This window comes from Callospermophilus lateralis, chromosome X (genome assembly GCF_048772815.1).
Source record: "Callospermophilus lateralis isolate mCalLat2 chromosome X, mCalLat2.hap1, whole genome shotgun sequence".
NCBI lineage: Eukaryota > Metazoa > Chordata > Mammalia > Rodentia > Sciuridae > Callospermophilus > Callospermophilus lateralis.
In genome coordinates this window covers 4,993,277-5,124,843 of record NC_135325.1, presented here as the reverse complement: position 1 = coordinate 5,124,843, position 131,567 = coordinate 4,993,277, and the positions used below count along the sequence as shown (strand labels likewise).

Here is a 131,567-nt window from a genome sequence, read left to right as displayed (position 1 = left end):
TACTGAAATCATAGGTGGCAACTACTCAAAATATTTTTCTGACAATACAGTGTGTAGGTGTAGTCATTTGGTATTGTAGTTATTGATTTAAGCATTTCTAGAAGTAAAGTCAGAAATACATATATGTATGTGTGTATATATATATATTTCACACTTCAAAGACCTGAGGAAAATTAATTTTACAGTGGATAATACCTGTAACATGGTATATCAATCACTGAAAATGGATCCTTTTTTAATATTGTTTATATCACTCTGTATATGACTAAGCAAAAGTAAAAAGCAATTATTATAAACAGAATGGATAAAAATGGGAATATTGATTCACAGGATGGAAATTTTCCTGTTATACCAACAGGATATATTGCTTATCTAGTTTCTGAATATCAGTCTCTAATAGAAGAGTTTTATTTGTTGACTATTTCTACAATATGTAAAAATTCAGTCTATGCTAATTTAATAAAGCACTAATCACCTCTTTATGATTGTGTGACTGATTGTGGTCTGTGATTTATTTTCACACTGTGGATCACAGTCTTGATTTTTATTAGTTCTGTTTAATGTGATCTTCAACCTTAGAAATGATTTATTTTTGTTCTCTGTGTCCTTGTTTGAGGATACCTTTAGCTTTAAAACTTTATTTTGATTTAAATTTACCTTTTAATTGATACATAAAGACATAAAATTGTACATATTTATGTGGTACCATGTAATGTTTCAATATATGTATATATTGCATAATGTTTAAATCAGGCCAAAATAGCTATCTTCTCAAACACTTATCATTCTTTATGGTGAAAACATTGAAAGTCTTTTCTCTTAGCTTTTTGAAAAATACATTATAATTATCTGTAGTCACTTTAATGTGCAATAACAGCACACCAGAACTTCTTACTCCTATCCAACTATAACTCAGTGTACCCCTTGACCAACCTCTCCTCATCCTTCCTTTCCCATACTCAGCCTCTGGTAATCATCATTCTATGCTCAGCTTCCTGGAGATTGACTTTTTTAAAAAAAAAATTTAGATGTTGATGGGCCTTTATTTTTTTTAATATTTATTTTTCAGTTTTCGGTGGACACACAACATCTTTATTTTATTTTTTATATGTGGTGCTGAGGATCGAACCCAGTGCCCTGCGCATGCCAGACGAGCATGTTACCGCTTGAGCCACATCCCCAGCCCGATGGGCCTTTATTTTATTCATTTATTTTTATGTGGTGCTGAGAATCAAACCCACTGCCTCACACATGCTAAGCAAGCGCTCTACCACTGAGCCACAGCCCCAGCCCTGGAAATTAGCTTTTTAGATTCTACATATGAGTGAGATCATGTGGAACTTATCTTTCTGTGTCTGGCTTATTTCACTTCATAGATGATCTCCAGTTTCATTCATGATGTCACAAATGACAGGAATCCATTCTTTTTATGGCTGAGTAGTATTCTATTGTATACATATATATTGATTTCTTTCTGTTCGTCAGTTGATGGACACTTAGGTTGTTTCCATTTCTTGGCTATTGTGAATAGTGCTGCAATGAACATGGGAGTGCAAATGTGTCTTCAAAATACTGATTTCATTTCTTTGGAATATAGACTTGATTCTGCTTCTGGATAGGCCCCCAAATCATTCTAAATTCTAATAATGATTATGGAAATAAAATTTGCTATGTATTCTGCCTCTGTCACCCATAGTCAAGGCTATAGCAAGTCCCTCTATCTCACCTCTCTGCCTACATCTTCAAGTCCAGTAGATATGGATTTGAAGATGAGTAGGTTTATTTAGGTTTATTGGGGAGTTCTCTCAGGAGATACATCTGTAGGAAGTGAGGAAGACATCTCTGGTGTTCACACCTTCATGTAAGCCCCTCCCCTGAGTGCATATCAGACCTATGACTTGCTTCTAATGAATGGAATATAGCAAAAGTGATGAGGTGTTACACTTGTATTTGTTGCCCTCTGAAAGATCACAGTAAATAAACAGAAAAACAATATATCTAAGGTATTAAAATTTCATAGGAGAGTTATTAGGAAAAAGATCTAAATATGTCTCAATTATGAAAAGGCTTGAGAAAAACTGATTCCAGGTATGTTTCTTGTTTTGAAGGCATGGGATGAATCCATTTTAATCACTAGATCATTTATTCACTGTTTATTCTGGTGGGGAGGGGAATTTTTTTTCTACTGGGAAATGTCTGCTTTACTAAACATCCTTGTTGGGGAGGATTTTTATGCTAGTAGAGATGTGCTATAACCTCTATAATCAATAAACAGCAAAGTAGAGCTTATGTCTCCTGCCTACTGACTTTAACAAACACTCTGAGTAATTAGAGAGTAGTCAATCATCAACCATGCTTCTCATTTTTAATTTAATGATCATGTAATGGGCCGTGATGGAACACATTATGAGGTGATATGTACTGTTGTAAAGCAAGTGGAAATACAGCTGTCATTTCACTCTCCAAATCCATAGCAAGATCTGTTTGATGAAAGTAGAAAGACAGAACATCTGAAAACCAAGTCAGTATAGAATGAGTTAGCTGGGATTGTGATACCTGGACTTGTTTCATAGAAGAAATGTAAATGGCAATAACTTGTTTTTCTTCCTATATAGTTTCATCATCCATGTTTTCCACAAGAACTAACCAATACAAGACACCATAACATTAAAGAAAGTAGTGGGCTTGTGAAGTATCTCAGTGGTAGAGTGCTTGCCTAGCATGTGTGAGGCCCTAGATTCCATTTCCAACAATACAAAACTGATCAGATTTCAGATGTGAATATCATCATGTGAAATGTGCACATTTAACATCATTCCTGGATAAGGAACAAGAAATAGGAGAAAATACAGGCTTAGAATAAAAAAGAAACTCAAAGTTTCAAAAATTCCCAGATTTTGTTTCAAATTTATGAGGCCCCTTAAACAAAATATTTTCTCATTTTACATTTCATAAATTCACATATATCATTACTCCATTCACACAAGCAAACACATAATAGTCCTTTTTCCTTCTTTCTTTGTTTCCTTCCCTTTTCTCTTCCTTTTTCCCTTCCTTAAGAATTTATTGAATTCCCAACACTCTATTCAAGATATCATACTAAATTCAGGAAATATAAGCAGGTAAAGGTCTGAAAACTGTTAAAGGATATTGACTCTGGTTAATTAAAAATAAGTCTAAAGCAATACACCTATAGTCCCAGCTACTTGGGAGGTTGAGGCAGGAGGATCACTTGAGCCCATGGATTTGAGACCAACCTGGACAACATAGTGAGACCCTATTTCCAAAAAAAAAAAAAAAAAGAAACAAACAAACAAAGAAAAAGGTCTGTATTTGATTTCACTACCATCAACTTGCTGCTCAACTCTTTACACTCTGACTTCCATTCCACACTATGAGGAAATTTCTCCCTCAAAGGTCATTGTGAATTGTGATTATCAAGGTCACAGCTTTTTGGTCCTCATCCTCCTAAATGTCTTTGAAGCATTTTACAGTGTAGGGAACTTGTCATCCTCTTGACACATTCTCCTTTCTTGGATTCTTTAATATGGCATTATCCTTTTCCTCCTTCACCTTTTTATGACCATTCTGAAAGAAGTCAGAGAACAAGTTGAAAGAAAGAAACAGGTGAAAATTATTTGAGTGACATTGTGTAAAGTGTAGTTGAGTTCTTAGTAGTGAAAGAAAAAAGAAAATTGCATCTTGTGCACAATGAAAGCAATAGAAAGAATACTTAAGGTTAATGTTCTCTCTGTTAGCCACAAATAGCTTGTTTGCTATCCAGAGAAGCTTTGCAGTAAGAGAGAAAAAGTGTGCAAGTAATCACTGCATATTAAAGGATGGTTGCTTCACATAGTGGTGGATAGTACCAGTGCCAGAGGAATACATAATCACAGTCCTTAAAACTATTTGACTGCAACACCTGACCTGAAGAGATATAATGCTATGGTTTTCATTGATTACACTTTATGATCTTTATTTGTTGTACTTAATGAAACCATCACATTAATGAACACAGAAATATTCAAATATTTAGTGATAGGATGCCTCCCTAGATCCCACTGGAAGCAAATCAATCTATGCACAGCATTACCTGCATTGCCTAAATTCTGTCACCACTTTTGACTAATTGGGTGGCTCTAGGAAAGCAGAGTTTCATGAAAATGGAGAAGAAGCAATCAGTGAAAACACTTGTCCCAAATTTGATATGAATAGACTATCTTTACAAAGGACCTAATACTTGCTATATATGCCCAATGGGTTATTGCTAGAATGAAATAATAAAAAAGAGAAAAATTAGTAAACAAAATGTGTGCTGTGAAATTTTATTTATTTATTTATTTATAATTTTTTTTTAGTTGTTGATGGACCTTTATTTTATTCGTTTATTTATTTGTGGTGCTGAGAATTGAACCCAGTGCCTCACACATGTGAGGCAAACGCTCTACCACTGAGCCACAACCCCAGCCCCAAATTTTATTTATTAAAATAGATACTGAAAAGAGTTCATTTAAATGAAATATTTTACTAGATGAATACATATTCATATGTATGATGGCTGAATCTCAGAAGTAAGGTAAACCATCATCTAGAAAGACCCAACCATATAAATCTGGTAGGAAAATAATGTGAGGGAACGTGGATAAAGTATCTATTTGAATTTTCAATACAAAGAAATGAAACCCAAACACTACAAAACTCTGCTGGTATAGTTGCAAAGAAAAAAACTGGAGGGGGTGAGTGACAGAGAGAAGGTAATTATTCCAGAATTAACTTTTATCTAATCAGGTAATGATGATCATGTTTTTAAATGGTTACTATTTTGATTTTACTCTGACAGTTGTTGAACAACTTGGCATTTATTGAAAAATTGGCTTCCCAACCAATTCATATCATTGATAATATTATCTGAGGGATGTACAAAGTGTTTCATTAAATTAACTAGTCAATATGGTAGAATGTTGCATTTGGTCAAACTCTAATGACAATGACAATGACACTTAGTGTCTCTTATATTGGGTATTGATGTCTCTGACTTGTCTGCCAGCTATGTGGAGTTCAGTCACTTGTTCTATTTCTTTATTACTTTCAGTTCTCACAAGCAAGGACTCAAAGGTCCCTAGAAAAGAAAGAGCTATAAACTAGCAGTGGAACAGTTCATTCATATGATAAACATTTTGGCTTTCATTTGGGATAATTCTAGATGATCTAGCTTGCTCTTAAGAACTAAAGAAAACTTCAATGAATATATGTAAGACTAAAATCTGCTGACTCAAAAGTGGCAGAAGTTTGTTAATGTTAATATCTTTGCTAACATTCCAAGAGTGATTGAGACTTGTTTTAAATTCTCATCACTTTATGTTTGCTTGCTAGATTATCATCTATACAGCTATAATGGAGGAATACCAAAGTTTACATCAGTAGTATAATGACTTCAGAAAGTAGTGCTTTGACAAGCACATTCCAAAGGATCAGCAAATAAAATGCCACTTATGAAACTTCCTTGAGAATTACATCAGAGTTTTTTGGGGGGCTGAGGAATTGAAGGTGTTATGAAGGGCTTGAAATCTGTATCCTTGGCAGTTTTCTCAGTTTCAAAATTCTTTTTTTTTCTGTGTTGAGAATCCAAATAGGTACTCATCTATGTATTCCCTTCTACCACCTCTCTGACTGATCTCTCTATCTTTCCAGATGGCAAGGTTATCTTCTAAGATTAGTCATTGGGTATAAGAATATTTATCCATATATTGATATTATCCCTTAATAAATTCTTTTTCATTATTTTATGGATTCAAGTTGACCAGTTTCACTATCATTTTTTATTTTATAAAAACTTGATCCATCATTCTTAATCATTTTTGCTGCTTTTTGTTATTTATTTCATTCAATTCACACAATGGCCTTTGTATAGATAAGTTGAGTATTACTAATTCTACCTAATAAAAGAAGAATGGAAGTTAAGTTGTTGATTGCAATATCAGTTTGTGTGTGTGTGTGTGTGTGTGTGTGTGTGGTGCTGGGGATCAAACCCAGGGCTTTGTGCATGTGAGGCAAGCACTCTACCAAGTGAGCTACATCCCCAGCCCAATTGCAATATCTTGGCCGGAATCATATACATTTGAAAGTATTCGTAGCTTGTATGGAGACTTCATAGTAATTGCTTTATTTTTGTTTCAGTTTTAATTATTATTCAACCTTTAGCTTATTCCCATTTAAAGAATACTTTATCCTAAATTCCTCTTTCCAGAGTAACTTTAACATATTATCTTTGCTATGCCAGGTGTATACTCCATGGAGGACAAGAACCGATTGGGATGTCTGAAATGCATGACTGAATATTTTGCAGGTGATTGCCAGGATGATTCTTGGTGCAAACCAAACACAGAATGCATGGGCAATGGCATAGAGAGAAACTGGATTTTTTTAGGTAATTTGAGTGTATTTCACAACTGAAACATTTAAAAATAAGGATTGTATGTTTTTGCTTTAGAATTTATATTAGCACTGTGAATAAGCATTTGTTGGTAGTTCCTGTTCAATTATCTCACTGAAGTAATTTGCTCTTTATATTTTTCTTGTGAGTAATGTAGGGTACATTCAGAGGCTCCTGGTAAAACTACATCCAGAACAGTCTCCTCATCCTTCTAGTACTGAGACAAATCAAGGGGAAGAAACCCCTGATATATCCTGTTAAAACAAAAAATCAAACTACATTATTCCTTTATTCAAACCTCTTCATGCTTAACTATTTCTCCCAGAGTAGAAGTGAATGTCTACATGGTGACAAGGCTCCACACAATCTACTTGCAGTCCCTATAAAATGCCCTCCACACTATATTTATTATAAAAATGGTCATTCAGGAAGAAAAATTGGACCAATAGTATAATGGACACCCATTATATTGCCTACCTTGATCTAACCATTCATAACTGACCTGATAAAAGGCTGAGAGAGATGGAGTCCTGGGAAGGATGGGAGTGAAAGGAGAGAGGACCCCTTCCCCATGGGTCCATTAGAGATATAATGGAAATGGTCTTGGCTGTACTCCTCAAAGAACTGGAGGTTCTTACAGAGGGAGTGGGAGTGGTGTAGGGAAGAGGGGAGAGGCCACAGCTGGTCTGCAGTCAGGGATCATTCCTGGAGTAACATTTGAGTGTGGTCCTGGCCATACATGTCCTCCCCCCTGGTCAGGGCCATATCAAACCCTCCTTGCCAAGGAAAAGTCCTATGGAATCCCTCAGACATGCAGATTATACAGCCCCCTTCATTAGTTTAATTCAGTGTTTAGAACTGTTAAGCAATTCTCCCTTAGCACTAAACATGTGCTTGTATTGTCTGCTCCATCCATTTTCTCTTGCTCCTTTCTGGCAATAGATAGAGTGGTCCAGGTAATATCTTCTATGCATTGACTTCAGCTAAATTTAAGGAAAAGGTACTCTGTCACATTCATCTGTCATTAAAAATTATAATTATTTTCTTCCTCAACCATTATACTAGTTTTTCTGAACATTTACCACATTCCATGGAAAGAGCTCAGGGATTGCACTAGAAAACACACTGATGGGTTAAACCCCAGTTCTCTTACTGGGTGACACAAACTAATTACCAATCTTGCTGAGTATTTGACAAATAACAAATTCCAAATCATAAATATGGTTGTGAGCACTCGGGGAGTTAACATATGTTGGTACCTAGCACATAGTAAATACTTTTAAGTGGTAGTTCTCCTTCCTGTGTTGTTCTGATCTGGGCCAATTATCTGTTTTATTTATTTTTTCCTGCTTCTACTTGTTATTGATACCACTGCACATATACACACATATACATCTAAATGTGATTAGGTACTTTGTGCTTGAATCCTTTGGTAGGTTTGCTTCTGAGGGTAGGTGATTTACTATTATTCTTGACCTTGACTGAGATAAAGGGAAGTAGGGCTGGGGATGTACCTCAGTTGGTAGAGTGTTTGCCTTGCATGCACAAGGCTCTGTGTTCAATTGCCAACACCACACACACACACACACACACACACACACACACACACACACAGATATGGGGAAGTGGCATTATTCACACGTTAGTTCTTAGAGCAACGCAGTCATAGCACTAGGTAGATCAGAGTTCCTCAACATTGGGATTTGACATTTGAGGCCAAATAATTTTGGGGGGGTAGGGTACCAGGGATTGAACTCAGGGGCACTCAAACACTGAGCCACATCCCTAATCCTATTTTGTGTTTTTATTTACAGACAGAGTCTCACTGAGTTGCGTAGCACCTCACTTTTTGCTGAGGCTAGCTTTTGTTTTTGTTTTGTTTACTTTTTTTTTTCATTAGTAGTTGTGTATGGACAGCATGCCTTTATTTTATTTGTTTATTTTTATGCGGTGCTAAGAATTAAACCCAGTGCCTCACACATGCTAGACAAGCACTCTGTCACTGAGCTACAGCCCCAGTCCCTGAGACTGGTTTCAAACTTGCAATCCTCCTGTCTCAGCCTCCTGAGCTGCTGAGATTACAAGCATGCACCACAGCGCCCAGCAAGGCCAAATAATTCTTGGCTGTAGGGAGTGTCATGTGCCTTGTATAATGTTTAGCAGCATCCCTGGGCTCTACCAACTAGATGTGGTAGCATGCTCCTCCAGTTGTTGACAGACACATAGGATGATGCCATAACTTGGCTAGGGATATTCATGGGAAGGGATAGTTCCTTTTTTCTATGTTGTTATTTCTGGATGTGATGGCTGAAACTGATGCATCCACCTTGTGACAATGTAAGGAACTTCCATCAGAGCAGAAATCAACAAGATGAGGATGGCACAGTAGAAAGATGTAAGGAAACAGGATATTTAATATCACAAAGCCACTATATGAACTCTTGATTTAAAATACCATGATCTTTTATTTATGTGAATTAATAGGTTTTCCTTGTTGTTTAAGCCAATTGAGTGTTTTCTTACTTGCAACTCTAAAGCATTCTAACCAAATCAATAATTTGGAAAGAACTTGGTGAGGTTACTTAGATATTATCAGTTATCAATAGTCATTTTGTAAGTTCATGATTCTATGGGTTGACAATTTTGTCTGGGATCACCTGAAAAGTTCTATAGGTCTTATAATTTTACTCATGTATCTAGTCAGTGTCCAGAGAGGCTGGGGGCTAGATGGCCTAGGATGGCCTCACTTTGGTTGTTTCATCTCTGTTCCAGTGGCCTGGTGTGTCACACTCAAGGAGTTTAGCTCAGGCTTGTTCACTTGGTAGCTATGCTGGGTAGGGGGCAGAGAGAAAGGGAGAATTAATATGAATGGACACTTTTTGAGGCCTAGATTTACAACTGACACACCATCACTTTTGCTGCATTCTTTTGGCTAAAGCAGATTTGAGAGAGGGAAAACAGACTACACCTCTTTTTTGATGGGTGGGGTCAGGGGGTACCGGGGATTGAACTCAGGGGCACTCAACCACTGAGCCACATCCCCAGTCCTATTTTGTACTTTATTTAGAGACAGGGTCTCACTGAGTTGCTTAGCACCTTGCCTTTGCTGAGGCTGGCTTTGAACTCTTGATCCTCCTGCCTCAGCCTCCCAAACCACTGGGGTTACAGGCATGTGCTACTACACCAGGAAGACTACACCTCTTGATGGGAAAGACTGCAAAGTCATGGCATAAAAGGTGTGGGTGGAGGGAGGAGTGAAGAAATAGTTTTGCAATCTAATACATATACTTTATAATAAATACTTATAAAGCCCTCTCTCTAATTAGTTGAGCATAGGTCTTATAATTTTACTCATGTATCTAGTCAGTGTCTAATCAACTCTAATTAGTTGAGCATCATGAAAATACATAGGGTAAAATATGGGTACCTCCACTTGTTAACTGGGCTTGAGCTCTTTAGTTAACCTCTTTAATTCTTCATTTATACTCCTATTAAATGGAAAATTATAATAGTTCCTTATTCATAGGGTGACTGTAAGAATTCAAGAAGATAAATAATGCTTGTAAAGTGCTTCACAGAATACCTGACATTTAAATGTTAACCATCATTTGTAACTTACAAAGAAAAGCCTGTACTCTCTAGTTAATGCCCTAGAATTCTCACTCTCCTTTGCTCTCTCCTCCCTTATTTGTTTAAAAAAAAAAAAAAAAAAAAAAAAAAGCTAAGTAGTTTCTTATCCATTCTGTGACTGGCTCCACCCATAACTCATTACTATACTAGTAGGGAGCTGGTTCACAGATTCTCCATATACGTCCCAGGTTTTGTGACCCCAGTGGAGCTCTCCAGGGTGCTGGATTGTGGATGCCTAATGCTCTCTGATGAGAAAAATTGGGGCCTCACCTAATACATTGCCTAGTCCTGGGCCTTGTTACCTCTGGATTTTGATTACCAGCAGCTTTTGCCTTAGAAGAATGCCAGAATGAGATCCAAAATGAGTAATAGCTGCAGAGTTTTGCCCTGTCTCACTGTTTCCCATTTTTCCAAGAAGAATATTATTTTTAGGCATAAATTCAGATTAACAAAAGTGTCTCCAGAATGCCCCCTGCTCCCAAACATCATGAATCATTCAGAAACATCTTAGGGATATAATCCCTGAAATTTTTAAATTCATATTGAATTTGTGTAGAACTGGATTTATGGATTTATTGAACAAATAATCCAGATCCCAAAGATGATCAGAGTCAGTTCCCAAAGATGATCAGAGCTGCTCAGTGACCTGTAATTTATTCCTACTTATCAGCTAATTTTAGGGAGATTTCAGTGTTAATAAATGAGAAGGAAAAATGCTTTGGAGAATACTGACTTCTAAACCAGTGAAAAGCCTAGCAGAAGAAGAAATTCACTCTGAGGGTTCCGTCATATTTTCAAATTTCAAGTTACTTAATTAATTCATCTTTGTAGATGTTTGGAGGCTGTGTTTGCTTTTCAACATTTGTTGAAACATTGAGAATCATTAAGATATAAAAATGACATTTTGTACCTTGATGGCATTACTCAAATTCCAAGGCAATAAGGCCTTGGAATGGAATGGAATCCAAGTTAATATTATTAGGACATTACCATATTCTGACTGTCCCCAGAAAAAACAGAATGCTGCCCTAGAACTTATTTTGTATTATTTCTGGGCAATGAACATATTTCTTATCCAAAGAAGATTCCTGATGAGATTTGAAGATAAACTGCCATTCTAGTTAATGCTCTAGAATTCTCACTCTCCTTTGCTCTTTGATGATAATGAATAGGAAGGAGGGTCTTTGATGATAATGAATATTAAGGCTCTTGCCCAACTTCTAGATTTTTTTGTATTCATGGTGACATTATACTTCCTGTATTATTTTTTTAATTTTTTTTTGTACTTGTAGATGGACAGAATGCTTTTATTTTATTTGTTTATCTTTATGTGGTACCAAGGATGGAACCGAGTGCCTTATGTGTGCTAGGCAAGCACTCTGCCACCGAGCTCCAGCCCCAGCCCCACTTCCTGTATTATTAAAAGTCAAAAAACTTTTATTTCAAATATGGTAAACTGAGGCCCCAGATAAGTTTTTATAATTCCAACTGCACAGTATTAATGTGGGCATGAGATTGAGGCCCTTATCCACTAATTTTTTATTATCAGACTGGTCTTCCCCTCCTTGAAGTTCAGATATTAGGCACCTGAAAATTTACAAAGTGATTTATCTGGTACCTGTCTTTATGATTTGAGATAGGAGGCAATTCTATAATCTATACTTTCCCTCACATTTCTCCAATTTGCTTTGGTTCTGAAGAAAGAGAACAAAGGGTTCTGTAATCAAATAAACATTAGCATTCTTGGTCATGGTACCAGTCTTACAGGATAATCTAGAAGAAAACTTCAGAGCCTCAATTACACTCCCCTTCTCTGGTACTACAGACCAGACCAACAGGTTTCATTCTGAGCCTTACCCTGGTTCTTCTAGTTTTCCAGAGGTCTGATGTCTTCAAGGAAAATGACATCCACAGTCTTGAAGCTTATTATCCTTCCATCACTACTGATGTTAATATATTCTTATCTGGGATATTGTGTGTCAGAGACGGGCATGAATGGAAAAGAGAATTCTATACATTGTAGAGTCATTATCATATCCTCTAGCCATGCCATTCTGTCTTTATAATACCATTTCTCCTCCGCCCCCTTTCTCTCAATTTTAAGAATATTATTTTTGTGATATACTAAACTATGACATGAAAGTATCTTGACTATATTTTTGGGTTCTCACCATATTAATCAAATCTTCTATTTGGAATTGCTCACTCAATCATCAGTTATGGATCAAATATGTTACATATAAAGCTGGAGTGACATAATTATCCCTTGGAACACAGAAATAGAGCCTTAAAGGATCAGAATTCTGGGTCATACCTGCTAGAGAATCCCAAAGGTCTTGTGATTCATAAGGTTACATTATGTTTCTATAATTGATATTAGCTAATTTATTCTGAAATAAGCACACCCATTTCAGTACCAGATATACTGTTGACAGGTGTGCCACTTCTGAGACGTGCAGGTCATAATGATCTCATCTTAGTTCTCCTGATACATTGTCACTGAAGAGATGAGTACATCCAACATGGTTGCTAGTGCTGCTTTCCAGCTTAGCCAGATTCTGACCTTTTCATATTCTATGGTTACTTGCCTATATCATCTTTGCTTAAGTTAGTGATTGGCTGTGAAAACCACATTTAAGGAATACCAGCTCCTCAAGCCATAGTATGAACTCTTTATCATTTTTTTATTGAGACATAATATTTGTACATCTTTATGGGGTACATTATAGATAATACTAAATACATATATGTAGTATAATAATCAAATCAGGGTAATAAGCATTTCCATCTCTTCAAAAATTAACGTCTTTGTATTGGGAATTTCATATTCTTCTTTTCTAGTCAATTTGAAATATATATTGTTCTAGCCAATAATTACCCTTCTGTGCTTAAGAAGAAACAGAAGTAATTTCTTCGCTCAGTTTTGGTACCCCTTATTGAACTTCTTTTGGTCCTCCCCATCCCATTCATCACAGTCTATAATGACTATTATTCTATTCTGTTCTTCTATAGGATTGACCTACTAGTTCCCATAAATGTATGAGAACATGTGATCTTTGTTCTTCTGTATCTGGCTTATTTCACTTAACATAGTGACCTCCAAAGTATGGACTCTTGGTGGCATTCTGATCTCTTTAATTCAGAGCACCACCAGCTTATAGAATAAATTAACAATGTTATGATTACCAGCTCCATGTTTTGCTAGCTGAGTTTAAAGAGTAGTATATCTCCCAAATCTTAATATAGAATACTTATTTTATAATTATATAAAATATATTTTATGTTCATATTACAATGAAAATATATATTTATATTAATATTCTAGAATACTATTCTTTTATGTAGCATTTCATTTTGATATTTCTATTAAAAGAATATCCTCCATATCATCATCTAAGGATTCTGATAACCACAGATGAGAGAAAAGGGATGCTACTTTATGGCCACAGATGGGACAGCACTGGGAAAGAGTGATGAATCAATGTAGTATTAAAGTTAAAAAGTAGGTGAATCAATTTAATAATGCATTTAAAATATATTATTAATGAAATCAATTAGAAGAAATTCCATTGCTATTGCTTCATTGCTTGACACCCCAGTTTCACAGTCTTCAGTGAGCTTTGGCATCATGGCAGTTGTGACATAAAGATGGTTCATCTCATACAATGCCAGAGAATTCTCATTTCTCTTGCTGCCTAAAACACTGATGTAGAATATCTGGGTCAGGTAAAGACTGTTCAGGGTTCAACATTACCTTTGCTACTTAGTAGTTAATGGCATGACCTTGCAAGAAGTAGCTTTATGGAAGTGAACTTCATTTTCCTTATTCATAAAAAGGTGGTAATGATATTTTTCTTTTTCTTTTTCTTTTCTTTTTTTTTTTTTTGGTACCAAGAATTGGACCCAGGGGTGCTTAACTACTGAACCACATCTCCAGCCCTTTTAAAATATTTTATTTAGAGACAAGATCTAGCTGAGTTGCTTAGTACCTTGCTAAGTTGCTGAGGCTGCTTTTGAACTTGTGATCCTCCTGCCTCAGCCTCCGAGCCACTGGGATTACAGACGTGCACCCCATGCCCCAGCAATAACATCTTTCTTGACAGGATCATTTGATGGGTTGAGAGACTTAACACATTTAAAGCATCTAGCCCAATGTCTGGTTTATAGTAATCATGCTATTTTTCTCCCACATCTTTTACCATATTAACTTGAATCATAGCTTCCAAATCTCACCTTGTATAGAAAAATTCTTAACCTTCTTTTTTCAGTTGATACTAATCTCTATTCATTGATTCTGTGCATGGACCTACAAGAATAAAATATGCTGCATTAAAAATGAATTATGTGGGTACTGGGGCTGTAGCTCAGTGGTAGAGTGCCTGACTCACATGTGTGAAGCACTGTGTTTGATCCCCAGCACCACATAAAAATAAATAAATAAAGATATTGTGTCCATCTACAACTAAAAAAATTTTTTTTAATGAATTATGGCCGGGCGTGGTGGTGCATGCCTATAATCCCAGAAGTTTATGAGGCTGAGACAGGAGGATCACAAGTTCAAAGCCAGCCTCAGCAAGAATGAGGCACTAAGCAACTCAGTGAAACCCTGTCACTAAATAAAATACAAAATAGGGCTGGGGATGTTGTTTAGTGGTTGAGTACCCCTGAGTTCAATCCCTGGTACCAACCAACAAACAAACAAACAAAAAACTTTAAAAAAAATGAATTATGGGGCCTGGGGTTGTGACTCAGTAGTAGAGTCTAGCATGCGCAAGGCCCTGGGTTCGTTCCTCAGCACCACATAAAAATAAATAAATAAAATAAAGGTATTGTGTCCAACTACAACTAAAACAATATTTTTTAAAAATGAATAATGCGGGCTGGGGATATAGCTCAGTTGGTAGAATGCCTGCCTAGCATTCAAAAGGCCCTGGGTTCAATCACCAGCACCACCAAAAAAAAAAAAAAAAAAAGAATAATGCATGCTGGGGCTAGGGCTCAGCATTTGCCTAGCATGTGTGAGGCATTAGGTTTGATCCTCAGTACCACATAAAAATAAATAAATAAAATAAAGGTATTGTGTTCATCTACAACAATAACATATTTTAAAAATACAATCCAGGGCTGGGGTGGTGGCTCAGTGGCAGAATGCTTGCCTAGCATGTGTGAGGCACTGGGTTCCATCCTCAGCACCACATAAAAATAAACAAATAAAATAAAGATATTGTGTCCAACTACAACTAAAACTATTTTTTTTAAAAAAAATGAACTCTGCTACATACACAGTAAACAAAATCTTCTTTTTCCCCCTTAGTACTGAGTTCATATACAATGTCTTCATTCAATTAATATTTATCAGGTGCCAGCCACTCTTCTAAGCAGCCAGGGATATGGCAATGAGCAAAAGAGAGGAAAAAAAAAATCTTTGAACTTTTGGAGTTGATATTCTAGTGAGGAAAGCAGAGAAATAAAAATAAATTAGTACAATGTAATTACGTGCGTAGGGTAGCAGATGATATTAAGTACCATGATGGACAATAAAGGATGGAGGTTGTCTAAACAGTGCCAATATATGTGTATGTGGGGATGGGGAGGGATCAATAATAATAAGGTGATTAGATACCTTGAGCGCTTTACCTTGACCCATTAAAAAAAGAGAATCATAATACGGAAGAAATTCTTAGTTGACAGATTGGCAAAAAGCAAACAGAGTTTAATAAAATTAGGAAATTATAATATTTATCAATATTACTAGGATCGTCCTTGGAAATTAGTACAACTGTTTCCATCTGTGTATTGTTCCATTAACTCTCTGTGAGATCTCCTCTTTCAGGTTGATAGACTCTAAATGAATACAGAGGTTGGGGATTATGCTTGGCCAAGACCTACTTATGACCCGACTAGACAGATCCCTTAGAAGATGAGCAGGGAGGGATAAAATGAGGTTTCCAATGATATAAGTCTGCTACACCTCAAGATGACAACAACTGTTGAACATTTTCTGTTGGATCAGAAAGCATGACTCTTATACTTAGTTCATAAACTGAGGTAGAAGCCAAAAAGAACAAGGGCTTATTCTAAGATATATAGAACCAATTAGGAAGCATTGCAAAATGTAAAATTCTTCAGTCACCTTCAAATTCTAGGTGAGAGATAGGATCTTCAATAGAAAACTTTAAAATGAGTCTTCCAATGCTTTGAATTCCCACTAATATTGCAGCCTTAACCCAAATTGGGTCTAAGTCCCTTGACATTGACTACTTTTCATGCTTGCTGCCTTTCCTGAACCTACAACTTCCATCACCTCAATCACTCTGTGCTTCTGAGACACTTCTACTTTGCTATAAATTAGGAAAAATATGTGATAATCTGGCCAACCTTTTTTTTTTTTTTTTTTTTTTTTTTTTGATATGAGGGGCTTGAACCCAGGGACACTGACTTAACCACTGAGCTACATCCTCAGGCCTTTTTATTTATTTATTTACATTTTGAGACAATGTCCCTCTAAGTTGCTTAGGGCCTCACTAACTTGCTGAGGCTGGCTTTGAACTTGCAATCTTCCTCCCTCAGCCTCCTGAGCTTCTGGGAATATAGGCATGCACCACCACACCCATCTCTGGCCAACTTCTTAAAACTCAGTATGACTTCTATAGGATAGTTTGTTTCAATAACTTTTTTTCTTATTTGTATATCTCATTTCTCTCTTCAGATCTGAACTAAGTAATAATTTTCAGCACACCATGAATCCTGAAGAAGTAAGATCTTTTCTTCTTGGTCTTAGCTGAAAAGATATATTGGACTAACCATCTTCAGCTAACAATTTTCAAATGTATACCTCCATCCCTTACCTCTCTGCCAAACTCCAGATATCCAGTTGCCTTCCCAACATCTTCACTTGACTTTCTAACGAATATCACATACTCTAATGAACTCCTAGTCTTCTTTCCACAGCTATTTTACCATGTAAATTGATGTCAACTTCATTCCTTCTAGTTGTTCAATCCACAGGAGGATTCAAGTTGGAAAATCAAAAATACTGGAGTGATCCTTCATTCTCACTTTCTTTCATAGCCTGCTTCCAACTCACCAGCAACTCCGGTTAGCTTTACTTACAAAATGCATTCAAAATCCAACCACAGGGGGAGATTCAAGATGGCGGCCTAGAGGAAGGCTGGATTCCTACTTGCTCGGTGGCTTGGGATTCAAACAGCGGGAATACTGCTTCTCAACGAGGTGGGTGAAAGAGGGATTTCACTAAAAATCCAATATTAGCCAGAGTGTCTTAGAGACTCTGAAATGGGGGTACTTTAAACAAAGAAGAAAGAGGACATTGGAGTCTAGCCGGCTGTGGCAGCAACAGCAGTAGCAGCGCTGGTTGGCCACAGGGGAAGGGAGAACACACAGAGCACAATGGACAGATTTGGTACAGAAAAACTTGAGATCAGAAAAGCAGCCTGAACTTAGCTGATCCAGAGGCTGCACTGTGCACTGGTGTTTGAAAAGCGCCCTGTGTTTCCCAACTGGTGCGGAGAGCTGAGGCGGAGCCATCTCCAGGTGGCCACGCTGCTGCAGCTGCGGCAGGAGTCCGGGGATCTCAGCAAACACTGCCACCCTGTCCCGGTGAGCGCCGGCTGTGGGACTTAGGGTGGACCTAATAGAACGGTAGCAAAACGGGCACAGAGAAGATTTTACACAGGAGGATTCAAGTTGGAAAAGCAAAAGGGAGCCAACTCGCTGCTCCTTTGAGACTGGCGGCTGAGGAGCAGCTGAAGCAGGTGGGGAATCTGGGCAGGCGAGTGTCCATACTCTGAGGGACTAAGCCCAGGAAGGCTGTGTTCGTGGGCTGCAGAGTGTATGGAGGATTGGCTCTCCTACCCCCATGAATAGAATTTTGGGGAGGCTTCTGAGATCCAGGTTCCCCACCGAGAGCCCGGGCCCTAGGGGTATGTTGATTTAATCTCTCTAGATCAGACACCACACACCCAAACCGCTGAGGCCTGATTAGACCTAAGCACCAGCTGCCAGAATTCCCCTTTATAGAACTCTGCAACACCAATCTGGTCTCTGCAAAGACTCCAACTGTCAGTACTTCCCATTCCATCCTGTCTCATACTGGTGAGAGGGGATTCTGGGACTTACTTCAACCATCTTCAGTCTTAGGCCCCTCTAACTGGCAGCTGGAAGAGCAACACCAAATGAGGAAGGAGTTAACAACCCCAGCTTCTGCTCTGGTTCTCAGTACCTAGCTCAGTAAGAAATGGAAAGCTGGGTGTGATAGCTCACACCTGTAATCCCAGTGACTTGGGGAGCTGAGGCTGGAGGATTACAACTTCAAGGGCAGCCTAAGAGACTTAGAGAGACCCTGTCTTAAAATAAATAAAGAAATAAAAAGTACTGGGCTATGGCTCAGTGGTTAAGCACCCCTGGATTCAATCCCCAGTACAGGGTGGGGGGAAAAAAGAAGAAATGAAAAGAAGGGACAGCTGGGCATAGACAGTGACTGTTCATTCTCATTGACTATTTTGACCATTTAATTAAGAATCTTTTTCCTGTGTGTATGTACGTGCGCTTGCTATGCTGATTGGTTCATGGACATATATACATATGCATATTTGGGGATTTTTTCCTCTCATTTTTAGCCTTTTGAAAATATAGACTTTTAAAGGTTAGGATTTTTGGTTTGTGTGTTTTGGTTTTGTTTTGTATTGTTTTCATTTATTTCTCTCATTTCTCTTTTTCTTTTATTCTCCTGCTAGCAGCCAAATTCCATTATTCTCTGTTTTTCTCTCCCTTTGTTTCTTCTCCTTCCTTATAACCATCATCTGCTATATCTCTTCTGCATTTTCTCTGTTTGCTTTTTGAAATTGTAAAATCTTTTCTACCTTCCTATCACATCTTTTCTCTTAACTGTATTTTTACTATCTTTTAGAATTTATTGGTTTTTATAATTCCTGCTCCCACCGTTAATAATGTTGCAATTATTCCTGCTGTGGATAACATAGTTGACACCTATTGTTTGCTTCAATGCCAGACCTACTTTATGTTATTGTTTTTGCTGTTGGTAATTGCTGACCCCACCATTTCTTTTCTTTTCTTTTCTTTTTTTTGTGATAATTAACATTGTAGATATCATAGTAGGGACTAGGTATTTATTTTAATACTGTTTATTGTTGAGTTGGTTGATGCTATGATTTGTTTGCCCCTGTTTTGTGAGGTGCTGGGACATATAGGGACACTACAAGTTCACAGGACAGAGACTTTGTTGCACACCTTGCTCCACCTGCAAATTAATGACACTCAATCTTCAGCTATACTTCAGTACAAAGAATAGAAGATCAATAGAGAACTAGAGATCAGTAGAGAAAAGGGATCAAGGTAAAGAGGGAGAGGGAGTGGTGAAGAGTGACACTAACCAAATTATATTGTTATACTGTGTGCATATATAAATATATAACAACATATCCCATCATTATGTACAACTTTAATGCACCAATAAACAGGGGAAAAACAAACTAATGACTAGACCCCAAGTAGAAACAGCTAGGGATGGGCTACCAGGTCCCACCTATGGACATCCATTGCTACTGCAAAAACAGAATTAACACAAAAGCAGTGGATACCAAAACCTACAAGGGGCTCTCAGTTAAGATCACTCTCGGACACTTTGGCAAGTGAAGACTGCCCTACAAAGGGCCACAAATAAAAGTGGAAGAGAAGTCCCTCTCAACAGAGAAATACAGGAAATATGAAAAAACAAGCCAACGTGCCACTACCTAAAGTTCATAATTCACCAGCAACTGACCTCAAAGATATTGAAATGAGTGATATATCAGATAAAGAATTCAAAAGAGTCATTATAAAAATGACCAATGATTTCTAAGAAAACACTAAAAAACAACTGAATGAATTAAGGAAGTCAGTACAGGATATGAATGAGAAATTCAATAAGGAGATAAAATGTTGAAAAAGAACCAAACAGAAATCTTAGAAATGAAGGACACAATAAATCAAATAATGTTAAGTTGATAGTCTCTCTAACAGAGCCGATCATGCTGAAGATAGAATCACAGAGCTAGAAGACAAAGTAGCCAACCTTGAACATTCAGACAGCATTAAAGAAAAGAAAATAAGTAACCGTGATCAGAATATACAAGAACTCTGGGATAATAATAGACTAAGTTTAAGAATTATTGGAATTGAGGATGGTTGTGAGATGCAGGCTAATGGAATAGATAACCTCTTCACATAAATAAAAATAGAAAATTTTCCAAACCTTCAGAGTGAGATGGACATCCAGATAAAGTAGAGATTCAGAACTTCAAATAGACAAGATCAAAAAAGAACATCTCATAGGGCACGGTGGTGCACGTCTGTAATAACAGCAGCTTGAGAGGCTGACGCAGGAGGATTGCAAGTCTAAAGCCAGCATCAGCAACTTAGCAAGGCACTAAGCAACTCAGTGAGCTCTTGTCTCTAAACAAAATACAAAAAAGGGCTAGGAATGTAGCTCAATGGTTAGGTGCCCCTGGGTTCAATTCCCAGTAGACCCCCCCAAAAAAATAAAACCTCTCCATGACACATTATAATTAAAATGCCCAATATACAAAACAAGGACAGAATTTTTAAAGCCTAAAAAGAAAAATGTAAGGTTATATTTAGAGGAAAGCCAATCAGAATCACTTCTGCTTTTCTTAGCCCAAACTCTAAAAATCAGGAGGGCTTGGAATGATGTATTCCAAGTTCTGAAGAAAAAAAAAAAACTATCAACCAAGACCACTATATCCAGCAAAGCTATTTTTCAAAATCAAAAAGATTCATGCCTACTAAACTAACACTACAGAACTTACTTAAAGAAATACTTCACAAAGAAGAAATAAAAAAGAAACCCCAGAGCTCATGAATGAACAAATCTCATTTGAAGAATAGCTAAGTAAATGAAAAACAGAACCAAATTAAACATTATAAATAAATCAAAATGTCAGAAATTAATAAACATCTCCATATAATAATGTGAGTATAAGTGGTCTCAATTAATCAATTAAAAGACATAGGCTGGCAGAATGGTTTAAAAAACAAGACCAAACTTTATGCTGTTTGCAAGAGACACACCTTATGTGCAAAGACAGAGACTGAAAGTGAAAGGATGGAAATTATGCAAATGGAGAAAAAAAAGCAAGAGTAGCTACTCTGATATCTGTCAAAGCAGACTGTAAAACAAAATTAATCAGAAGAGACAAAGACGGCCAAAAACTATGCAACTCCTAGAAGAAAACATAGGGTCAATACTCCAGCATATAGGCACGGGCAACAACTTTCTCAATAGGACCCCTAAAGCTCAGGAAATAATGCCAAAATTAATAAATGCAATGGCATCAAATTGAAAAGCTTCTTCATGGCAAAGGAAACAATTAGGAATGTTAAGAGAACCTACAGAGTGGGAGGAAAATCTTTGCTAGCTATTCTTCTGACAGAGGATTAATATCTAGAATATTATGTAAAGAACTCAAAAACTTTATACTAAAAAATCAAATTACCCAATTAATAAATACGCAAATGAGACTTCCCAAAAGAGGAAATACAAATGGCCAACAAATATATAATAAAATATTCAACATCATTAGAGGTTAGGAAAGTGCAAATCCAACTACACTGAGATTTCATCCCACACCATTCAGAATGGCAGTCATCAAGAATACAGATAATAATAAATGTTGGAGGGGGGCACGGTGGTGCATGCTATAATTCCAGCATCTTGGGAGGCTAAGGAAGGAGGATTGTGAGTTCAAAGTCAGCCTTAGCAACTTAGTGAGGCCCTAAGCAACTCATTGAGACCCTGTCTCTAAATAAAATACAAAAAAGGATTGGGGATGTGGCTCAGTGGTTGAGTGTCCCTGAGTTCAATCCCTGGTACCAAAATAAATAAATAGAGAGATAGATAAATGTTGGAGAGGATGTGAAGAAAAAGGAACACTTTTACACTGTTGGTGGGATTGTAAATTAGTACAACCACTATGGAAATCAGTAGTGATTTCCTGAAAAGACTAGGCATGGAACCACCATATGACCCAGCTGTACCATTCTTCAGCATTATCCTAAAGAATTAAAGTCATCATCCAGGCATGGTGGCATATGCCTGTAATCCCAGCAGCTCAAGAGGCTAAGCAAGAGGATCAAGAGTTCAAAACCAGCCTCAACAACTTAGCAAGGCCCTTTCAACTTGGTGAGAACTTGTCTCAAAGTTAAAAAATAAAATAAAGCTGGAGCTGTGGCTCAGTGGTTAAGCACTATTGGTACAAAAAAAAATGGAATTAAAGGCATCATGCTACAGTGGTACATGCATACCCATGTTTATAACAGCACAATTCACAATAGTCAAACTATGGAACCAGCCTATGTGTCTATTGATGGATGGATGACTAGATAAAGAAAATGTGGTATGTACACACAATGGAGTTATATTCAGCCATAAAGAAAAAATAAATTATGTCATTTGCAGGGAAATGAATGGATTTAGAGATCATTATATTTAAGTGAAATAAGTAAAACCCAGAAAGTCAAGGGTTGTGTATTCTATCTCATATGCAGAAGCTAGAGAGGTAAAAAGAAAAGAGAGGTGGGGGAGGATCTCAAGAAAACCAAAGTGAGATCAGCAGAAGAAAGGGACCAGGAGATGGGATGTGGGAAGGAGGGGGAAAGTGCTAGAGAGAGATACTGGCCAAATTGTATTACTATATCTTGTGCATGTACATATATGTAATGATAAGTCCCATGATTATGTACAAATATATAATACACGAATTTAAAAGTTTAGGAGACAAAATGAAACAAAGCAAAACCTCAAAAAACATAGCTTAACCACATTGTATCAACTCCACTGCTGCTACAAATCCACTATCAGATGCCCCATGGGTTATTGCAGCAGTAGTTCCTCACTGGTCTCTCTACCCAGAGAAATCACTCTGGCTGCTGTATGGAGAACACGCTACATTTGGGCCAAATTGATTCCTCTTAAATATAAATAAGACCATGTCACTCCTTTGTTTGAACTCTGCTATGGATCCCATTTCATTTAGAATGAAGTCTCAGGTTTTTGAAGCTTAGGGCTTCTAAGGCCTGAGATGTAAATTTATATTAGTGGCTCCCTTGTTCTAATGCTAGCTAACAGTTTGTAGTGTCTAGGTGTGAAAATAAATTAGGAGTACTGAGGCAAGCAGTGTACTGTCATAAAATTAAGCCAGTCATAATCAGTACAACCTCCCTGGAATGCAGTTTATCCTTACAAATTTGAACTCTGTTGAAAATATTTGTCAAGTTGGTTAATGAAGATTATCTTTGCTCTATCTGTAGGGAAAACAGACTGCTACGAGACTAAAATGTAAACAGGAAAGAGCTTTTAGCTTTTCCTTTAGGCAGAAAAGCCAACTGGTTATTTATGTTTTGTAAAGCACTTATAAATTCACTTTATGTGATAAACATGTGGTCAAAATCAATTGTACTAAATGGAAACAGTTCTTGGCCATGTAAACTTTTAAATTTCTCTGTGCTTTGTATTCCTGACAGCCTTTCTTCTTCCTGTCAAAAGCATTACTTAATGTTAAGATAAGGGCTGGGGTTGTGGCTCAGTGGTAAAGTGCTTGCCTGGCTTGTGTGAGGCGCTGGGTTCAATGCTTAGCACCACATAAAAATGAACAAATAGAATAAAGGTATTGTGCCCATCTACAACTTTAAAGAGAATATTTTAAAAAATGTTGAATTATACAAAACATTCTTTCTTCTTTGATGTCTACTAAAGTTATCCTCTCAAGTTGGGGAACTAGAAGAGGTTTTCCTATAACTATTAGGCAACCTCACCATTTGTGACTCAGTTGGAAATCTGTAAAAAGTTGAGCAGCAAGAGAAACATGATCTCAAAGTCTATGCACTTTGCTCTTGCAGAGTAAAGACCTATCCTGTGGTTTGAGCCTATGAAGAGGGAAATTCCTGATGGACCTTCATGGTTATCTAGTTTCCATTTAAATCTTAGCGACAGCAGATCAAAAACAGGGAGGAGATTTGTGGTGGGTAGGGCTACCAGAAGTCAATATTCCAGGAAGCGAATGTGCAGAGACAGTAGAATTAATAGCAATAAAGTATTTGCAATCATTTAATGTAAAGCCCTGAAGACATTGTCGCATTATTGCCTAGTCAGTAAACAATGTTCCAGATGATTACACTGAGTCATCTGAACATGCACACACACACACTCTCTCTCTTTCCCCTCTCCTCTCCTCTCCTCTCCTCTCTTCTCTTCCCTTCTCTCTCTCTCTCTCTCTCTCTCTCTCTCTCTCTCTCTCACACACACACACACACACACACACACACGCATATCCAAGCAACAATCCTATTAGGATAAAATATAGTTTGGAAAAATTTCTATCTGAAATAGTTTCAAAATATGAAACTGGTATAATCATAGCAGTAAATTTTACTTTTACTTAATGTGGGTTTTCTTGCTCTCAGAATATGAAAGATTGACAAGGGATTTACTATTCCTACATAAGGTTAGCAGATAACTGAATCTATGGCTCCATGGAGAAAAGAAAGAAACCTCGTAAACAGCCTGGGATCAAAAACAGCTCCACTGCCTATGGGTTGTAGGAATTTGGGCATCATGGGAACACTAAGAAGCTCAGTTTCCTTAATTATAAGATGGATCTCACAATTCCTATCTACAAACATTGCTATGAAAAGTTTGTGTATGAAGTATATGCATCATAAAGACAAAAATACGTGAACTTCGGGAGGAATCATTTACATTCACAACATTTTTTTGTCCCTCAAGTTAGCAGTGATTGACTCAAGTTTTCTCCTATCTTTATATATGATGTTTTGTACCAGGACCAAATTTGATGATCAGAGCACTTGACAGTTTTTCCGTGGCTGAATTCATGCAGACTCCCTGGCTGACTCCCTTTTCCTTTCACATATGACCCTGCTCATTCTATCGGTGAGCTCCTCAAGCCTGCTATTTCAGCACAGGTTAGCAAACTTCAACAATGCAGAATCCTATAGGCCAAATAAACCTTTGAGTCAAACTCAGCTAAGCTCTACTGCAGTGTCCTTGTAAGATGAACCTGCAAATGGTTTGCTTCAACATTTTAGTGTGGAAGTTTATTATTTATTACACTGCTTCTTTCATTTTAAGCGTCTTTTATTATTAGGGTTCTGGTATTGTTATATAAACTCTTATGTTATTCATATAATATAACATTCCTTTAAGGTGGATATAATATTATCATCAGCTTTTCAGTAAAGAAATTAGGTTCAGGGAGGATATTAAGTGCCTTAAGTCATATAGCTAATAAGTGGAAGAGTAAATTCACTATCTTATCTAAGTCTTTGTCTCAATGACAGTTCCAGGATTGAGGAGAGTTGTCCATCCCAAGTCTTCCCAAATCTGAACTGTTCTTTATATTATATTATATTATTTTAGATCCATCTACTATCTTATTTATTCTCCTCTGGATAGTCTCTTGTATCTCTCTAAACTTGAACATAGATTATTTATTTATTTATTTATTATCTAGGTTATTTTGTATCTCATACTTCTATTAGCACAGTCCACTATAGTCTAAGATGGATTTACTTTTTGTCTGGGCATCCAAGTTGGATTTATAGTTGATATGAAGCTTTTATTCAATCATCTTGGCTGGGCTGCTGCAGGAATTCATTAACTGTTCTCTAAGCAGCAGGTGGACTGATCCTATTAAAACTTTTGCCAGGGCTGGGGATGTGGCTCAAGCGGTAGCGTGCTCGCCTGGCATGCGTGAAGCCCGGGTTCGATCCTCAGCACCACATACAAACAAAGATGTTGTGTCTGAAAAAAAATAAATATTAAAAAAAAAAAAAACTTTTGCCAGATAATCGCTCTGCTTGAAGCCTTCCATTGTCTTCCCATATTGCTTACAGTAAAAGCCCAAATGCTCTAAGGCCCTCCTAGTATGGCCCCTAGCTTCCTCCATACCCTTTGTACTTTCTGGTTCCCCTGTCTGGAAAAGTCTTCCCCTCATTATCCACATAGCTCTCTGCTCAAATGTCACCTCTTTGAGAGGCTGTCCTTGCAGAAAAATCTCTGCACTTCTTATTGTCTTTCCCTTATTTCCTGCTTATCATAGTCATAGCATTTATCATCAACTCTTTGTTTCTTTCCCTCACCTCACATAATATGATAGTAACAGCCTTATTTATTGGTGTATAACTAACATATAAAATAGTACCTGGCGCGGTAGGTAGTCAGCAAGTAATGGTTGAACCAGGATTATTGTTGTTTTGGACGTGAACTCTTTTTGATCAGACTGCCTAATCTTCTACTGTGTAGTTGTTTCAGGGGACATTTGGACCTAGTCATAGTGCTTTGTTTTATTAAATCCCTTGTTAAAATGGAAGATAAACTATGGCTTTTAAAAAAAAAAAAAAAAAAAAAACAACAACCTATTGTGTTCTTTTATCAGAGGCAACATCTGGCTTATTCCCAGTGAAGTAGATATACATTTTTCCAAGTGCAAATCACATTCTAAAAATTATGTTTTTGTCAAGTGTCTATGTCAAACTCATTCCTCTATCCTTTTGAAATGAACCCTCACCTCCAGCACTTTTGAAAGTTAGAATAGCTTTCTTGTATGTTCAGTCTTCTAATTTTTTTCTGCTTCTCCATGATTTCTTAAAGACAATACATTCCTTTGGGCCAGTTGTTTTACTGGATCCCATCCCCTTGGTCTTTTCATGGATTCTTTTCATTCTATCAGAACATCATATCTTCTTGATGGAGCAAGAACACAAATTCCAAAACTCTAGTCAGTGCTTGCAGTTGTGCATCATGAGCTCATTTTCCTACAGAATCACAGTAAACAATTCCTCCGTTTCCCTTGCTTGTCAAAGTTTATTGGCTTCCAGCATTTTCCTGTCTCACTCTTATCTCAGGCTTCTTGTCCACCTATTTTTAGCTTGAATTTTGGTTCTTGCTTTCTCCATTTCAATTTGATTATGTTAATCTTATTTTCTGCCTGAGAGAATTGATTTTGGACTACTGTATTTTCACCCCCAAACCTAAATATTTCATATGGGAAATTACCTGAATAGAGAATTGTTTCAACTTTTATTCAAGTAACAGCTCAACTCTTTGTTCAAAGATTTATGTGCTATTTCCGTTTTTGTAGCCTGTTTTTCTCCTAATGTGTGAGAGAAGCGAGTGGATTTCAGCTTCCTTGAATGTGAGAGGAGCCTTACTGAAACTTCTACACTGATCACCCCCCAATCTCACTTTCTTTAAACATTCTTTCTTGTTATTTAAATTTGTCAACCACTTTGTTTTGTCAAATGATAGTATATTTTAGATTCATATTTGATGTAGTAGTACCAAATCCATCATCTTCACTAAAGGCACAAGTCTCTCTGCTGTTCTTTAACTATAGCTCCATGACCACTCTTAGACTGTAGACTATATTTAGTTAAGGGTCTATATTGTAGAATCAGACTGTGGATCTATGCCTCAGCTCCACCACTGATTATTGAAGTTTAGTAATTTTATGAGCAATTTTATAAGCAATAAAATGGCAATAAAAATATTTGCCTTTAGGTTTGTTATGATACTTAAATAAAATATGTGCATATATGAATATGGCATAATGAATTCCATTATTATGTATAATTATAGTATACCAATAAAAAATTTAAAATATTACAACACAAAGCACTTTGAACAGTTATTGTTTCTTTCTTATTTATAATAATATGCATAATTTGGAATAAAGTTAAGTAGTGGGAATCTTTTTTAAGGCTTGGTTATTGCCATTTCATCTGAACCTGGAAGACTTGTTTTTCTGGGTGAAGAAATGTTTTCTCTGCATGAAGGTTTCATAATCACAATCAAGCAGGTCCATGAGCCCTGCCATTTAAAGTCGCTGCTCTCTTTTATCTGTGACATGCTTACACCCTGGTACTGAGAACACTATGCCAGCTCCTGAGATTCAACAGGATAACCACTAAAATCTCTCTGTTCTCTTGCCATGATCCTATGGCTATGGATGACCAGAACTTGACATGGGCACTCTTTGGATTTCATACATGCGGCAGCATTTCTTACTTCTCTTTAGCTTCAACTGAGTTTTGAACAGGTAAGTGAAAGGGAAGGACATCAAGTCAGCCTTAGAACTGGTGTTTAACATGGTCATCTAGTAAGATGAAAATGAGCCGTTTGAAGTTTTCCACAGCTAGATCAGAACCTTAGCCCATGCAGTGGAGAGTAGTCTCATAATTTAAAAAAAAAATGGCCATGGAAATTAAAATTAATCCAAAAAATGGATTTTATAAAGACAGAGTCTTTAAAAGGGAAAATATTACCCAAGTACTGAGTTTCTGTGAGCTGGAAATAAAAATAAAAGAGGAATAACTGAATATTAATGGAATTATCACAAAAACATAAATGCCAACATTACCCCATGATCTCTAATTCTAACCCTCTTCATTACTGAAAAATTATAATACCCTCAGTGTATATTTAACAGTTTGGGGGGAATATATTAACCAAATGTACAAGTTTTGATTTAGCCATAAAGTGCTAGGAGAGCTAAGGTTTGCTAGGATTAATGAATAACATGTCTTTATTTGTTTTACTTTAAAGAATATCATTCTAAAATCTGTTTACATATCTGTCCTCTCCAGGATTAGGTTTATATTGGTTCAGCAGATTGTTTACTGTTTTCTTCTTCTTCGTTTTCTCCTCCTCCTCCTCCTCCTCCTCCTTTTTTTCTTTTTTTGGTGTGTGTGTGTGTGTGTGTGTGTGTGTGTGTTTGTGTGTTTGTTCCCTCCTCAATGCCCAACCCAAGTTCAAAGGCTGAAGAGAGAAAAACTCATGAGGAAATTTTACTCTAGGGAAAGTTGTTCAGTGGATGGGATCCTGTCCTGGCGCACGGGGAAAGATGTTAGGCTCTTCCTGGCTCCTTCTCAGCTTTGTTGCTGTGACTGCTGCTCAGTCCACCATCGAGGAACTGGCCAAGACATTTTTGGACAAGTTTAACCAGGAAGCTGAAGACCTGGATTATCAACGTTCACTTGCTTCTTGGAATTATAACACAAATATCACAGAGGAGAATACCCAAAAGATGGTGAGTTCTCATGTTTACACAGCGGGTATTTGTTGCTTCTTACAGATTAGAACTACTGCCCATAAAACTAAAAAGGGAAATGAAAGAAATCTCTTGAGCTCTAAGCCTGGAAGTTTGCCTTTATATCCCTGATTCTGTAGTCCCAGATGACTAAACTTAATTGACCTTGGAGTTCATTTGAAAAAATGGCTGCAAAATCATTCACTGGTCTCAGTCCAGATTCTAGAAACAAGTGAATATGCTTTACAACGTGATCATAATAATTGTCATTATAGTCCGAGTTATAAAGCATTTCATGGAAATGCTACTGTAATTGAGTTAATAATTTTCTCTAGTCTATAATGTCAACAGGGATATCTAAAGACTAAAATGACATATTGACTAAAAAATGCAACTGGAGGGTTACTGAATGAACCAACTAGTAATTAAGCTAACCAGGGGTTGGGTGAGACTGGACTTGGGAATTCCTTCTTTCGTTGTCACGGAGTTCTGAGGGACTTCCAAGAGTGACAGAAGAGCCCTCCAAGAAAAACTATGATTAAACCAGTTCTGAAAAAAAAAAAATCTCAGAATGTTCTAGGAAAGCAAAATGCTTTATTTGACAAGTACAAGGATTTAAGAAATTTTTCACAGATTCCCTAAGCAGTATCCTTACACAGTTAAGTGCTGGAAAAATCACACAATTAATTTGAGGGAAAAAAAATCATGTTATTTGTGCAGCAAGTTCCTTCTTTCAAAAGTATTATAGTTTGGAAGCTTGTTTTTTTTTTCCAAATGCTTAGTGTGTTGCATGTTTAATTTAAATAATTACTATTCACTGAACAGATTCAATCTGAGAATTGCTGCCTCATTTGAAATCCCCCAAGCTATTTTTTTTTCTATTTTCTAAAGTTAAGAGGAAAGCCAGAAGATTTTGACAGCCCAGTGCTATCATAGAAGATGTTTTGTCCTATCTTACATTTTGGTATTACCTCTCTTCATCTCATCATTGAGCCCCCTCCATTTTTATTTGATTTCTGTTAGAGGTGATTGCAGTGTTTTGTGGGTTTCTTTTCATTCTCGGCTCAATAGTTCATGGGTGATGATGAGGTATATTAGAATAATACCCAAAAGCTAGAGCTGGACTACCTACATCCAAATTCTGATTCTACCACTTTTTAGGTGGGCGAAGTTGAGCTACTTAATTAGCTTTTGTCAGCCTTATTTTCTTTATCTGTGAAAAAAGTAACTAATACTCATATGTGCCTCATAGCATTGCTATGAAGACTAATTTAGTCTTAAAACCACCAGAACAGTACTTGATGCTTGTGGGCATGGGAGAACAGTAAGACATCATTGTTATTAGTATGAGAAGGAGTTGGGTTTTTTGTTTTCAGAGACAGATTTATTTAGGAAAGCAGATACACATTCAAGGGAGATTGTGGGTCATCTCAAAAGAGGCACCTTTGGGGATAGATCAAGAAATACACATTCAGGAGAGAATGTGAGCCATCTCTGGAGGGAGAGACAGCAGGGAGTTAGATTTTTTTTTTTTTCTCCCAGGGCCAAGGACCAAACTCAGGACCCTGTACAAGCTAGGCAAGTGCTCTGACACTAGCTAAATTCCCAACCCCAGAGTTAGGATTTTTTAAAATACTTTTTAGCTGTAGTTGGACACAATACCTTTATTTTTATTTGTTTTTATTTTTATGTGGTGCTGAGGATCAAACCCAGCACCTCGCACGTGCTAGGTGAGTGCTCTACCGCTGAGCCACAACCTCAGTCCCAAAGTTAGGATTTTTAAAGAAGCATGTAACAGTTCTGTTGAGAGCCCAGATGTGGAGAAGGCATGTTATGGAATGAGAGGTAGTGATATTCATTGAAACCATCTCTGAATCATTAAAGTGTTATCACTTTTGAATTGTACAAAATGAAATGAAAGACAATAAATTACTAAATGTGGCTAAACTGGAAGAAAGGTATAAGTACTTTAAAGGAACATTGAGAATATTTAAATGCAAGAAGCAAATGAGAGGTCCTGTATCTCCTTCAACAGTGAAGAAGGGGCACGAATGCACTCAGGGGCACCTACGTGTATTTACTTTGGAAGGTGGGGAGGGAAGTGGCTCCTTCTATTCTCTGATCACATCTTGAGATTCCTAATGCACTGGGTACTGTGGCAGATGTAATAGAGAACTGGGCTGGGGATATAGCTTAGTTGGTAGAGTGCTTGCCTTACATGCACAAGGCCCTGGGTTCAAATCCCAGCAGCGCGTGCGCACAAACACACACACACACACACCAAAAAAAAAAGACGAGGAATTGCTGAGATTTATTATGCTATAAGGATATGCACACTATGGTCATGTATAAGTGTCTGCTATAGTAAGAGTGGACTCTGGGGTCTGACCTATTCTGGGTAGGTTCAAATACTACCTCTGAATCTCATAAATTGAGGGTCTTGGGTAAGTTTCTTTCTTTCTTTTGCATACTGGAGATTGAACTCAGGGGCACTTGACCACTGAGCCACATCCCCAGCCCTATTTTGTATTTTATTTAGAGACAGGGTCTTACTGCGTTGCTTAGTGCCTTGCCATTGCTGAGGTTGGCTTTGAACTCGTGATCCTCCCGAGCCACTGGGATTACAGGCATTTGCTACTGCACCCAGCTTGAGCAAGTTTCTTAACTTCCTTCAGCCCCAATTATCTCATCTATAAACTGAAGATTATTATCATAATACTAGTGATATAGTCTATGCTGTACCAGATTACTGAGTTTGGTGAATTTATGTGTTTGAATGCATGTGACTTTAATCTTAGCACCATGTCTGGCAGTTCTCTACATCAACGTTGATGACAATAATATTATTCAGGGACTTTATATTCTGAAAGTCCCACAGTCTTACTGCTATCTCAAGTAGGTAGGTTTTTTTTTTTTCCTTTTTAAATTATAAATACTAAGCTGGGCGTGGTGGTGCACACTTATAATTCCAGTGGCTGGGGAGGCTGAGACACCAGGATCGCAAGTTCAAAGCCAGCCTCAGCCAAAGCAAGGTGCTAAGCAAGTCAGTGAGACCCTGTCTCTAAATAAAATACAAAATAGGACTTGAGATGTGGCTCAGTGGTTGAGTGCCCCTGAGTTCAATCCCTGGTACCCACACAAAAAAATTATAAATACTAACTGATATTAACTGTACAAATTAATGGATTTCCCTATGACATTTCCACACGTGCATATATTATGTTTTAATCATATCACCCCTCCTTACGATCCTCCCTTGCCCTCAGTGGGTGGTTTTTAAAGAAATATTTACCAGAAAAAGTCAGAGCTAGGGAAAGTGAGAGTCTCCCACCTCTGAGACTCTTCTGATATTCACAGTGCAGTTACTGAAATGATATGAACTTGGGGGCAATGCAGTTCCCAGAAACAGCCATAATGTTCCTTCCTTTGCCTGCTTCTTGGCCTGTAAGCAGCAAACTCAGGGTCAGGAATTAACAAATATCAACCTTTGACTGTGTATCTTGACAACAAACCTTTCCTGCACAAAGGGGAGAATGCATCCCCATAAATTTATATACTACTGACTTCATGTTTTATTACAGACCAACATCTGTTCTTATAAGATGTACTAACTTGCTAAATAAAAAACAGTGTGGATTTATTTTAATGAGACTATCTGATGATCTGGTTTATTTTCTTTGGAATTAAACTATAAATGAACTTCTTGGACAGAGAAAATAACTGTCCCTGTAATCACCAGTGTTTTAACATTTGCTCAGCAAAAATCCACTCAAGTGAAAGCAAGTAAAATATTTGAAATTACCATTAATATTTTTAAGGCCACTTGGTGTTTCAATTCTTGATATCGTTATACCTTAAGAAGATATATTTATTTATTTCCTCAAAGAGGTTTTATAAATTCTGAAAAATGTTCTCCAATGACATGAATATAAGGTGCCATAAAGCAGATTTTGGGCAAATTATTAATGCATAGGCAAATGTTTGAAAAAATCAAATTATATTAAATAATCTTGCCACCAAAAGTTGTAATACATAGTAAAAATGACATAAATTAGAAGTAATCTAGAAAATCCAGGTTGGATATATGTGGGCTTTCTCCTGGGAACTAATGAGTTGTTAGAAATCATTTTTAACTCAGGAAAAAACCTAGAAGTCATTCAAGATTGTTCCCTGAAGACTGAATAAGTTTCCATGACCACAATAGTCTAGACAGTTGTGGATATAAGAGAAAACATTTTCCCATGTCTTTAGAAACATAATGCTAATGGCCATGTTTAAAGGAAGAATTTTATAAAAGGACACTGTTACACCAAAAAGAGCAATCAGAGTGATTTAAGGGGATCAGAGGCAGTTGGGTGCTACAGAAAACCTGACTCAAAATGAAAAAGAAATCTGAATAGTTTGAGATGGAACAAGAAAGGATGGATGGAGTATTCACAACTATATTGGCTAAACCTCTTAATACTAGAAAGGTAGTACAGTTGAAAGCTCAATAGAGATAAATTTAGAGTAAATAGAAGGAAGTGCCATTTACACTAAGGTGGCAACACTGATAAGACTTGTAAAACTGAGCTATTCTTTAATCTAAAAAACGTGAGACATTTAAAACTGTAAATGGTTTTTTGACGTATTTAAGCAAATGTGTGAATTGTAGATCCACTGTGGCTTAAGGAAGTATGGTCAACTGCATTGATGGACTTAGTTCTTCATCCTTTCCTATAATAGTGTCTAAGGTCACGTCAGTCTGTTTGCAGTGCTGTCCCACAGCAGGTTATGTGACTGTGTCCTTCATCATGCGTCTTGGTTTGTGTTAGCAGAAATGATGAAAGCAGAGGCTTGGAATGCACTTGAATAATTGGGCTTGTTCTTTGCATCTTTTGCCTTTGCCAAGAAAACCTGCCTGGGCTAGCCAACTGAAGACCAGAGACACGTGGAACAGTTGCCCAAGCAGAAGCCAACTCCCAGAGTTGTAAGGAAATCTAGCCAAGATCGGCAGAGCTATCTGCCAAGCCCCAGTGATTCTAGACACATAAACAATAAATACTTAGGGCATTATGGTTTTTGATTGTTTCTTATATAGTATCATTGTAGTAACAGACAACTTATACAGGAAGGGAAATTTGGGAATCAGCGTGACATTTGTATGTTTATATCCCATCAGTTTAACATTATTAAAGATAATCTGCTATTTCCATATTACTCCTTGGTGTAACTTTGACCTATCAGGATAATGGACTTGTCAGCCTATGGATATGACTTAGTATGGCAATCCTTAGATCAAGTTGTAAGAATATAACTTAAAATAATAGAGGGCATCAAACTTAATCAGTATAGAGTCCTAAAAGCTACCTACCTTGGGAACATCAGATAGGGATAAGAAAAAATCTTGGTTCAAAACAGATTTGCAAAGCTCTCTGCTTTCCTCTGTCATTGTGGTATTTATGTGGTTGACTCCACTCATTATGTATTATTACAAGACATTATTGTTGTTGTTATTATTATTATTATTTTATATTGGGGATTGAACCACTGAGCCACATCCCTAGCCCTTTTTATATTTTATTTTGAGACAAGATCTCGCTAGAGTTGCTTAGTGCCTTGCTAAATTGCTAAGGCTAAATGGCTTTGAACTTGTAATCCTCCTGCCTCAGCCTCCCGAGCTGCTAGGATTGGAGGTCTGCACCACCATGCCTTACAAAACTTTTAATATTAAGTAATTCTCAGCCAAGAAACAAAACAAAATCATATACTTCCCCAATGGATTCAGATGGAAACTGGTAATGAAACCAGATGCAACTCCAAGAAGAGACACTGGAGAAGAACTAAGCTGGGTCTATAAATAATTGCACATGAGACAACACACATTCATGCTATATCAAGGTAACTATCACTTTAACGAGCTGAAAACATCACCACTATCTGGACAGTTGGACATGTTTTAGTTGAAAGATAATTTTCTGTTGGAAAGATAATTTTTCTATTTGTATCTGGGCTTTTGCACTAGTAGGTCTGTTCAGCAATTAATATGTGGAAACATCTGTTTTGAACAAAGCAGGTTTCCAGATAGTTCAGAAATTCAGTGAAAATTAGAAATCAAACTCTTGTCACATGCTATGCTATACAATAAATTTCCCCCCTTGCCTTACAGCAAATATAGATTGAATATTCACCAGTTAAAGTACAATTAACCTCTCAGTAAAATGATATTTTTATGCACTGCCCCTTCTTTGTAACTTTATTGTTTTTTTTTTAATAGAATTCTTTGTAAATCTTCTCTAAGGCTTACAAATATGGGAAATTAGCAAGTTCATTAATCATAACATTAGTAAACAGCAGGAAAGCTAAATCATAAACCTAGTTATGAAGATGAAATGGAGTAAATAATAAGAGTTTAAGCAAATAGAAAGATAATCAAAATCTTTTCTTAGTGCACCTCAATTCTTTTTTTTTAAATTTTTTTTATTAAACTTTTTTTTTTAAAGAGAGAGTGAGAGAGGAGAGAGAGAGAGAGAGAGAGAATTTTTTTAATATTTATTTTTTAGTTCTTGGCGGACACAACATCTTTGTTTGTATGTGGTGCTGAGGATCGAACCCGGGCCACACGCAAGCCAGGCGAACGCGCTAACACTTGAGCCACATCCCCAGCCCCAGTGCACCTCAATTCTGATCTAAAGTTGCACAAAGGTAAACCTAGTGCTATAGAGGAAAAATAGGGACCTCCTTAAAAGCAACTTTAGAAAGAACACACTTGATTTTTAATAGTGAAGCCAAAAACTCTCCAGCAACATAGGTGGTCCTGGACCATTGTTATCCTTGGAGAGAGCAAGATTCCATTGCTAGTAGAGGCAGCCTGGTTCATTGTTTTAGTATTTGGTAGTACCAACTACAGCTGCTCCAAACTCTTGTCAATGAAACTGGAGTGCACGTTTAAGACTGCCCCGCTGGAGTCTGCAAGGTCTCTAAGAACACTTCATAAGTACTTCTTAATTGTCAGAAGTTAGAGACCCACACTTTTTTTTTGTACTGGAGATCTAACCCAGGGACACTCTACCACTGAGCCACATTCCTAGCTCTGTTTATTTTTTATTTTTAGATAGGGTCTTGCTAAGTTGCTCAGACTGTCTTTGAACTTGCCATCCTCCTGTCTCAGCTTCGGGAGTTGCTGGGATTACAAACATGTACCACCGTGCCTGGCCGAGTAGGGTATTTCAAAACCACTATTCTATACTCAAGGAAAAAAATGTTGACTTAATCCTTATCTCTAACGAGTCTGTCCCATGCTTCAATGTACCCATAATACCCACACACAAGCATAGGAGTAAGGAAAGACACTGTAATGCAGTAAAATGGAATTTAGAGCTGAGCACTTTCCCCTCAGAAGATAAAATTCAGAAAAACAAAAAAGTTTATAAATGTTTAAAAATTAAAGTTTTCAACTATTAAAACTCTCATGTAAAATACCAAAAAAAAACCCCAATATTTTGAATCCTAAGGTGGAGTGGTGGAATTCATATTAATATAAGTTATATTACTGTTAAATAAGTGTTTTTAAAAATATGCCAGTTTGGAGCCAGGCCCTGTGGCGCACACCTGTAATCCAGCAGTTCAGGAGGCCGAGGCAGGAGGATTGCGAGTTCAAAGCCAGCCTCAGCAACTTAGCAAGGCACTAAGCAACTCAGTGAGACCCTGTCTCTAAATAAAGTACAAAATAAGGCTGGGGATGGGGCTCAGTGGTTAAGTATCCCTGAGTTCAATTCCCAGTACACAAAAAAAGCCAGTTGTAGCTCAGTGGTAGAGCACTTGTGAGATACTGGGTTCCATCCTTGGCAGCACATAAAAATAAATAAATAAAATAAGGTATTGTGTTCATCTACAACTAAAAATATTTTTTAAAAAAGAAGGGTTATTTTTTAATGCCAGTTTGGGGGAAGGGTATACTTAAAATGTAACCTGGGCAGCTTCATCTTTGAACCTGATGTGGCTTTGAGAGCCATATCTAGAAACTGGGCCAGAATATGGAACTCAAGGTTTTCTTCCAAGCTTGTTATGCTCCAAGGTACTAGATGAACAATGTGTGTCTTGTTCCCAAATGCTCATGCATGGCTATGGAAAATTTTCCTCTTTTAGTTGCTTCTCTCCTGCCTTCCACAGAGATAGTGTGGAATGTCACCTATTTTATCTGTACTAGTTTCTCTCAAGTGTGGAATGTCACATATGTTATCTGTACTAGTTTCTCTCAAGCCCTGGATTTAAGTAAACTAGTGTACTATGTTTCATTTTACCCATTACTCAGGTCCAAAAACTACATGTAGCTGTTGACCATTATCTACACAATCTGAATAGTATGTATGAACTGACTTTCATTCTCTGTATTCCAGCCAATCTGTTTTATTTAGGCTCAAGAGCCTTAACGTGAGGATATGGAATAAGTTGTAAATAATATTAAAAAGAATAGCTTGGGAAGGAACAGTATATCCTCAGAGACCAAAATGCAAGGCAATGTGAAGTAACTGTTTGGTGATATAAAGTATAATGCTTATAAAATAGTAGTGACAAATAAAATCAAATCAGATAGCCTAGAAGTTCCCACATGCAATAAAATAAAAAATGCTGTAAGACTGAAGCATTTGGGGTAGTTGTTAGTCGTTTTCAAAAATGATCAGCAATAACATTATAATTTTCCATCAAAGTTTTACCAGAAATTTTACATAAGAAAAAATTATCCTGGACTGGATGAAGAAAGGTAGGGATTGATAAGCCAGTTATCTGTAGACCAAATTCCTCTTTCCACAGTTCACTCCCTCCCACTCCTGCATGTTAGAGAGAAAACTGGAATGTGTCAAATACAATCCCTAAGACACTGGTTCAGAGCATTAGCTTTGGAAGTAAATACACCTGGGTTGGTGCCCCAGTTCTTTCAATTACTAGCTGTGTGACCTAAGAAAGTTTGCTTACCTGCTCTGTCTCATTTCCCTCATTTTAAAAATGGGGATGATGACAGCTTCTTGAAAAAGTTGTCACATGTGATGATTAACTGAAAAGCAGTTCCTGAGGGGTTGTGGGTATTCAATAAAGACAAAAAATATTTTATATTTTCACTGCCACTATTTTTCTTCATCTCTTGTTTGGTCCATTATTGTGACTGTTGTGTACAATTCTCATCATGTCACATGCCTGTTTAAAGCTTCTCAGTGACTGCTTGATACTCACAGGATAAAAGTAAAATTCCTTGCCTGGAAAGTGCAATCATGCCTGTAGTTCCACCTGTGGGATCTGTACTAGTTACCTATTATATTAAAAGTTACCACAAGGTTAGTGGCTTAAAATAACCCACATGTATTCTCCCACAGTTTCTGTGGGTGAGGAGTCCAGGCACAGTTTAGCTGGATCTTCTATTTCTAATTCTCATAAGTCACATTCAAGGTGGCAGCTAGAGTTGGGGTCTCATCTGAGGCTTGAGGTGAGAGATATCTACTTCCAAGTCAGTGTGGTTGATGTTAACATTCAGATCTTTGTATGCTGCTGAACTAAGGTTCTTGGTTTACTGCAGGATGTTAGTCAGAGGCCATCTTGGATTCCTTCCAATGTGGCCCTTTCCATAAGATAGCTTGTATTATGGCTTCTTGCTGCATCAAAGTCAACAAAGGAGACTTCTAGCAAGATAAAATTTATAATCTTTTGTGATACAGATATGTATATCCTGTCACCTTCCTGTACACGGATGGCTAGAAGAAAGTCACAGGTCTGTTCGTAAGAAAAGGATGTGCCCACCAGAGGGAGGGATCATGGGAGTCATCTGTCTGCCACTTGCAGGATTGAATGCTGGTAATTGATTGCCAGTTCCACTATTTCTCTAAGCCTAATGGAGACACAGTGGTTTTCTATCTCACAGTTGTTAAAATCTTAAATGAAGCCAGGCACAGTGGTGCATGCCTGTAATCCCAGTGACTCGGGAGGTTGTGGCAGGAGGATGGCAAATTCAAAGCCAGCCTCAGCAACTTAACGTGGCCCTATGTAACTTAGAGAGACCCTGTCTCAGAATAAAAGGGCTGGGGATGTGGCTCAGTGGTTAAGTGCCTCCTGGGTTCAGTTCCTGGTACCAAAAAATTAAATAAAAGCTCAAATGAGGTAAATGATTTGCAGAGGATTCTACACTCATCCAACTCATACATACTTTAAGGTTTGTCTTACATTCTACCTCCTCTATGAGGGCTTGGCCAAGTCTGATCACCCACATGAATTTTTTGTTTCTTATAACACAAATTGGGCCACTCATAGTTTATTCAGTATTATATACTCATGTTTCATAAATGAAACATTCATGATGTTTATCCATCTGATAAAATTAAAGCAACTTAAGAGCAAGGATTTTTTTTCTCTGTAATAAAATAACATTTATTAAATATTTAGGATGTGTCAGGCATTCTGGTAATCATTTTATTAATTATTAATTCTTCTAATCCTTCCATCAACCCTTTGATAGAAGTTCTATTATTACTCTTATTTTGCAGATAAGGCAACTGGCTTGGAGATGCTAAGTACTTTGTCCAAGGTCATATAGCTAGTCAGAGGTGTCTGACTCCAGGGATGAAGTTCTTACCTACTTCATATGCTACTCTTTTGTATGGTCTAGGGCAGTATGATATACAAAGTAGTTGTTCATTTTAATCTTTGATACATGGAAATGAATTTATTTTGGAGGGAGAAGACTGCTAGAGAAGTCCACTTTCCTACTGATATTCAAGATGGATTGGGGGTGGGGGGCAAGTGTGTCCTAGCATCCTGCTTATTGATTTCTTTTGCTGGTAGAAAGTTTCCATGGCTACCAAGTAGCCACATCCTATGAAGCCTTCTTTTGGGATCACAACTTAAGTTAAGAATCTCTGTGCTGTGTCATAACACCTAGGAGCTTACTGTGATCTGGTTCTCATTCATTCCTCTTGGTTTCCATGGTCATGAGGGACTATATTCCCACTATGTCCACTCTGCGTTCTACTCAATTCTCCTTTAAGAGCATTCATCCTTGAATCCTTAGCCAACTCACCCAGTCACTGAACTAAGGCCATAAATTCCAGGGCCTCACAGTGTGAATTATCTGTGAGAATTTACTTCCAGTTCTGGGGACAGGACCCTTGGGAAAACTAGGCACTGGGCCAGAAAGAGAGAGTGACCAAGAGTGGCCTGGTCACCCTTAACCTGACCTTGACCTTCAGCAAAGTAGAGGACTGAGCCACTCAGGAAATAGTATATGTTTCACCAGATGTTCTCTGGACTGTATCTTCTGCTTTATCTATTTAATCTGTGCTCTTCCAACTTCAATTTTATTTTATTTTTTATTTTTTGCCATTTCAGAATGAGACTGAGACCAAATGGTCTGCCTTTTATGAAGAGCAGTCAAAGCTTGCTAAAGCTTATCCACTACAAGAAATTCAAAATTTCACACTCAAGCGTCAATTGCAGGCCCTTCAGCAGAGTGGGTCTTCAGCGCTCTCCGCCAATAAGAGGGAACAGGTATGTTTCGGAACATTTCAGTACTGCCCCCAAGAGTTGAAATGTTTGGGAAATATTAACATTAATGTCACCCATGGATGCTTCCTTCATCTGCAAAGATAGTAATGCTGACATTAGAAAGAGATTTGTACCTCGGTCAAGTGACTGTAATTTATTATACAAACTGGCATCTCTTGGAGGGTGAAAGAAGACACTGGGTTCGGATATGGAAAGAAGTGAGTAGGAATGTGTCACTCTGCACCCCGTGATCTACACCAACTAAGACAGTCAAGGACTATATTAGATTGTTTTGTTTTTTGATAGCCAAATGCCATGTTTGGCTCATGTCAACCTCACTGTCAATGGAGTCTCCAAATCTCTTCCACCAATGTTGCTTTCAAATGGCACTCTTAAAATTTTGTTTTCTTAGATAGTTTGTCCAAATTCGAGAAAGCCTATATTCACCCCTGTTAAAATAACATCCCTCATTCCATTCCTCTAGCCCAGGAATTGGCAAAGTTTTTTCTGTAAAGGAACAAATAGTAACTATTTTAGGTTTTGCAGGCCATATTGTTGGTGTCACAACTAGTCAGCTCTGCCATTGTAGCAGGAAGTCAGCCATAGCTAATACATAAATGAATGGATGTGGCTGTATTCCAACAAAACCTAACAAAAACAAGCAACAGACAGGACTTGGTCTGCAGACCATAGTTTGCAGACCCCTGTTATAACCTACTGAAATATTTTTATCTAAAATATTTAGTTATTTAACATCAAAGTCGTCTTTCTCAGTTACTTGTCCTTTGGAACGAGGACATTTTTATAAAAATAAAAATGCATGATAAGGACAAAGATAAAGCCATATGGTATTTATTTCTACAAGTTGATATTTATTATTCTGCATTCTTTGGATCCAATTATCCCACGAGTTATCAATCCTCTTTATCTTATCCATTCCATGTTTCTCCATTGTTTTCACAAGGACACCATGAGAAATCTTAGCCTTTTAATTTAGGCAGCATACTCTAGCCTGGATGGGACCTGGACATTCTATTTTTAAAAGATCCCCAAATAATTTTAATAGGTAGCCAGAATTGAAAACTGCTTAAATGTAAGTAAGAGCTTGAAGTGTCTGGGAAGGAGGGAGACTCCAGGATGCATGTGTTCAGTGAAGAGAAGGAAGGGAGATTAAGGAAGCAGATAGAGAAAGAGACTCTGAGGAGTTTGGTGCCAAGGGAAAGATTCTAGGTTTATTGTCTTGGACTATGGGATTTGTGGAAGTTTCAAGCATGGTATCTAGTTAATGTTTTAGGATAATGACTCTGTAGCAGAGTAGAAAAAATAATGGAAGAGGGAACTAGACAAAGGGGAAACAGGATCTTTAATACAGTGCTTCTTAAATCATATCTTCCCTTCCTCCCTCCTTCCCCAGTCCCACCCATCACTTCCCTTTCTTCCTTTATTTCCAGTCCACAGCAAATCAATATTTGATTAAGTTCATTAATTACATACTTAGATACCATGGAAATTTCAGATCATTTAAAACTTATAAACATGTACTCTCACAATTCCCGTGCCTACCACAGCATGGAAAAGATCTTTTGCTGCCTTGCACTGACCCAGAGGCATGCTTTGCATAGCATGCCTTTCTTCACGTAGTTATCATCACTTTCCTTGACCTACAGAACAAAGTTTGAATTTTTCACTATGGCATACATGGTCCCTCATGATCTGGCCCCTGCTTACCTCTGCCTTTCTCATCTCCTCCATTTTCCCCAGTGAACATTGGTGCTCCACTGTTATTCAACATGTTGCCACTCCTTGAAAATGCATTATCATTTCCAACCTCCTCCCATTTTTAGGCTCTTCTCTCTACTTCCCTTCTGTACCAGACTAACTCCTACTTCTGTGTGACACAGCTCTAATGTCTTATCCTCTTTGAAGTCATTTGTGAGTCTCCAGGCTATACATCCCTATTCTACCCTCTCGTCAATACTGCCACGTCACTTTTTGGTGACAGTTATTATAACACTTGTCATTCTGTTATGTAGTTATTGATTTCATGGCTGCCTCACTGTCTCATGACTCTGGGGTCTTTGAGGGCCTGTGACTTGTTTATTTCAGAATTGTCAAAGTGTAGGACATAGTAGAGACTCAATAAATGCTGAATAAAAGAAAAAATGCACGTATTTTCCTATAAGTAATTGAGAAACATTGTTGGAGTTCTGGTAGATCTGTTCATTTCAATTACTCCACATACATTTATTATGTGTTTATAAGGCTATGTGCTAGTTGACAGTGAGGAAAATTAAATGTATTCCTCCCTTACATACAGGAAGAAATATAGAAAAGAAGTGAATCGCTGCATTCTGAGGGATCAAAAAGCCACATTAGGGGGCTGGGGTTGTGACTCAGTGGTAGAGCACTCACCTAGCATGTGTGAGACCCTGGGTTCAATCCTCAGCACCGCATAAAAATAAGTAGATAAAATAAAGGTATTGTGTCCATCTATAACCAAAAAGTAAATATTAAAAAAAGCCACATGACCAAAAGGATATCTTTAAGTTAGCATTCTCTTTAGCACATTTTCCTTTTCCAACATTATTTGTTATCTTTAATTTGCAGTTGAACACAATTCTAAATACGATGAGCACCATCTACAGTACTGGAAAAGTGTGTAACCCAAAAAAACCTCAAGAGTGCCTACTACTTGAGCCAGGTAGGCTATTTTAAGTACTGATTGTGAAATTTACTTTTTTTTAATTCCAAATTTTAAAAATGAGATTGACTTTAGATTATGACATTTCACTTTTCAGATGGGCAACTGAAAGATGATAAGATTACAAATTTGTGTTTCAGCATAGATGCTCTTTTAACTTCAAAAAAATCTCATTATAAATTCTATCACATTCAAGTAATTTGTCAAGTAAATTATTGCACTGGTTTATTTTTCTCTGTAAACACAATTTGGATCTATAGTAAGGGCAAGGAAGTGAATTAATCACAAGATTTCATTTAATAACTTTATGACCTTGATGTCTGCCAACTTTACTTTTAATTCTTTAAAATTCATATAATTGTTTACAAAAAAATTTTTTACAAATGCATGTTTATTTTCCTTTGGGGCTTTGGGATAACAGGTTTGGATGGAATAATGGCAAACAGCACCGACTACAGTGAGAGGCTCTGGGTTTGGGAAGGCTGGAGGTCTGAGATTGGCAAGCAGCTGAGGCCATTATATGAAGAATACGTGGTCCTAAAAAATGAGATGGCAAGAGCAAACAGTAAGTTTATTGGACTTAGAGTTCCTGGAGATCTCTGGGACCATGGGACTATTTCTCATTCATTATGAAGCCTGACCTTGGATATTAAGATGTCTCTAAATTAATAATCATTTGCTAAACAATTCATGTTACCTGTTTCAACAGGAAACTACTGGGGCATATAAAAAGGTGCATTGAAACTCTAAGGTTTAAACAGCTCAGGAATGAGATTCAACTACAAGATCTCAAAGGAATTAATTGTCCAGAAATTATTAATTATAAGTTATTCAAGGAAGTCTCAGTCCCCCAAGGGGACTGAAGGAGGGAATCAGGGGATTGAGTTAGTATCCTATTTCTTAGACAGAATTAGAGACAGTGACATTATCCCTTATATAAACCCTCATCTGGCCATAGTTCATTTTCAAAACTCATTTACAGGGGCTGGGGTTGTTGCTCAGTGGTAGAGCGCTTTCCGAACACATGTGAGGCACTAGGTTCGATTCTCAGCACCTCATAAAAGTAAATAAAATAAAATAAATGCATTGTGTCCATCTACAACTAAAAAAAAAAATTTAGAAACTCATTTACATATCTACCTCTGGGTGATGGCTCAGAAAGAAACAAAAAATCAGGTTAAGCTGGAAACCCTTTATTTTTTTCCATTGTAATTATAACTTGAATCAAGTAGTCATAAAAATATTAACTTGGGAAAGAAGTTCCATATCTCATAACTTATTCTTCTACCTTTATAATGAGCTGAAGTCATGGTGTTATGAATAACTTTATGCTTTCATAATTCACTGCCCTCTGGGGTTGAGTAAGAATTTTTTTCATTTATTGTTATTAGTTTCTTCCACAGCCTTAGGCAAACTGAAGACAGTAGCTTATCATCAATTTTATTATAATATCATGCATATCCTTCTATCCAGATTATTTCTTTCCTCATCTTCCTGATCATCCATTGCCAATGTGTGTGTAAAAATAAAAATGATTAAAATACATTTGCAAACTTTATTAGCTAATACCCTAATACCAGCTTGTTTTTCCTGATGGTTAGATACTAAATGAAGCACAGAAAGACGTGCTATGTATACATATAATTTGCAAAGAAACACAGGCCCACTGTTACGGTGTCTAAGATGGGTTATATCATATCTGAAAATCTAAGGTCCTGAACAAAATGAAAATAAAAAGATTTAGAGATTCAATCATATGTTTTAAAGCTAATAATATAAACTGACATATGCAGTAAAGACCCAGGGCTGGGAAAGTAGAAGTGTGTTTCTGTCCCTTACCAGCTATATGACCTTGGCCTAGTGGTTTAATTGCTCTAAGCATGGGCTGATGGTGACAATGTAGATTGGTGTAGCCATTATAGAAAACAGTGTGAACGTTCCTAAAGAAAATTTAAAAAGAACTACTGTATGTGACCTAGCAATCTCTCTTCTTCGTATATATTTAGAGGAAATGAAATCACCACCTCAAACAGATATCTGCACTCCCATGTTCATGTACATTATTTATAATAGTCAAGAAATGGGAACAACAGAGGTACCAGTTAACAGACAAATGGATAAGAAACTGGAACAAATGTATAATAGAATGTTATTCAGCTTTAAAAAAGGGGAAACTCTACCATTTGCTACAACATGGATGGACCTGGAGGATGTTATGCTAAATAAAATAAACTTGACAGAAGAAGAAAAATACTGCATGGTTTCACTTATGTGTGGAACCAAAAAAACTTTTTTTAAAAAGGTCAAATATACAGAGAAAGACAATAAAATCATGGCTACTAGGGATGGGATAGGAGGAAATGGGGATATGTAGGTCAAAAGATACAAAGTAGCAGGATATAATGAGTCTAGAGATCTAATGTACATGAGGACTGCAGTTAATGTAGTTTCCTATATTCAGAATTTTTGCTAAATGAGTATTTTTATAGCTGCTCTTGCTATGGGAGAAAAGATACAACATGATGGATATATTAATTTGTTTCACTATCATAAACATTTTAATATGTGTCTGTGTCTCATAACATCATGTGTATACCTTAAATATACACAATACAATTTATTTCAGAAGTAAGCACAGGCTGTTCATCTGTGTAGTGAGGGCTCTAATAATGACAATCTCCTATAGTTTTGTGTTTATTAATAAGATAATACATTTAAACTCCTGACACAGAACAAGTGCTTAACAGAATTAGCTAATGGTGTTATTCATTTATATTCCTTTGAGTTGATGTTGGGAAGGACAATAAAAATGTGATAAACCTTTAAATTTCTTTTAACTTCCTCTCAAGCTAATCTTTGCAAACTCCATTTTCTCTCTTTTCTTTCACTTATGTTCTCTTGTTTTGCTTTTGAAAACCAGATTATGAAGACTATGGGGATTATTGGAGAGGAGATTATGAAGCAGAGGGAGAAGATGGTTATGGCTATAACCACAACCAGTTGATTGAAGATGTGGAACGTACATTTGCAGAGGTAACTGAGGAACCGGAGCACACTGGAAGCGGGAAAATCTCCAAAGGCATTCTGGGTTGTTTTTAGCATACTGGGCAGCCATTCCCAGGCCGACTAGAATTATGGAATATTAGAGCTTGAAAAGATTTTTTAATAATAGGGCAGCCCCTACACATGATCAGAGTTGCTCTGCTTAACTCCTCCTTTCACTCACTGATTAGTAGTTGCCAATAGACAGATTCTAAGAAGGAATAATCTTTTAGATTATAAAGAATGGCTTTTGTGAGCTATTTGTGGCTGACAATGCCTTACTTTATTAGTAGAACCATAAGGTTTTCTCCTTCCTGAGGAACAATTGATACTATTATTTCATTAGCCTTTGACTAAGGTAGTTTTTCCCATATTTTATTAGTATATTATAACTGTATATAATGGTGGGACTTGTTGTTACATATTTGTATATGCACACAATATAACAATATAATTTGACCATATCATTCCCTAGTATTTCTCCTTTCCCTCCCCTTGACTAAAGAAGTTTTTATAGGGAAGAGAGTACTATAAGTAGAAGTGTCCTATGAACACTTCTCACTATGCCCCTCTTTCATTTTGACCTCCCATGCCTCCCCTTTATCTCTACACCTCCAAACTTCTGATGTGAATCTATTGTCACAACCATAGTTGGGCAGAACTGTCAAAAATGGAAGTAAGCCAGACATGGTGGTGCACACTCCGTAGGCTGAGGCAGGAGGTTCATAAGTTCAAGCCAGCCTCAGCAAAAGAGGGTCTCAGTGAGATCTGTCTCTAAATAAAATACAAAATAGGGCTGGAGTCGTGGCTCAGTGGTCGAGTGCCCCTGAGTTCAATCCCTGGTACCAAAAATAAAATAAATAATCCCCCCAAAAAAAATTGCACAAGTGAGTAAGAAGTTATTGGGTAAATGCAAACTAGAATCATGATGAAAATCTACTGTACATTCACCAGAATGGCTATGGCAATAAAAGATTGACAATACCAATGGAGACTACTAGCAGAAATGTAAAATGGTCACTTTGGAAAACAGTTTGACAATTTCTTAAAAAGTTATATGTACACTTACCATAATACTTAGATATTCCAATCTTAGCTGTCTATATGAGATAAATGAAATACACATATCCAAGAAAGACATACACAAATGTTCATGGCAGCATTAGTCATAATAGCACCAAACCAGAAATAAGCAAGTCATGTTTTAACTGATGAATGGATAGACTGACTCTAATATTTTCACACTGTGCAATACTACTCAGTAATAAAATGGAAAGAACTATTGATACACGCAATGATATGGATGAACCTAAACATTGTTCTCTGCAGAGGGATCCAGACACAAAAGATCACGTATGATTTTGTCTATATAAAATTTCCAAAATAGGCAGAAGTATAGAAACTGAAATAATTTCCATAATTACTGGGATCTGGAGATGAGAGTGAGATTGGCTGCTAATAGGCATAAGGAAATTTGGGGGGAATGGAAGTATTACATAACTGGATGGTGGTAATGGTTTCTCAGCAGTTTTAATTTATTAAAACTTATGAAACTATAGACTTAAAGTGGGTGAATTTTATGATATGTAAATTATACCTCAATTTAAAAATGAAAAGTAGATAACATCTTTAAAAAATATTTTTTGGGGTATCTGCTATCTTTCTGAGATCTGCCTTCTTCCAGGTGTTTTTATTGATTTATGTGATAAGGCTAGTCATCATCAATACCTATAAAGAGGGAATGCTTTGAAACTCTCCAGAATATTGGAGAGGAAAAGAAATCATTTAGGAAATTCTACTTATATAAAGAAGCTCTTGTTTCTAGTGTTGGGTATTGGAAATTTGATTTGGCTACTCTGGGTCTTAAACTTTCTTCCTGGGCTTTTCAGATTAAACCATTATATGAACATCTTCATGCTTATGTGAGAGCAAAGTTGATGAATACCTATCCTTCCTATATCAGTCCAACTGGATGCCTTCCTGCTCATTTGCTTGGTAAGAAACCTCAGGAGTCTTTTGTGTTCTTTGTCAGTTATTTATTTCTACAAACAAATTGTCTTTTGGAGTGAGATCCAACATAAAAGTTTTGAAAAATTCTGTACTTGTAAGAACATTATAGAGATCAAATTTTAAAGGCACTTTCTTTAACAGAAGGTTCAGTTTAAATCATTCTTTCTTACATTACTATTTTTATACATAATAATTATGTTGGCTATAATCCAAAGGATAAAGGAGTTACTTAAGATAAGTAGAAAAGAATTCCAGGTTAAAATGAGAGTGGAAGGGCTGGGATTGTGGCTCAGTGGGAGAGTGCTCGCCTAGCACACGTGGGGCCCTGGGTTCGGTCCTGAACACCACATAAAAATAAATAAATAAAACAAAGGTATTGTGTCCAACTACAATTTAAAAAATAATTTTTTAAAAAAAATTTAAAAATAAAATGAGAGTAGAAATGAGGAAAATAATTTTCAGTATTCAATTTGGTTGAATTAGCTTTTAGGTGAACTTTGGGATTTTTGTATTATATTGTCAGAGAAAGAAAATCTTGTTAGGCTAGAAATGGGAGGGGTGAGAGAAAGGCTTTCTACAATTAAGGTATGTCTTGGAAAGCTTCATGAGTTCATTCCAGATAACACCATTTAGTCTTGATGCAAAGTACTGGGTTTGGACTCATATGAGTAATGAATGAAGAAGAGTGACCATCCTCTTCTCCACCCCAAGGAGCCAAGGCCAAATAAGATAGAAATATTTGAAAATTTCATGCCAGGCCTACATAACATCCCTTCTATAGTCAAGTCAAGTTTCTAGAAGTTAATTTTCCTCCACAGTGAAATCTCATAGCAGGAGAGAATATGGACAAAGGACCCATGGAGATTTTAACCCTAAAGTAATACAGAAATCTTTTCTACAATGTTCTTGACAATCATTATTCAGTAATTTAATATTTGATTAAATTCATCTGGTGTGATGGGGTTCTTTCTGCCTTCCAAAGTAGAATAACTTATTGCTACATGGCACCAGTTATAAGAAAGTTCTAACTTATATAGAATTGTATCAACAGTTCTCTAATGCCTTCCGTTAATCATTACTATTTCCATGCTATGAGTTTACCCAGAATATGTCAATTCTTATTTTACAAGATGACCTTCCAGATAGATGTAAACAACCACCATATAAGACACAGCATAGTACCTAGCACAAGAGTATGTATTCAATACATTTTAATGGCTCTCATGTTATCGTCAATTATATACTGTTTTCTTTTTTTCAAGTTAAATATCCTACACAAATTTTCAACCATTCCTTAAAATTCCACTTCTATATTCATCCTCCTTTGGATGAGCTATACTTTGTACATCCCCCTCTTCAATTGGCATGCTCAAAATCAAACAGTTACTTCAGATCAGGTCTTATTGATGTAGAAAAAAATTAGTATGAGGACTATCTTTATTCTCGATACTCTAACTCTATCAGTTTAACTGACAGTCTTATTTGTGTTTTAGAAGCCATCCCATAGTGCTTATTGGGTCTTTTACTGTGAAATGTGATTTATCATGATATCACATGTATATTTCTATGGTGAATAAGTTTTCCTTTAAAACTTTTATCTCTACTAATTTCTTTTCAAAAATAAAGATGAATCCACTGGAGTACTCTTTATGTAGTTGTGTTGCCCCATATCTTTGGTGGCAGGATTCTGCTTGCTGTTAGATTGATGACATTTTTCTGGATCCATTTCCCCTTTTAGTGTCTCTGACCTTGGAATCCAGCCTCACATTGTTGGGGAAGCTTGAAAAGTCACCCACTTTAGTAATAAAATTATTATATAGAAATTTGGTTACTGCTGAAGAAGTTTTTGAATAGTGATCTTATATGATCTTATTTTAATCCAATACCAGGCATTATTGATAGTTTAATTTGTAGTATTTTGTCCCATGAATGATAGATTATAAAAATCTATTTCTAATCTATAGTAACTATAATGTTCCATATATTTAATAAATTATGCATTTGAGTAATAGTTTCAGATAGGGGAAACTGGGATGATTCCCTAACAAGTTTTGCCTGACCACATAGTCTCCTGCCATTTTAGTCTTTTAGAGGAGGTAGAAGAAGGAAATGTTGCAAGTCTAAAACAGAGAAAGAAAAAAGTGAAAAACTGGTAGTGAAAGGGAAGCACAGAAACTATATTGTTTAGAACTAATATAATATATGGCTTACTTACAAATCTAACCTCATGCACTATGTAAAATCAGGTCTATATTTCTGCTGTCATTGTCATATATTAATGTATTCTTTTTTAACAACAGGTGATATGTGGGGTAGATTTTGGACAAATCTATACTCTTTGACAGTTCCCTTTCCAGAGAAACCAAATATAGATGTTACTGATGCAATGATAAAACAGGTAAGAAGAAGAGGCTTTAACTTCATTTCCTTTGATCTAAATTCTCTACTTCATTTCTTTTTATGCCATCCTTTCTGTTCTTATCTTTTGTATGTGAAATTTTATAACTCAAAAATTGAAACTAGTTTAAACTTATTTTATTATGTATCTATATTTTCATGGAAAAGTTGTTCATAATGTCAGTGACCTCAAGTAGCTTAAATTACAGATATGGTATTGACCTTGTTGAGAGGTATGCAAAATGAAAATGACTTGAATTTTCCTCTAAGCAGTAAGATGTACAAATTACCAACTGCCTGACATCACTCATTCCAAAGTTAGTCATTGCTAAGTAATCAATCATCTCTATGAATAATAAAAAAGCCCAAGAATATAATTAGAAGATTTTTGCATATTTAAAAATCATCATTAAAAATATTACAACAATCCTTTAACTCATCCTTTTTGTTATTAGCATACATTAATTTTACAAATTAATGTGTTTCTCTGTGACATTTCCATATATTCATATACTATGCCTTGATTATGTCTACCCTCCCTGTGACTTCTCTTGCTTTCCCCCCTCCCTTCTGTCCCTGGTCATCTACCTATTCCCCAATAGTCGCTCTTCTACTTTCAGGTCATCTTTTTTCCTTAGTTTGCATATATGAGAGAAAATATGGGATATGAGAGAAAACAAGTGGTACTTGTCTTCCTAAGTCTGGCTTTTTTTCTTTTTTTTTTATTGTAGGTTGTTCAAAACATTACATAGTTCTTGATATATCATATTTCACACTTTGATTCAAGTGGGTTATGAACTCCCATTTTTACCCCGTATCCAGATTGCAGAATCACATCAGTTACACTTCCATTGATTTATACATTGTCATACTAGTGTCTGTTGTATTCTGCTGCCTTTCCTATCCTTTACTATCCCCCCTCCCCTCCCCTCCCCTCTTCTCTCTCTACCCCCGCTACTACAGTTCATATCTCCCCCTTGTATTATTTTTCCCTTTCCCCTCGCTTCCTCTTGTATGTAATTTTGTATAACCCTGAGGGTCTCCTTCCATTTCCTACCCATTTTCCTGGAAATGACATGATTTCATTCTTCTTTATGGCTGAATCATAAGCCATTGTGTTACATGCCATGTTTTCTTTATCCATTCACCTGTTGGTGTGCACCTAGGCTGGTTCCATAAGTTGGCTGTTGTAAATAGTGCCCCAATAACTATGGGCATTCAGGTATCTCTTCTATAAGCTAACTTCATTTCCTTCAGATATATATCTAGGAGTGGTATAGCTGGATCATATGATAGTTATACTTTTATTTTTTTGAAGGAGCTTCCATATGGAAGGGAGTGAGTGTACTAATTTACATTTCTATCCATGGTGAATAGGGTTCCTTTTTTTCATATTATCTCTAACACTTGTTATTTATTTATGTATTTTGTTAATGGCCATTCTGACTAGAATGAAACGGAATATCAATGTAGTTTTGATTTTCATTTCCCTGATGGCTAAAGATACTGAGCATATATAACATGATCCAATTGTGGGGTTTCTAAAAATTTATTTATTCTAATTTGTTACACATGATCACAGAATGCAATTCATTTCATATTGCACATATAAAGCTCAGTTTTTCAAGTCACTGATTGTACACAAAGTAGAGTCACACCATTTGTGTCTTCATACATGTACTTAGGGTAATGATGTCTAATTCATTCCACTGTCTTTCCTACCCTCATTCCTCTTCCTTTCCCCTTCCTCCCCTTTGCCCTATCTAAAGTTCCTCCATTCCACCTATGTTTCCTACCATCACCATTATGAGTCAGCATCCTCTTATCAAAGAGAACATTCACCCTTTGTTATTTGGGTATTGGCTTGCTTCACTCAGCATTATATTCTCCAACTCCATCCATTTACCTGCAAATGCCATGATTTTATTCTCTTTTAATGCTGAGTAATGTTCCATTGTGTGTATTTATATCACTTTTTCTTTATCCATTCATCTACTGAAGGGCATCTGGTTTGGTTCCACAGTTCAGCTATTGTAAATTGTGCTGCTATAAACATTGATGTGGCTGTGTCCCTATAGTATGCTGTTTTTAAGTCCTTTGAGTATAGACCAAGGAGTGGGATAGCTGGGTCAAAATGGTGGTTCCATTCCAAGTTTTCCAAGGAATCTCCATACTGCTTTTCAGAGTGGTTACACCAATTTGCAGTCCCACCAGAGTGTGCCTTTTTCCCCACATCCTCGTCAACACTTATTGTTGTTTGTATTCTTGATAGCTGCCATTCTGACTCCAGTTGTGTTTTAATGTGTATGTATCTATACCACAACAAACCCCATCAATTTATATAATTGATATACACAAAAGAAGAATAAAAAATAAGACATTTAAATGGTCAACAGTATTTGAAAAAAATGCTCAATATCAGTAATTATCAGGAAAAAATGCAAATCAAAACCACATTGAGGGGCTGGGGTTGTGGCTCAGTGGGTAGAGTACTTGCCTAGCATGTGTGAGGCACTGAGTTTGATTCTCAGCACCACATATAAATAAATAAATATTAAAGGTCTATTAACAACTAAAAAACTTTTTTAAAAAACACGATGAGATGGGCTGGGGATGTGGCTCAAGCGGTAGCGCGCTTGCCTGGCATGTTTGCGGCCCGGGTTCGATCCTCAGCACCACATACAAACAAAGATGTTGTGCCCGCCAAAAACTAAAAAATAAATATTAAAAAATTCTCTCTCTCACTCTCTCTTAAAAAAAAAAAAAACCACAATGAGATATTGCCTTTCTGTAACAAAATGGTTAAGATCGAAAAAACTAACAAGTGCTAGAAAAGATGTGAAGCAAAGGGAACCCTTGTACACTATTATTGGGAATGCAAATTAGTAGAGTCGTTATGGAAAATAATACATTTCCTCAAAAAATTAAATATGATCCAGCAATCCCACCACTGGGGGTATGTTAAAAAGAAATGAAGTCAGAGACATCTTCATTCCCTGAGTTACTGAAGCACTATTCTCATGAACTCAGAAATGGAAGCAACTTAAATATCTATGAAGTGATGGATGGATAAAGAAAATGTGGTATATATACACAGTGGAGTACTTACATAGCCATAAAAAATGAATTCCTGTCACTTGCAACAAGATGGATGGAATTGAAGATCATTATGTTAAATGAAATAAGCCAGGCACAGAAAGACAGGTACGAGAGTAGAATGGTAGTTTGCAGAGGCCAGAGAGAGTATTGGGAACTAAGTTAGAGTTAGGTAGGAGTAAGAAGTTCTGGCGTGCAATAGCACAGTAGAGTGAGTATAAATAAGATAATGTACTGTATATTTTTAAAAGCTAGAGGAAAAGACTTCCAATATTTTCACTATAAATAAATGATGTTCAAGGAGACATACATTTAACTTTATTTGAACATTATACAATGTATACTTGTGTTGAAACATCATAAAACCCCAGAAATATGTAGTTTTTATGTATCAGTTAGAATTAATTCAAATTTTAAAAGAATGACATGCTCATCAATACCAATTTCCTGATACTAAGCCTTTAAATGTGAATTTAAAAAAAAACACCCAGAGTTTTATATTCTGTTTCTTATTCCCAGGTTTGACATAGGAGAAAAACTAAACTTGACCGCGTGTTTAAGATTGGAGGAAGTTATCTGTGTTATTAAAATGATTTATGAGCTGGTTGTCAGTTACCCACTTAGCCTGCCTGATGTGGGCCTTATCTCCTAAGCTAAGACTTGGTCATCTCCTGGGACATTAATCTCAAGAAGAGTTTGCTTTGTGGCAGATGTCTATGGCTCTCTCTCTGCAGTTCCAAAACATTTTGATGGTTGTTTCCACTTTTTTCCCTATTAAAAATACACTCAGCTGAGCGTGATGGCACATGCCTGTAATCCCAGCAGCTGGGGAGGCTGAGGCAGGAGGATCGTGAGTTCAAAGCCAGCCTCAGCAAAAGCTAGGCACTAAGCAAGTCAGTGAGACCCTGTCTTCAAAATAGGGGTTAGGTATGTGGCTCAGTAGTCCAATGCCCCTGAGATCAACCCCTAGTACCCACCCCCGCAAAAATAAGTGCAATGTAAATTCTTTGATCAATTTCCAAAGTTAGTTCTCGAGAGACGTAATTACTGAAACAGGGTATAGCCATTTTGGAAACTGTTCATACATGTTGCCAAACTTCCTTTTAGAAAGATTATTGTCAATGTACATATCTAACAGAAAGGATGCTGTTCTTTTAATGCTGAAATTAAATACTGTTCTTTTTTTCCCCCTAGAACTGGAATGCGGTGAGGATCTTCAAAGAGGCTGAGAAGTTCTTTGTATCTGTTGGCCTTCCTAATATGACTCAAGGATTCTGGGAAAACTCCATGTTAACTGAGCCAACAGATGGCCGGAAAGTGGTCTGCCACCCTACAGCTTGGGATCTACAGAAAGGTGACTTCAGGTAGTTGGATTAATACTTATAGCCCAGATACTAAATGGAAAATGATGAAGGCAGAGATTCCTTCTTTGCTTTTCTCAGCACAGAAAATACTTTTAAATAACTCTTTGAACTAAGATCAGGAGTCCATGAGAGCACATCTGGGTTTTGAAGATTACCAGCAGGTGCTAACTTGAACTTTAGATGATCTGCCTCATTTGAAATATTATACCCCTATTAGAGTTGCATGGTCATGAGGATGGTGGTGCCCCCATTAGAGAAGTTTTGTGCTGAGATTTATGGAGAGGAGATGTCAATCAGATATTGATCTTTCCCTCTGTGTTTTGCTTTTGAAATAGGATGAGTGAATAACAAGCTAGGATAAAAAGGAGAAAGTGCTACGTGTCCTTAGAGGGACAGAGGGAATGCTTTATGGGGAACTGGGAGAGAACTTGCCACACCTGGAATAGGACAGAAGATCAAAGAGGGCTTTGTGGGCAGCATTGGAATTGGGTCTGGAAAGCAAGAAGGCTTTGGACAATTGGGAGGAGATCAGCAGGATTAGATGCAGAGAGGCAGGACCCGGAGTGTATACCAGGGTCAACAAGTTAGGCAAGAATAACAAATATGTGAAGGGGAGTCTCTGTGATGTGACAGGATGAGCACAGGCTTTGGAATCCTAGGTGTGTCACTTAATGACTAGGTAACCTTGGACAAGGAATTTAACCTTCTTAGGTTTCAATATCTTTATCTATGAAGCAGAATAGTAATCCAAGTTTGCTGGTTGTGAGTGTCTTAGGCTGGGTTTACCAGCTTGCAATGAAGATTCTTATACAAGTGCACCCAGGCAAAGGGGAGCAAGGGAAATAGGCTGGAACAGGGGAAGGAAGGAAGAAAGAATAAGATCTGTGGTGGAGACTTGGCCTCAGCCTGATCCTATGAACCTCTTCAGAGCCTAATTTGAACTAACATTGGTCATGCCTGAAGACAAGGAAGCTGGCCACTTGTACCTTCTATTAGTCAGTCTTTGGCTGTAGTCTGCCCCAAGTGTGGAAAGACATAACCTCCTGGTTGAGGCACCTCTCATTTAGCCAAACCAGTGAAGAAGAAAGCCATTTTGGGCCCTTATTAACACTGACTCAGACAGCTGGGGGAAGGTAATCTATCTAGTAGAGCAGACCTGGGAAGGGCCCAGGCCTACCAGTGCTCACTGGAGTAGGAACTGGCAGTCCTTTCCTGAAGAGGGCCAGATAGTAAAGAGTGTGGGCTTCGAAAGTCTCTATTGTAACTACTCAACTCTGCCTTTGTGGCATGAAAGCAGCCACAGGCTATCCATAAACAAATGGTCATGACTGAGTTCCAGTTAAATTTGATTTATAAAAACAGGCAGCAGGCTATGGAATACCAACCCCAATACTAGAGGGAGGCTTAAAAGTGAGAAAATACATGTAAGTTTCCTAGCACAGAATCTTACCTACAATAGACAATAAATATATAAGAGCTATTATAATTGTTAAAACAAGTCAAAACAGCAGATTGGAAAAATATCGGGTGTATAAAGGAGGCCGAGTTAATTCTTGAGTATTGAAGAGTCCTTAAAGGGTATTTATGGGGGTAGTGTGACATGATCAGAGTAGTTGGAAAATTAATTTAGAAATCTACTGAAATATGACCCCTACACCCACCTGAATGAAAATGCTTTTGTCAAGTTGAAAAGAACCACAACCTAATTGCCAAATGCAGTCCTTATTTCATGGGGTCACAGCACCATTATAGTACTTACCAGTTGTCTTTTATTTTTTATTGTTTTAGTTTTGTTTGTTCCTGTTACCATAGAATAACCTAGCCTGATGGTTCTCAAAGTATGTTCCCTGGACTAGCAGTATCTGCTTCACTTGGGAATGTGCTAGAAATGCAAATTCTCAGATTGTATCCTGGGATTACTGAAGAAACTCCAGGGTGGGGCTTAGTACTTTGAGTTTAAACAAATCTTCAAGGGATTCTCAAACATACTCAAGTTGAGAACCCGTGCCTTGCAGGTACGGACTGATACAGTCATCTCAAGAGTAGGAGGAATGAGAAGTCATGGAGAAAATCATTATAGTAAACTTTAAAATCTGAGTAAGACATTAATTAGTGAGTTCGATGTCATTTTGAAGGGAGGGCACCTGGGATTGAACTCAGGGGCTCTTAACCACAGAAGCACATCCTCAGCCCTTTTAAAATATTTTATTTGGAGACAGGGTTTGCTAAGTTGCTTAATTCCTCACTAAGTTGCTGACGCTGGCTTTTGAACTATGATCCTCCTGCCTCAGCTTCCAGAACCCCTGGGATTACAGGCATGCAACACCACACCCAGCCAATGGCATTGTTTTAATTGACCTCTGCACTGTCATCCTATTCCAGACTCCTTTGGCCTCTCTAATTACACTTTCTCCATCTTCCCTGAGGCTTCTCCCAAGGCTTTGGCTCTTCTTTCCATTCTATTCTTGCTGTATGAGCCATCAATCATATCCTCTCCATGAGTTACATATTAATGATCCTCAAGTCTCAATTTCCAACCCTTTCTACTGCTTCTCTATCTATACTGGCTATAGTGAAAGGCTTGTAGTATCCTGAATATCATATTTTTTTTCTCAAGCCCTTATCACTGAACACATCCAGGAATATCAGTCTCCCTGCCATCTACTTGGCAAGCTCCTGCACATTGATTGAGGTAAAAATTGCTCATCATATTCTTAGTTATGCCCTCCTTGGTGCTTCTAGTAGACTGTACTATATTCATTCACTGTTATGCCCAAGGTCATGTCTATTGATAACTTATAGAGTATTTTCCTCAGAGTTTTGACAGTGAAGGGCTCTGGATATCTCTGTTCCTATCAGTATGTGAGTGGGAGAACAGGAGTTAGCCCCACCCATCACTTTATATTGAGCAACTAGTATATAAGGACATAAGAGATAGATACACAAAATTCAATGGTGAATAAATCTTGTACAGAATTCATGCTACCAAAACTTCATACAACTCTACTATAATGATTAAATGAAATTCAGTGACATTCATTTTACTCGTGCCTATTTTTATACAGAATCAAGATGTGCACAAAAGTGACAATGGACAACTTCCTGACAGCTCATCATGAGATGGGACACATCCAGTATTACATGGCATATGCCATGCAACCTTACCTGCTAAGAAATGGAGCTAATGAAGGGTTCCATGAAGCTGTTGGGGAAATCATGTCACTGTCTGCATCTACACCTAAGCATCTGAAATCCATTGGTCTTTTGCCATCTGATTTTCGTGAAGACAATGGTATGGTTTTTTTTTTTTTCATTGTTTGTTTTGGGGGCTCATTAGTGTGATATGTACAAAAGTATTAACATGTCTAGGAAATATTTGCTTTTGCCACATAGAGTGTATTTGTGGGTAACTGGGAATCGCTACTGGTAAAAAAAAAAAAATTTTTTTTGAAGTATATATCAGAACATGCCAATATGTGGTTTTGTATTTTTGGACAAGGAATAAGAGAGGTAACTGATTGAATGATCTTATAACCCTAAAAATATCTACTAGAAACTCAGTGAGTTTTTAAAAATTTTTTTTAGTTGTTGATTGACCTTTATTATTTGTTTATATGTGGTGCTGAGAATCAAACCCAGTTCCTCACACATGCTAGGCAAACACTCTACCAACTGAGCCACAACCCCAGTCCCTCAGTGAGTTTTTTAAAAGATGCTGAAAGAGTCTCACAGAATTAAGAAATGGCTTGTCCCAGGCCATCCAGCTAATTAGATCAGGCTTCTGAATATATGCTGTGATTCTAGGTAGAAACTTCTCACAATGTTAGCACTGAAATAGATTCTAAAAACTATTTTACAGAGGAGGAAACTGAAGAAATGAAAGGGAAAATACCTCAAGGTCAAAAAGCAATGCAGTGGACTGGGATTGTGGCTCAGTGGTAGAGTGCTTGCCTCGCATGTGTGAGGCACTGGGTTCAACTCTCAGCACCACATACAAATAAATAACTAAAATAAATAAATGGATAAAGGTATTGTGTCCATCTATAACTAAAAAACTATTTTTTTAAAAAGCAATGTAGTGGCAGATCCAGAACTAGACCCCTAATATGAAGCCTTTCCCATAATAGTATGCAAAGTATAGCTTGAAATTTGGGAGTTCTTAAAGGATAGGGGATGGAATCAAAATTTGAAGGGCCTGAAACATTTTGTTCATCCAGTGGAAGCATACTTTTTCCTGCAACATCTGATGCTTAAAGAGTCAGACCCAGGTTATCTGTCAACATGTTTGCCTCAGGCAGCCCACTTGACCTGAGGCTGCCAGTTTCTCTTTGAATGTCTTGGACATGACTGAACACAACACATACTCAGGAGATCCAGATTCTTTAGAGACGACACCATGGCTTTTGATTCTTCCTTGTAAAAGAAAGACAATAAGAGCCTATTACCTACTCCTCTTCCGTGTGTGTATTTTCCTCCATGAATTTTAACAGTTTATGACACAACAATTAGCTCTGCTGGCTAGAATATTTGGTCAATGAGGTCAAGGTCATGAGGTCCATCCTTGTGTGGGCAATTCACTTTGCCTTGATCTCTGCCTCCAGGTCTTTGGTGATCTCATGAGGACCTGGGAGTAGCCAGTATAAAGTTGTCATCATGAAAAACCCAGTGGAGTATTATGTAGAACAGTTGTGTCAGCATCCAATAAAGAAAGCAACAAAGGAAAGAAAGTTCATGGCAACTACGCCTGATTCCCAATTTTAAAATATCATTCGCTTAAGTCAATGAATACACAAATATGTGTTTTATCATTTAATATTCCTTGAAAGTAGGCAAAAATGATGGTATCACTATGTTTCTTAAGATACTATCAGACATGGTTAAATTACTGGTTTAAAAAACTCTTGCTCCTTTTCTTAGCTCTGACCTTGATTTATGAATGATACTAAATAAATTCATTCATCCCTTCTCTCCTTGTAAAAGCATTTTAAATTCTTGGTAAGGAAGAATCAGAATATTTAGATTACATTGCATTTTTTGTATATCCAGTGGATGGTGCCCTCTAGGAGGGCTCTATTTATTTATTTATGTATATTTTTATTACATTTATTTTAATATAAAAATTATACATATTAATGGGGTAACCTATGATGTTCCAATACACATAGGCATCATTTGATGTTTAAATTAGAGTAAACATATCTATGTTCTCAAACAGTTTTCATTTCTTTATAATGGAAACTTTCAAAAATCCTTTCTTCTAGTCTTTTTTTGTTTTTTTTTTTTCAGTGCTGGGGCCTCATGCATGTCAGGCAAGTGCTCTACCACAGAGCTAACCCCAGCCCTCTTCTAGCTTTTGAATTGTACAGTACATTGTTATCTATAGTCAATCTATTGTGCAACATCATGCTATTCCCCCCATTCCTGATTTACTAGCTTTTCACCACATGTTTAGTGTTTGCTTATTTACCAAGGACTCAAAGAGGGCATTATGTAGCAGACACTGGACAAGGAATACAGTATAGAATGAGACATTAATAGTCACTGTCTTCATGGAGCTTTCAAGAACAAATAGTATGCCTGAGAAGGTAGATGAAATAGCCCTAATTATCTATGATAAGGAGTATTTAAGGAAGGTGACTGAAACTAATAAAAAAAATAAGGATTAGGATTAACATGTGGATTTTTTTGGGTGGAAGGGGACTGGGGATTGAACTGAGGGGCACTCGACCACTAAGCCACATCCCCAGCCCTATTTTGTATTTTATTTAGAGACAGGATCTCACTGAGTTGCTTAGCGCCTCACTGTTGCTAAGACTGGCTTTGAACTTGCAATCCTCCTGCCTTAGCCTTCCAAGCTGCTGGGATTACAGGCATGCGCCACTGCACCCAGCTAACATATGGATTTTTATGTACCTGTTCTGTTCCAGGGCTTCACCCTGCTACAAATCCCTTAGCTGAGAAAATGAATATATACATATATTATTATGTCCACCATTAATATTCTTCATGTAATCATCCTTCTAGTAAATCTATTTTGAAGCCTAGTATCTTGAGATTAGGAGAGTTTGTTGTTTTATTTTTTAACACAAAACAGCCACTGTCATCCTCATCTCACTATTTGCCCTTTTCCATTTACTTTCAGAAACAGAAATAAACTTCCTGCTCAAACAAGCACTAACGATTGTTGGAGCTCTACCTTTTACTTACATGTTGGAGAAGTGGAGGTGGATGGTCTTTAAGGGTGAAATTCCCAAAGATCAGTGGATGAAAAAGTGGTGGGAGATGAAGTAAGTTAATGAGTACACCGTCAGTAAAATGTTATGAGTTTGTTGTTTATTTTAAAGCGTTTGACTGGTTTGTACATACACACACACACACACACACACACACACAACTGGTTCTGTATTTCATTGTCTTTGGAGCTTCCTTAAGCCATCAGAACCCACAAAGGGCAAGAGGGGCTAAGGAACTAATGCCATCCCCAACAGCCCTCAACCAATACCTTATGGGAGTTGATGGATAAATACCCCAACTGCCCTGCCCTCAGGTGGGACTAGCCTTTGTGCTGAGTACTCTATAATGAATCCTAGGATTCTTCAGAGGGAATAAGTTAGAATTACTTACAGTCATAACTTACTCAGTAACATCTTTTTTGGGTTGCTTTCATTTCCCTGTCTCACTTCCTCCCTCCTTTGCTGATGTTTCCAGGGATCACCTCCCAGAACCTTATCTAAAGAGTCTGTTTCTGAGAGAATCCAATCTAAAAGAACTAGGATCAGGGTTCTCAGACAATGTTTCATAGTCAAACCCACTAGAATTTGAAAAGGTGAATCTTGAAAGCTGGTGATTGGAGTTAAATATGTGAAAAAGAGAAAACTGTATTCAGGTTAGAGGAATGCCATCATACTACGCATGTGTGTATATATTCTCTCTCTCTCTCTCTCTCTCTCTCTCTCTCTCTCTCTCGCACACACACACACACACACACACACACACACACACACACGTTAACTGCCTCCTTTTAAGATTTTTCAGTCTCCATTTGGGTGCCATCTCCTCAGATAAAATCTCCTTGGCTCTGCCCCATATCTTGGGTCAGGTGACACTACTTCATGGTGTATATTCTTAAATATACAAAAATTTGGATCACATTTTAAATTGTGATACCATTTAGGAAATGATCAATCTATTCACTTTTATGTATTCTGTGTCCATTCTTTTATTTTTATTTTATTTATTTATTTTTGGTATCGGAGATTGAACCTAGGGGTGCTCAACCACTAAGCCACACCCCCAGCCCATTTTTATATTTTTATTTAGAGACAGGGTCTTGCTGAGTTGCTTAGTGCCTCACTAAGTTACTAAGGCTGACCCTGAACTCACAATCCTCCTGCCTCAGCCTTCCAAGCTGATGGGATTTCAGGCATGGGCCACCCATCTCATTCTTTTAAATAAAAATGGTGACTTCACATTTTGAGCAAAGCACTGGATGGAGATCTACTGCTAATCATTTCAAATGTGGTCCTTGATCCCCTGCTCCAAACTTTTGGTCTAAGGTACAAACGTGCAAGATAAAACCACTGTGTGATTGTGTGAAGGAAAGGTACAGGGATCCATGAGTATTTAAGAGGAGATCTAAAGCCCTTGGGGGGGCCAGATGAAGAGAGACATCCATGTTGAGTCATGAGAAAGGTGTGGGAGTTAGCCGGGTGTGTGTGGAGAGAATTTCAAGCTTGAGAAAACCTGGTACTGTATCCCAGATACCCTGCACTGTGTCAGGCACATGCAGCTATGAAACAATCATGAGAGAAACAGAGAGAGAAATCTTTTTACCGTTGCATAGTAGTCAGAGCCCTGTCAATTACTTCTTGTTTTTCCTTTTTGAAGTGAAGATCTTATATGTGACATTCAGTCCCCCATGCACAAGTTTAAATTAGTACCATTCTTCCTTTAAGCTTTTCTATGTTAACATAAATCTTCCTTGGGAAGAAGGAGGCTGTACCTATATAACTGTGTTTCTAGTGTTTGAATATGACTGAAGCTGGCCATAAGGACCCCACAGTCATAAAGGACAAATGTATCCCTTTTGAAACAATGCCAAATATATAGTTTATCTATCTTTTTTTTTTTTCTAATTGGACTGATTTTTTGATCCCTTAGTTATTTGTTATTTTTTTAGTACTGAGGATTTAATCCACGGGTGCTTTACCACTGAGCTACATCCCCAGTCTTTTTTATTCTTATTTTGAGACAGGGTTTTTCTAGTTGCTTAGAGCCTCACTAAATTGCTGAGGCTGGCCTCGAACTTGTGATTCTCCCGCCTCAGCCTCCTGAGCTGCTGGGTTTACAGGCATCCACCACTGTGCCTGGCAATGCCTCAGTTTATTTTAAAGGTACATGGAATCCGACCTTTAAAGTAATTTGGTGATTCCTTTAGTCATTCAACAAATAGGAATGAAGTTTTCCCTTAGTTTTAGGCACCATGTTTGGCACTAGAACTGTGAAGATGACCAAGGCACAGCCCCCATCCTCAAGGTGTCCAACTCTCCAGGACAAGGAGTTGTATGTTAATAACTATGACAGAGAGAGAGAGAAATGGCAAGGAGACACAGCTAGAGAAGACTAAGGGAGATTGAAGGATCAATTGTGCTAGAAGGTGGGTGATATCAGGGCTGCTTACAGAAGAAGGTCCAGTAGAATTACACTTAAGGAAAAAAACCTAAGATTTCATTTTTATAAAATGAAGATCTGCCAAAGGCACATAAACTATGGTGCCTAAGAGGAACTTCTAGGGCTTTCACTATATGTTTTTGGACATGCAAAGCACTTTATGAATTTTCTTAAATTAGTGTTTTGAAGATACAGCTATTTTCCAATGGTATATTTTGGTTATATTAAAGCAATGAGAGATAACAACTCAAGGAACTTTACTTTTTCTGATATATTATTCTGTTTTCATCTCACCTGACAACCAATTTCAATGATCAATGCTATTGTCTACTGAAACTGCCGAAGTTGTGCCCAACTCTACCTTCTCACGTTGGTTGAGCTACAACTAATGTATCTTTTCCTTTTCTTCCCAAAGGCGAGAGATAGTTGGGGTGATGGAGCCTGTGCCTCATGACGAAACATACTGTGACCCCGCAGCTCTATACCATGTTTCTAATGATTTCTCATTCATCCGGTAAATGACAATTTTCTTCTGTCTAACTTCAAGAATTTGTGGACAGCCATGCTATGACAGATACATAGGGCTCAATGAAGTGATAATTATGATTTTTCCTTCTCCACCTCCCACCCTTAAACTCAATATACATGATCAATTTTAATGCAGTTGAATCCAACATGATTTGTTGGCTTAAATAAAACTTGTGGGAGATAATTTTCCCGTCATCAAGGAATCAACAATACTATTGGGAAAAACGAAAAGTATTTTTGTTTGTCTTCTTTTTACTGGCAGAGTTCACCATGTATTGAAAGAGCATTTTAAACTTGAAGTCTAAATCATATGTTCTTCACCTATTATCCCTAGATCTTAGATAGGCTGGGCCTCAGTTTCTGTATTTGTAGATTGGCATCATTTATATGAAAGGACTACAAATTTGTAAAACAGTACCAATGTGAGCAAACAATTAACAGAATAATGATATCACCTTGTTTTTGTGAATATTTTTATTAGTGCATTATAGTTAAACCTAATAGTGGGGCTTGTTTTGATATAAAATCATTACTGTCTTATTTATCAACTAATACATAAAATGCAGATAGATTATGATGAATCTATAGAATTCATGTTTAGGCTTCCTAGAGAAAGAGGTTTGACTACTATCTCTTTAGTTATTGGGCCCCAGAATTTACATATATGCCCCAATCTATAACTCTACCATAGTAACAAAACATGGGATGGACTTTTCTGTTTGTTTTTTTATCTCTTGCACAGATATTACACAAGGACCATTTATCAATTCCAGTTTCAAGAAGCCCTTTGTCAAGCAGCTAAACATGAAGGCCCCCTCCACAAATGTGACATCTCAAATTCCACCGAAGCTGGGCAGAAGCTGCTGTAAGAAATGTCTCAAAATTTTGAACCTCTCTGGGCTGGGGTGGTGGCTCAGTGGTAGAGCGCTTGCCTAGCATGTGTGAGGCACTAGGTTCGATCCTCAGCACCACATATAAATAAATAAATAGATAGATAGATAGATAGATAGATAGATAAATAAATAAATGTCTATCAACAACTAAAAAAATTTCCAAAAAAAGCCAGCTTTTAGAAAAAATTGCTGACCCTCTACTAGTGTCCAATGTTGCTCATTTCTGTGCCTGTTTTGAATTTGATTTCTTTGTTCTAAAAAAGAAATTTGGAACCTCAAAATTTCCACATTCACAAAGTAAATGTTTAATTTGTGGTCAGACACAGGAACCTAGCCCATGAAATGGCTGGATGGGTCACCTCCTCTCTCCATGTCAGAACTATAGAGCTCTATTTGTAGTAATTGGAAGGAAAGAGAGATTGAAGGATGAATCCATCCATTAATATGCATCATTTTCTTATCTGCTGGGAGAAAATTTAGCTAAGTCAAAGAAAAGAAATCGTAGATCATAGATGTACATATGTGTACATATGGAATCCCTCAAGAGGTCCTGAACCCCCTCTTTTTTCATGTAGCAATATGCTGCGTCTTGGAAAGTCAAAACCCTGGACCTTAGCACTGGAAAATGTGGTAGGAGCAAGGAACATGGATGTAAGACCACTGCTCAACTACTTTGAACCATTGTTTGGCTGGCTGAAAGACCAGAACAGGAATTCTTTTGTTGGGTGGAACACTGACTGGAGCCCTTGTGAGTACACCAAGTTGACATGTTTGGCATTGCTCCCTGTCTGCCACCCTAGTCTCCTTTGGCCCCAGCCTTATGAGGGTGGTGACACAGCTGAATGCATGTTCCCTCTGTGTAGAACCTGCTTCTAACTGTGCTTCAAACTCTTTCAAGTGTTTTATTAGTCTCATGTTTAAAACAAGAGTGTAACAATCTCCAAACCACTGCACTTGAATCTTCTCTTCAAAGACAAAAACTTTTAACACTGTCACCTCCTCTTTTTGGCAGTTACTTTCATATATCTAAACTATATTATTTTCTTTTTTATTAATTAATTTATTCTAATTAGGTATATATTGTTATTTTCTAATCAGTTTTAGACTTCCACTTCTGCCTCCTTTTCCATTCTCATTTTCCCAGTGAAGCTTTATCATGATTTTTAGTAAAGCAGTTATCAGTGCTTTCATAATTTTGCCTACAGAGCCAAGTCATATATCATTTGGTATCCTTTCTCATGTGACTTGCTTGTTCTGGAATTTGTACTTGTCTCGATTTTTTTTCAGTATATCTAATTTACCACCTGCATCGTGTGTGTTTTCTCCGAGTTATTCCAACATATATATTCTTTTCAGCCTCAGTTTCTCCCCCTGGACACTTTCCTCCTGGAGTCTTGAATCCTCCTATCTCACTCAGACCCCAGTTTTCCGCATGAGTCATCTTTTTGTTGTTCTCCTGGGGAGAACCCTCTGTTTCCTGAATCCCATGCCTTCTTTCTTGGATTATCTCTTGTTTTGTTGGTGCACAGGCTCCAGGTGACTGTCTGAGCAAAGGCTCATAGGGGTAAGAGGATCAACTGTTCCCCCAGTAGCTTAACCACACCCTGAGTCCATCGTCCTTGTTTTTAGCCCAGTATCCCCTTCCCACCCTCTGCTGTACCTGAACCAAAGCTTCCCTGGGATTCTCTGACTCTTTTGGGTCTGGACTTCCTCTGTGTACCCCTCAGGCCATGGCTTCCTGTCCTCTGAGAAAACAGTTACCCGTCTCCCATCGTTTCTCATTTTCCAAAAGTGTGTTTATACCTTGTAAAAAATTCCTTTGTGGGACCTTGGGAGGGAAAGGAAGTAAACACATGTGGTCAATCTGTAACCAGGAGTCTGCAATTTCTTTTTAATCAGATACTGACCAAAGCATCAAAGTGAGGATAAGCCTAAAATCAGCTCTTGGAGAAGAAGCAGTGAGTATTCCAGACAGTGCATCCATTATTTTCCAGCACACTCTTTTTCCCTTAAATAGTACATAATCAGCCCAATCCAGTATGGTCTAAACAAAGAAATGCTGGCCAAGCCCAGTGGCACATGCCTGTAATCCCAGCGGCTCTGGAGACTGAGACAGGAGGATTGCGAGTTAAAGCCAGCCTCAGCAATGGCGAGGTGTTTAGCAACTCAGTAGACCCCGTCTCTAATAAAATACAAAATAGGGCTGGGGATGGGGCTCAATGGTCAAGTGCCCCTGGGTTCAATTCACAATACCCAAAAAGAAAAAAAAAATGCTGTAAGCTCCAGCTTCTGGCCTCCAGCTTTTTTACTTTCCCTACAACCAATTGGTCGTGCTTACTTATTACCTATTATCTTGAGGTTGTTCTGAAGCTCAACGTGAAAATATCTGTACCAATCCTTAAACATCAATACCCATTCTTCCCATTAACTTCTCACCATTACTTGTATTTGAGGATGAGGACATGGTTATATTTCAAGAGGATGTCTCCTTTTAGAAGCAGTATCTTTATGGGGTTTTGTTTGTTTTGGATCAATCAGTCCATCTACAGCCTCTCTTTTTATTCAGAGTAATCTATGGACCAACAGCATTCAAATCTGAAAGCTTGTTAAAAATGCAGACTCTCAGGCCCCAGCCCCAGACCTGCTTAACCAGAATTTACATTTTAACAAGCCCTCAAGATGATTTGTATGCACAATAAAGTCTGGGGAGCTCTGATTTCGAACACTGCTTCTCAAGCTCGGCCACACATTGGAGCCACATGGGAAGTTTTCAAAATGATATATGGGCTCCATCCCCAGAAATTCTGCTTCAATTGCCCCAGGTGTGGTATCAAGAATTGGGCATTAAGGAATCCCACTATTATGTATAATTGTAATGCACCAATTAAAAAAAAAAAAAAAAAGAAACCTGCCAAGCCATGTGAAAAAACAAAACAACTCATACCAAACCAAAAGAGAGTTGGGCATTAAGAATTTTAAAAACTCTCAGTGGGATTCTAAGTTCAGCAAAGCTCACTCTTATCACGTGCATTAGTTGAGTCAGCTGTTGCCTTCTGAACACCTGTCTTAAGTGAGCCAGCCTAAGGAAGTACAGCAGCAGCTTTGATTGGGAAAGAGAGGACAGGAAATCTCAGACAGATGGGGATCAAAGGCCTGGGTGGCAACCTGAAGGCTTTGCAGGTTTAGAAACCAACCTGGGGTTAGTAGATAAAAAGTCCAAGGTACTACAGAAAATTGTCATCTCATCGTATAGATCCAAAGATGAAAAGTTAAATATTTTCCAAGACTCAAAAATGCTTTTTGTATAATTTTCATAGATAAGTTAGACATCAAAATATAAGTAACAGGAGTGAAAAATGAATATTAAGAAAGTAATAACAAAAATAGAAGTTTTCTTCCCAAACTCCGAGTTCATGTTCCTATTTCTTAATAATCATTGAGTGTTATTTTTTTTTCATCTTTGCCATACTTTATTAGCTTTCCCTTGGCCAAATAAGTTTTAATTACTCATGACAGATCAGAACTCTTTCCAATTGCCAGGCATGGTGGCGCACATCTCTAATCCCAGCAGTTTGGGAGGCTGAGGCAGGAGGATCACAAGTTCAAAGCCAGCCTCAGTAATTTAGTGAGGCCCTAAGCAACTTAGCAAAACCCTGCTTCTAAACGAAATATTAAAAAAGGTTGGGGATCTGGCTCAATGATTAAGCACCCCTGGGTTCAATCCCTAGTACCAAAATAAAATAAATAAATTTTCTAAAAAAGATTTTTTTTCTTGATATTTGTGCTCATATTTTCTATGCAGTGAGGGATTGGCTAATAGTCTTCAGAAGTTTTGATGGTATAATGTTCTGAGACCAATTCACTAAGCAACAGTTGGCTTTGATGAGGTCAGAACTATAATCTTAATGCGTGTACACATCAGGGCCAAAATATTTGCCCTGTTCAAGTAATTTTCTGGTGATTATCAACCAGATCTATGGCCTTATTTTTGAGAACTCAGACTTTTTTAAAAAAAATTTAAATATGGAAATAGTAACCAGAATATTATTTGTAACAATGTTAATACTATCATTTTTACTATTAAAGAGACTCCCTTTTACTCAAAGATGGATGAAAGACAAATTGAGGTGAATGTGATAATTTTTTTTTTTTTTTTTTTTTTAATTTTTTGTGAAATCATGTTTTGTCTGAAAGGGAAAGGAGAAACAAGTCTTGTGCTAGTCACTGATCTCTACTGCCATCTACTGGAGGAAAGAGTACATTTTTTTCCTCTTTTAGCAGGTCTTCAAAGACTATGCATTTGCCATCCATTTGTTCAGAATCAGAAAAAAAGAACAGATTACCTTGCTGTTTACAACACTTTATTTTTTTCCTTGAGCACCCAGTTTCTTTCTTTTTATTTTCTCTTTATACATATCGAGAACTTACTATAAAAATAGTGAGAACTGCTGGGCGCTGTGGCGCACGCCTGTAATCCCAGCAGCTCAAAAGGCTGAGGCAGGAGGATCCCGAATTCAAAGCCAGCCTCAACAAATCAGCGAGGCCCTAAGCAACTTAGTGAAACCTTGCCTCAAATAAAATATAAAAAAGGGCTGGGGATGTTGCTCAGTGGTTAAGTGACCCTGGGCTCAATCCCCAGTACCCACCCCCCCCCAAAAAAAAATATATATATATATATAATCAGTTTATCTCCAAAATACAGACATTTTAAGTAAAACCCACAAATTTTGTTTGATCCCATTTAAAACTTATCCTCAGGATGCTCATTTCAGTTTAGATCAAACTAAATGAAAGGATCATGAGCCCAATTGTTCCTAAAGCATGGTTGCCTGGCCAGCAGCATTATCACCACCTGGAAGCTAATTAGAGATGTAAATTTGTGATCTCATTCCAGATTTCTGTATCAGAAACTTTAAAGTTGCTTTAACCATCCAGCTGCTGCTGCTGTGTACTCACATTGGAGGTCACTGGCTTAATGAACAGCAAGAGTCCTTGGAATATTAAAAATAATGCCTGAGGAATATTGAGCTTTAAATATGTCTTAGGATCCCTAATGAGCAGTGCCTGTCTTCTCATTTTGCAGTACCAATGGAATGACAATGAGATGTACTTGTTCCGGGCATCTGTGGCTTACGCCATGAGAATGTATTTTTCAGAAATCAAAAACCAGACCATTCCTTTTGGGTGAGTTGATTTGCGGAGTTCTTAGGTTCTCCAACCAGCAATTCTCTTACTCTTGAGTCTTCAAGTGAAATTGAGAAAAACCTCCTGCTAACTTTTAAACTTCTTGGACATCCTGAAGTTTGGGTGACTCTATTTAGGGATAATTGTGGTTTATTTAACATGTAGATAGCAAGAACATTGTTCTTATTAAGCTCTCTTGTCCAAATGCTCTTACCTACCCTTAGCACTGAAAGGAAAAAAAAGAAATTTTCACTTTCATGGAGCTTATATTCTGGTTTGGGGTGTGGGGGTGGGGAGAGAAAGAGAGAAGGTAAGTGAAATATGATAGTTTTGTGAGAGACTTACATTCCCTGCTTAGCCGATTTCCTTCCTTGGACAATAAAGGAAGGGAATTCTAAATGAGTAGGATTTATTTAAGTGAGAAGAGATAGAACTCTTGAGATGCCAGAGGGGGCCAGATAGCAATAAAACCCATGTTGGAGTGCTAGCTTAAGGGCGCATATGGTTTGAGCATGGATCAAAATCTATGTTAAATGGGCGCTGAAAACTTTACCAAGGCTATTGGCTGTGTCCTTGAGCCTGAGTTTTAATCCTTCCCTTAACTCCTATTTGGGTTCACTCCCACCATTGATGTTTATCCCCCTCTCAGGAAGAAATGTTCCTGCTGGAAAGCCTCAAGGTCTTTTACTTTTGAAATAGGCCTTGATGGTGGCAGTAAATATTTCTGAGGATTAGCCTGGGGTGTGGTCTCTGCCTTGGAATAAGACCTTAATTGGGGCCCATTGCCTGACCATTATCTATTCACAATAAGTGCTGGGGAGAAAGACACAATTGGAAAAAGATTAGGGAGTGCTGGGGAGTGGAGGAGCAGTTCAATTTTAACCCAAATAGTCAGAAAAAAAAAAAAAAAGAAAAAAAAAAAACTTCACTAACATTTGAGCAAATCTGTGAAGCGGCAGAGAGAGCACCATGGGAGAAAATGTATCCACTGAGGGCGACAGCAGGCACAGACTCTGAGGAAGGACTGTCCTTCACTTGTTGAAGGACCAGCAAGAAGGCCAGTATAGATGGAATGGTGTTTACTAGTAGGAAATTTGGGCATGGAGGGCCGGAATGGGTAAAGAAAGTTCTTGTGGGCCTTGAAGGCCATTCTACAGACTTTGGCTCTTATTCTGAGAGAGATAGGTATTGATTCAAGGACTAGAGCCACATGATCCATTTTAGTTTTTACTAGTATCACTCCGGCAGCTATGACAGCACAATCTTGTCACATTATATGCTAAACCTTACTTTTTCCCTTCACCCATGAGTGTAACACCATGTTTTTTGCTGGGTGTGATTGGGTGAGGGAATATTAACACACCATTTTTTTCCCTGATATACTGAGCCATCTTTGCCTCCCCAATTTTTTATCACAGTCCCAAGCTATCAATGATTTCTTGCTGATTCTCTTCAGTCTTTCAGTTGGAAATCTTTCTATCATTGAAAAAAATATGGATTTTTTATGATAGAGGAAAGAATGCCAAAATGTGACATATTTATTATTATTATTTCCAAATTTGTTCACTTTGCCTTTACAACACTTATATAGTTGATTTCATGTGTTTGGAGCATTGGTAAAGTTTTTTGGATCTTATCTCCTGTCATTGTTCCCTCTGCTCTGTGTCTGGCTAACTTAGTTTTACCAGGGGGGTGGGATGTCATTCTTTTTATTGTGTCCTCTGAGCCCAAAGGGAAGATGTTGCTTTTGTTTCTCCACAGAGAGGAGGATGTACGGGTGAGTGATTTGAAACCAAGAATCTCCTTCAACTTCTTTGTCACTGCACCTCAAAATGTGTCTGACATTATCCCTAGAACTGATGTTGAAAAGGCTATCAGGTAACATTTTACTTTCAAATAATCCATATAAAGGGTGAAGGAGTTAACAAATGCAACAATAGCTAATATTTAGGGCCAGGCATTGTTGTGAATCATTCACATGTTTTGCTTCATCCCATGAATTTGGGTTTTAATTCTAGAAGAATCCAATAGCAGAGAAGGTAATAGGGAGGGTAAACATGATCAAAGTATATTATATGCATGTATGAAATGTCACAAAGAAACTTATATTTTGTACAATTAACATGCACTAAAATTTATAATGAAATGGTGTGAAGATGAAAAATGATCTAATGGCAAGAGAATTATCTTGATTTAGAATCCCCCAGCGGCAGGCCCTTAGGCAAGGTTTTAACTATGAGTAGTTTATTTGGGAGGCCATTTCAAGAAGCACTGATAAGAAAATGTGGACAGGCGACAGAGAAGGGAGGGAAGACAATAGATTACACTTTATCACCACCATTGTCACATAGAGCTTAATACTTCCTTGTGGGCAACTCTGGGAGAATGTGGGGAATGTGCACCTGACTTGTCCCATCAGAGAGTTGAGGGAGCTCGGTCATCATCCATTCACCACCACTCACCAGTCATGGGCTGGGAACTGCATCAAGGTGACATTAATTCCCCAGCAGTGCTCACAGGCAAAGGGAAGTAGGTGTTGACTGAAGGAAGTCTAACCAGCATGCATGGAAAATACAGAAGGGACATGGACAGGTATTACCATCAGTTGCTAGAGGGACACTGACAGAGGATTCATTTGGCTGCCCAAAGCCTGCAACAAGTTGACAAACATAGGATTCCTTGGACATTGGTTGTCCTCCATAATGGGAGAGGGACTTAGTATGGGCAGTGAATGCTTAGAAGAAATGGTTTGCTCTATTTGCCTCAGTTCTTTCCCTCAAGACAGCAGAAATCATGGATGGATCGACCTCATATATGGTTCTCCTTTTCACAAAAAAAAAAAAAAAAAAAAAGGCTTAATATAGCCACTGCTACTAGGGAGCTCAGTAGGTGGCCCTCTTGAGCTGCATCAGTGATGTTAATTGTCTGAAAGCAGATCTAAAACCAGCTGGGCAGAATGTGCCTAGAAAATCTGGCTTGGTTGGGGTGTATGACTCAACCACACCCAAAGATTCAGTCACTGCTTCAGAAGTCTTGTCTCCAAAAACCAGTAGAAGTATTGGCTGAGATCTTTGTAAAAGAGATTAGCCTTCTTGGAGTCCCAGTCACCTACAGGACACCTTAAACTTTCTGTTTCCAGAATGGCTTGAGATATGAACCTCCAAAGTTGCCAGGGGTTACATGGCTAAAAAAAATCTGCTTTGGCCTCTTTTTTCTCTCAGGTGAGCTCAGACCTCCTAACCTGGGATATACCCAAGGATAGGAGGATGTGATACTAGACACTTTAGTCTTTGATCCAGAATGTTCTCCATTTCAACTGTTTTTGTTTTAAAAGATCTTCATCCTTTTTCCTCCATAAAATTTAGCCATATCCCATCCCAGTGTTAGAGAAATTGGCCAAGGTCTCTTTCCTGTGTTACTCTTCAGTGCTGGAAATTCTACTGTAGAAACTTGGGTATAGGATGTGATTTATTTATAGAAGACAGATATCAAATTATCCTTTTCCATTATTTGATATCAAGTCACAGCAGATATACTCTGGTAGACAGGAAATTATTACCAAATTTGCTCACTTTGCCTTTAAAGCACAGCAGTCACAAATGTACAAATACCAACCATTTGCACATTTCCATATTTGCAATTCAGTTTCTCAGTGAAGCTGTTGGCAAATCTAATTTAGTTTCCAGATATCAAAGATACATAACTGTCAAAAAATTCATGTCTTTCATTAGACCTGTTCGCCTAATTTCATTACTTTAGATGTATATTCTTATGATATACAAATTAAATTCTTTTGGGAACAATGATATAAAGAGTAAATAACTAAACACAATTTTATTTTGCCTAATTGTTCCCTTTACTGTTTCACTTTGGGGAAATAGAATGTCCCGGGGCCGCATCAATGGAGTGTTCCGCCTGGATGATAACAGCCTGGAATTCCTGGGGATTCAGCCGACACTTGGACCTCCTTACCAGCCACCTGTCACCATATGGCTGATTGTTTTTGGAGTTGTGATGGGATTGATAGTGGTTGGCATTGTCGTCCTCATCTTCACTGGGATCAGAGATCGAAGAAGGTAAGTGTGCTTTCCTAGACCTATCTTCCAACAGGAAGATTTAGGGAATACTAATTGGAAAACTTCCAGTAAGTGGCAGGTTATATAGTTCAGGTACTTAATTGGACAATTTTGCCTCCAAACATTCTGAGGCATTCTCTAGAAATTTACTAGCACTCACCTTCCTAGCAAGCCACATCTCCATATCATCTTAATTCATGGTCGGGTACTCTCAAATTTGTTCTTGAGTTGAAGATCAAAATTCACCGAGGATTTAAATCACTAAAGATCTGATTTATTTATTTATTTACTTATTTATTTTTTTCTTTTGATACCAGGGATTGAACCTAGGGACACTTAACCATTGAGACACATCCCCAGCCTTTTTCATTTTTTATATTGAGACAGGGTTTTGCTCAGTTGCTGAGGTTGGCTTTGAACTTGTGATCCTCCTGCCTCAGCCTCCCAAGCCGCTGAGATTACAGGCATGTGCCACCATGCCCGGCTAGAGATTGGATTTCTAGTCTTACTTGACACTAGATTTTTTTCTGCTAACTTTAAGAAATAAGTTTCACTGGGCTTATGAAATAGGTTAATAATATTTTATAACATCTCTACAAAACTATGCACACTTCAAATAGAACATGTTTTTGATTGAACCTCTGCATATATTAATTTATTTCACTTAATATTCTTCACTATAATTTTTAGTTCTCCAAAGTAGCTTCATTTTAAAAATCAGACATTGACTAGGTAGTACATTTCATATTTAGTTAAAATTGTTAAAAATGCAAAAGAATACAGAATCTTTGTCGTCCTTTGCCTTTAAGTTTCCCCTCTTAAAGTTAACCAAAATGATCAGCTTCTTGGTGATATATAGCTATATACACTTTTTTTAGTGTATGCAAATTATGTATAATATTCTGCATTTTTAATTTCCCACTCAATAGGTTTTAGTGATCTTTCCATATCACTTGTACAAAGAGATTTCCATCTTTTTTTAGGGCAATGTGGTTTCCCATTTTATGGATAGATCATAATTTTGTTACCAAGTCCTCTACTGGTAGACTTTTAATAAAAAGGTGCAATGGCTTAATGTAGGCAGGTTCTTGTGTGTGCCAATATAGGTGCAAGGTAAGTCCTAGAAGTGGGAGAGCTGGGTCAAAGTCAGTGTGCACTTCTAATTTTGATAAATATCACCAAATTGCTCTCCATAGTGGCTGAATCAGTGTATATTTGTATCATCAATTTATGAAATTTCTTTTTTCCCCCAGCTCACGTCCTTAGACATGATACCATCAAGCCATTTGATCTTCATCAGTCTGATCAATGAAAAGTTTCCTTCTAACATCCATTTTATTTAACAGGAAAAATCAAACAAAACGAGAAGAAAATCCTTACGCCGAATCCTCCATGGAAATGGGTAAAGGAGAAAATAATCCAGGATATCAAAACAATGATGATGTTCAGACTTCATTTTAGAAAAATATTTTTCCTCTTAAGGTGATTTTATTGTATGTGCATGTTAATTTCATGGTACCAAAAGTATGAGATTATAAAAATATTATTAAATATCAAAACTATGACTCTGTTCAGGAAGAAGTGCCCAAAGACATCGTGATTGAGCAGTGGGCATCTTCCTTGACCTTGCTTTCAGTATTTATATTTGTCTCTAAACTTGACTTCTCTTTTGATTTCCGATAGGAAGGCTGATGTTAGAGTAAAATAGGGAGAGTATGCCTTTGGCCTCACAGGCTAGCTAGAGACAATGGAAATGGAAATATCTGTTGAGTAATCAGAGTTGGGTAAAAGAAGACTATCATGATAGATAGAGAGTGTTGGACCTTGTATGGAATCTGTGCTGTGAGCTGCTGGGGCTGCCAGATTGAGAATGCTACACACTGTTCACTTTAATCCAAGTGCCAAAGATAAAGAATGGCACGTTTTCTTTACATTAACTTAATCCAAATACTGCAGTAATTTTCTCAGAGTGATGTTTAGAATGGACCATGCCTTCTTCAGGGTGGCATGTCTAACAACGAAAGGAGAAGTCAGAGAACAGTAGAGAATATTATTTTTTCATTTTCAAGCTACTTGATCAACATCTCCCTGACAACACAAAACTAGCACAAGGGCCTCCATGAACCTCCAGAGAATGTCTGATAGAAACTTGCTTCCTTTGTTCTTTAACTGTAGAGTGAGTGGAAACTCCAACTGAGTGTTCATCTTCTGAAGTGGATTCCCAGTCTCTTAAATCTTTTGTATACCCACTGTATCTGAGAAGTGCTGAGCACAAAGCAGACACGCAATAAATACTTATTAGATGTATACACTCCTGTAGTCTTATGTGTTCTTATATACTGGGATTTCTGTCCGTTCTATCTGCTTTTCATTTCCGTGGACAAAATTGTCATCTTACTGTCCAGGACCTTTGACCTCCCAAATGTGTTGGGAGATATCCTAATTCTCAAATTGCTTTATTGGACAAAGAAATTGTAAAATCAGGTCAAAAAGAGTTGTATTTATATTGTATTATACTGTCAGGTTAGGAAGCAAACCTAGTGCTACTTTTATATTTCTTAGAGTACCCAGCCCAGTTCTGAGCACAGCATCTACTACCTACTTGAAGATTGATTAAAACTAGATTAAATAGATTAACATATAAAAAGTTTACCCATTGAGCACATATATATGATAACCAGCATAATGTTAGAGTAACTCATGCTTAATAAATTTGATGTGATAATGGTAATGGTGGATCAATTCCCCAAGTCAGGAGAGAATGACTTTCAAAATCCTCTATAAAATTGCTTCAAAATAGCTAAATCAGGCCGAGTCATTTGAGGCTCTTCAGTATCTTTTTAATTATACTCAGGTAGCAAACTGGAACTCTTTATTTTCGCATGAAACCCATGTCCATCCTTATCACCCTCGACCTCACTTTCACGTCATTCCTTGGGCCCACAGCTTGGGATAACTTACAACAACATCTCCTTATTTACATACCCATTTCATTGGCATCCTTCTATCTTGAGTATGTCCTATCTTCTCCAACACATCATGACAATCTTCTGCCAAGCTCCTTGTTATCTAAACATTCTCTTTATGAAGTTCTCAGTCCTTGTTTTGGTTCAACTCAGTGCAAAAATAACCTCTACAGGAACCAACTTCATCACCTAACACCTTCAAAAGAGCCTCCCCAGCCAATAGAAAGGATCCATGGGTACATGACATAATGTTCAGCTGTAACTCAGAATTTAGAAAACCCTGCTCATTTCCCTACTTGATTTTGGGGTTTTCACCAGTGCCGTTCTCACTTTGCCCCTCAGGTGAAGCTTTGTGGTCCTTTGCCTGTGCATCCTCTAAGAGGATGGAGACTCTACAAAGAGGGTCTTACACTGAGCCTAGGATGTGAATTGGTGAACTGTGACCTGTCGGCCAAATCCCACCCGTCATCTGCCTTCCTATGGCCAGAGTTAGGAATGACTTTTGTATTTTTGAATGGCTGCAGGAAGAGTAGAATGATATTTCATGACACATAAAAATGACAGGCAATTCATATTTCATTGTCCATAAATGAGGTTTTATTGGAATCCAATTACATCCATTCATTTTCATATTGTCTAGGGTTACTTTCATGCTACAAAGCAGAGTTGGGTAGTTGACTCAGAGATGGTACAGTTCACAAAGCCTTGTTTATTTTTGGGGGGGAGGGGTACTGAGATTGGACCTAGGGCTGTTTTACCACTGAGCCATATTCTCAGCCCTTAAAAAATAATTTTTTTTTTTTTTGAGACAGGATCTCTCTAAATTGCTAAGCCCTCACCAAACTACTGAGGCTGGTCTGAAACTTGTGATCCTCCTGCCTCAGCCTCCTGAGTTGCTGGGATTACAGGAATGCACCACCATGCCCATCTCACAGGGCCTTTTCCAGGCAAACTTTGCTGACTAAGGAAGCAAGGGTTAAATGAAATTATGAATGTGAACAAGCCATCATGGAGTTCAGAGACAGAAGGAACATCTGTTTATAGAATCAGAAGACATTCACTAAGTGTTTACTTTCTAGGAATTTAATTATTTTTTATGGGATGGGGTTGGTAGAAAAGTAGTCAAGGCAAAAAGGGCAGATGCTACCTTCCTCTCCCCTGATGTCTGTCAATGAATTATTCTCCCTCATTTGAAAGCCATGTTTTCCCCATTAAGTAAAGATGGGGCCTTAGGTCCAATCTCCTCATTCACTTAAGAGTCAGAGTCAGAATCAAAATTGAGAAACTCAAATTTATAAGTCTACTATGTTAGAATCTTTCTCTTAATTAATTCAAGCAGATATGATATGGATTTTGCTAGACTCTCTTGACTTTGCATTTCACTTTTAGCAGATCAGAAAAAGCTCAGCAGGACTTTTAGACTTCATCTAGAAAATGCTCTTCTCTGAAGTTGCTCTTTGGCTTGCCCTTTGGGAAAGTTTCTTAACAAAGAAGTCTGTGCCTTTTTCTTTACTCCCCTGAGAATGTGGGCAGACTTCTGTTTAAAATTATAACCATTAATGCTGCATATCACCACAAAACACAATTAAACCACATTTTAAAAGTCATTATGCAATTTTAAAATATATGAAGTTTTTTTTTGTTTTTGTTGTTTTTTTGGGTTTTGGGTTTTTTGTTTGTTTGTTTGTTTGTTTTGCTCCTCTTGGACTTATTTTCTGGTAAGCCTCTAGTGGTACCTTAAATTCTTGCTTGACTTGGTTTCAGGAGTCAGGCTTCTAAGCAAAGCTTTATACTCTTTTCATAGTAAACAATTCTGTATTGTTTGAATTTTGCAACAAGCATGTACTACTTTTGTTATAAAGCAGATTATTTTTTAAAAGATCAAATACACAAAAATAAGGACAATAAAGGAAAACAATCAAGAGGGAGACCAAAAACAAAGATTAACGGTCTGTGATGCAGGTTCCCACTGGTCTGCAGGCTCATGGAGAAGGAAGGATTGTGTCACTTGTTCCTTCTCTTCCTGTGGGTAGGAAAGAATGGGGCACACAGCAATTACAAAATAAAAGAGTAAATGAATGAATGTATAAATGACATGGTGATTATTTTTAAAGTACATTTCATTATATATTGAGATTTGTGTACCTCTATTCAAAATAGATGATGATCAAATGTTAATTTTCATTTTGGGGGGGATTGAACTCAGGGGCACTCAACCACTGAGCCACATCCCCAGCCCTATTTTGTATTTTATTAGAGACAGGGTCTCACTGAGTTACTAAGCACCTCGCTAAATTGCTGAGGCTGAACTCGTGATCCTCCTGCCTCCACCTCCTGAGCCACTGGGATTACAGGCATGCACCTGGCCTTCATTTTCTTTAAAAAAATTTTTTTTTTATTCACTGATAGACAGCATGCCTTTATTTTATTTGTTTATTTTTATGTGGTGCTGAGGATTGAACACAGTGCCTCACACATGCTAGGCAAGTGCTCTACCACTGAGCCCCAGCCCCAGCCTCAAATGTAAATTTTCTGTTGAAATAAAGGAATCATTAATTAAATGTCAATAAATGAATAAGTAAGAGAGAACATTTGAGCTATCTGGTGGGTAAGGGAGTAAACAGGATGTCTCTTAAGGGAGAGTATTAATTTTTGTCTGAAAAATAACAGTAGGGTTTAATTGGAGTTTTTTGCTTTTTTAAATAGTGCCCCATATAGCATTTCTTTCTCCCTTCTTGATAATACAGAAAAGACAATGAAATATTCCAAAAGATACTAAAAAAAAAAAAAGAAACCTAGAGCTGGGGTTGTGACTCAGTGGTGGAGAACTTACCTGATATGTGTGAGGCACTGGGTTTGATTCTCAGCACTGCATATAAATAAATGAATAAAATAAAGGTCCATAAATAAGTAAAAAAAAAAATAACAACAAAAACAACCCTAATGGAGTCAGCAGCAGATTGCAAAGTAGGATACTCCCATAAACATTCTAAAATTAAGAAATACCCTTTAAAATAGCCACAAGAAGCTAAAATAGTACTTCTGCATCTTTGTGTTAAGATCCAAGACTGAAATTGAAACTTCAGCTGTCAAACAAGCCAAAAGCCCCAGAGCTCCAAATTCAAGAATGTAAAATGATTCAAAAGCATCAATTTTAGAAAAAGACCCTGGTTTCACTGAATTGTGATTGATCATAGTCAAGGTTATGGCTAAGCTTAAGGAAAAAGATATCAAATTGTACCTTAGTATCTTTTAAAATTTTCTCTATGTGAAACATGTTTAATATATTGTTGAATAATATTATTTAACTTTAGTTTTATATGTGTATACATGAGGTAAACAATCAGTATTCTAATCTGGATATCAGATGACAGTTGTGCCATTTGGATTGAATCATGGACCACAAAACAATGCCCCACCACAAAATGAGGTGCACTCGGGTAATTCAAATGACAGCATTAGCAATGTCTGGGAGCTTGTGAAAAAAATACAGATTTATAGGCTGCACTCGGGCATGCTCTATCAGAATCTCTGGGGCTGTTCCTAGAAATCTGTGTTTAAAAACTCTCCATTTAATTCTCATGCATGCTAAAGTTTGAGACCACTGACTTACAAAGGCAAATGTCCACATTTCTGCACCTGATAGTATATTTAATTATCATAATGACAACAGAAGGAAAAGAACAAGTATCTAACAAATAATTTTTCAATTCTACCCAATCTTGACACATGCTACACACTCTCTCCATATTGCAATATGAAAATGTACTTCTGCTACAGACTGGGAAGTGTTACAATAAAAGAGGCATAAAGGAAATTACTAATTTGACCTACATTTCAAGGAAATTTTTTATTATCTTACTCATTTCTAGATAATATGAACAGACAAACAGCATGCAGAATGCTATTAAAAACTAGCTAGATTACATTGGGACTTGCTACTTTTCTTCTGTTCAATATTTTTCAGTTGTAGATGGACACAATATCTTTGTTTTATTTATTCATTTTATGTGGTGCTGAGGATCTAACCCTGTGCCTCACACATGCTAGGCAAGCGCTCTACCACTGAGCCCCAGTCCCAGCCCTGCTAATTTCCTTTTAAAGAATGAAAATGTTGGCCAATATTTACATTCATTCTCATCAGCACTTCTAATTTCTTCTTCAAGGCTTGTCTTTTTCCCGAAGTGGTTCGATGGAAGATAGGAGTTGCTGAAATGTGGGGCGCTTTTCTGGAAGCTAAATAAAAGAAATATCCAATGTTTTAGATAGTGAAAGTTATAATTAAAAATTTTAAAAAATCAAATACTTATACTTAAGTCCTAAAGCTAATAACTTTTGAAATGTGAAAGCCATAGATATCTCTGGTAAGGAACAAGGCAAGGGGCCTGCTATATCCATCACTCTGAACATCATGTTGAAGATATTAGAATGTGAAAACACTTAAAGTCCTATAATCCCAGTGGCTCAGGAGGCTGAGGCAGGAGAATTGCAAGTTCAAAGCCAGCCTCAGCAACTTAGTAAGGCCCTATGCAATTCAGGGACACCCTGTCTCTAAATAAAATGTAAAAAAGAGCAGGGGATATAGGTTTGTGGTTGAACACCCCTGGTTCAATCCCTAGTTTAAAAAAAAACAAAACTAAAAATTATAGCCTCAAAAGGAAAATCATTATTTTTTCGCATAGACATAATTGTGTGCCTGAAAAACCCAAGAGGATCAATGATAGAACCAACTCAAATGATAAAGAAATGTACCAAGAGAGCAGGATATAAAATTAAGATACAAAATCAATAACCTTCACATATACCTACAATGACCAGTTAAAAGATATCACAGAAAACTCTATTTCTTTTTTTTTAAATATTTTGTTTTAGTTGTAGTTAGACACAATACCTTTATTTTTTATTTACTTATTTTTATGTGGTGCTGAGGATCAAACCCAGCACTTCACACATGCTAGGTGAGCACTCTACTGCTGAGCCCCAACCCCAGCCCCTGAGAAAACTCCATTTCTAATAGCAACATCATCAAAATGAAATACTTAAAAATGTACTTCCCCTCCCCAATGAGGAAAGCTTTAAAACACTGCTGAAAAATATATATGTTCTAGAATGAGTCATGTCAGTATTATAAAGATGTCAAGTTTCTCAAATGAAATGCAGTCTCCTAACAAATATGAAAGAGTTTGTTTCAAGCTAAACAAATTGATTCTTTGGTTTATAAATTGTTAAAATATGCAAAATGGCTAGGGAACTATAGAAAAAGGTGATTAATGTGGGGAGGGGTGGTGTGTTAGCCTACTCAGTATTAAAACATTGTCCAGTCTCTAGATACTTAAAACAATGTGGTGCTACCACATGAATGGAGAGAACAAAGAACAGAAGAGGAAGTCCTGAAATAAATCCAAATATATATATGTAAATTTAGAGTAACATTAGGGTGACATTTCACTACAATTAATGTGGTATCTCATCTCTGGGGATAAGATGGTCTTTTGATAAATAGTGCTTCCAATAACTGAATAAACATTTAAAACAATACACTTGGAGCCATACTTCATACTGTATAGCATAACAAACACAAACTAGATCAGAGACTTAAAAAATAATGAAAAGTATTAGAGGAAAATCTGAGTGAATTCCATTATAATTTGGGTGTGGGAAAGCCTATATGACTATGACTTAATTTTCAGAAGCAATAAAAGCAAATATTGATATATCCAGCTATATTTAAAAAGATGTTTGCATGGCCAAAACAAACAAACAAACAGAAACACTTAAATCAAAATATAGCTGAAAAACTGAGAGGAAATATTTGAAAATATAGCTTATATCTCAGACAAAAATTAATATGCCTGATATATAAAGAAATCATTAACATCTGATAGAAAAAAAGGGAATTATAGGTCTCAGAAAGATATATAAATGAGGGTCTGGGGATAAGGCTCAAGTAGTAGCGCGCTCGCCTGGCATGCGTGAGGCACTGGGTTCGATCCTCAGCACCACATAAAAATAAAATAAAGATATTGTGTCCACCTAAAGCTAAAAAATAAATTTAAAAAAGAAAGATATAAAAATGACCCTTAAATATATGAAAAGAGGCTCAACCTCATTCATAATTAAAGATGTACATATTAAAGCTATACTAAAATGCCATTTTTCATCATCAGATTAACAAAAATTTGAAAGTTGATAATGATCTCCATTGGTGACAGAAACAGATATTCACCTCCATTGCTAGCAGGGCAACCCCTGTGAAGAATAACGCATATGCTACTTCTTTGTAAGAAAAAAAGGGAAACACACAGCCATTTTTTGCACAAGGAATTCCCAGAAGGATAAATCAGAATCTAATGAAATATTTGAATGTTCTTTAATCTTTTTATGATTTGAAAAGTTGCAAAGTAAAATATTTAAAAAGAGGGGGAACCCAAATCTCTAAACTCTACTCACCATGTGCAGAATCTTTAACTGGGTATTGTCTCTGTGCAATCCCCTTCATAGATTCTGTCATAACTCATAGTTTCATGGACCAACCATGAGAAGCAGGCAGTTCCTCCCTATTTAGGGCCCCTGTCTATCTGATGGGCCAGTCATATTCCCAGGAGCTAGAGTTGGGAGGCCCAGGAGGTGCCCAGCTTCATCTGAAAAACCCTTTTCAGCTCTTCTTCTTCAGACAGGTGACAGCAGTAAGTCAGCCTGGTTGTGAGTGGTCTGACCCTTTAGTGCAGCCTGAGACTCTTGGACTATAATTTTGGGGTAGGAAAGGGTAGGGGAAACTTACGTATTAGTCCAAGTGGCGTAGGGTGGGGAACTACAAAGTGCCCACGTTCTAGGAAAGCATTTAAGGCTATGTGATAAAATATTGTTATAGGATATAATCACTCAGTAGTTGCAAGCCTCCTAACATCTCTGTGCTCCACTGTAAAATAGTACTTTCCTCAAAGGATTATTGTATGGATTGGGTAAATTACTATCAAGTCCTTAGAACAGTACCTGGTATATAATCAGCACTTTCTGTTTGTTATTATTATTGCACATATAATTGCAAAGCAGCCATGCACCAAGCACTATGTTTGGAGCAGTGGTGACGCACTGAGCAACTCAGTGAGACCCTGTCTCTAAATAAAATACAAAATAGGGCTGGGGATGTGGCTCAGTATCGAATGCCCCTGTGTTCAATCCCCAGTAGCACCCCAAAAAAAAAATTTTTTTTTTAAATTTACAAAGTTCTTAGTATAGTGCTGGACACAAGTCTTTCAGTAAATTGTCAGCACCTGAACTGCTTGGTTTAGATCTCAACCATTTGAAGACAGAAGCCAGGGGCAATTTCCACCTCTTCTCTATGTAGCAAGTGCTTTCCCTGAAAAAATTTTGTCCCAGTGGTGATACAGCAACCACCCTGGATGCACTCGGGACCCTTCCAGCTTACTCATGGGTGTACTTGCCTCATGCCAGCAGCTGTACATGATCTGGTAGATGGTGTCCGACGCCAGTTGTGGCTGGTAGAGCCTATGGCCCTGGGAGACCTTCACGACCACCTGGGAGTTGTCATACAAGTCATAGGGCTGCTTCCCCAGGCTGAACACCTCCCACATCAGGATCCCTGCACCACACCCAAGGGGTGGTCAAAAGACAAAAACAAAACAAGACCAAAAAAATAAAGAGAGTCAATGTGAGAAGGCACAGAGTATGAATTAGCTTCACATCTAGGTCCAGAAGGCCATGATTAGAGCCAGGGATCCCTGGGAGTAAGTCCTAGGGAAAAGGGCAGGCATGGAGGGTGGGACTGTGCCTTCATTTCTGGAGCCCAAGGTCTCTTCCCCCATCCCATGAGATCAGTCTAACTGTGCTTGTTGGAAAAAGATTGAATGGCAAGGGCAGTGTGGAGGAGGCCACTTGGGGCCAAGGTTCTTGGGCCTTTCCAGGCAAGCAGCAGGGGCCTCATTCTGCTCACAGTGACAACAACCTGCTAGGGAGTCCCGGCCCCAACCTTTATGAGTAATCCATTGAAGTCCTCACCCTCTCTTTTTCTGCTTTGATGGTTATGTGCAACAACTTCATTGCACGAATTACCTTTCAGAGGAATTAAAGATAAAATCAGCCAAGCACAGTGGCACACACCTGTAATCCCAGCGGCTCAGGAGGCTGAGGCAGGAGAATCATGAGTTCAAAGCCAGCCTCAGCAACTAAGCAAGGTGCTAAGCAACTCAGTGAGACCCTGTCTCTAAATAAAATACAAAATAGGGCTGGGGATGTAGCTCAGTGGTTGAGTGCCCCCTAGTTCAATCCCTGATACCAAAACAATTAAAAAAGATAAAATCATTGATGATGTTTCCCTTCTCTTGCCACTGCCTTTCCCTTCAGCATTTTTGTGTTCAATTTCAGGGTGTTCACAATCCTTCAGAGCATGTGGACTCCACATTAAGAAACCGAGTTCTGGTCATGATGGCCAAGAGGGTGGCATTTGAAATCAGTCAGAACTTTTTTTTTTTTTTGATACCAGGGATTAAACCCAGGGGTCCTTAACCACTGAGCCACATCCCCAAACCTTTTTATTTTTTAATTTGAGACAGGGTCTTATTAAGTAACTTAGGGCCTTGCTAATTGCTGAGGCTAGTCTTGAACTTGCCATCCTACTGCCTCAGCCTCCAGAGCCACTGGGATTAAAGGAGTGTGCCACCATCATCCGGCTCTGTCAGAATTTTTAAGCCAAGTTCTGCCACTTATATAGGCTGGGTAGATTCCTTAGTCGCTCCCAGCCTCAGTTTCCCTGCGTATAAAAGAGTATTTATACCACATGAACTTGCCATGAAGATTCAGTAGAATATGGCATGCAGTATACTTGAAAGTCTTCCAGGACATTTTAAGTGCTGTCTGAATAGTGCTGTTCTGTCTAAGGACAGAGAATTTCAACATTCTGCCAAATTCAAAACCTTGGAAAACCAGAAGGAAGAAAATTGTTCTAAAGCTATAACTGAGATACTAACTCTTTTTTTTATTTTAAGGTTACAGGTTTTTTTTTTTTTTTTTGGTAAGATATGTATAAATAAAGCAATCTTTTAAGTTGTTGTGACTCTTTTTTTGGTGCCAGGAATTGAACCCAGGGGCGCTTAACCACTGAGCCACATGCCCACTGTGACTCCTCTTTAAAAAAAAAAAAAAGAAAGAAAAAAAACACATTCTAAAACAACTATCCAGGAGAGTGCTGATCCCTCACAACCTTCTCTTTGGAAGTCTAAATATTTATTTCAAGGTTAACATCACTGCTAAAAAAAAATCAGTGGGGCTACTCTTTGGGAACTGCTTTCAGAGGCCCTGATTCATTTTGTATATCCACCCTGGGAAAAACAAAGAATGGATTATTGTTTGTAAGCAGCCAGGAAATATCTAGAGCCAAGTTTTGTTGCAAAAAGTGAATACTCAGGCTGGATAGGCTGAGTTTTGGCCAAAACCAAGTTAAAACTATTAAATGATAGTGCTGATTTTTAAGATATCATTCATTAGACATATCAACTGATGTGTGGACATTGAAACTAATTTTGACAACAAGGTACAAAATTTAATCAATACAGAAATGACATTAACTATTCAGCAAAATGCTAGCTTCATGATTTTTCTTTTCTGAGTATATTGGATTTTTTTTTCCAATGAACAATGCCAAATATCCAAAGGGAAGAGTTATTTTTAAAAATGTTGTCACATACCCAACAACTTAGGAGGCTAAGGCAGGAGGATTGTGAATTCAAGAACGGCCTCAGCAACTTTAGCAAGGCCCTAGGCAACTTAGCAAGACCTTGTCTCAAAATAAAAATAAAAATTGGGCTGGAGACGTGGCTCAGTGCTTGAGCACCCTGGGTTCAATTCCCAGTACCCCCCCCAAAAAAAAAAACACCCCAAAACCTGTGTCTCATAAAAAAATAAATGACTAATGAAATGTTTCTTTTGGGGGACCATCTTTCAAGTGTTAAGCAGTAAGTCAAATTGAACTTATGAACTAAGACAGGCATGAAATAGGTCTGTCATATTTAATATGTTTTATAATTTTATGATAATTTAGATTACTTATCCTGGACCCCATCTGACAGTGATTGAAAATAGTGCTGACATTCTCATCACATTGAAAAAAAAAACTCAAAATTTATAGAGTCACAAGAATTGATTCCCTTTCCTAATTACCTTTACCAATTTTTTTTTTTTTTTTTTTTTTTTTAGTGCTAGGGATTGAAGCCAGGTCCTTGAACATGCCAGGCAAGCACTCTACCACTAAATTATAATATAGATATTTTAATAAAATAGGAGTTAACAAACTTCTTATGTAAAGGGCTGCCTAATAAACATTTTAAGCTTTGTGGGTCATGTGGCCTCTGTGGCAACTACTCTCCTCTGCTGTTGTAGCATAAAATCAGTTACAGACAATGTGGAATTAAATGGCCATGGCTGTGTACCAATAAAACTTTATTTACAGGTGGGCATAGTGGTACACACCTGAAATCCCAGTGGCTTAGGAAGCTGAGGCAAGAGGATTGTGAGTTCAAGGTCAGCCTCAACAATTTAGCAAGGCCCTAAGCAACTTAGTGACACCCTGTCTGTAAATAAAAATATTTTTAAAAAAGGTCTGGGGATGTGGCTCAGTGGTTAAGTGCCCCTAGGTTCAATCTCTGGTTCAACAATAACAACAATAACAACAACCAAAAAACTCTTTATTTACAGAAATAGGCCACCTGTTTTTTTTCCTGCGCCCAATCTAAACTATGAATTTTAACAAGGAGAGGAGACTACTTGAAATGAGGACTGAACTTGCTCTTGTTTGGGTCTTGAATGTCCTCCAAAGACCATATATCAAAGGCTTGGTTCTCAGGTTGATGCTATTGGGAGGTGTGGACACTTTAAAAGGTGGGGCTTAGTGGAAGGTCTTTAGGTTCTTGGGAGTGTGCCCTTAAAGGGGCTAGTGGGTTCCCCTGCCCCTCCTCTTCTTCTCTTTTTTTTTCCCTTAAATTTTTTTATTAGTCATTGATGGATATTTATTTATTTATTTATATGTGGTGCTGAGAACCCAACCCAGTGCCTCTCACATGACAGGCAAGCGGTCTACCACTGAGCCATAACTCTAGCCCCTTTTCTCTTTTTTGCTTCCTGGCTATGAGGTGAGCAGCTTTGCTCCACCATGTGCTGCCTCACCACAGGCCCAAAAGCAATGAAGCCAATTGATCATGGACAAGAACCTCCAAGACTGTGAGCCAAAACAAACCTTTCCTATTTATAAGTTGATTATCTGAGATATATGTTATAGTGATGAAAAGCTAATACCAAGCTGAAGAAAGTGCTGAGTCATGTCTGATGCTTCCATTAGGGATGCCCAAAGAATTGGGTCTATTCAGAAGGGAATAGTTATCAGTTACTTTCATACAGAAAATGACTCCATCTTAAGTCTTTCAACTTTCTGGATTTTAAGCAAACTCAGATTTAGTTTTTAATGACTCCTTTAAAAAATGATTGAAATCTTCATTGGGAGAGTTTTTATCTCCTTTGACTTTATGAAAAAATGTAAGGAGGATGTAAATTATGCGATGTGCACAGGACATCCTAACACCCGACCTAAGAAGGAAAGTCATCTTCTTCAATTTCTTGCTTGTCTCAAGCCATATGTATAATTTTGTAAAATGGCCTCTTTAAAATGGATGTTGTTGCTCTTGTGGTTTCCTGTTGTGGAAGCCAGCTTATGAAACAGGGCCAGGTCCTGTGTGGCCACTTCCTTACCAAATGCCCATACGTCTGACTTGCTGCTGTATTTGAAGTAGTGAAACACCTCTGGGGCTGACCACTTGACTGGAAACTTTGTTCCTACTGAGCTCACATACTGGTCATCAAGAACATACCTAGGGGGAAACATCAACACAGACATTAAGTACATGGTGATGCAAAATGGGAAGACCTCTGTTATGGTATAGATGTGGTATCCCCCAAGAGCTCACATGTGAGACAATGTAAGAAGGTTCAGAGGAGAAATGATCAGATTGTGAGAGCCTTAACCCAATCCGTGAATTGATGCCTGATGGGATTAACTGAGTGGTGAGTGGAGGCAGGTGGGGTGTGGCTGGAGGAAGTGGGGCATTGGGGGCATGGCTTTGGGATATATATTTTGTATCTGGAGAGTGGAGTCTTGCTCTCTGCTTCCTGATCATCACGTGAGCTGCTTCCCTCTGCCACACTCTTCCGCCATGATGTTCTCCCCCAAGGAATGGAGCCTGCTGTCTATGCATTGAGACCTCTGAAACTGTGAGTCCATAAACAAACTTTCTCCTTTATAATTGTTCTGGTTGGGTCTTTTAGTCACAGCTGCAAAAAAGCTTGCTAAAACAACCTCTGCTGGCCACTATTGCCTGTGTGGTGGAATAGGCTGGTGAAGGACATCCAGAATCTTAGCTGAATGTCCTAGTTTTCTGGATCTTTTGCTTTCCTTTCCATGTGTCAGTTTAATTAAAGGCTTCTCATGATTTGCAAGTATTTAGAAAATGTAACTTTGAAAACAGCAAAACATGAATGAAAAGTGAAAATAGGGGAAAACACAAAAATAGACAAATGAAAAAAATCACTCAGAATCCTACCCTGAAGATGACTGTAATTCTATCTCTCAAGGTATATTTTTGCTTGTATTTTCTGATCTTTTTTCTGGTATTACGTATTGAACTCAGGAGAGCTTAACCACTGAGCCACATCCCCAGCCCTTTTTATTTTTTATTTTGAAACAGGGTCTCACTGAGTTGTTTAGGGCCTTGCTAAATTGCTGAAATGGTTGGGAGGACTTGGGGTAGACTCTACTTTTTACTTTAAATACTAATGCTGTATTTCTTATAATATATACATATTATTTATATAATTAGCAGAAGGAATACCATGTATTTGCTCTCTCACACACACACACACACACACACAAACTCTAGTACAGTGCCTGAGGCTGTGGTTTAGTGGCAGAGCACTTGGCTAGCATGTGTGAGGTGCTGGGTTCGATTCTCAGCATCACATATAAATAAATGAATAAAATAAAGGTCCATACATCTAAAAAAATTTAAAAAATAAAAAGAAACCCTAGTACACAAACAAAATGACTCAACTAGAGAAAATAAGAGAATGAAAATTTCAGAAGTCAAAAAATTGAATATAATTGATAAGAATGCTACACAGCAAAATATGTTAGAAATCTCTACTGTAATATCAAACATCAGGAAAAAAAAAAAAAAGCTGATTATTGGCTTACCTTGTCATTCCAAAATCAGAGACTTTCACAGACAGGTCACTGTCCACCAGGCAGTTCCGAGCAGCCTTTGGAGGAAAAACAAATCTCTGAGTGATAAAAGTGCCCAAGAATTTCCTGATATCAGAATCACTTTTTTTTCTGCTGCAGCAGAATTCTAGGCAAAATCTAATATTGCCTATAATAACCCCAAATGCTTTTTTGTGGGGGTACCAGGGGTTGAACTCAGGGGCACTCGATCACTGAGCCACATTGCCAGCCCTTTTTTGTATTTTATTTAGAGATAGGGTCTCACTGAGTTGCTTCATGTTTTGCTGTTCCTGAGGCTGGCTTTGAACTTGCAATCCTCCTGCCTCAGCCTCCTGAGCCACTGGGATTACAGGCGTAATCATGGAGATCACGATATCAGGCTCCAAATGCTTTGAAGTTGTCTTTTTTCCCCATGCAATTTCAATTTTTTCAGAATACAAATGTGTTTCCCATAATAATTTTCACCCAGCACCCATTCTTGTCAAACAATATGAAAGTATATATTTAACACACAACATTAGCTTACAAAGAAGAAAGGAAAAATTTCTAGGTGCTCTTTCTACCACTGGATACTGAACTTTAACAAATATTTTGAAGTCATATAAACACTGCATCAGCGACTTATACAATGAATACACTGGCCTGATGGGCAAGGCATGTTTGTATGCACCACAAGAACATCTCTAAAGATAGACCTCAGGTAATGCCACCCACAATGCTCTCCATTCCATTCCCATCCCAACCCAAGAATCCACAAATTTCATTTCCCTTTTTTTTTTTTTTTTTTGTATCCGGGATTGAACCCAGGGGTGCTTAACCACTGAGCTACATTCCCAGCCCTTTTCATTTTTTATTTTGAGACAGGGTCTCACTAAGTTCTAAGTTGCCTTGGGCCTTAGTAACTTGCTGAGGTTGGCCTCCAACTTGCAATCCTACTGCCTCAGCCTCCCAAGTTGCCTGGATTATAGGCATGCACCAACACGCTCAGCTCTAAAGTCATGATTTTTATTACAAAAGTATTATGTGCTTATACAAGTTACAAGTAAGCAAAGTAAAAGTGAGGATGCCCTCCTTGCTATCCTTCTGAGTGGCCCATCCCTGAAGGTGGACACTTCCTTTCCATTCTTCGAGCTTCCAGTGGCTTAGCTTACCAAGTCCCGGTGTATGAATTGGTGACTCTCCAAGAAAGCCATGCCTTCACAGACATCATAGCACATTTCTAAGAGCTGAGAGGGTTCTAGTCCTTTTCCATGACTCTTCAGATAATTGAGCAAGCAGCCGTTAGTTATATATTCAGTCACTATGTATATGGGATATTTCTTTGAACACACTCCATAGAATTTAACCAGCTTGGGATGGTTGAGTTTCCTGGAAAGAACAGATTTTCAAAGTTCAGTGCTCTACTCCATTTTCCAGATGCCCTGAAAAAGAAGGATTGTCAGTACAAAGTTTAAACATGCTTTTAATCTGAAATAGGCTAGGATTTGCAATTTCAATTATCTTTGACAAAACCCCTACTATAATATTGTTTTCATACCCTGATAATTGGTTCCTCCAAAGTAGAGGGATCAGTTGCACTGGTGAGCCTGGGACTGAGAGGTTTCTGAGATACAGAACTTTCAGTGGTATGTCCAGGAAAGTTCCAGGTAAACCTGGAGGATTGGTTACCTTACAAAGTCTGATTCACCATGTTGACAAGAAGAGGGTGAATTATGTACATCACACACATACACACACACACATACACACACACACACGAGTGATGAGATGTGTTGCTAAGAACTGAGGATTATGCTTGGAATCTAGATTCATTAGGAAAGAAATCTTCATTTATCAGGAAAGAAAAAAAGTAGGGTGAGAAGGGATTTTTACCAAACTGTATTGAAGGTATCAAGAAGGAAAAGGATATTGATGGTAGCGCATTACTTTACAGTGTCATCTTAGTCCTGGGCAGTAGCACCATTCTGTCCCTCATCCCACCATGCACCTCCTCAAGGGTCAGAAAGGCCACAGTGTGAAGGAGTCCTTCCTGCACAGCCTGTATATCCCTTTCTTAGCCACTCTTGGGGTGCCAGGACTCTGGAACCCCCTGTCCATATAGTCCTGAGGCTTCTTCCAGAACACTCCTTGGGTCTATCCCTTCAAGGGCGAACCTTGCTACCACTAGTTAAGATCACGAGCTAATAGATGGTTGTTTCTGGAGATAGGAGGGAGCCTGGGCTGAATGCTGTCTGCTTGAATTACCTGTGGATGGGAGGAGAAAGGGGAAGGGTGGAGTTTGGAGGACCAAAGGCTGGTCACACTGTAGAGTCAGAATTCTGAATTCAAATCAGGTTGTTCAAACTCTTATGATGTGTCAAAGTAATAGTAACAGCACAAACTGTTATTTAAGTTTGTTAGCTCAACTTGTAACTTCTAAATATTTCTATGACATGAGGACACTTGCTCAGGCCTTGTATATATTAGGGACAGGCTCATGAGTACTAATGCCCTCCTGTGATGAAAGCCAAAATGTCATTCCTTAGGAGAAACTTACATCATGGTCTGGGCCTCCTGAAAGAATTCATCTTCTGACATGGAGCCCTCCTTGATCATCTTAACGGCAACGTCATACTGTCCCTTCCACTTGCCCAGCTGGACCACACCAAACTGGCCACTTCCCAGCTCCTTCAACAGGGTGATCTCTTCTCTTTTCAGTTCCCAGATTCCTAAGAAGGCAAGACAGACACTCTTGAGGATGAGTACAGAAGGCTTTGGGTACAAAGCCTAAGTACAGCTTCCTAAGTGATTTCCTCCTTAGTGAGATTTTTATATTGACATATGAAGAACAACAAAACTTGCCCTTTTTGTACTTCGAGACAGAGTCTTATTAAGTTGCTTAAGGCCTCACTAAATTGCTGAGGCTGGCTTTGAACTCTTCATTCTCCTGCTTCAGCATCCTGAGCTGCTGGGATTAAAGGTGTACACCACCACATCTGGCCAAAACTTTTAAATTTAAGTCAGTAACTAAAAAAAAAAAAAATCTTTAATGATGTGGTCTTATGACACACATAACACAGCTCAGGAAAACACTGTTCTTAAAGCAGCTGCAATTACCAATAAGAAAGTTTAATCTTAGTAGCTCAGGAGGCTAAGGCAGGAGGATCAAAAGTTCAAGGTCAGCCTCTGCAATTTAGTCAGACCCTGTCTCAAAATAAAAAGGGCTGGGGATGTGCCTCAGCAGCTAAGCACCCCTGGGTTCAATCCCCAGTATCAAAAAAAAAAAAAAAAAAAAAAAAAAAAAAAAAAGACCTAGAGTAAAATGCTACCAACCAGAAGCATCTTGGAGAAATCAGTGTCAAAATGTGTTTGATGCCCTTAGGTTGGTAAAATATTGTTAAATTTTGTTAATAAAACTGTAGTCTAGGTGGATGTTATTATCCAAAACACTAAGGTGAGGGCTAGCTCCATGGAATGGGCCCAGAAGCTAGGTAAAAGGACAGGCAATGGGGTGCTAGAGAAAAATGGTAGGATCAAATAAGAGGAAAAATTTGATAATCTTTTGGGTATTGCTGGGGAGAGTACAGATTTCAGTTGGGTGGATAGAATGTTTTAAGAAATGACTCAAGGGGCTGAAGCTGTGGCTCAGCAATAGCACACTCACCTGGCATGTGTGAGGCACTGGGTTCAAGTCTCAGAATCGCATATAAATAAATAAATAAATAAATAAATAATGGTCTATCAACAACTAAAAAAAAGAAGAAGAAGAAGAAGAAATCTCAATCTCCAGAGCTGAAGCCCTCCCTGGAACAATCTGAACAGGACCTTCCTTCCTGTCTTCCGTCATTTTTCCAGCTAGTTAACTATATATGCTTCAACCAAAAATGGTGGGAAATGAAGTTTAAGAGCCAAAAGGTGTATCCATACCACTTCCCAGGGACACAGAGACTGGGACCTTGTTGGCCTTGGTTGACACAGGGTGGCGGAGCCTTGTGATCATGCCTGCAATGAAATAGCATCATATCATTGCACATATCATATCACTTCACATAGCATTAGTTTACAATTATTCTCTCTCCAGAATAGTTGAGATGCAGAAAGAGAATCTGTTCTGACTATGTTCATCTTGTAATTGTATTAATTTGCTTGACCTGACTAGGTTAAATCCAAAACAAAAGTTAAGAGTAAATCGCTTAATGTGATTTTTTAAAAATCTGTCGAAAAATAATAAAATACTTCTAAGTTCTGGAATCTTTCACTTTAAAATTTTTTCTATTTTTATTTTGCTGTCTCCTTATAGTCCTACACTCAAATATGTGTACAAACAGCACATTCATTTGGCAAACATTTCAATGATATGGAAGGGTATACATTAAAAAAATAAACCACCTGTCTTTTTTTAAAAAAAATTAAACCTATTACCAAATTAAGCCTGTTACTAAATTTACATAGCATTATGGTAAAGCTTGGTTAAAATCATTATAATTTTTACAGTGCTTTGAAAGAAACGATTCAAAAATGTAAACAATTCTTCTTTCAAATTTGGGGTGTTTTCCAAGTTCATTTTTCTTCCTTTTTCTGGGCATTTGTTGTTGTTGTTGTTGTTTATTTATTGGGTTTTTTTTTTTTTTTTTTTTTGGTACTGGGGATTGAACTCAGGGGCACTCAACCATTGAGCCACATCCTCAGCCCTATTTTGTATTTTCTTTAGAGACAGGGTCTCACTGAGTTGCTTAGGGCCTCGTTTTTGCAGAGGCTGGCTTTGAACTCGCAATTCTCCTGCCTTAGCCTCCCAAGTCACTGGGATTACAGGCATGTACCACCACACCCAGCTTATCTACCACATTTTATTTATCCACTCATCTGTGAATCATACAATACATTAATAGAAAACTTAAGAAAGTGAGACTTAAAAAAAACTCTAAATAAACATTTTAATCTCTTCTTCCTATCCCCTATAAAGTTTCTTGTATATCCTATAGGTAGAATCATTCATTTAAAGACGTCTGTTTACATAATACCTTTCTCAAAAGTATCTTTTGAGGTACTACAAGTTGAAATAAGAAATTTGGATAAAAGAAAATTGCAAATAATAACCAAAATTAAGGCTAGAAGTTTATTTCTAGCTTTAATTTTGGTTATTAATCATGTAACCAAGTCAGATGCAGCAACACAAATCCAATGCTGAGCCCATGGTTTATTTTTATGCACTTATAGTTGGAAATTTCCTAGTCACTATCCTTAAGTGGTACTATTCTAGAAAACAGAGGGGATACACACACACACACACACACACACACATACACATTCCATCTTATTTATATTTAATCTCCAGTCCATTAGGCAAAATTATAAATGAATAATAGTACCCAATGTTGGGGAAGATGAGAGAGAAATTGTTAGTGGGATTTTACATTCCTGAAAAGCATTCAACAATTTCCAAGCTTTAAATATTCTTAGCCTTTGTCTTGTAAATTCCACTTCTAGGAATTGGCTATAGAAGTAGTCAACTAAGAGTATGAGACCTCCTTGCAATGAAATATCCATTGGAATGTGCAAATATAGGACATGATCCAACTGGTAATCAATAGAGGACTATGTGAATAAAGTATAGGGTAACTCTACAATAGAATTCTATGAAGCTGTTAAATAGAACAAAATAAGCTACATGTGTTTACAAAGAAAGACACAGTGAAGAGTGAATACAAGCTTAATACATGGAAAATGATCTTATATCTGTAAAAATGCAATGTTTATACATATAATTTATATTTATGATCAATAAAAGTGTTTGTAAGCATATAAAAACATCTGCCATAATTGAAACTAACTTGTTCATGGGGATTATCTATGATGCGTATTTCCTTAATATTTGAATTTTACAATCAACTTACTACCATAGGAAGGAACAAAAACCAACGAATATTTTTATAAACAAAATTTATCCTTCTAAGTCACTCAAATCACTCAACGTTATTCTTTTTTTGGGGGGAGGGGGAGTACCAGAGATTGAACTCAGGGGCACTCAACCACTGAGCCACATACCCAGACCAATTTTGTATTTTATTAGAGACAGAGTCTCACTGAGTTGTTTAATGCCTCGCCAAGTTGCTGAGGCTGGCTTTGAACTCACAATCCTCCTGCCTCAGCCTCCTGAGCTGCTGGGATTACAGGCATGCACCACTACACACGACCCTCAACTTTATTCTTGCCGGCATAATGCCATGTATCCTGTTATACTTCAAGAAGTGTAAGTGAAAGATAGTAGGCAAAGGGTTGCATTTTCCCCTACATTCTTGGTTCCTTATATAATTAAGAGTATTAGGAGGATCAGTAGTATCCAAGAAAATTGATATTTATCCACAAGGACCCATACAAGATAATTACCTGCTGAATTGTGTTGATGATAATGAATAAGCTTTGGTATGGAATCAAAACAGTAGTTTTCTGCCAGGTATAATTTATTTTCAGCATTTGTATGCACATGGTAATGTTTGACAGTTCCTTTTTTATCACTAGTAAGGAAAAAAGATTGTTACAACACTTCAAACAAACAATTGAGGCTTGATTAAATGGTGGTTAAATAATTATTTTGGATGCATTTGCAAATTTTGGAGAGGAAGTCAGGGTGGATTTCTCAGTCCTGACATCTGGTGTTTTTCCAAAGGTATCCATGACAGTAATTATGGAAGAGGGCTGCTCTCTGAACTCAATGTATCCTTTGCACACATACAAAATTCATGACTAATTAAATTCCAACTTTCCAGACTGTTCTTCCCATAGTAAATATAAAAATAGAATATTTCTTTGATCATTAAGAGCCTTGCAGTTCTTTAGGGTCATTTCTGAGCATAAATTCTCTTTCAGGATAAAAATAGAAATGAAAATCCGGGAGACAAAGATGATTAGGTTGTGGGTCTTCTCACCCCAGAGCATGGATGGGAGATTATTTTGGGAGTAAGGCACATAGGATGGAGTGGGTGGAGATGTCCTTTAATTCCTCATATAAACTAATACCTTTTCTTTTTTATATATATATTTATTCTGCTCTGATGGACTGAAGGGAGGAAAGACTAACAATCATCCTTATCCAACAAGCCCTGATTCTTTTTTGTTGTTGTTGATTTTTAGTTGTAGGCAGATACAATACCTTTATTTTATTTATATGTGGTGCTGAGGATTGAACCCAGTGCCCAGTGCTTACGAGGCAAGCGCTCTACCACTGAACTACAATCCCAGTACCTTTTCTATATAAAACATTTTTTTCTTTTTCTCTCCTTTTAGAAATCATAGATAATTGATGCACATTGATTTAGGCTAATCAGGAATAATATGATTGTCTTAGATTTTAGAGTATGGCATTGTGGTCAAGTACTGGGTTGTTAATCTGGTTCTAACACTTGCTAGCTACTTCCTCTAGTTGTTGTCTAGTGTTGGATGAGGTTGTGTGTGTGTGTGTGTGTGTGTGTGTGTGTGTATGACCCACAAGAAGCAGTTAATGAGTTATTGCAGTTAGAATGCCAACCTATTTAAAATTGCAATTATAAAAAGGAGAAAAGGGTGCTCCTTTTTGTTGCAAGTGGCTAATCTGGTCTTGGTGTCAGTGTGAAATTCCCTCAAGTACACTGACAAGGTTTCATAAAGGAAGGCTTCTATATTCATGGATCATGATTATTTTCAATGGATTTCTTATCTATTTGCTAATTTGTCTACCTGGCCCCCTTCAAAAATGAATCTGGAGTTCAGAAGCTTGATTAGGAGAACATCTGATATTAGATTTGGCCCAAACTGCCAGGCATGAGGGCCACAGAGGTCACTCAGTGAACACAGTCTTCTCCCACTTCTAACTAGCTGCATTGGTTTTAGTTGACATCCCTGTGCATCCTAGTATAGGAGCTACACTGCGGACATGACTTCTGGCATTGGAAAATGCCATGTGGTCACTCAGGATACACCCTATTATCTCAATTGGACATAAGTACTCTGTAAAAAAAAAAATTCTCAAAATACTTTTTATCACTTTATTATCATAAATACACAGGTAAGCACTGTGGAGTAGAGCACCCAGGAAAAGCACCGAGGCCAATGGTCATTCAATTCAGCTGTTAAAAAAGGATCCCACACATGGGTTGGGATTGTGGCTCAGAGGTAGAGCGCTTACCTAGCATGCATGAGGCACTGGATTCGATCCTCATTAGAAAAGCTTACTTAAAACTGAACACTGGGGTAGCTTTCCGAGCTCAGCAGGTGGCTAGGGCTGAGAGTGTGGGGCTGCCATTGTGTATTTTTTTCTTTCTAAGCTTAGGCCTGATCTAAAGGCAATCACCCATGAACCTCTTTTTTTTGTTTGTTTTTAATTGGTTCTTTTTAGTTATACATGACAATATAATTTATTTTGACATAATTATAGACACATGAAATATAATTTGTTCTAATTTAGTCACCACCTCTGAGTCTTTTAATAAATATTTACTGAGGCATGTTGTTCTCTGGGCACTCTGCCATTGTCTAGGGTGGGAGGGAGGAGGTTACTCAGAGAACAGTCTCTTGAAAGTGGGGGTAAAAAGACAACAACAGGGCTGGCGTGGTGGCTCAGGGGTAGAGTGCTTGCCTAGCATATGTGAGGCATTGGGTTTGATTCTCAGCAACACATAAAAATAAACAAAATAAAGGTCCTTCTTCAACTAAAAAATATTTAAATAAAAAAAAGACAACTACAAATGGTCACATTCAATAAAAATACTTTGACCCCAAATTTCAGAATTTATAGATGGTGTCTTACCTTAAAATGTGACAAAGTGATCAGCCTATTCAAAGAACATATGCAGAAGGATAAGAGAAATAAATCTATATCATACTTACTTCACAGCCTTACTAAATAAGGACACCGTGTACATTCCCACCTGGCTGGAATTTCTAACCATAAATGCACCTTCTTTTCCCTGAAAAGGAAGGATTATTTTTATAGGTGGTTTTTTTTTTTTTTTTTTTTTTTTTTTGTGTGTGTGTGTGTGTGTATGTGTGTGTGGTGCCTTGTGCATGCGAGGCAAGCACTCTACCAACTGAGCTACATCCCCAGCCCCCCTTTATAGTTCTTGACAATGATTTTTCACATAAGCAGTAGGAAAAGAAATCTTTTAGATTCACTTTAAACGTCACTGAGGGTCCAGATTATCCAATACTTAGCATAGAAGGGGTCCTACAGTTTTACTTTCCTACTTTTCTCAATATCTTTTTTTTTTTTTTCCTTTTTCTGTACTGAGGTTGGAACCCAGGGCCTTGCACATGGTAGGCCAGTGTGATAAATACTCAATATCCAGCCCACTCAATATCTTTTTTTTTTTTTTTAAGACAAAGAGAGATATAATAGGGAATACTTCTGAGCCACAGCCACAGCCCCACCACTCAATATCTTTAAAAATCTATTCGGTGTGTTTCAACTCTTTCTCTCCAGTTAATTTTTAACTCTATCTGCTTTTTTTTTCTTCATACTTATGCAAGCCTAATGTTTTTATGCTTACAAAATAAAATTTAGAACCACATATCACCATGTTATGTCCTTGGAAGGTTTTAGAAAACCAAAGATGCATGCAGAATAAATCATTGTTAAAGTTTTACATCTGACTTGTCTTTCTCAATGACTTGAGCTAATTGTAAGCAGATCAAGATTCACACAAAGCAGATGATAAACTACGAATGTGACAAAGCACCAAGTGAAGTCATCAGATTCTCACAAGTACCTCCCAAAGAAATATTTGGTATGTTCACTATTTTATTAGGTTAAATTATATCAAAGTATCATTTTTATAGATAAAAGAGGTTGCTATTGGTAATTCCATATCAATTGATGATAAAATCAGATAAATGTATTCCCTATTACATCTGCTGTAATAGGGAATTTAGATGCTAATGAGAGGTGACAGACCTGAAGTAAATGGTTACACTGATGGTCCTCAATAAATCATTTCTCTTGGGCTGGGTGTGTAGCTCAGTGGTAGAGCACTTGCCTAGCATTCATAAGGCTCAGGGTCCTATCCTCTGTACTGCAAAAATCAGACAAAACAAAATAAATCATCTCTCTTATTCATGGTCCTGTGAAGTATCTTCCTACATTGACTTTGGGCAGGACATCAAGAAACATGACAATAGCAGCAACTTCATAAGTGCTTGCACTATGTTCTGTTTTACCACTGCCGTTCTGTGAAGAGGCCCAGGTTAGGCACATGGAGAGGAAGAACTATGGTGCCTCAGTTGACTGCCTCAGCTGAATTCCACCCCCAATCTTTCCACCAATTAAATGCAGCCACAAGAGTGAGCCTACGTAGAATGTGCATCTGGGCCAGCTGACTCAGAACTGTGAGGAATCAAAAATCTTGTTTCAAGCCACCAAAATTTGGGGTGGTTTATTGTGCACCAATAGAAAATGGAAGAGAAAATATGGTTGGACATCAAGGGCCTGGTAACCCAAAGGCTGGACAACCAACACTATGATGAGTTGACTATATACTTAGCAATATTTCTATGAGAATTGGATTAACCTCTGGGCCCACTAATACAAAGAAATTTCTAGACTGAGAATGTAGCTCAGTGATAGAGTGTGTACTTAGATGCATGAGGCCTGGTGCAATAAATAAATAGTTTTTAAAAAGAAAAAGAGATTTTAGGGGCTGTTTTAAAGAATACCACTTACCTTTTGTCTCAGTAACTGCTCAGATTGTGACCTGGAGATGTTACCTGCAAACCAACTGTAAGAGGAAAGGATTCCATATTTGAGAATTAATAATTTTTAAATTGCATCACTTGCATTCAAATTTTTAAAATAAAATGAGGCATTGGCCCACATCAGGGGTTTTAAAACCTGACTCCAAAAGAATCACCAGAAGATATTTTCAAAAATATAGATCCTTGAAAAAAAAATATAGATCCTTGAGACTCTACCACCCAATTCTGATTCTAGGGCAGAGCCTGAACATCTGAAGTTTTAAATGGGCTGGTGTTCAGGAACCTCTGGCTTCCTTCTAGGTGACCTGTTTTGTAAGTTATCCTTCATGTCACCATTTGGCAAGAGGGCCAGAGATTAGACCAATGAAGACTCTTCCAATATGAAATTCAGAATTGCCAAGGATAAATGCTCTTGTCTTTCAACTCCATCATTTTCTTTTAATAATCTGAAAGAAACACACTATATATAATCTATGGTCAAAGCAAATGCTTTTTTAAAATTTTTTTTAAAAAATTTCAGGATAGCCATAGATAAGCATCTAAGATTATATTAGGGCTGGTTTAGTGAGATGGAACTAAGAAAAAGATGATATAGGGAAGACAAGAGTAGTTCTTTTCTTTGAAAATAACCTTTAAATATCATCCTTTTTACTAAGTTAGCCAAGAACATCATGTCCTACATTGTATACAGAGCTCAACAGGCAAAGAGCTGTTTCTCATGTGGAGTCAACAATGTCTATGGCCTTTGGCTTTGTACTAATAACAATGTACTAATAACAAACTGAGTAGAGTATGATGTGGGATGGGGTGTAGGTTTGAAGGATTGAGAGGACCCCCTGGCTACAGCAGCGTATCTAAGGCAGAAAGAAGTACATGAGGAGGATGGGAATGGATGGGAAGGGTTGGTTTGGTCCTTCTCAGTCTTGCATGTCTTAATATAAATTATGCTACCAGATGCTTTCCTGAGGGTAGATATGAGGGCAGAAAGTGGGGCTAAAAGAGAGCTGGAATGTGGGGAAGAGATCATACTGCAAAGGGATAGAGATTACAGCACACCTACCCTGGTGCAACAGGCACACCCAGGACCAGGCTGGGTTAGAGTTTAAGAGGAAGAGTGCAAACAATGACATATACTTTGTAAAAGCTCTCGCTTTCACGTGTAACCAATGAATCAATGACAACCCTCATATGAAAACAGAACTAGAAATATGCATAGTCTAGTGTCCACACAAATTTTATAATTTGGGGCATAAAGTGTGTAAAAAAATGCAATATGCTCTATTACTCCCATCTTTCCTTAACATCAATCTTTATTGTTTAGAGAACAATTATATGTTGCTATTTATAGAATGCTAGAACCCTATTTTTTTGGAGAGAACCTTAATGGCCACTTAAATCAATGAAACTCAATATAATTAGGATGGCTACACTTTCTTATTTGCCTAGAATAATCCAGTTTATGCCAGATGTTTAGTGAAATTTTTCTCTCTCTAAAGCATTTCAATTTTGGTACTAAATGATAAGGTCACCCTGATAATAGGAAGCTCTCAACAGAAATGCTGCCATGTTCAAGTTCTCAGGATGCTGTTTACCTTGTAAAATCACCGATTCAACGTTAATAAGACCTGAAGAAAGGCCTTTCAGGGAAAAAAATGAACAGAAACATCATATGCTCTATTTATAAAGACCAAGTGAAATGAAGGGGAACACTGGATAATGACAAATCCAGTGAAAATGTGCAGCCAATTTAGAAAGCCTAGATTGGGGGAAATATCATCATTGATAATAACCTAGCTCATTGCCACCTGTCATTTAGAACCCACATGAGCTTACCCATGTAAACATAGCCTCCTGAGAAAGTCTAAGCCATCTGTTTTAATGCCTTTGAGAAATCAAATAGAAACATCTATGCCTAATCTTAGAGGAGCACAGAAGACTTTCAATACTCACTCATAATCATCCAGGTTTTCTTCTTCTTCAGATGAACTTGACTCAGGAAACCCCCTTAACAAGAGTCAAGGAACAACATGAATGAAAAAAAAATCATCATGAAACAATCAAAGTGCCAGTAATACAATATTAGACCCCACTCTTCTTCAATCCACATAAATAAAATCTAGACTGTTAAGGATTCATTTTTGCACTAAGGAAGGTATCAGCAAAGTGAAGAGACAGTCACTCAAAAGTTGGGCTTATGCTCAGTTTAATGATAAAATGGCTCTTTAGTGCAGAAAGCCCCCTAGGAATAGAGATGTCTTTCATTCTCTCCTTTTTTTTTTTTTTTTTTTTTTTTTTGGTACCAGAGATTGAATTCAGAGGCACTTGACCCCTGAGCCACATCCCCAGCCCTTATTTTGTATTTTATTTAGAGACAGGATTTCACTGAGTTGCTTAGCACCTTGCTAAGTTGCTGAGACTGGCTTTGAACTCACAATCCTCCTATCTCAGCCTTCTGATATAGGTCAGATGGTAGAGTGCTTGCCTCACAGGCACAAGGCCTTGGGTTCAATCCCCACCACCGAAAAAAAAATTCTCTCCTTTTTAAACTATAATTATTAGTAAAAATTAATTGTACAAATTCAAATACATGGGTTTCATTGTGATATTTCCATATAACATGCTTTGATTTTTTTTCAAAATAGTGGGCTCATGAAATACATCCCCTTCAGGGGATAATATGAAGTTAAAAACAATTTGGGCTGCGTATTGAGCTATTCTTAGGGAAGAGTAAATCAATTCCAGTTTCCTGCTAGAGATGCCTGAATCAGCTAGATTAATGTTCATGCTAACACCAGAGTATGTCATGAAGATTGGCTAGGAGAAATCAGTGTGAGAACTGTAACCCACAAACCATGGATTCAGACCCACTTAAGGGTTCAGAGAGGGGCTGGGGATGTGGCTCAAGCAGTAGCGCGCCGGCCTGGCATGCGTGCTGCCCCGGTTCGATCCTCAGCACCACATACAAACACAAGATATTGTGACACAAGATATTGTGTCCGCTGAAGACTAAAAAACAAATGAATGTTGAAATTCTCTTTCCCTCTCTCACTCTCTCTTAAAAAAAAAAAAAAAAAAAGGGTTCAGAGAGACAAACTACATGGACATTTCTGGTTTATCTTCACCTTATACGTAAAGCCTAGTTGCAAAATCATTGCAAATTTGGTTAGCTTTCCTACAAATGGAAGCCAATCCTGGATATAAATTAATATCTACATTCGATTTACCATGATATCTTTGAGGTGCTGTGATTTACAATATTTCTTTCCATCTGATAACTGCATGCAACATCTTCACTGCTGCAAGAGATGTTTCATAAGTTTATAAATTTATGCATACTTATACATCTTAAATGACAAAAGTAATTCTGTTCAAATATGATTTAGCTTTACTTGACATTTAGACCCACACATTTCATTTGGTTTGGAAATTTAAGCTAACTAATTACTTTCCCAGTGGTCTTTTCAGGGACTTCAATAAGAAGCAGTAGCTTGGCAATGTGCCTATATAATAAAGGCTTATAATGACCCCAAATAATAACAAACCTGGATTAATAAATCATTTGACCTAGGTTTGCTCTGATTTTCTTATGGATATGTAAGCATTCTGTCACTTATATATTTAAAATAAGCTATTCTCCTCTTTGTTGTCATGATCATAATCAAAAGTCTTCAAAATGCTAAACTGAACTCTATGTGGACATAAATGGATAAACAGGATTTTCATCCTCTACCACCCATCATTTTATCTCTTCAATTTGGGTGATAAGAGACTGAGGAAGTGCCTTCCTCCCAAAGCCCCAACACTGTTTTATTTGGAATGTAGGACCTATTTCCTGTTTGCTTTCATAGACCAGGCTCTTTTTCAAAACCACATTTCATTGGCAAGGAAATGCTCTTCTGGCTCCATCTCAAAGAATGTCTAGAGAAAGCCCTTAAACACTGCAATGCCTCCCTCCCACCTTCCCACAGAACCTGGCCCACCAGAATGACCTTTCAGCTTTAACTCTTCATAAGAAAAGTCTTTATTTAAAAAGGCTAGGCAGGGCTGGGGTTGTGGCTCAGTAGTAGAGTGCTCGCCTAGCACCCATGAGGCACTGAGTTCAATCCTCAGCACCATGTAAAAATGAAATAAAGATATTGTGTGTCCACCTACAACTAAAAAATAAATATAAATAAAAAATATAAAGGGTAAGCAATTTATTTAGCCTTCTTGTTTTGAAGAGTTTGTGTAGAGTAGCAATCAATAGTACATCACTTTGGTTTATCCATATAAAGGAGTACTTTATAGACATTAAAAAATAATCAGGTAGATTTCACAACAATGTGAATGTACTTAACACTACTGAACTATGCATGAAAAAAATGACTGATTGTGATAAATGTGTATTTTACCACAATTAAAATTGAAATGAAATTAAAAATTAAGTATATCTTCATATGTTCAGATGGGAAAAAATGTCAGATGTCAAGTGAAAAGAACAAAGTGCAGGGGCTGGGGTTGTGGATCAGTGGCAGAACACTTGCCTAGCATGTGTGAGGCACTAGGTTGGATGCTCAGCACCACATATAAATAAATAAATAAAATAAACGTATTGTGTCCATCTACAACTAAAAACTATTTTTTTAAAAAAAAACAACAAAGAACAAAGAAGACTGAGCAGTGGGAATCTGCTTTGGTTAAAATATATTTTTTCTATATATAGATACATATTTTAAAATATATATAATAATTATAAGATATATATATATATATATATTAGCATGTACACAGAAAACATTTAGAGGAATATACATTTGAATTTTAAAAATTCAAGCTCCATGAAGACCTTTTAACAAGTACTAAAGTATTCTAATTCACTCATAGATGTAATGTAGCTCATGCTAAGATGTGAGTGACCAATCCTTTGTATAAAAAATTAGCTTTCTGAAGGTCTAGGGCAAATCCAGGGTCAGAATTAAAGGTGGTTCAAAATGTAAGGGTACATGTCAAAAACTTAGTATTCAAGATAAATAGTTCTTTATTGAAATATTAATTAATGCTAAAAAAACCTTTGAACAAAATATCAACTTTTGAAATGCAGATAGGATCTGGCAATTTATGAAAATGTGAAAATTGTACAGTCATTTTTACCACACACCTCCCTCAGCAAATCACTGGGCCTTCTATCAGGGAGGTGACCTGGAAAAAGTTAACATGACATTCACTGTCCTTGGATCTGGGCTTGTTGATCATCTCCTTCTATAGGAACACTGGGCTACAAGCAAATAAATGCAGCCTTTTCCCTCAGGTACCAGGTATGGATTAATACACTTGGATACTAGTTCCACTTTAAAATGAAAGGGACCACAGCTTATTATATTTAAAAAACAAAACAAAACAACAACAACAAACTAGAAGAATCCACTTACAGGTTTTCAAATTCCATATGGCCTTGTGGCTGTATCATTGGTATAGTGAGGCATTTGCTTTAGATAAAAAATAATGAGCATGGAAAGAATAGAGGAATAAGAAGACAAGGGAGAAAACAAAGAGACAAAGATAAGTCAGAGAGATAATCTGCATCACTGTGGGGAAAGACAGACATGGGTACCCTGTATGGAGGCTCACAACTGGATGAAAAGATGGCAGACAGTGGGCAATGTGGTGGGGAGGAAGTCTGAGGCAGCAAATAAGAAAGGGAAGTCATGGCTAGGTGTGGTGGTGCATGCCTGTGATTCCAGCAACTTGGGAGGCTGAGACAGGAGAATTACAAGTTCAAAGCCAGCCTCAGCAAAAGTGAGGTGCTAAGCAACTGAGTTGAGACCCTGTCTCTAAATAAAATACAAAATATGGCTGGGGATGGGGCTCAGTGGTCAAGTGTCCCTGAGTACCAAAAAAAAAAATTTTTTTAAGTTTCTTTAAAAACAAAAACAAGAACTTCCGGACCCGGAGGCTTAAACATGGATGTGCACCTGACGAACTTCCGGATCCTGGGCCTTAAACATGAACGTGCGCCTGAGGAACTTCTGGATCCAGTGGCCTAAACATGGACGTGCACCCGAGGAACTTCCGGATTCAGGGGCCTAAACATGGATGTGCATCTGACAAACTTCCGGATCCTGGGGCTTAAACATGGATGTGCACCTGAGGAACTTCTGGATCCAGGATCCTAAACATGGATGTGCACCTGAGGAACTTCCAGATCCAGTGGCCTAAACATGGATGCCTGAAGCGCTTCCAGATCCAGGGCCTTAAACATGGATGTACGCATGAGGAACTTCTGGATGCTATGGCCTAAACGTGGATGCCTGAGGGCCCAAAGATAGATGTGTACCTGAGGAACTTCTGGATCCGGAGGCCTAAACATGGACGCCTGAGGAACTTCCGAATCCTAGAATCTCAACATGGACATGCACCAAAGGAACTTCCGGATCCTAGATCCTAAACATGGACGTGCAACTGAGGAACTTCCAGATTCGGGGGCCTAAACATGGACGTCTGAAGCATTTCTGGATCCCAGAGCCTAAACATGGATGCCTAGGAACTTCCGGACCCAGGGGGCTTAAACATGGACGTGCACCCGAGGAACTTCCAGATCCGGGAGCCTAAACATGGACATGCACCCGAGGAACCTCTGGATCCATGGGCCTAAATACGGACACCTGAGGAACTTCTGGATCCTAGAGCCTAAACATGGACATGCACCTGAGGCATTTCCAGATGCTAAGGCCTAAACATGGACGTGTGCCTGCCCGGATCTGGGTGCCTAAATATGGACGTGCACCCATCGAACTTCTGGATTCTGGGGCTTAAATATGGACGTGCGCCTGAGGTCTGGGGGGCCTAAACATGGATGCCTGAGGAACTTCCAGATCCAAGGGCCTAAACATGGATGGGTCCCTGAAACTTCTAGGTCCTTGTGCCTATAAAGGGCAGGGCGTGACTCTCAGAAGGGACATAGCCCATGAAGGGGAGCCGAATATGGAGCCTGTTGGGAGGCAGACTGAGCTGTCACACCCTGAACTTGAATGTGAAGGTGGCCTCACTTCCCAGCCTTCCCCTGGGTGTCACTTCCTCCCCTTCCAGGCAGTGCAGGGGAGGAAGTGAGACCAGGGGCAGGGGCCAGACCCTGAGGAGGGACACTGTCTTTCTCCTCGCTTAGCTAGGCACCCGGCCTGGCTGGGGATGGGGACATCTTGTGACACTGGCTGCCTCCTGCATCCCTGCCCCAGGACCTCAGGGATCACAGGCGGAGATAGTCGTTGATTCTCCCCTGGCTGCTGACCCTCAGCCCCAGGGTCTGCCCAGGGAGAGCTCTGTCTCCCAGAGGGTCAGGGGACCCTGTGACCTGCTGCTTCTTACCCACCGTCATCCTGGGCAAGCACAGGTCAGGACACCAGAAGCTACTGAGAGTGACATCTCCTAGATGGGTGGCTGGGGACTTTACCTCTGTCCCCAGCCTCGGACAATGGATGATCCCCCCCAGAGACAGAAAATAACCCCACACTGCCCAAGACTTATTTTTTAAGCTTTGGATTCTGAAATTTTCCTGCTGCCACCTTCTTTGTGAAGCCAGTTTTTCAACGAGACAATATTCCAGGGGGGAAAAAAAAAACGAAACATGGAGTCATTCAAACCAAGCTGACACCTCTGGTTCTCCAAGAGAAATCTGGATTGGAGGGAGAATAGTCATTCTCAACTGGCGAAATAATGAAGTTCCCTTGTCCTTATTTTGTGTAAGCAAAATAAATAATCTGATGTTAACTCATCAAAAACAAAAACAAAAGAGAAATTGCATGACCCTTTCTCCATGATCATCTTATGATTTAATTTAATATTTATTGAGCATCAAATTGGTCCAGACGCAGTGCCAGACCCTGGAGATATATACAATTTATATACCTTCAAGGTATTTAGATAGAAACTTTAGGCTGAAAAGCTTGAAAAGACTAATCAAGTAAGCTCCTTCTAAGCCATCTTTCATATAGAGAACATAAAGATTCTGTGTCTGAAATGTGCAGTTCTTTGGAAAAAGTGGGAACAGAAGGAAATCAAATGCTTAAGTATCACTTAAAACATTAGATAAGATAATATAAAGGGCAAGTCTATGCTGCTCAATCCCAGAAGAACCACACGCTTCCCCAGTTTTCTAATTCAAGTACTGAACATTTTCTGAGTAGACAGCCCTATCTCAGCTAAAGCTTGTATCAGCGGTTTTGAGGGTGAGGTCCAAGGCAGTGGGATCATGGGGACATTATCTACATGCTGAGCAGACAGCCCAAAAGCTGAGGTTTACCTTTTCAGTTTTCTTACTTGCCACCAGTCAGGGCAGTCTTCCCTTGGAATATATCGCATGTTGACATTTGGCTGGGAACTGAAGTTTTTCTTTGCATCAACGTCATATTGAGGTAGAGTAATACTTGAAGATGGTGCATCCATTTTGAGACTAGGAACTGCCCGAGGAATCTTTAGCTTTGAAGAACAGGAGATTTTACTACATTGTGGTGAGGCACAGATTCAGGAACTAGGAACTAACAACTAAAGTATATCAGCTCTTAAATTGGAAGTAAAGAGGGGAGGAAGGGAGGAAGGAAGAGGGGCATAGTAAGTATTGTTAAGGATATGGAGCGACCGTAACGTATAATTTTGCTGGTTGGAGTATAAAGTGGTAAAAACACATTGGGAACTTATTTGCTGAATGCACTAAAGATGGATGTGCATATACTCTATGACCCAGAAATTATGGGCATGCACACACACATACATGCACATATACTCTATGACCCAGAAATTATACACACACAGACACACTCTATGAACCAGAGATTACACACACACACACACACACACACACACACACATATATATATAAAATAGTGAAACAGAAAGATGTGGAAAACAACATTCATAGCAGAATATTTTGAATTAAATAAAAATTGGAAATTACTGAAGTGCTCATTAAGAGAATAAAATAGTAAATACACTGGTTGCAGTAGATTAAGTAATAGCTCCCCAATATGATCATGTCCTAATTCCCAGATGCTGTGATTATCTTACATAATACAAAGGACTTTGAAGATTGTGATTAAGGAATTTGAGGTGGAGACATTATTCTGGATTATAGATATGGGACTGATGTCATCAAAGGGACCCTTTTAAAAGGGAAGATGGTCAGGGATTAGAGAGAAAATATGAGCATGGAAGCAGAGGTCAAAGAACAGAGAGGCTACTACCCTCTTGACTCTTAAGATGAAGGGAGAAACCAGGAACCAAAGAATATAGATAACCTTCAAAAGCTGGAAAAGGCAAGAAAATAGATCCTCTCCTAAAGTCTCCAGAATGAATACAGCTCTGTGGAACCATTTTAGACTTTTGACCTTCAGAACTACAAGATAAAAAATTTGTGTTGCTTTGAGCCACTGAATTTGTGGTAATTTCTTAGAGCAGCAATAAGAAAATAATATAGTGGCATAGTCATGCAATGGAATTCTATAAGCAGTAAGAATAAACTACAACCATACACTAAAACAATGTGAATCTCATAACTTGAACAAAAGACAGACAACAAATGACTATATACTTTATGATTCTACTTATGTAAAGGTCAAAACCAGGCAAATAATCTATGATATTGAGAGTTAGGCGAGCAATTACTCTTGATGGGCTGTAGTGACTGGAAGGGAACATATGGTTCTATGATATTCTGTTTCTTTATCTGAATATATTTTATACAGATGTGTTCAGTTTGTGAAAATTCATCAAGTGGAACACTTAGTATCTGTGTGCTTTATACTTCATCAAAAATTGTGTGAGGGGCTGAGGATGTGGCTCAAGCGGTAGCGTGCTCGCCTGGCATGCGCGGGGTGCTGGGTTCGATCCTCAGCACCACATAAAAAATAAAATAAAGATGTTGTGTCCACCAAAAACTGAAAAATAAATATTTAAAAAAAATTGTGTGAGTGTGTGTGTGTGTGTGTGTGTGTGTGTGTACAAGCATGTGAACACACATGTGTGAGCTCTAAATTTAATTTTTTCAAATTTATTTTCCTTTTTTCAGGTATATCATTTATTTGGAGTTGAGGCTTTGACATTCTGGAAATTTTTTGTTACACAGGATACTGATATATATAAGCTATAAAATGGGTTCTTTCTAAAGATAAATGCATTGGAAAGTTCCTTTAATGGAAATCTGAATAGAATGGCTATCAAGCTGATTTTTATTTCTACCATTCAGAAAATATGTCTTCTATTTAGTGCTTTGGTAAGAACAAAACAGAGAAAAAAATGCTTTTCACAATACCCTTTCTGAACTCTGGTTCATTTGGGCAGTTTGTAATCAGAATAGGCTTAGGAACCCTTAGTCACTGATTTGCTTGGCTGATAATTTTCAACACATTTCCCAAAGAATTTCCTGCCAGAGGTGAGATGCAATCGTTTCTAACTTCTTAATTATCTTCTGCTCTTAGATTTGTTTAAAACAAACTTCATTGGAATTCACACTTTTAAAGTGAAGAATTATGTGACTCTTACTAAATTTATCAAGTTGTATAACCATCATAATCTGTTCTTAGTATATTTCCATCACCCCATTAAAATCTCTTGTGTGCACTGACAGCCAATCTCCATTTCCACTCTGGCCTTAGTCAACCATTATTTGACCTCTGTCTGTATAGAGTTGCTGAATCTGGACATTGCTGTTGGGGCCATGATTTTAATGTAATGATGGGGATGGAACCCAGAGTTTTGTGCATGCTAGATAAGCATTCCACCACTGAGCTACACCCCTGGCCCAAGGGTCATAATTTTTAAGCTTTAGGACTGGAGCAAATATCCAAATTCAAACAGCAATGTTGCTGATAACAAAGTGAAAACTCCAAACCATAATAATTGTTTCCTTTGGCTGCCATAACAAATCACTGCACATTTGATGGGTTAAAATAACAAAAATTATTCTTTCAGGAGCTGGGGATATAGCTCAGTTGGTAGAGTGCTTGCCTTGCATCACAAGGCCCTGGATTCAATCCTCAGCACCACACACACACAAAAAGATAAGACATCTGTTCTGTCATAAATATTGATAACTTTGCAAATGTGGATTGAAAATTCAAATTATTTAGATCTTCACATAAGACCAAGAATAAGCATTAAGAAGCTCACTCACTCCAGGTGCTACCAATAACTAATCACGATAGGACCAGCTATGTAGGAGCATCTCTTTTTCACTAGATCCCCTTTGGGTTTAACCCTGAAAGGGTCAGAAATCTTAACCTCTCTATGACCCTTCCCCCAAAGCAAGCTGCCAGCTGATGCCAACTCAAGTTAGGTAAAGTGGTGAAGGTGTAACTCAAAATAATGTTTGAAGTCATGTGATTATATCATTGGATGGGACAATTCAGAGGCTGTTCTTGTGACTACTAGCAATTAGGGCAAAACATCATCTGAGAGTGAATGAAAATTATGGAATCTGCCTAAGACTTTCTGGCAGCTTTGGAAGAATCACGGAGGGAAAAATGATTTTGTTTTATGCTTGTGTCTCATTCCGTCACTGGGATATCTCCAGGAGTCAGTATTGGCAATGCCGGTGGTAGGGAAACAATGATCGATATTAATAGTTGCTGGTTACATGTGACACCATCTAAATACTTCTCTCCCATTCACCCTTTTTGTGTGTGTTACTATTTATAGGTTTACTGGTTACGAAAAGACCTAGTAGTTAATACAAAAATATAAAATGTTACAATGGTTCTATTTGAATCCATTTTGATACCACCCACAGGTAGTAGTGATTGCTCACATTTTTCCTCTCTTTGCTAAGTGGTCTGCATGAAGTCTACATTTTCTGGTCTTGAATCTGGCAACTCTTCATTCATTTAATATATCCTGACAATGAAAAACATTAAAACAAATAAACAAACAAACAAACAAAAAAAAAACATTGACTTACCACCCTGTCTGGGAAAAAGGGAGCTCTGTGTTTCTCTTCATTGATGGCAATGTGCAGATCAGCATCTGAAATGTAAAACCAAGTATTATCAGAAGGAATGTGAAATAAAACAAAAACAAAACAAGAGAATGTTAAGAACTAATGGGCTCTTAACTAACTAATGTTAAGAACTAATGTTAAAAACTAGTTGTAGCTCAGCGGTAGAGCGCTTGCTTGGCATGCTTGAGGCCCTGGATTCCATGTTCAGCACCACATATCAATAAATAAATAAAATAAAAGATCCATTGACAACTAAAAAATATTTAAAAAAAAAAAAAAGAAAGAAAGAAAGAAAAAGGAAGAATTAAGAGAAGGAGCTGGGCGCAGTGGCACACGCCTGTAATCCCAGTGGCTCAGGAGGCTGAAACTGAAGGATCAAGAGTTCAAAGCCAAAAAAAAAAAAAAAGAGTTCAAAGTCAGCCTCAGCAAATGCGAGGTGCTAAGCAACTCAATGAGACCTTGTCTGAATAAAATACAAAATAGGGCTGGGGATGGGGCTCAGTGGCTGAGCGCCCCTGAGTTCAATTCCTGGTACCAAAAACATAAATAAATAATAATAATTTAAAAAAAGAATTAAGAGAATGAAATAGATTGTGTGAACAATAATACTCCAGACTCACTGAATTCAAACACAACATCTGGAATAATTCTGTAGCTTTCCTGTATGATGCCCAACTCAAACACCACTCCTCTATCATCAATTATTGATAACTTTGCAAATGTGGATTGAAAATTCAAGTTCCTCTAAGTCCTATAAACTATTAATTTATACCTCATATCTATCCTATATTTTAGTCACAGATATCTAATCTGGTTAGGTAGTACATATGAGCCTAGGGGTCAGTATTTCTGTCTGATTCCTCTTTGATTGGCTCATACAAGATATTTTAATAATTATTGAAGATGAATAAATAATTCATGAATACATAAATAAATCTATTACATGCTTTCTGTTCTTATGATATTTGTTGATTTCTTTTCCACCCTTACATGGAAATAGATGCCCAATTTGTGAGAATGAAACCACTGTATGCATTATCAGTGGAGTGATTATATGGTTTATTACCCAATCTGAATCATATGCCTTTAATAATTAGGCCAAATTGCCAGGCACCAAGTAAGAAGTCTTGAACAATGTGAGGTTTCCTGGCAAAGTATTCCAGAATCTAGAAATTTGGTCCTAATGGGGGGGGGGGAGCCATCCACCCAGGGTTTAGTCCAACAAGGGGTCATGCATTACATGCTTCCCAGAGGGTACATCCTGGGGCCGCTTTGCAACTCTGCTCGCAGCACAGGAACTTCCCATCCACGAAGAACCCACTGTGGTACTTGATCAGCAGGTGGGGGTTGCCCCTTATCTCTGAGGAGCAGGTAGAAAGGAAACAAGATGTGAGCAGATATTGGCCCAAGAGGAGAAACACAGCCAGCAAGCACTGTCATTGCAGAACAATAAAAACTCCATTTGCCAATAACTGAGGTAAGAGCCAGTGGTTCCTGAAGGATATGTCTTTCATTCAGAAGTTAATAAACCACAAAGAAAAAAGTTTAGCTATGTGCATAGTGACAACAACAAAATAACATATCATTCTTTAAAAAACACTAGTAAAAATGCATATACAAATCAGCTTGCTGTTGAATTTTAGAAATTCATCCATAGATCTAGTATGGAAGGACTAGATCTTAACAAGGAGACAAAAAATCTTATAGCTTACACTTCCCTTCACTTTTTATTTTGAAAACACTCAAATGTACAGAAAAGTTATAATAGTATAATAAACATTCATGTACCCTTAACCGATATTCACCAATTATTAAACATTTTGCTTTTTCTTTCTTTCTATACATATCATTATTTCTAAAATTTTTATCATTATTAAATTTTGCTTAATAATTTGAGAGTAAATAGTAGATATTATGATCTAAATAATGTCAACCATAGATACTTCAATGTGTAACTTTTATTAACAAGGGCATTCTGGGGCTGAGGTTATGGCTCAGTGGTAGAGCACTTGCCTAGCATGCATGAGCCACTGGGTTCCATCCTCACACCACATAAAAATAAATAAATGAAATGAAGGTATTGTGTCCATCTACAACTAAAAAATATATATATTAAAAAGAGGGTGTTTTCTTATATAACCATAATACAATCATCACATTCAGGAAATCCAGCAGTGACAAAATATTACTAATAATATGAATTTCACATTTAAACATTTTTCTGACTGTTCCAATTATGTCCTTTATAGTCACTTACTTTTTCTGATCAAGGATCCACTCCAGAGTCAATGTGACATTTAGTTATCTACTTGCCCTTGACATAGAATGGTTTCTTATCCTTTGTCTTTCATGACTTTGACATGTTTAATGAATGGCTTATGGGCTACTTTTCATGGAATAGGTACATATTAAAAAAAAAAAAAAACTATAGGAATACATCAATATTTAATCCAAAGAATTTAATTTCTAATCTTGGTGTATAATACTAAATCTATAACAATTTAGCCTCTTTTGAAATACAACAAAGAAGCTTACAAGGTTTTAACAGAGATTAGTTTAAGAAGCATTGCTAGGTGGGGGATTTCTTATTTTAATCTCAGAAGATTTGCTCCTCCTTTCGAACCTACTCAAGGAAGTGTATGGAGATAATAATAATAAATATTTTGCTGAGTTACTGGGAAGATATAAGATAATGTATATAAATATTTGGCCCCCAAAGTAGGTGTTCAGCTTTTGTAATCATTCCCTTAGTTTAACTCAGTTCAGTTTAGCTAAAAATGCTGGCATTAAAAAACTTCACTACTGAAAAGTATTACAAAAATCACAGAAAGCAAAAGGAATAAAGATTCTAAAACACAACTTTCTGATTTTGGTTCCAAAGGATTCTTGGAATTTCTTGGGCACATTACTTGTCTTCCTGCTGTCTAAGCTCTGGGTCTCACATGTCAAGATTCCTAGGATTTCCTACTATGTGGATTTAGATTCCTGAGTAGCTAATTCTTTTTCCAATCCAGTCCAAAAGTTTGCACTGCAACACTCCCACCACCTAATAATGACAATAAGAGGAACTTTCTATAAAAATTGAAAATACAGTAGCTACAGGACTTACACAGTCCCAGTAAGACCTGGACTTTGCCCTGGTAAAGGCAAGCACAGTGGGTGGAAAGCAGGTGGCTTAGCTTCCCCAGCTGCTGGCAAGACACAATAGCCAGCTCTGTGCTGAGCAGGATGGGGGGCGGGAATCTGATCCTCAGGCTTCCTGTCTGTTAACAATGAGAATGCAAAAGGAGGATGGGTCTGGCATATTCCCTGAGGTTAGTAGGAAAATCAGTAGATTATTTCTTGGCATTGGGTCCTTTTACTGCTTTATTTTTTCTCCACCAAGCCTCAAGAAAATTCAATCCATGAGTCTCCTTTATATGACATTTTTATTACCTTTTTGTAATGCTTTCAACCATTGACTTCGGCTTTCTTCATTTGATGCATAGACATAGAGAAGTCCATCTTTATAGACAATCTGGAAAGGAAAGAATGTGATTCATTTTGATATAATATATTGTTTATTAGCTTTGGAATTAGATGGAGAAAAATCTATGCTTTTTGTTTGTTTTTATCTTCCACTTTTCAATTTATTTTATCCCAGACAGTTCAAATCTTTGGAAAATCATAGAAATGATGCATCTGACAGCGGTGAGCATTGAGGTCTCAGTAGGGATGCCCTGGACCGTGGAGAATGTTAGACATTATATGTGTCTTACAAGGGTTCTGGCCCATCCATTTGCCCATTGATCAATTCCTTTTACAGCCCATTGAAAACCAACTGCTTTATCCTTAAAAATATGTCTAAGGATGGGATATTCTTTATTTTTTTCAGGTCATCTGTCGGTCTTCATATATTCTGATCATTTTACAGTTCATCTTTACATTGAATAAAACTATGTCTACTTGTTACTTTAGTCTTGCTTTGTATGGCATCCTGGAAATCTCCAAAATAAATATTATTTTGTTGTTTGTTTCTAAAGAAACTTGTTTAAATGTTTGAAGATTATAATGTTTTCTCAAGATCCCTCTCTATTCTATTCTTGATAATAATGTTTAATAAATTTATTAAACACTTACTAGTTTCTGGGCTCTTTTGTAGGTACTATAATATTTTAATCCTATTTCGATTCTATGAAAAATATATGAGTATGCCTTTTTGTTAACAAATGAGAAAACATACTCAGAGAAAAGTTGAGTATGTGCTTATAGCTATACACCTGGTAGGATTAGGAGCTCTGCAGGATTCCAAAGTCTGTGTGCCTTTGAGTACCCTATGCTTCTGTGATGTGAGTTTGTAGCCTCTTCCGTGAGCACACTCTTCCCTGGTTTCTCCCAATTAGGTAATGTAGTTATACTTGGAAATATGGGTTGTTGTTGATCAACTGTATTATTGTACTTCATTTTTGACTACAGGTCCCCAATACTAGCACTGGATAATCTGGCCATCTGAAAGACAACCCATCCAGGGCTGGGGTTGTAGCTCAGTGGCTGAGTGCTTGCCTTGTATGCATGAGGCTCTGGGTTAGATCCTCAGCACCACATGAAATAAATAAATAAAACAAAGATATTGTGTCCATCTACAACTAAAAAAAAAATGTTAAAAAAAAAAGAAAGAAAGACAACCCATCTGTCTTTAAATCAGAAAGAAGTGTTGATTATATAATAGAAGTAGGGCATGACTTAAATCAAGCCACTTCCAAAAGGTACTGAAAGGATACTCTCCGTAGCATACCATACTTCAAGGTAAAATTAAAATTTCTTAGAATGATGTGCAAAGTCCTTCATTATTCTGCCCTGTCCACCTCTCCTGGATCATCTCTGTCTCTCTCATGAGGCTTCTTTTTCAGAGTGACTCCTATCTCACACATCAGTGCCTTGACACTCCTGTTCTTTTGTTCTGCTGCCTTTCCTTTCTGTGCTGGCTTAAACACTTATTTGTCCTTCCTAACCTGACATCTTGGCTTGAGGAGCAAAGCTAGCTTCCGCTTCCTGGAGCACAGTGGATATACTATGCTGACCTCCATCTTACCACTTGTTTGTTAGTCTATTTTGCTACGGCCTTGTAAATTACCTTGGGGCAGGGTGAATATTTTATTCTGTATAATGTTTCTATTACCTGGAACCCAGAAGAGACACTCAGCAAATTGTCAGAGCTGAGGCAGGTCAGGCCATTGCAGTTTATACTCTCATCTTGCTCCCCTTCCCTCCAAGGGATGCAGATGGGTAGACAGAATTTTAGCAAAATATGCAACTCCCATTCGGGAATATTCCAAGTCAACATTCTCTTAACAGATCGTTTTGCAATATTGTTATTTTACCTAGATATACTGAGTTCATGATAGAAAATGTCAAAGTGAAGAATCAACTACTCGAGGTGATATTGTGCCTTGTTTTACCTGAAATGGGTACTGTCTCTCCACAGGTGTCTGCTCCTCGAGATTGACTTTCTCCACACATCTGATTTTCTTAATTTCAATTGATCCTTTTCTACTTCCTCTTTTCTGAATTAAAACACAAAATATTAGATTTCTCATGTGATACGCCATGGTACATAGAGAAAAGCATAAAGCTAAAGTTATGATTGGGAGAGAGATTTGGAGATGGTATGATTAATGGAGAATCACTTCCCTTTCTCTAGAGTAGTCAAGTGTAAACACACACATACTCCAAAAGCAAGTGTTTAAACACTAGTTAAAATTTTGTTTGAGAATCATAAAATGGGGTTCGACCCCCCAGTTCCAAAAAAAAAAAAAAAAGAGAGAATCATAAAATGTGTTTCAAATCACCTACTATGTGGTTAATATACTCAGGAAAATCAAGAAATTTAATTCCCCAAAGCTTCTTCACTTCATTTCAGTTTTATGACAGTATTTAGTGTGTTTTTACAAAGTTAAAATTCTCACCTGTACAGAGATATTTGTTTATCCAGTGTTGTTTCAAAGCTGCATTTCTGATCCTCAACACTATTAATATTTGGGGCTGGTGAGATCTTTGCTATGGGGTCTGTCCTACGTATTGTAGGATATTTAGTAGCATCCTGGAATTTACTCACTGGATGCCAGTAGTACTTGCCCCATAACTAGTTGTGACAACTGGAAATGTCTCCAGTAGTTACCCAGTGTTCCCTGGGAAGCAAAAATGCCTTCAGTTGAGAACTACTATTCTAAAGTCATCTTTTTTTGTTGTTGTTTTGTTTTTTGGTACCAGAGATTGAACCCAGGGGCCTTAACCATTGAGCCACATCTCCACATCCCTAACCCTTTTTATTTTGAGACAGGGTCTTGCTAAGTTGCTCAGGCTGGCTTTGAACTTGTGATCCTCCTGCCTCGGCCTCCCAAGTTACTAGGATTACAGGTATGCCCCACCACACGGAGCTTATAAAGTTAAAATTTGCTTTAGTAAAGTTAAACAACATGTACAAAATAAAAACACTCTTGCTTTTTATCCCAAAATAAAAAAAAAATTAAAACCCTTCATTTTGAATTCATCACACTTTGGTTAAGGAAGGGCAGTGTAATCAGTGGATGCCAGTTGATCTTTACTGCACAAGCTGAGAAACCTGATATTCTTTCACTGTAATCAAGTACTTTGTGGAGACTTAGGAAAAATAATAAACAGTATAAAAACAATGGAATAGAGTCTCACCATTTTGTCATATTCATAGTAAGAAAGGTTTGTTTTAGTCAAAACAAAAAGCCGCTCTTTGTAATTATTTGGTGACATTTTCTTCTTTTGCTGTGACCTTTTGAGAAGAAGTTCTTCTAGAATGGATTTTGAATCCATATTATCGTCCTAAATAAAATAAAATAATTTCAATGAGTGTAGCCTCTAGCCAGGTTCTCTTTCAGCCTTCCTATATTTTACTCAACTGTTTCTCATTTAGGACTAATCTATATGCTAATTTTAAAAAATATTATAAATAACTACACACATACCTACAGCTTTTTCTACTGCCTTTGTTCTGAATTTTATACATATGCTGACATTTTTAAACTTTATTTATTTTTTCTTATGTGGTACTGAAGATCAAATCCAGTGTCTTGCGCGTATTAGGCAAGTGCTCTACCACTAAGCCACAACTCCAACCCAAATATGTTGATTTTTAAAAGCATTTTGTGAATTGAATAATGAACTCATTTCCCTGTCTGCACCATAAATTCACCATCTTTACACTACCCTCTAGACCACCTTATCACAATGTTCTTTATTCCTTAAGCATTCCTTAGGTGTTTGTTGAATTGAATAGGATATAAGAAAACTTTCAAAAAATTGCAGTTCAGAGAGTTCACCATATATGAATTAATTGATCAACTGAAATTTCCCTCCATTTATGTGGCTAGTGGTTTGTGAGAGAAATATCATGGCAGATGACATTGTAATGGTCAGATCTTCAACAAAAAGGATATGGGTATAATTTTAAACATTTCAGAGATTTTAAAATCAAAGTGACTCCTCAAGATAGAATAAAAGGAAGAAAATACTTGGAAACTCAACACAATTTATATCAAAGGAGATTTAAAAGACCTAAAAAAATCAGTACATTTACAGAGTAAAAACACTTTTGCTTTTCTATCAGAAGCATGTAAAGCATTGAGTAAGGTATTTTTGAAAAATAAATTCAAAGACTGTTGTTGTAACTTCAGTCTGATCTCAAATGTGATCATGAAAAAGACCGATGTTAGGCAGTAAGCTACAGAGATAAACTTTCTTTTGTTCTTTGCCTTCTCAAACTACATCATTGTTTATAGTTAGATGTCCACTAGTTAAGATCTTTTTGTTTGATGATCTGAGATAATTTACTTACCTCAAACTCCTTAGAGCCGAAGTCTACACGGGTCCCTAAGTTTAACTCTCAAGCTCTAAGCAAAAGTTAGTGTTCCAAGCCACCATCACTCATATTTCCTCTGGCTATGCCAGGGTTGGGCTTTAAAAAGAAGATATTTGCATCCTATTTATCACTCTTGATCAGGAAGCACCCACACAGGCCTTGCTCTGTCTGACTGGAGGCAGGTGCCAGGTAAATCCATCCAATCAATTCTCTCTGGCTCAGGACTATGAGGAGCCCACTATGGCCAGAAATGAAAAGAAAAGGAGACTAAGAAAGATAGCCAGATGTTGTATAAACCACCATCGATTCAAGCCACCTTTCCTCCTGACATACACCATGCAACTCTGAAAGAGGGAATTTGGAAAACCAGCTTTTATTATTGATTTGCCTTTTTTATTTACTTAAAAATGGCACTCCGGACAGCTCACAGGAGAGCTATTTATTATTAATAATGAGGAGACTATTTATTAATCCCTAAAATGGCCTCCATGGGCTTTGCTTGACTTATGGACAGAAGTAGTGGAAATCTTATTCATTAAAAATAATAACTTTTTGCTTTGGATATTGTTTCACTGAGTTTTAAAATAGGATAATTCTTTTGCAGAGGTAGAAAAGTAGAGTGGATTCTTTTGAGCACAGTGGGTGTTGTCCACAGTGGTCACTGGTTTCTTTGCTTGGGGCTAGGAGACAGGGCAGAGATCAGGGTGGAGTAGAGCTGGCAGGATCTACAGAGGCAGATGTCACACCATCCTTACATCTCTGACTTGGTTGGAAACTCTATGCATATGCCTGCCTAGATAAGCTTTTCTTTTTTTGAGGTGGGGGGGGTACTTGGAATTGAACTCAGCTGTGCTCGACCACTGAGCCCCATCCCCAGCCCTATTTTGTATTTTATTTAGAGACAGGATCTCACTGAGTTGCTTAGTGCCTCACCATTGCTGAGGCTGGCTTTAAGCTTGCGATCCTGAGCCACAGGGATTATAGGAGTGTACCACCTCGTCCAGATTAAATTTATTTTTTTACATCCAAAATGTATGATATGTCAAGAGCTTTGTAATGTTTTGAACAACTAATAATAAAAAAAAAGAAAAAAGAAATGTATAACTAGCTGAGAATCTGCTTGAAATTCACGGAAACCATGCAGGTATACTTTTTGTGAGATGTAGACCCCTTTGGGGGAGCCAACACTAGACAGAGCTTCAGGGAACACTTGCATTTCTATATTTAAAAATTTTACTAATAAAGCAGAAAGAGAAAAGTATAAAAACTTTTGCCAAATCTCTTTTATGCCTACAGCTAAAATATTACTCTTTAAAGAAGAGTGCTAATTAAATAGATCTGGTTGGTTGAACAGAAAGTTTGCTTTTTAGAATTTTTTCAGGTGCTGAATAAATTCATGACATTAAGGACACTTTACAAAATGCAAAACCCAAAGTCCCAGCAGTTCATGATGATATACACACTTTTCTATGTATGGAACTTTCATATGCATGACATTTAAAATGTTTTTTTTTCCAAATTTTATATAAAAATTAATGAGTGGCTGGGCTGGGGAGGTGGCTCAGTGGTAGAGTGCTTGCCTCGCATACACAAGGCCCAGGGTTCAATCCTCAGCACTGCAAAACAAATAAATAAATAAATAATGAGTTGCAGAAACCACTGACACATCCACAAATTTTCCTGTGTCTGTTGAAGAGAAGAAGAATATTGAGTAGAAATGAAGAAGCCCTCAAGATTCTTCAATAAATCACCCAGGATTTACAAGGCTTGTTGCATCTGACAAAATAAAATTTGTCTAATTTCAACATAATTGTTCATTTCAAAATCTTGCCCATTGTGAATTTTTTTCTTTCATTTCTAAAATTATATGTGGTATAGATTTATTCTACAAAACCAAGAACTACAAGTAGGTGAAAGAATGTAAGTTTAGATTCTTTTTTTTTTTTCAAATATACACAGCCACATGCTTATTTTCACAAAGAAGGGGGTCACATCTCGTGCATGTGGGTCTGCAATATGCTATTGTTATGTAACAAACACCTGGAGCCACATGTCTTTGAAGTTCTATCTCAGAGAGCCAGTCCCTCAGAACTCTCCTCCCCAAGGTGGACTCCAAGGCTTCCCTAACCAACTTCAAAGCCCTGTTTTGATGATGCATGCTTTTGTCATCTCCTGATGAGTTTCTTCAAAGACAAGCTTTGTGGTTCGCACTCAGGTTTGCACCCACTGTTCCCCTTCTATTTGCTCTGTCTCTGTATTTTCCCCTTTCTGCTCTAAATAGTCTAGATTCTAAATTAAAGGCATTTCTATGGTCTCACTTGATATAGGGGTGATAATTGGTGATGACTAATTTTTAGAAATGTAATGACTTCTTCATTGTATTAGGACGATAAATAAACAAGGCTCAGGTACTACTGTTGGTTGATTCAAATGCCTGTCCAACGCCTGGCAAACCCTTCTCTGCTCAGCCTTTCCCCACCCCCCTTATTAAAGGGAAATTCAGTTGAGAAGGTGAAAGAAAAACTTTTCAAAATATAATGAGATCCTACACCTAGTTAGCATTAAACAGAAATCTATTTCCATAAAGGAGCGGGTGGGATTTGGCTGGACTCTCATTACCTCCCATGTAGAATAGAAATACTGATTTGCTTACCAAATAGCCCAGGCTGCCTATTTCCATAAGCACATAAAACTAGAGAGATATTAAAGCATAGGGAAGAAAAAAAAAAACTAGCTGAAATCAATACAGTATTTTCTACAAAGAAGCCAGTAAGCATTATGTAACCTATTACATACACAAAAGGCACATATTGAATTAACAGGACTGTAATCACTATGATTATTTAGGATTTTTAAGGAAAGAATATTATGAGAGTAAGAAGTTCACATTTTGAAAGTCAATAAGAACATGCGACCTTAAAGATTGAAATAAATTTTAAGTGGTACCAAAGAGGTGTAGGAGGCACCCAAGGATGGGGGGAAAGGTCTGTGTGTTTAAATAGAGCTATTGAACCAAAAAGTCTATTCCCTGACTGGCTCAATGCTGCCTTACAGCTTTCTTCTTTAAGAATGAGAGATGAGGACAGAAATTCCTTGTCCTTTTACTTGGTTCAGTTATATTCTTTTATTTTACATGTCATTTTTAGCTAATGATTTTGATTAGTGTCAAGTAGTTAAACAATACATATGTTGAGAAGGCAGTAGAAGAGGGAGTATGAGAAGGAGGAGGAAGATTCTCCAAGAGGGGACTAGGCAGGGTCTGAAAGGGAAATCTGAGGACTCAGTGACAAACTTAATCTTCAAATATTTGCCCAAAGCCAGACCCGCTTATCTTCATGCTAAATAACTAAACAGAGTACAATGGCAAGTCTCAACAGGATCAAGAAGCTTAACTCAGAATCAGGTGGCAGGCAGTGGTTTAAGAAGTCTTACTATGCTGGTCAAAACCAAATACCAGCTCCTCAAAACCTGACAAATTCCTATTTCACATGCAGGACAGAGAAAATTGGAGTTGATCTTGGCATAGTATGACAGACAGAAACTCTAACATAGACACTCAAATCCTCAGTATTTTGGAACACCATACATTAATTACTGAAAGGAATTTATGAAAAACCAGACATTTGGGGAGGACTATTTTCTCACAAAGAAAACAAAATTTCAATGCTATTCCTGTTGGACTAAAATTTGCTTTGAGTGTGAAATTCATGTTCAGCACTTTTTAGAGCTTTTGTAAGCCCTTTCTTCTTCTTTGCAGCAACCACTTTTCTTTTGTTACCTCCCCTCTGCCCAAGGCACTCTTTTGGGGCACTTCCCTTAGGAGCAGAACAAAAAGTGATCAATCCATGAGCTAAACAAGCTGGATTAGTTTACCACATAATGCTGCTTAGGTTGATGTGGGTGAAAGCATCAAGTTTCGGTTCATTTGTATCCTTGCTGTTTCTATGCAACCCCATGTGTTACTTCACCCTGCCAAACCTCAGCTTCCCCATCTGTAAAGGGAGTAAAAACAATAGCCACCTTGAAGGGTTATGAGGAGTCAAGAGAAAGTGGTAGTAACAATGCCCAGCACCCTAGTAGATGTTCTGAAAAGACACCCCTTCACCTTCCTAGGTGAAATTTAAAAGTAGTCCATAGTAAAGTTAAAATACTGAAGACAATGAAAGGAACTCCGAAGATCAAATTTCACTTTTCATCCCCCTGCCTCCAACTGCTAGGCATAGGAGTTAACGGGAAGCAGAAAGATCTCCTCTTGAATTCTCAAGTCAAAAAAACAGCAAAGCAACTGCTCTGTAGATTTGTTTCAGACTTCCCATCCTGGCACTCATTACCTTAAAATCAGGTTGAACCAGTCCCTTTTTGGTGGTGTATTGTACCATCATATTTCTTACAAATGAAAACTTGGAAGTTACTCAAAGTGTGGTCCGAAGGCTAACAACATTGGCACCACCTGGGAGTTAATCAGAAATGCAGACTCTCAGGTCCCACACTAGACCTAATGCATGTGAATCTGCATTTTAGCAAGATCCCAGTGATCCATGTGCACATAGAGCTTGAGAAACGCTGATGTAGAGCATAATGTATTTGTACTGCTTTAAAAAATTCAATGAAATGATCATGGTCCACAAGAACTTTGAGCGTAACTATATACTTAACCTTCTCATCTTTCTATGTCTGTCTAAAATACCACCAAGTCTCTGATTTAGGGAGACTTCAGGAAACTAAGAACCAATATTTATGGCTAAATTAACATCATGAAAGTATAAAGAAAAGAAGATATAAGTGAAAATTCTGTCTTTTTGAAAGCAGTTACAAAGTCAATATAAAAAGCAGTTAGCAGAGGAAATAGCACAATTTAATAGCTTTTGATGAGATTTTGAGCAAGCAGTAAATTCACAATAGCAGTCTAAGCCTCTGGTCCCCAAATTACACCTTCCAAAGTGCCAGGGGAAGCCCCAACAATTTAATATTCATAATTTGGTATTACTTTTTCCTATAATTTCAAGCCCCATGACACCTGGATCTGAATCCATTTTCTTGTAGGATGTGACAGTGCATAGCCACCTGCCACTAAAACGCACCATTTTGGCTTGTTTGGTCGCCTGGGTCCACTGTGGTGAAGTTAATCTGCTCTCCCAGGAACACAGCTGAGGCTGTCCTCTTCCCAGTAGCAGCAAATCGGCTCACATTTTCTTGGCTGCTGGGTCAGAAATGGCTACATTACTCAGTGCCCCCCAAACGTTTATTGTCCTGCAGGGCCTTACACAATCCTACAGGAAACCACGCTCAACACTTAGCCAACACTTGTTGATCTGATTGAATGCAACAAAAACGGAGACAAAAGCATATTTCATAAAGGTTCCAACTTCGATAACTACAGCTCCTGCTTTTCCCAGGCAGCACTCGGGTACATGCGATAACCCTGCCTTTGTTTAGAGAACTCTGTGCTGGAAAGAACAAGAAAATCTCTCAGCAAAACGGGACTGCTGACGCTGACTTCTCTCACAGGACTTGGTCAGGAAACCATTAGGTAATGCCAAAGGGCACAGAGAATAAGCAATGAAAACTTCAACTCAACACTTGGACAAAGGGAGCCTGCAAAAGGCAAAAGAATAGTTCCTATGACCAAAAAGGAGCACACTTCCACAGTTGCAATTATTAAGAATCTAGAAACAGAAAGGAGTTCAGTACAATGCACCAAGATTACAATGAAAAGGTGTGATTGTTACTTTATATCATGACAATATCACCATGTTTGGCTTTACACGTTCTGTTAGGTAGTAGCAACCAATGAGCAGTGAAATGGAGGCAAGGTCACAAGTGTTCTTTAAATTACTTTAGGATCTTCTTTAAGTGACTTCCAAAATAGATGAGAAAGCAAAGGGTGGTAGTTAATTTCTAAAAAAGAAACAGTAGCCAGGGAGCTATTTGTAAAACACATCAAGAGAAAAGAATTAATGGGACTAACTCTTGACAGGATACACTGAGGTTGATGTAAAGCTAGGAAACATGGCTATAAGTGTCTCCAATTGTCTGGGAAGGAAGATTCCTTTAACAGTACAGGTGCACTAAGGTAACTTCTGACCAGCTATTGCCCCCTGTGCCCACATTAACATGAGATTGACTTGTAGATGAAGCCCCCCTAAATAGGATGGCCATCATGACAGTTCTGAAGAGGAGCAACTAAGGTAAAAAACTCCACCATCCAATGTGAAGTAGGAGTTGAACACCTGATTGGCAAAGAGTACAGAAGGTGTTGCCAGTTCCCCTGGTAAACATCAAACAGTAATAAATTTGTAGACAGCATTGTCTCCTTGCTGTTCTCTGCTCAGAGATGGCTCACTCTCTCTTAGAGTGCTCTCTGCTTAAGCCTCACTTTGCTTTTACTTTACTTTCTAGACTAAAATAAAGTTCTCTTGTTTGACTTTTGGAGTCAGACTTTAAATTTTATTTCATCAGAACACAAGAACCGAGATTTGAAGTTTCAGCTCCCTGCTTTATTGTGACAGTTCCACCGTTTTCTCTGGTGCACACTGGCTGGTCACATATAATAAATCTAATGACGTGTTTTGGGCTCTGCTATGGATACCAAAAAAAATCGATCATTCTTTTGGCATGCATTGACCACACTGTATTAACATAAGTTTTTGAATGCTTTAACTTACTCATAAGCATCTATGATGTGATAAAGTTTTGGAGGAAAGCAAAACTATTGACTTTCAAAGAGGTATTTTTATATATATACCAGGGGTGCTTTACCCCTGGGCTTCATCCCCAATCTTTTTTTATTTTTGTACTTTGAGACAGGGTTTCGCTAAATTGCCAAGGCTGGCCTTAAACTTGAGATCATCCTGCTTTAGCCTCCCAAATTGCTGGGATTACAGGCATACACTGGCACACCTGGTGTCAAAGAGGTATTCTTTTGGGTGGACAAAGAAATAGCATAATTTCTATTCATTCAGTCAAATCTTACTGAGAGACACAACAGTCAACAGAACAGAGGAAGCCCACATTTCCGGGGGCTTATGTCTAGTGGGGGAGGAAACCAAATCACAGTTTAATTCCAGTAGAGTGTGAAAAAGAACTTGCAGAGACATTTTTAATATTTCTGTTTGGGAACTGGAATTTGCGAGAGGGCAAAGAGTCCTTCAGAAAATTCAAGAGTGTAGATTATACTTTGATAGCAAATAAAAGTCACTGATGAATTCCAAATAGCTCTCCGTCCTCTAAGGATAAAGTTTGCAGTCACTGATATCTTGGGAGCAAAGCAGAGTAATGATAGCATAACAACCTGGTGAAGTAAGTTCTACCTTCTGCCAATTAACTTTTTCTTTTTTCCCATATGGTGCTTTGTATTTATGCCACTGCTTATTAAATATGGTAACACGGTAAAAGATGGATTTTAGAATAAAAAGTAAATTTAAGGAGGCAAAGGAGGAGGTGGTATAACTGTGGAAACTTGTGGGCACAATCTCTTGGAATTTCCATCCCTTCTCGGGGCTTAAAACACTCAAAGGCAGCTGGGAGGAGTGGTTTCCTCCAAGTCAAAATGTCATAAATTTATTTAGTTCTTCTGTTCATTCACTTCCTCTGCTACTTCTCCTGAGTCTTGCATTAACTCTGCATTTTACATATCTTCAGTTAAATCCTAAGTTGTGACAACTTGCTATTTCAATTACATGATTTAATTTGCTCAAACTGCCTTGTCACCTTCACCCAGTTGAGGCCCTTAGGATTTTACCCTAAAGCTTGTTCCTGTAAACCTTTAGCAGGAAGTACAGCTAAAAGGACACAACATTGGCTCATTTGACTTTACAACATGAATAAGCTTCTTCACTTGTGCTTACATTTTTTAGAATAAGATACATTCCTTTGGCTTATGGGTTTAAACATCACTTATATGCGTATGATTCCAAATTTTAGCCAAGATCCCCCCCCCAGATTCTAGAGTCACATTTCACTGTCAGATTATTCATTTATGCTTGAAATATCTAATAGATGTATCAGATTTAATATGCCCAAAGCAGACCTACTGATTAATCCCTTAAAGTAGCCCCTTCCACAGTCTCCCCCTTCTCAGCAAATAGCAACTCTATCCTTCCAGTTGCTCATGCTAAAGAAAGCACGATCACCCTTGTTTTGTTTTGTTTTAGCATTCCCATACACCCCAGCATTCAATCATTACTGAAATAAGGTTAGCTCTATGTTCTAAATGTGTCCCAAATTTGGCCGCTTTTCAATACCTCTACTGCTACCTACTGGCCAAAGTTAACATCATCCCTCACCTGGAATATTGCACTAGCCTCCAGACTCTTCTCCCTTCCTCCACTCTTGCACCCTACAGGTATTCCTCACTGAGTAGCCAGATTAAATGTAAATCAAATCTTTCCCACTTCTCTAGTCTGAATTCTCCGGTATTCCTTCCTCTTCTGGTCCCTGAGTACTGTTTCTAACATCATCTCATATTATTTTCCTTTATCTTACTACTCCTAAAACTGGCCCACTTGCTGCTCCTCCTATGCTTTGAGTACCATCTGCCCCAGGGCCTGTGCATGGTCAGTATCCTCTGCTTGATCAACTGTCCCAGAAATCTGCCTGGCTCATCTCCAAGCTCTGTTTCAAATGGCTTTTTACTAATGAGCCCTGCCCACGCCACTCTGTTAATATTACAATCTCACCCCCACCCAGCTTGCCCAACTTCCTTACTCTTCTCTATCATTTTTCCATAATACTTATGACCTTATAGCACAATGCATAATTTACTTATTTATCACTTTTATTGTCTGTCTTTACTAAAGAGTCAGCCCACAAGGGTGCCAACAGCTTCTTTCTGAAGCCTGAGCTTTTCCTGTGTTTATCTCTCCACAGGGGGTATCACTCCATTACTGTCTGCATTTATTCCTTTTAGTACTCTGCTCTGCTCGGAGCCTGGAATCTGATGTGCACCGTTCATACTTACTGGAATTGTAGATTAATAAAGTGTCCCTCCTAAGGATGCTTGCTTCTCAAACCTTGGGTTCAGCAAACAGCCTTGCTCCTGATGAAAGGAGATAGTTGAGTGAGGGATCTGAGGTACACACTAAAAGTCTTATTGTTTAATGTTGCTACAACCTTTCCTGACATCTATGAAATCTTTACATAGGCTATTGGCAGTTCATCAATGTTATTCCCAATTTTTGGTGGGAGGTAAGCATTTGGGGTCTAGATGAAGTACCATCTGTTTTTGTAAATAAAACACATTGGAACAGAGCTATCATTCATTTGTACATTGAATCTGGCTGCTTTTATTCTATAAGGCAGAGTTGAGTGGTTATGACAGAGACTACACCTGAAAAGTCTCAGAATTTACTATCTGACCTTCCCAGATTAAATTTTCCGACTCATGCTTTAGTGAATCCTGTCAGGCCTGTAATCCCAGTGGCTGGAGAGGCTGAGGCAAGAGGATTATGAATTCAAAACCAGCCTCAGCAAAAGTGAGGCACTTAGTGACTCAGTGAGACCCTGTCTCTAATAAAATATAAAATAGGGCTGGGGATGGGGCTCAGTGGTCAAGTGCCCCTGAGTTCAATCCCTAGTATTAAAAAAAAAAAAAAAAAAAATCCTGCTGTCTGCAGAAGTGACCTAGTAGATTGGAATTCAGTTCAACAGCTCAATTTCACAGACATTGACTCAATTGTACTGTGCACAGGTGCCAGAGTTAGAGGCAAAGAAAGTGGACAAACAAGGTATCATTAAGGACTCCTTCCACTCCTGATTCCCACTTTGATTTAAATTATTTTTTTCTTGAAATTTTATCATGAAAAAGTCTCTACATATAGAAAAGTGAAAAGAGGTTGAAGCATTCATATACCATCATCTAGAGTCTATGATTAACATTTTATTTTATTAGCTTTGTCATATAACTATTCATTCATCCCTCTAACTTCTTGTTATTATTTTGGGTGTATTCAGAGTAAATCTCAGATTTAGGTATGTGCCATCCATATAGACCTCAGCAGACATGACTTCAAATTGGTTTTTATTTTAACTCCAACACTACAATCCTGAAAGCAGTCCTCATCTAATTTGGTTAGAAAAAACGACTTTACCAAGGTTGAAAACTGAGAAAGGTT

At 37.7% G+C, this 131,567-nt stretch overlaps 2 protein-coding genes across 3 annotated transcripts; one reads left to right on the top strand and one right to left on the bottom strand.

The window, feature by feature from the left end:
* The first annotated feature begins 28,926 nt into the window (after positions 1 to 28,926).
* On the top strand, positions 28,927 to 76,228 carry Ace2 (angiotensin converting enzyme 2). 2 transcript variants are annotated; one of them, XM_077106633.1, is made up of 18 exons: positions 28,927 to 29,205; positions 40,558 to 40,716; positions 43,321 to 43,414; positions 43,836 to 43,979; positions 46,335 to 46,447; positions 48,346 to 48,451; positions 50,767 to 50,864; positions 55,154 to 55,323; positions 58,389 to 58,615; positions 61,466 to 61,610; positions 64,409 to 64,507; positions 65,264 to 65,386; positions 65,990 to 66,162; positions 67,314 to 67,372; positions 70,498 to 70,598; positions 72,453 to 72,476; positions 74,480 to 74,674; positions 76,021 to 76,228. In XM_077106633.1, the coding sequence occupies exons 1-18, from the start codon at positions 28,990 to 28,992 to the stop codon at positions 76,133 to 76,135; spliced, it is 2,361 nt and encodes a 786-aa protein (XP_076962748.1). In that variant the 5' UTR covers positions 28,927 to 28,989; the 3' UTR covers positions 76,136 to 76,228. The 2 variants fall into 2 exon arrangements, with proteins under 2 accessions (XP_076962748.1, XP_076962747.1); XM_077106632.1 differs by having other exon boundaries at positions 72,360 to 72,476.
* A 3,325-nt stretch (positions 76,229 to 79,553) lies between these two features.
* On the bottom strand, positions 79,554 to 126,634 carry Bmx (BMX non-receptor tyrosine kinase). The gene is made up of 20 exons (XM_077106824.1): positions 126,537 to 126,634; positions 120,273 to 120,419; positions 119,024 to 119,128; positions 117,021 to 117,102; positions 114,826 to 114,945; positions 113,547 to 113,611; positions 109,899 to 110,074; positions 104,848 to 104,919; positions 103,574 to 103,627; positions 101,592 to 101,646; positions 99,764 to 99,843; positions 97,289 to 97,416; positions 94,829 to 94,903; positions 93,459 to 93,630; positions 92,074 to 92,290; positions 90,896 to 90,960; positions 89,398 to 89,516; positions 85,086 to 85,243; positions 81,770 to 81,876; positions 79,554 to 79,663 (listed from the first exon to the last, which is right to left on the bottom strand). The coding sequence occupies exons 1-19, from the start codon at positions 126,537 to 126,539 to the stop codon at positions 81,802 to 81,804; spliced, it is 1,968 nt and encodes a 655-aa protein (XP_076962939.1). The 5' UTR covers positions 126,540 to 126,634; the 3' UTR covers positions 79,554 to 79,663; positions 81,770 to 81,801.
* Between the last annotated feature and the right edge of the window lie 4,933 nt (positions 126,635 to 131,567).

What these genes read in the sequence shown, in the direction of transcription:
- Ace2 (XM_077106632.1), top strand. Translation starts at nt 28,990, where the DNA reads ATGGGATCCTGTCCTGGCGCACGGGGAAAGATGTTAGGCTCTTCCTGG. An exon ending in TGAGATGGCAAGAGCAAACA is followed by an intron (nt 43,980 to 46,334) that starts GTAAGTTTATTG and finishes TTTGAAAACCAG; the next exon opens with ATTATGAAGACTATGGGGAT. An exon ending in AACCAGACCATTCCTTTTGG is followed by an intron (nt 70,599 to 72,359) that starts GTGAGTTGATTT and finishes GTTTCTCCACAG; the next exon opens with AGAGGAGGATGTACGGGTGA.
- Bmx (XM_077106824.1), bottom strand. An exon ending in TCATCAACACAATTCAGCAG is followed by an intron (nt 94,904 to 97,288) that starts GTAATTATCTTG and finishes ATTTCATTGCAG; the next exon opens with GCATGATCACAAGGCTCCGC. An exon ending in GTCAGACGTATGGGCATTTG is followed by an intron (nt 85,244 to 89,397) that starts GTAAGGAAGTGG and finishes GGTGTGGTGCAG; the next exon opens with GGATCCTGATGTGGGAGGTG.